This window comes from Muntiacus reevesi, chromosome 12 (genome assembly GCF_963930625.1).
Source record: "Muntiacus reevesi chromosome 12, mMunRee1.1, whole genome shotgun sequence".
NCBI lineage: Eukaryota > Metazoa > Chordata > Mammalia > Artiodactyla > Cervidae > Muntiacus > Muntiacus reevesi.
In genome coordinates, this window is record NC_089260.1 from 29,823,622 (window position 1) to 29,967,800 (window position 144,179).

At 34.5% G+C, this 144,179-nt stretch overlaps 1 long non-coding RNA gene and 1 other non-coding gene across 2 annotated transcripts; both read left to right on the top strand.

The window, feature by feature from the left end:
* The first annotated feature begins 9,996 nt into the window (after nucleotides 1-9,996).
* On the top strand, nucleotides 9,997-117,373 carry LOC136145188 (uncharacterized). Its single transcript, XR_010658716.1, has 3 exons — nucleotides 9,997-10,011; nucleotides 63,603-63,671; nucleotides 117,308-117,373. It is a non-coding gene; the product is annotated as an uncharacterized lncRNA (long non-coding RNA).
* Nucleotides 42,002-42,073, top strand: TRNAF-GAA (transfer RNA phenylalanine (anticodon GAA)). Its single transcript has one exon. It is a non-coding gene; the product is annotated as a tRNA-Phe (tRNA).
* Nucleotides 117,374-144,179: the final 26,806 nt, after the last annotated feature.

The window sequence follows — 144,179 nt, forward strand, 5'->3', positions numbered from 1 at the left end:
ATCCTGAATCTTTTGTTAAGATGCAACACTTGAGCAAGACACATTTTAAAATACAAAAATAGATGACTCTTACTAGTGTCACAGAATGATTTTTTTCTTCTCATTCCTCTCATCAAAATTTTGTGTAAGTACATTTTCACTCAACAGAGGACAGACTGAATATTGATAAAGCAGAGTCTTGAATTCCCTGCCCCTCTTTTTTCTTATGAACCAGAGAAAATGCACTTCAGTCTCACTGTTTTAATGATACATTTTTCACTAGATCCTTCAAAGTTGTCCCTTACCCTCTATTGTTTTAGAATAATGTGGTCTTTGCATTAGCTTTCAGGAAAATTCCTTTTCATCTCTAGTAAGTCTTTATAATAAAAAGGGATACATAGTGATGTTGTAAGCTATTTAGTGAATTAGTCAAACTGAAGTGAATAACAACACCCCCTGATGCATGTGCATATTTTATGACTATGGCAATTATCATTTAGAAAGGACTTCTAAAACTTTGAGCTTCCATGGTGACTCAGACCACAAAAACCTGGCTGCAATGCAGGAGACTGGGGTTCAACCCCTGGGTTGGGAAGATCCGCTAGAGAAGAGAATGGCTATCCACTCCAGTATTCTTGCCTGGAGAATTCCATAGACAGAGGATCCTGGTGGGTTATAGTCCATGGAGTCACAAAGAATCAGATATGACTGAGCTACTAACACTTTCACTTTCACTAAAACTATGCTATAGAAACTTTGTCGTCTTATATTTGTATATACCAATATACTTACATATTTATGTTATAATAACTATATAAATAAATTATATGTGTCTGTAAGGTATATTTATACATACTTCTTGTTTTTCTGTCAGTAAATCATGTCTGACTCTTTGTGACCCCATGAACTGCAGCATGCTAGGTTTCCCTGTCTTTCACCATCTCCCAGAGTTTGCTCAAACTCATGTCCATTGAATCAGTGATGACATCCAACCATCTCATCCTCTGTTGCCACCTTCTCCTCTTGCCCTCAATCTTTCCCAACAAAGATTATGTATATAAATATAATAATGTTTTAATATTTATATCTTATATATGTTATGCACAATGATTTCTAAATCTATGTATTTATTATTGGTGAAATGTAAAAACAGTGTCAGGAAAATAACTTGAAAGTAATTTTTAAACTCTAAATATATTTATTGTATTTTAAAAGTATTTTTATTGAAAAATTTAATCAAAGGAGATTTCAGATGTGGAAAGATTTATGAACAAGTATTGATTTAATAATATCAAAAGTAATTATCCTCCAAATAAAATAAATACATTTAAAAAATAAAAATATCAACTCAAGAGAAAACCAAAAATGTTAAAATGGGTTTAAATAAGATATGCCAATGTGATAAAATATTCAACCATTAACTACTATACAGGAATAAGTTATAATAACATGAAAGTTTCACAAAATATGAAAACCAAGATAAAAATTATTCATAGTTGTATTCAATCTAATTGAAATGGGTATATGCATGTTTGTGTATGTGTGCATATCTGGGTTTGTATTTAGTTGCTTTTTTTTTCTTTCTGCTGTTATATAGCATTTTATGATGAGTATAGTTTACATCAGTTGTGTAAAATGATAACATTAAACGTTTTGTTTGTCAAGAGAAATACTTGTGGTTTCAGAAGCTGGCAACATTGAAAATTAAGGGAATTTTTTTGAAAACTGGGTAGTATGTAATAGCGGAATAGAATAGAACAGAATAGGAACAAGAAACGTTCTTCAAAAAGATGCACAAAGAGCAGTGATATGGACAAAGTTATACTAACAGCATTACTGATTGTGCATGTTATCTTTTGATTGTTGTTTTCTAAAGGCATATATAAATACACACACACATATATGAGTAACAAATGTATTCAACAACCTTGTAATTTAGATGTTATTTATTTTATATTTAAACTTAAGTTAGCCAAATTATTTTCAGATTAGAGAAGTTATCATTTGAACAACTAAAGTAAAGAAGTAGTGAACAAGTGTATGTGTATATATATGTGTGTGTGAGTATATGTTTGTATATGTACACTTATATGTTGTGGTGTGTGTGTGGGTATACAGATATAATTTGTTTCAAGGAATTGTCTTACACCATTGTGGGGGCTGGAAGTTTCAGTCCACAGACAGAATGTCTGCTTTTATTTATTTGTAGCTGTGCTGGGTCTTCATCACTGCACAAGGCCTTTCTCTAGCTGTGGCAAGCCGTGGTTATACTCCAATTGTAATGTGTGGGCTTCCCATTGTGGCAACCTCTCTTTTTGAGGAGCACAGACTCTAAGGTGTGTGGGCTTCGGTAGTTGCCACATGGGGGGGGTGTTTACTTGTCCTGAGGTATGTGAAGTCTTCTTGGTTCAGGGATTGAATTTGTGTCCCATGAATTGATAGGCGTGTTCTCCACCAGTGGATCACCAGGAAAGTCCTATAATGTCTTCCTTTCTTAATCAGGAAAATCTTATATTTTAAAGCCTTTCAACTGCCTTATCAGATCCACACAGATTATGGAGGACTTGAAGTCAACTGATTGTAGATATTAATCAGTTTTGCAAAATATCTTCATAGCAGCACCTAAATTAGTATTTGATTAAATGACTGTAGATTAAAATCCAGCCAACTCGAGATCTAAATCTGACCTTCACAAGCAATAAAACATGAAACAGTGCATTTGAAAAGCAAGAATAGTAGGAAACGCTAATGGTGACCTCCTTTTCTTGATAAAGATACATAACCAAAACATTTTACATATATGCAAAGAGGTGGAAAATTCACATATCAAGGCTACAGTTAGAACTCTTATCTCTAATAAATTAGAGAATGTGTATTTTCCAAAACCATAGCTTCAAAATATCAATTTTTAAATGATCATATTTAGTTTTTTTTCTGGTAGAAAATTATTATGCTTGGAGGAAAAGACAAAAAAGCTGGAGTCAGATGAAAGGTACATTTTTTTATAAACTCTATTATTAAAAAAAAAAAAGGTCATGAATTCAACTGTGGTTAGATGAAATAAGTCGAAATGGTTTTGATTGTTTTTAAATTGAAGAAAACCTGTGAAATGCTTTATTTTATCAACTGAAGCTCAAAATCTTAAAAGACCAATCAGGACTTCCCTGGTGATGCAGTGGATAAGAGTAGGAGACATGAGTTTGATCCCGGGAAGAAGCCCACATGCACAGAGCAACTGAGTCTGTGGGTCACAGCTACTGAGTCGACATGCCACAACTACTGAAGCGTCCATAGCCTAGAACTGGTGCTCTGCAAGAGAAGCCACTGCAGTTAAAAACTCGCGTGTGACAACTAGAGAAAGCCAGTGCAAAGCAATGAAAACCCAGTGCAGTCAAAAATAATTAAATTTTTAAAACTATTTATTATTCCAAATCTGAGAATACAGCAGTACATTTCTCATAGATTTAATATATTTTTATTTTGGTTAAATATATCTTTAATATATATTTAAATAATTATATTCTCTTCTTAATAGCTAGTAATTTGAACTCAGCTGAATTGATTTGGGAGGTAGGTCTTCATGGTTTTCTTTCATTTGGGTTCTATATAGTCCTTTTGAGCACATATGACATATGTAAGTTTATTGCAATTAAAGCTACTACTTATTCATCTTAAGAAAATTATAGACTAAAATACATAAGTGGTTATTTTAATGTGGTTATTGCTGCTAGGGAAGATATTTCCCTGAGATCTCTGTACTCCATACATATGTCTCATTTTATGAAATCTCACAGTGGTGCCAGCGCATGAAACACTAGCATGAATGCAGTTCATTGCTTTTAACTATTTTAGTAGTCATACCTTGAAAATATACGTAATGTTGCTCTTTTTGTGTGATGGGTTTAAGAGTGAACTCGTGTGTGTGTATTTGTTAGTTGCTCAGTCGTGTCTGATTCTTTGTGACCCCGTATACTGTAGCCCACCAGGCTCCTCTCTCCATGGATTTCTCCAGGCAAAGACACTGGAGTTGGTAGCCATTCCCTTCTCCAGCGAATCTTCATGACCCAGGGGTCAAGCCTGGGTCTCCTGCACTAGCAGGCAGATTATTTACCATCTGAGCCACTAAGGAAGCCCTACGTGTGAACTACATATTACAAATCTGCGATGAGATGTTCACCTATAGGCACAAACAAATATTCATTTATGTTCCAGGATTCAAAATTTAACCTTAAAAACATCAACCAGCAATTTCTGAAGTACACTAAAAAAGCTTGGAGGCAAGTAGACACACACATGAATGTTGTTGTTTGTATAAAATTTTTACTCCTTGGGTGAGACTGAAGACAAACCTTTACATTAATCAAAATAATTAAGTTTTAAAATGTAATCAATTTTGTAATTTTATTTCCTCTTAGACTGTATAAGACATCAGGTCAAATAAATGTGAAAAATAATGAGTAGGCTCTGTTAACTGCTATTCTGCAAAGGAGATAGCAGCTCTGAAGAGAAATGTAGATGCAGTAGGGTAACTAATTAGACAGCCATCTGGCGCCATTTAGATCAGGGCAAGAAGGCCTCCACCTCTTAATAGTCCTTTAAGGCATCATTCTCTTACTGCAGTGTGCTAATTAATAGTCATGTGAAGGCCCTGAGTTAGAAAAGAAATGTTAAATTATGCTCTGCATACTCTGATTAAGATGATTAGCAAAAGAGATTGTAGGGAGATGTCAAGCAAAATCATTAATGTCTCCAAAAATGTCAATAATTATAACAGTGAGACCTGGAATACAAAAAATGCTTTGAAAAAAATTATTTTCATCAGAAATATCATCACCCTCTCCCTCTCTTCCATCCCACTTCTTTATTTGTCTTAAAAACTTCAGAAACTTAAGAAATACCATGCCCTATCAAACTGTATTATCAAGGAGAATTGTGGAAGATGCATGATTTTTTTTTTTGTTGTTCAGCATTGCAGATGAGCAACCAAGGAAAGAGAAATGTGACAACATGACTGAAAATGTCCTTTATGTCTTAAACTCACTCTGGAATTTTGGCACACCCCGCCAAGATTTATGTATTATATTTATTGTGTGAGTCCTACCTTCCTTCTCAAACACATGATTGCCCAGCAGTTCCCAGTTATCTCATGAATTGTGCTATTTCTACATTTATCTGTCAGTCACTGCTTCATTACTGATGTTTCCAGAGTCTCTGTCTTCTCCTGTAATAGATTCCATAATCAGGAAAGGCAAGGTAATTTTTTCTTTAAAGAAGAGTTTTAAAAAGTGTTGGAGGACTATCAGGAAATAAAACATCTATTTTTAAAACACAAGAAAATTGTTCAGGCAATTACACATCCAATTATTACATAGAAAACTCTAAAATGTCTAAAATATCCAATTACTGTGAAGCAAACTGCGCTTCTCTCTATAAGATGCGGACAGACTCTTCCTGTTCCTCAAAGTCCTTTCGGGACTATTTATCTATGGCACTTGCCTGGCAGGCAGTCCCTTTGCTGGGCTGTGTGACCAACTTCTAGTCCTCCCCTGAGGATTACACACTCAGAACATTATCATCAGATTGGACTTAGTTGCTTTAAAATGACCTGTGACCAGTAAAGTGTAGAGGTGGTCACTCCATAGGCTCTAAATCTTTGGAGGTTATTTTTAAAGCAAATCCTTTAAAATTGCTATAGAATAAACTCTTTCATTTAGAATGATGGGAGAAAATAGCAAAGAAAACCAACAAGGATAAACTTTCTGATAAACTAATGGAATATGACCTATTCTGAAACTGTGGATAATGCAACTAATTCTATTAGAGAAAAAGCTTTACTCTATGAAATAGTCTTAAATGTATTCATTCACTACATCTGAAGAACACAAGATTCAATCTCTAAAATGTATTAGATATAATGTAAGAGTTACAAGGTTTTCACCTAATACCCTTAATTCTTAAAAGTGTGTTGTTAGGTTCATGTGTCTCTGGTACATATTTTCTTTGAAAATAGAGAAAATTAACTAAATACCTATGTAACTAGCATAGACAATTAACTATTCTATCACCAAGATCTAAATGTCTTTATATTTGTCAAATATATTTTAAATCAAATTATTCTCATTTCAGAAAGTTGGTATATAATTTATAATTATTAATATGAGATATTTCTTTTGTCTTAATTCTATTTATTAAGAATTAATTAATTATTATTTATTTATTTATTAGAATTAATTCTATTTATTAAGAATTGGGAAAAATTAAACCCCTCCATTTTACAAATGACCTATTTTAATAACATGTAGTTTTACTATTTTTTGGTAATAAATTTATTGCCACTTTTATGTTAACACAGAATAGATTTAGAATTTTTAACTCAAGATACACCGACTCATTTTAAGATATATAATAACTTCTGAGAAGATGGCCCAAAGCTTCAATTGTATTATTTGTATTTTTAAACATTGAGAGTCCCTCCCATATAGGCCATCCATGATCCATTCATTCTTCAGTCACATGTACAATACCCTTACTTAAAAGAAAATAAGTTCCAATAGAATTATCTACTCTAAGATTCCTAGAACAAAAAGACAATTCAATCTGAGTTATTTATATTTTTGTTGGCATCTTTTGATGAACATTATTACACTTTGCTGGTAAATAACAGTAAATAGTAAAAGGCTTCATGAGCTGAATTGTGCCTACCTCCACCCCCCACCCAGAATTCATATTTTGACATCGCAGCTGTCAGTGACTCAGAACTTTGCTTCCCTGGTAGCTCAGATGGTAAAGCGTCTGCCTACAATGCAGGAGACCCAGGTTCAATCCCTAGATTGGGAAGATCCCCTGGAGAAGGAAATGGCAACCCACTCCAGTATTCTTACCTGGAAAATCCCAGGGACTGAGGATTCTGGTAGGCTACAGTCCGCAGGGTTGGAGAGAGTTGGACACGACTGAGCGACATCTCATCAAGGTAAAATGAGATCATATGAGTGGGTCTAATTCAATATGAATGGTGTCCTTAGAAGAAGAAATTAGGACATGTACATCTACAGAGGGAAGGCCAAGTGAAGACCTGACGGAGAATGGCCATCCAGAAACTAAGGAGAAAGATTTCTTAGAAGAAACTAACCTTGCTGACACCTTGATCTAGAACTTCTAGCCTCCAGAATTTCTGTTGTGATGGCATTCCTAGAAAAAGGATGCATTTATGAAACGCTACCTTCTAATATGTGCTCTGGAGAAGAATCAGTCAATAATCAAACAGTACATTTTGCCCACCATCTAAATGTCAACCACTGTGCCAAAGAATAATTATCCTCCCATTGGTAGTTTGCCCACTCAGGGATATGGGTCTTGATGATACCATGTCTCTACACATTTTACCTATCTCCTTGTAGTTCCTTCTTTATATTTTTAGTTGTAGAAGAACTTTTTTGCAAGTCTTACAGTCTCATTGATAGTTAACTTATATTACAATATGTAAAATAGAGAACCAATGGGAATTTGCTGTATCACCTAGGGAACTCAAACCCAGGCTGACTCTGAAGCAACCTAGAGGGATGGGATGGGACGGAGGTGGGAGGGAGGCTCAAGAAACAGGGGACATATGTATACCTAGGGCTGATTCATGTTGATATTTTGCAAAAACTGACACAATTCTGTGAACTGTGAACTTCCACATGTTCAAACTGGTTTTAGAAAAGGCAGAGGGACCAGAGATCAAATTGCCAACATCCACTGGATCATCAAAAAAAAACAAGAGAATTCCAGATAAACATCCATTTCTGCTTTATTGACTATGCCAAAGCCTTTGACTGTGTGGATCACCACAAACTGTAGGAAATTCTGAAAGAGACAGGCATAGCAGACCACCTGACCTGCCTCTTGAGAAATCTGTATGCAGGTCAGGAAGCAACAGTTAGAACTGGACATGGAACAGCAGACTGGTTCCAAACAGGAAAAGGAGTAGGTCAAGGCTGTATATTATCACCCTGTTTATTTAACTTATATGCAGAGTACATCATAAGAAATGCTGGGCTGGAAGAAGCACAAGCTGGAGTCAAGATTGCCAGGAGAAATATCAATAACTTCAGACATGCAGATGACACCACCCTTATGGCAGAAAGAAAAGAACTAAAGAGCCCCTTGATGAAAGTGAAAGAGGAGAGTGAAAAAGTTGGCTTAAAGCTTAACATTCAGAAAACCAAGATCATGGCATCTGGTCCCATCACTTCATGGCAAATAGACGGAGAAACAATAGAAACAGTGGCAGACTTTATTTGGGGGGGCTCCAAAATCACTGCAGATGGTGACTGCAGTCATGAAATAAAAACACGCTTACTCCTTGGAAGGAAAGTTATGATCAACCTAGACAGTATATTAAAAAGCAGAGACATTACTTTGCCAACAAAGGTCTGTCTAGTCAAGGCTATGGTAGTCATGTATGGATGTAAGAGTTGGGCTATATAAACAAAGCTGAGCACCAAAGAATTAATGCTTTTTAACTGTGGTGTTGGAGAAGACTCTTGAGAGTCCCTTGGACTGCAAGGAGATCCAACCAGTTCATCCTAAAGGAGATCAGTCCTGAATATTCATTGGAAGGACTGATGTTGAAGATGAAATTCCAATGCTGTGGCCACCTGATGCAAAGAGCTGACTCATTTGAAAAGTTTCTGATGCTGGGAAAGATTGCAGGCGAGAGGAGAAGGGTACAACAGAGAGTGAGATTGTTGGATGGCATCAGCAACTCAATGGGCATGAGTTTGAGTAAATTCTGGGAGTTGGTGATAGACAGGGAGGCCTGGCATGCTGCAGTCCATGGGGTCACAAAGAGTCAGACATGACAGAGCGACTGAACTGAACTGAACTGAAGACAGTTGAAGCTTCAGTGTGTCCATGGGTAGAGATGAGCTCAGGGTCTTCTTACTCTACTGTCTTGGCCACTCTCTTCTGATTTATTCTTAATGCTTAAAAAGAATGGGCATATGAAGCTTTCCACCTTCATTACTCCTTGTCTAAAACAGCACAGCTTAGAGCTAACAGATACCTTTCTCAGCCTGTGATTCGTCTTACAACTCCAATTCTTCATCTGAAAACTGAATGCATTGAACTTGACATGATATTAAGCATATTATTAAATTAAATAATTCCATCTTTGATTTGTTCATTTTCAAAATGAACAAATTTTTTAAAAAATGTATTTTAGAAAAAATGAATAACATTATTTTTTCACAAATTAAGAAAAAATAAAATAGAAGAAAACAATGAAATTAAAACTCTGTTAATCAGGGAAGGAGGCTTGGGGCGGGGAGGGGTTGGTGCATATTACTGTGTATACCTATGGCTGATTCATATTGATGTACGGCAGACCACTAAAATATTATAAAGTAATTGTTCTTCAATTCTAAATAAAATAAATTTTTAAAAATCTATTAAATAAAAAAGTTATTAGTTTTAAAGAATTTCTTTAAATTTACTGGGAAAATTGTTTGACATTACTGTATTGTTTAATTTTTGTACTAAATAGGTGTTCCCTTAAAGAAACTCCAATTACCCAGTTATAAATGGGAATGTCTTTCTCATTTGAATTCATACTCTCTCACCTAAATTATAATTTCCCATAATTTTTATTTTAAAATTGTCCACTTTTATTTTAAAATTTGCTCAAGTTCTTTGGTCAAATTCTAATATTAAACTGTTTGCCTAACATAATTTTCTGTGACGTAATTTTCTATTGCTGTGGTGCTATTTGTTTTGTTTTTGTTTGTTGGTTTGAATGAAAACCTTGCTTTTACTGGCTTTTAGGAGTCAGTGATTTCTTTATAAAAATACTCAAATTGTTTATATCTTGGGACTGCTGTGATGTGTGAAAATGTCCTGATTTTGCCTTTTACTTGAATGAACATTTGACTGGGTATAATTCCTAGGTGCATTGTTCTTTCAAAGTCTGACAGATATTGTTCCATTTTCTTCCAGGTTTGGCTGCTGCCCTGAAGAAATCATTGTCAGCTTGATAATTCCCTCCTTTCACGGGTAAGTTTCATGTAGAAAAGTGTTTCCTTACTCTTTGATATTCAGTACTTTATGAAAATGTGTTGCTCAGGATATTTTTATTACTATATCTGTTATAATATTATATATTTATTATATAGTCAATCAGTTCAGTTCAGTCCAGTCACTCAGTCGTGTCTGACTATTTGTGACCCCATGGGCTACAGCACGGCAGGCGTCCCTGTCCATCACCAACTCCCTGAGCTTTCTCAAACTCATGTCCATTGAGTCGGTGTTGCCATCCAACCACCTCATCCTTTGTCGTCCCTGTCTCCTCCTCCCTTCAATCTCGCCCAGCATCAGGGTCTTTTCCAATGAGTCAGTTCCTCGCATCAGGTGGCCACAGTATTGGAGTTTCAGCTTCAGCATCAGTTCCTCCAATGAATATTCAGGACTGATTTCCTTCAGGATGGACTGTATATGTTTATAAATGTGTATTTTTATAGATTGTTGTTAACACATAGGAAACAATGGAAATAGCTTATGTTCGTACATCTTGAATTAAATAAACATCAGCAAAATAAAACTTGTTCGTGCTAGAAGACAACATGGGAACTAACCTTGGAAGGAAAGTAACTCAGTTCTGTAACTTATAACACACTTAATCTTTATAGATCTACTCCATCCCACATCTTGCTCCAGGATCCAAATTCATGTCCCTGAGAGTTACTTGAAACCTGGTCTCTAGAATATGATTTAGCTTAAGAAGTCTATGAAAATTTCTCACACACAGATAGGAAAATATATAGTCAAATGATTTTTTGTTACTAAGGACATGGATAATAATTAATCTTATATAGTAATACATTTTTCTATGTCTTGATAGGTGAAAGTGATATGGAATTTAAAAGATAAATTGAGAAATTAAATATTGAAAAACTGAAGAAAGCCCACGGAAGTAATTTCAAATTTAGAAGCCTTTGAATTTAACTTAGCTTTATATCTGTCTAAAATCATACATATCTTAATCTCAAAATTACTGAGCATTAAATATTATCATTTCTGTTTTTATTCAATGATATTCAAACATAATTTCTATATTTAAAAATAATCTTTATTTCCAGTATCTTTCTATGATATTGCAAGAGAAAAGCGTAATTGTAGATATAATTTGAAGTCATTTTAAACCAAAGAATGCTGTAGTTTGCTTTATGATCTCCCTGAATTAAAATCTAATAAAATAGAACTAATATTTTCTTTCAAACATGTCCAAACACATTTCCTTTTGTCCTTTATATTAGAGCCATAATGTGAATTGATTGCTTTCTTTTAAACTTTAACTGAAGAGTTAAAATCTAGTTTGAAATAATTCCAAAAAATGTGCTTTATATAATTTTATTAATTCTGGGATAGATAGAGGCATCAGTAATAAAATAATAAATGAAAGAATAGGAGATTTTGATATGAACAAAGATACTGAAATATTCATTAGAGGCCTGAAAGAACTAATGCTCTTTCCTAAGTGGCTAAAATATTATTGAGTATGAGAATATATGTTGTGTAGAGATGAAGTTAGTCAGTTGGCAAAAAATAAAATAACATAGCATCCGAACTGGACATGTTTTAAAAATTAGTTACAGTCCTAGGAGAGATTATTCACGTTATAGTAGTGACTGTTCCTTCTTGATTTTTTCAGTTAATAATAAAAAAAATACTTTTAATAATAGAATATGGGCTTAAGGTGAAATATTCAGGGCAGTGCATCTTTCTACTAAAACTGATATATTCTAATGCTCCAATTTCACCACATTGATCAAATGCCAAACCTGATATCTAACATATAAACTTTAGCACCAATTTACTTAAGTAATTTCTTTGCTAACATCTGAAATATATTTATTTAGAATTCAAAGGATCACTTTGCAACATAAGCACTATTATAATTTCTGCTTAAGGAAAATTTGAGAAAGAGCACATTTATGTAGTCTAAGAGGAGTGCGTGTCTGTAAGAAGGTCACACATCGACACCATCTATCTAAATTCCGTATATATGTGTTAGTATACTGTAATGTTCTTTATCTTTCTGGCTTACTTCACTCTGTAATATATTGCTTCACTATTTAGTTCAAAGGGAATTTTCAGAAGCTTAAGTATATGCACAATACTAATGAGGAGAGGGGCGGGGGAATGAAGTACAAATGATCAGATATGTGGAAAAGTAAATTAGTCAATTCCTAACGGGAATGAGCTCCTTCACTTTGTGTTTCGAAGCTGTGCTTGAATCACCATCTGTCGAGTATTGTGAGTAGAATCCCTAACTGAATGGTTACTCCTGTTTGTGGGCAAAAGCCCCGTCTCTTCTAAGAAATTTTTATTGACTTATTAACAGACTTTATTTCTTAGAGCAATTTCAAGTTTATAGAGACACTGAATACAAAGTACAGAGTGTTCTTACGTACAATTTTTCCCATCCTCTTCAGTTTTCCCAGTTATCGATGACTTGCATTGGTTCGGTATTTTTCTTACAAATGATGAAATACTATAAAGGTGTTATTCATAATTAATGTCAAGAGTTTAGAACTCATTTGCTGTTTTGTACAGTTACATTGGTTTTATCATTCACCTAACATTGTAGTAGCATATAAAATTTCATTACCCTAAAAATTTCCTATGCTCTACCTGTCCATCCCCTCTTCTGCCCCAGTCCCAACTCCTGGTAATCACTACTCTTCTCATTCTTTCTAGAGTTTTGCCAAAACATCCCTTTTATGATTCAATGTTATTTACTTTTATGTTTAACTACTATTGAGATAATATATATTTAATCAGTTTAAGTAAGAAAGCAAATGTGGAAGTGAAACCTGTATGTTTTCCACATAAGAGCCCATCCACAGTCTGAAAATTTTTGAAAAGGATTCAGCTCTATAGTATATAGGACAGAAATTATGAAATAAAAATGTCCATAGTTGGAAAGTTTTGAGATATTCAGATTTGAGGGTAGAGATAGATTTCTTATAATTCCATTAAATTCTTACGACATGTAGCAGATACCTACCCAAATAAAAGTAAACTTTGTTGTATCTTTCAGAATTGCAGAGGAAGTTCACTAGTGTTTGTAAGTTTTCTACTCAAGACACTACTATATTTATCAAAAGATATTTTATTTTTAAAAGTTTCAAGGTATTCTTTAATTGAAATGTTAAAAAACAAAGAAATGTCACACTGAGAATGACTAAACCCATAATACTAATTAGGCTTCCCTGGTAGCTCAGACAGTAAAGAATTTGCCTGCAATGTAGGAGATGGGAATTGGATTCGTGGGTCAGGAAGATTCCCTGGAGAAGGGAATAGCTACCTGCTCCAGTATTCTTGCCTGGAGAATGGAAACTATGCATTTACCTATATTGTCAGCTTAAACATAATTATGTACAATGAATTATTTTCATAAATGATGGATTTCTGATATATTTTTGCATTTCTGCCATCAATAGGATAATGTTAAACAACTTCCAAATAGATGACGACTAACAGAAGTATTACTGTATTGATTATGGCTAGATTCCACTACTTAGATTTTCCAAACTCAGATTCTTTTCTGCATTTGCAATGCAGTTCTTTTACTTATTTCGATCTGAGATGAAGTGTTTTCTCCTTGTACCACATTCTTAATTATCAGAATAGACATCATTTGTGCTTCCCTGGTGGCTCAGGTGGTAAAAAATCTGCCTGCAATGCGGGAGGCCTGGGTTTGATCCCTGGGCTGGGAAGATCCCCTGGAGAAGGGAATGGTTACCCACTCCAGGATCCTGGCCTGGAGAATTCCATGGACTATACAGTCCATGGGATCACAAAGAGTCAGACATTACTGAGTCACTTTCACTTTTCACATTATTTAGAGCAGTGGACATGTGTTTGGAGATGGGAATTTGTACTGACTCTATGGGTCATCATGACATGGCCCCCACGGAGATGATTTGAATTTTTCCACCTCTTACATGTTTCTAAAACCATGTTGTGCTCAGTCGCTCAGCTGTGTTCAACTCTTTGAGACCCCATGCACTGTAGCCTGCCAGGCTCCTCTGTCCATGGGTTGCCGGAGTGGGTTGCTATTGCCTTCTCCAGGGGGGATCCCAGCCCAGGGATCGAACCCGCATCGCTTGTGTCTCCTCCATTGGCAGGTAAATTCTTTACCACTGAGCAACCAGGGAAGTCCAAAAGCCATGTTGAGCTTCTTGCAGCTGTTTCTTCCAGCTTCTCATCATACACATTCTAGAAATCTCAGGTAATTTCAGCATTTCTTAGGACCCTTGAATTGCTGAAGGAGTTCTGCAATTCTTCTGCAAAGAAAACAATTACTGTTTTCTGTTTTGTTTTGTTTTTTAAGTTGAGACATGTTTGATTTACAATGTTGTGATAGTTTCAGGTATGTAACAAAGTGATTCAACTGTATATACATATACATATGTGTATTCCTTTTCAGATTTTTTCCCTTATACATTATTACAGAATATTAAGTAGCGTTTCCTGAGCCATTCAGTATGTCATTATTGGTTATCTATTTTATATATAGGAGTGTGTTTATATATAGGAGTGTGTTCATCCTAAACTCCTAATTTACCCTTGCCCTCCATTTCCCCTTCAGTAACCATACTTGGCTTCTATATCTGTGAGGCTATTTCTGTTTTGTATGTAAATTCATTTGTATCAGTTTTTTTGATTCCACATATGAGCAATATCATGTGTGTGTATATGTGTGGGGGGGGGAGGCAGTGCTCAATCACGTTCTACTCTTTGAGACTCCATGGACATTAGCCCACCAGGCTCCTCTGTGCATGAAATTTTCCAGGCAAGAATACTGAAGTGGGTTGCCATTCCCTACCCAGGGGACCTTCCTGACCAACCCAGGGATAAAACCCATGTCTCTTGCATCTCATGCATTGCAGGCGGATAATTTACTACCACTAGTGAGCACACAAGCATACATAAACACACATATATAGACATTTAGGTTAGTTCCATGTCTGGGCTATTGTAAATAACGCTGCAATGAACATTGAGGTTCATGTATCTTTTCGAATTATAGTGTTCAGATACACTGCCAGCAGTGTTATTTCAGGTTCATATGGTAGCTCTATTTTTAGCTTTTTAAAGAACATCCATACTGTTCTCATAATGACTGCACCAATTTACATTCCCACCCACAGTGTAAGAGTGTTCCTTTTTCTCCACACCCTTTCCAGCATTTATTATTTGTAGACTTTTTGATGATACCCTGCTGCAGTTTCATAAAACAAGCAAAATATTTTTCCTATTAGGATAATAAATAATTTCTTTAACTGTCTTCTATTTAATTTGAAAGAAAAGTACTTTAAGGATTGCTGATCTAAATTTGAGGTTTCAGTATAAAATTTTCTTCTTGTATCATATGATATTTTGTTTGACTTCTTTTGTTTCTCTTACATCATCATAAAAGAGTAGAATTATAACGTGTTTTAATGACTCACGTAAACATGTGGGTTATCTCCTTTGGTTCTTCTCTGTCCACTCTCTGTAGGCTGAACCCTACCTTCTTGCCTGAATAGTGTTGTCTATAGTTGTCAACCCAACATCAATGTTTAAATTTATCTAGTTTGATTCTGCTAACTTTAGATGAGGATGTCTTTACTATCGATACTTTATTTTTCTGTTTGAAAGAAAATCAAGAACATAAAGCATTTCAATCCCCACTTTCTCTCAGAAATCTTTTCCTAAGTTTGTGCTTTAATTATGGGAAATTTACTATATGTATTCAATATTTTATTATTAGTTCCCTGCTGCCAGTTTTCCACTATATACCATATTAATTCTATACCACATTTTATTAAGATATTCTGTTCTCCAGCTTGTTATATCCAAAGTTCTAATAGCAAAGAGGATGCAAGTAGCTATGGCTACTTAAAAATGCGGCACCAATACTGGAAGAAGGACAGGTCTAAGATTTCCCCACGGGGTTATAGAAAGTCCAGATTGACAAATGATTCTCCTAACCTACTTTCATGCTAGAATGTTTGCTTTATGCTATGCCATATAGCACTATGAGTGATCAATTGCTTCTCTCAGTCAAGTTCCACTGATCTTATAATAAGTAATTTTCTTCCTTCTGGATAGAGGAAAAAGTATATGTCTCAACCAAAGATTGTGTTATGTGCTTTTTGTTTTTTTAGTCTTTCACTGACCTTACACATTCTGTTAGAAGGTAGAGAGGCTGTATCAGATCGCTTATTTAAAAAGCATAATTTTAGTATTACTGGAAAAGGCTTGTTCTTAGAGAAAAAATCTAAGGGAAACATATGTTGTCAATCTATTTCTAAATAGAGATTATGATAGACATACATTTAAAATGTCACATATCTTTTTGGGATTTAAAATAAAAGTGAATTATGGTCTTTCTATTTTTGTGATTTTATGTCCTTTTTAAAGAACAGCATGACATATATATGAATATGAATTTAGTTTGCCTAATGGCATCTATGACAGGTGAAATAAACACTACTATATGCCTCAGGTGAAATAAACACTACTATATGCCTTGTGTTTACTTTGTTTATGTGATAGTCATTGACAGAGGGGGAAGTTCTACATTAATAGAATTCAAAATGATTCCTCTGTGGCAGCTCCAGATGCATAATCTTAGTCTGTTTTGCCCTGATGTTCAGGGTTATAACCTCTGATGAGAAGGATGATGCTTAAAACTGCTGTTGCTGTGAGGTAATATATAAAGGTTTTAAAAGTGCTGAAGTGAAGACAGTGGGAAAGATAGGCATTCTATAATGATCTCAAGAAGGCAGCCAAGTGGATTAGGAATGCCATCTAAATTTTAAGTAGTTTATGAATGCCGCAATGCTAACACATGAATAGATAAAATTGGCCTTAGGTTTTTAAGGATTTTAGGAATATATGGTTGTTTAACATGGAAGCATAATCTGTAGCATTAGGGAACAAGACTTTGATTATAGTTAATTTCAACCACGTCTAGTCATAAAACTTATGATCTTAAGTTACTTCACTTAACTATGCTCTAGACCACATTTGTAGATTTCATAAGTGCAGGTCAAAGCTCTCCTCACATAATCTGAGGTTATTTATAACTCTTATATAATAGGGGGGAAAGGCCAGTACAGTTTACATGTTAAGTCTAAGAATATCACAGAGTACCAGTTTTCCTCTCTTGTAAGGATACCGTCATTTCATTTGCAGTCTGAGTTCTCCACATTTAAAATAGGAAGGAACTAGTCTTCTTGAATGAAGATGACACATTAGCCTCGGCTTCTCATCATTAATTAGAGACTCCCATTACTGGACCATTAACCAAGAGCAAGACTTGCTTGCTGTGAGTTGAGATAAATTACCTAACAGTGGATTTGAAAACCAGGACAAGATTAAAGAGTCCATGGAAGGTAAAAACGTGTAAACGTTACAAGTATAGACCAATTCTGCAGAGGAGAATGGAAAGTTTAATATAGTAATGTCTACTCTGTATATCTATAAAATACATAATAGTTTAAGGGAATTTTTAATGATGCAAAAGATTCTGTAAGATATAATAGTCCATTTATATGCTAACTGGTGGTATTCAGAAAAAAAAAGAAGAAACTGGATAATGCAACAAAAAGCCAAAATAACAAAAGGAGTCCATGTCTTGAGAAAGATCTAAAGAGTGTGCCAAGTATGCTCTCTGACAGAAGAAAGGGTGCTTCCTAGCTCATATACATACAATCAAAATAGGCTATAAAAGTATAGATGATTTTAAGAGCTCAATAGAAATAGCCAAACTAGTCAGAAAATTCAGAGAGAACTAATTTTTCTGTTTTGAAACGAGAAATATGAGAGAAACTTTAAGAAATTAAGAGGCTTAGGAAAAAGGAAGAGGATAAGCATAGGATTGCTTATAACTACAATTACGATTACAGTCTTGGGGATGACCATAGTGATATCTGTGAAAGAGCAACAAATAAGGAAGGGTAAGATATTTGTATTACAAAAGCTAGAATTTATTATCACTGGCAAGTTGCTCATTATCAGCAACTCTGAAAGCACCAGAGTTAGGTAATCTTATGTAAAAGCATCTCTTCCTTTACATAACTAATTGAAACCAGCACAGGATAACTTGGAGAAGGAAATGGCAACCCACTCCAGTATTCTTGCCTGGAGAATCCCGTGGACAGAGGAGCCTGACAGGCTACGGTCCATGGGGTCACGAGAGTCATACAGGACTTAACAACTAAATTACTGCTAAACCACAGAATAACTGTCACCCTCCCCAACCCTCAGTAAGAGCCACGTGGTTTAACTACTGTAGGTTTATTACTGAATAAATAGAATTTTAAGCCAGTTGAACAAATATAAAAATTAAAATAATAAATTGCCTTATTAAATGTGTGCTAGGTCACTTCAGTGGTGCCTGACTCTTTGTAACCCTATGAACTGTAGCCCGCCAGACTTCTCTGTCAACGGGATTCTCCAGGCAGGGATACTGGAGTGGGTTGCCATTTCCTTCTCTAGGGGATCTTCCCAAGCCAGGGATCAAACCCATGTCTCTTAGGTCCCCTGCACGAGCAGGCCACCATGCCACCTGTAATTGAAATGCTTTTACCAGTAGTAGCCATAGTCTATGTGACTACACAAATATTTTCATTACTGTTTATTTTTGTTATTTGAAATATAATTTTCTTTTATAAAGTAGATATAAATAAAATTGCTAGGAATTTAAAAGCTAGACCTTGCAAAAATGTGTCCATGCCTTGAAAAAGATGCCTGCATTGTTTATCTTGGCAAATTTCATATTAACTGATAAATTTTTTTAAAATTTCAAAGTCTGAAAAATATGAAATTTCTTCTCACAATCATGTAGCTTATTCATAATTTTTATTCTGAGAGTTAATTCCAGTTGATTAATTTTCCTACCTGCTACATAAGAATCAATAAGAACATTATTAGTATTTCTAAATACTAGGGCAAAATAGCTGTCATTTCTATTACTTTAACTTTTCTTGCAATATTTGTGCAAACTTAAACTGAGGTTTTATTTTTTCAGGTGTTTTCAGTCAGTCACCTCTGAGGGAAACACACACACAGACACACAGACACACAGACACACACACACACACTTGTCACTAGCCAGATAAACAATATATGAACATTTTAAGTTCCATTACTAATATATTTCATAGACATTATTTCTCCCCATTTTTTTTGCTAAATTTATTATTTAGCAAATAAGATTCAGGGTTATTTTATTCTTATTTGTACTTCCTCAACCTAATATAGAAGACATTTTAGACTTATTTCAGTGATTTAAAAAACTATTGAATTTTAATAATTCCACTGTCACAATAGAGGACTTGCATCAGAATAAGAAATGATCAAATTATATCTTGTAATAAAACAAAAGAAGTAATGCAGAGTAGTATATTATTATTCCATTTTCAACAAAGGTTACACAATAAAAACAATAATATGAAATTTAATATTTTAGTTTTATCTAAAAATAAATGATTTAAATGAACAAAATTTCATATTCCTGAGACTCTGAAAATTTGAAATAAGTCTTTTGTAGAAGAAATTCCATCAGATTGTCATGAAGACTGTCAAATGTATTTACTGCATTGTTGCAGAGATGAATCACTCATAAAAATAAGATTTTGTACTCTTTGCTAAATATTGTTGGAAGTACATTTAAAGCAGTGAAAATGGTCCTCTAGTCTTGTGACACTGGACAAAATAAACACTTTGCTTTAATATTCTTAGCTCTATAGACATAAATTCCTCAGTTTTTTGAGGCAAAAGATATAATCTAAACAAAGTTATAAAATGTTAAATGTTATAATAAATATTTTATATGACATAAATGTATTCATTCCATCTATATCATTTTTATTAGCCTCTTAAATCCTTCTGTATTGTACACTATTAAAAATGACAGCTTCTAATGATGAGGGTGATATAGTATTTTAAGTAAAAAATATATTTACACTTGCCTAAATCAAAATATTTAATGAGTGGGTAAAGCTTTGCCACTTTACTAATTAAATTAGTCTACCTTAAGTAAACCATTATGTTAACTGATTGAGCTGATTGCACTGTTTTCATGAATTAGGATACTTTTCCCCATAGAACCACTATTTAAAGTTTCTGTTTGTAAACAATGCAGAAACTTTGTATCTAAAAATTACTTTTATTCATTACTATGGTTTATCACTTGAAATAATTATCATCATGAAAGTACCAAATTGGAAAAGCATGAAAATTATAATTTTCGCTCAGAAGCAAACTCTTGAAAATGAAAACCTACAAATACTGTCAAGTATTAAACCTTGGACTCTAAAGATAAGGAAAAAAAATTACTCCTGTTATTTAAAATGCAATATTAGAGACATATGATTGATTTTTTCCCCCATAGGGCTATAATCTTGAAGGAGTGAGATGAAATTCATATACTTTTGACATTATGAGAGGAAAAAAAAACAGTAAAAACACATTGCAGCCATTAAATTATAACATCATTCTTCTTGCCAAGTAAAATATGAATAATTAAATTCCATATAACATTTCCACATAGAATTCTGCTTGGATAACCCGTCTCTACCAAAATCTATTTGTTATAATTTTCTTTCATCAAATGCTGCAGATTGAGTTAAAAATGTTACCAATGGGAATGAAAACATGATTTGAAAGCTTATGTTAAAGTTTTAAACGTTGCATCACTAGCTCAAATCTAATTTAAATTGTAGTAACATTTTCAAGACCTTCTCTGTGTCTCATGTAAATTTCTTTTCATATTTTCATAGACATCCCTGATATTTTGACTGTATGCTCTACAGTGTACTTAACTCTGTCGTGTTCTTGCCAAAAATTTCCACGCTAAAGTTGATTTTTGGATTTTCACAAGAGCCACATTTCTATAGGATTAATTTGTTTTATGAGAAGAGCATTCAGTTTATTAGGGCAGTTAATAAATATTGAATAATACCACTTATAAAGTGCTGTATACTGCCATTAAGTCATTTATTTAGTGTTGTTGCTGTGTTTGTGTTTATTGAGTGATGATAGTAGCTCAGTCATGTCCAGCTCTTTGCGACACCATTAAATGTATCCTGCCAAGCCCCTCTGTCCATGTGGATTCTCCAGGCAAGGACACTGGAGTGTCTTGCCATGCCCTACTCGAGGGAATCTTCCCAACTCAGAGATAAAACCCAGGTCTCCCTTTGCAGGCAGATTCTTTACAGTCTGAGCTACCAGGGAAGCCCTTATTTTGTGCACTAACTTAAAAAATAGGGTTTTAGTAAAGTAACATAGATAATGTTTCTAAGTAACTTGCCTAACCACTTTTGCTCAGATTTAATTCAGAAATATAGAAAATACGGTTTAGAAATATCCTTAAATGTGTTTCATATAGTAGTGTTATCTCAGATGACATTTATAGTAACCTTGACATAACAGGAAAATTGATTCAATATTCTAAAAGTGTATTATTCCCTCAATGGTTCATTTTCTATCCTCATGAGGAGACTACAGCTCAGCCAATTTTGGAAATTATGAAAATACTTTATGGCTAGTCTATTGGCATGAATAAATGTCATCAGTAACCTCAGCACAACTTCCATTAGGCTTTTCAAGGGAAAGTCATAGTTGGGGTTTCAACTATTCCTAACTTGTGAACTTTCTCTACAATTCAATGGCTGGTACAGCCTTAATTCCTACCAATATCTATCGTCATCATGGCTTTTAATCATGGCATTCTTAAATTCTGGAGATTTTGATGGCATCATGGCAGTTAAACTCAAGTTTACTACTTTTCTTTTTCCCTCCCAGAACTTCAAAGAATCATATATCATGAAATAATATCCAAGTAGGTATATAATATTGCATGACTGGGAGAGCATCTGACAACCCCATAAGCATGGATTTTCTGGTAAAATAGATTTGAAGCTTGAAATTTAAGGTCAAGATTAAAGTGAGGTGGCATGAGTGTGTGAAGAGCTCAGCATAGCTGAAGAAGCTGGTAAATATTTTTAAAAAGCAAAATAAAACAAAAACAACTTTTAAAAATTCTCTGGAAATGGTTCTAATTGCACAGAGCCAATGAAGAAACATGCATTCGATAAAATATACTAAAACTTGGTAAGAACTGTGAGCGTTTAGGGAATTTACGTAAATACCTGTATCCTCCATCCTTGTTGCAGGGAGATTGAAATTCCTCTCCAGGAAGGTACAGCTAAGAATACAGGCCTCCTGCCCTCTGACCCAGGTCCCGGCTGGAGGCTGTCTAGGTGCAGCATCACTGAGATGACCAGGGGCCCGTTTGGCTTTGTACTGGCCTGTGGATTGGGAGTTTCACGACCAGAGAGGTAAGCAGGAGAGACCTGGGGCTGTTGCACCACCAGCCACAGAGGATCCAGTTCCTAAAACAGGGATGCCACTTAAATAGGAGCAAATCATTGCTCCTAGCACCCCACCAGAACTGTCTCTCCAAGACTTTTCCCCAGGGGAGTAGCTGACTGGGTAACAGGGAGAGGCAATCTTTCCCCTGGAGGACAGACTTCATTCGCAACAGAATGAGAGTTCGAGCTAAGGGTACTCTCAAATACAGCAAAAGTTGTGATTAAAGGTAATTAGGAAATGATTGATAGGTTCGCTCGTTTTACAGGTTAAGCTGTAGGCTTTTCACCCACTTGAAGTGAATTCAGCATCTCATATGTGTTCCCACTTTTTTAAAAGGCATGTTGAAGGCATAATAATATCATAAACCCTGCCCTATACCCCCCAAAATGTTCAATTCACTCTGATTCCTGTAGCAATATAATTTCCAAAGTATATGAGAAACTTGCTGTATTTATGCTGCTAAAAATTGAGGAAGAGAAAGCTAAGCTCTAATAATATTCATAATTCAGTATATAAAATATAAACAGTGCTAGAAGAATATATGTATGTGTACCCAATGAATGTGCATATAAAATAGCTGTGTTATAATCCACTTTATAAGAAATTTAAGAGACCATTACTATTTTATAGATGAGAAAACTGAGTCATGTAGAGGTTAACTAAATTATTGAGCTTTGTATTACTAGCAAGTGGTAGTTTAACCTTAATCCCAAACAGTCTAGCTACAGAAAAATTCTTTAGCAAAATATAAAAATAAATTAAGCTATAACATTATGGTTAAGAGCTTCTATTTGAAGGAAGAAATATAGTAGAGAACTATTCTGTATGTAATCACAAACAGGTAGGAAAACAAATGTAAGAATAGACAGAGATGCTACCTGTATTCATCTTAAACTCAGCAAATCTATAGCTGCATCTCCAATTCAATTTTTCCCCTACACCTCAAATGCAAAATTTCCTAAGCTGAGCAAATTAATTTTGCCAACAAGCATGTATGCCCCTTATGTTGTATTCTTTTATCTCAGTGAATATCATCTAATTGACTGCCCAAGTCAAAATTGCTAGTGTTTCTGTTGAATACCATCTTTCCTTTAGCAGAAACAACAGCAGTCAAACGTTCTGCCGCTATAATATCTTTCATTTGCAGTCCTTTTCTAAATTCACTGCCAATTTCAGTTACTCATTTTCTTTTACGTGAGTCATCATACATACCACCTATCCATTCTTCTTATGTCTCTGCAATTCATCCTTCAACATGCTCCCCAAATCTTCTGCTTTATATTTGATTTTTTCAGGTTATCAGCCTGTTGTTTGGTCACTCAGTTATGTCCAAGTGTCTATTTGTGACCCCATGGACTGCAGCCCGCCAGGCTCCTCTATCCATGCTATCTTTCAGGCACATCAGCCAATTAGTAGACAATAAAATCAAATACAAAATAAATATTACTGGATACAGAACAATTCTATAAATGATTTTGAATACAGAGGATTGACTTGTTAATCCAAATAATGCAAAACAGATATCTTACGTAAAAGTAATTTTTACTATTATTGTCATCAACATGAAACTCCCAAGACTTTCCAAGATATGTCTCTCCAGCACAGGAAGAAAACAGATTGAAATTTAGCTGTGAAATATCTTCCCTCTCAGTTTCCAACCTACATTTTCAACCTTATGGCTACACATTCTTCCCAAACATGCATACATTGTATCCTATAGTTCATAACGTATCATCAGTAAGTCATGTTCTTTTTTTTTTCTTTTTTGGCTGCTCCACAAGGTTTGTGGTTTCTTAGTTTCCTGATCAGGGATTGAACACACACTCCCCTCTGTGGAAGCATGAAGTCTTTACCACTGGACCACTTGGAAAGTCCAGCGAGTCATGTTCTATTCTTTGAATTCAGTTCAGTTCAGTTCAGTTCAGTTCAGTCGCTCAGTCGTGTCCGATTCTTTGCTACACTGTGAATCACAGCACGCAAGGCCTCCCTGTCCATCACAAGCTCCCGGAGTTTACTCACACTCATGTCCATTGAGTTGGTGATGCCATCCAGCCATCTCATCCTCTGTCGTCCCCTTCTCCTCCTGCCCCCTAATCCGTCCCAGCATCAGGGTCTTTTCCAATGAGTCAGCTCTTCACATGAGGTGGCCAAAGTTTTGGAGTTTCAGCTTCAGCATCAGTCCTTCCAATGAACACCCAGAACTGATCTCCTTCAGGATGGACTGGTTGGATCTCCTTGCAGTCCAAGGGACTCTCAAGAGTCTTCTCCAACACCACAGTTCAAAAGCATCAATTCTTTGGCGCTCAGCTTTCTTTACTGTCCAACTCTCACATCCATACATGACCACTGGAAAAACCATAGCCTTGACCAGACGGACCTTTGTTGGCAAAGTAATGTCTCTGCTTTTTAATATGCTCTCTAGGTTGGTCATAACTTTCCTTCCAAGGAGTAAGCGTCTTTTAATTTCATGGCTGCAGTCACTATCTGCAGTGATTTTGGAGCCAAAAAAAAAAAAAAAAAAAAAAGAAGTCTGATACTGTTTCCACTGTCTCCCCATCTATTTCCCATTAGGTAATGGGACCAGATGCTATGATCTTAGTTTTCTGAATGTTAAGCTTTAAGCCAACTTTTTCACTCTCCTCTTTCACTTTCATCAAGAGGCTCTTTAGTTCCTCTTCACTTTCTGCCATTAGGGTGGTGTCATCTGCATATCTGAGGCTATTGATATTTCTCCCAGCAATCTTGATTCTAGCTTGTGCTTCTTCCAGCCCAGAGTTTCTCGTGATGTACTCTGCATATAATAAGTTAAATAAGCAGGGTGACAATATACAGCCTTGACGTACTCCTTTTCCTATTTGGAACCAGTCTGTTGTTCCATGTCCAGTTCTAAGTGTTGCTTCCTGACCTGCATATAGATTTCTCAAGAGGCAGGTCAGGTGGCCTGGTATTCCATCTCCTTCAGAATTTTCCACAGTTTGTTGTGATCCACACAGTTGAAGGCTTTGGTGTAGTCATAAAGCAGAAATAGACGGTTTTCTGGAACTCTCTTTACTACATGGGTTTGTCTCAGTTTGAGATCTTCTTTCTGCTTCCCTAACACGTTGTCAAATTTAATGCCAAATTCAGGTCATTGCCTTTTTAATCTTTTTTGACTGGAAGATAATTGATTTACAATGTTGTGTTGGTTTCTGCTGTACAAAATCACACATCAGCTGTATATATATATATATATATATATATATATATATATATATATATATATATGTGTGTGTGTGTGTGTGTGTGTGTGTATGTATCTCCCCTTCCTCTTGAGCCTCCCTCCCACCCTCCATTCCCACCTCTCTAGTCCTCACAGAGCACTATAGCAGCTTCCCAGTAGCTCTCTGTTTTATAAATGGTAGTGTATATATGTCAATACTATTCTCTCAATTCCCCCCACCCTGACATTCCCCTGTTATATTAACAAGTTTATTCCCTATGCCTGCATTTGTACTCCTGCCCTGCAAATGGACTCATCCATGCCATTTCTCTAGATTCTAATGTATATGTGTTAATACATGATATCTTTCTTTTTATGACTTAATTCACTCTGTATGACAGGCTCTAGTCTCATCCACCTCCCTTCAACTGACTCACATTCATTCCTTTGTATGGCTGAATAATATTCCATTGTACATATGCACCACAACTTCTTTATCCTTTCATGTGTTGATGGACATCTAGCCTGCTTCCATGTCCTAGCTATTGTAAATAGTGCTGCAGTGAACATGGGGGTGCATGTGTCTTTATGAATTATGGGTTTCTCTGGGTATATGCTCAGGTCACATGGTAGCTTTATTCCTAGATTTTTAAGGAATCTCCATCCTGTTATACATAGTGGCTGAACAACTTACACTCCCACAAACAGTGCAAAAGTGTTTCCTTTTCTCCATATCACCACTAGTATTTAGTGTTTGTAGATTTTTTGATGATGGCCATTCTGACCGGTATGAAATGGTACCTAATTGTAGTTTTGATTTGCATTTCTCTAATAATGAATGATGTTGAGCATCTTTTCATGTGTTTGTTGGTCATCTGTATATCTTTCGAGAAATGTCTATTTAGGTCTTCTGCTCATTTTTTGATTAGGTTGTTTTTTCATCCTGTTTATAGTTTCCTTTGCCATGCAAGAGCTTTTAAGTTTAATTTGGTCCCATTTTTTTTTGTTTGTTTCTATTTCCATTACTCTAAGAGGTGGGTAAAAGAGGATCTTACTGCAATTTTTGGCAAAGAGTGTTCTGCCTATGTTTTCCTTTAAGGCATTTGTAGTTTCTCACCTTACGTTTTGGTCTTTAATCTATTTTGAATTTATTTTTGTGTATGGTGTTAGGATGTGTTCTAATTTCATTCTTCTTTATGATGTGTTCTAATTTCATTCTTCTACATGTAGCTGTCCAGTTTTTCCAGTACCACTTGTTGAAGAGACAATCTTTTGTCTTCAGTTGAATATTCTTGCCTTGTTTGTCAAAGGTAAGATGCCCATAGGTGCATGGGTTTATCTCTGGACTTTCTCTCTTGTTCCACTGGTCTGTATTTCTGTTTTCCTGCCAGTACCGTGCTGTCTTGATTGCTGCAGCTTCATAGTGTAGTCTGAAGTCAGGAAGGTTGATTCTTCCAGCTCCATTTTTCTTTCCCAAGATGGCTTTGACTATTCAGAGTCTTTTTCCTTAAATACAAATTGAAAAAAAAGTTTGTTCAAGTTCTGTGAAAAATGTCATTGGTAATTTGATAGGTATTACATTGAATCTGTATATTGCTTTGGGTAGTATAATCATTTTCACGATAAAGATGTCTCAGTGTTGCTTGGTAACAAACTGGTCTCTCCCTTTACCTGCATCATATCTTACATATGATATTTTCCTAACTACTCAACTACTGACCCTCTAAAGTTTAATTTTTTTTCATACACTTGGACCATTTAATGTAATTTTCAATATGCTTAGCCTACTCAAATAGTTGCCACCTAAGTGTTTCTTTAGATGAATGCATGTATCCATTGAGAAACACTTCCAAGTATCAATATATTTGATAAGTTCTTATAATGACAGATATGTTAACTGTTTTCTCTTATTAAAAAACTATTAGGTAAATAGTAAAATGAAGCTTAGTCTTCTTCAAACTCTTAGAATCATTTAATTTCAAGATATAAATTAGATAAATTAGAAATTATGCCAATCTTGAAGACTAGTTTAATATTTCACTGATCTTGATCTGTACCTTTCTATTTTTAACAGGGCTTTCTTAGAATTTTCTTAGAAAGCAAAAAAATAAAAAATAAAAAACCAAGAATTAATTTGGACAAGCTCATGAATTTCCTATTTCCATGATTGGTGAAATTTTAAAGATTCTCAACTGAAATAAAATTTCTATCAGCCCTAACAATATGTAATATAATTTCCTCTAATCTGGGCCAGAAGCCAGCACCTACAGTGTTTAAAAATTCTATGGAAGGTGTCCCCCAGCTTATGTTTTAAGCACCAATTTTTCTTTATCATTATTATTATAAATTAATTTACATTGGCATTGATGGCTTTTAAGGTCTTTTTGCAAGGAAAAAAAAAAGGCTTATTCTGTCACTAATGTCCAAAGTACTTTTCTCTTTCTTATACTATACAGCAGTGATTGTATTTCTTAATAAAACCAACAGAAAAACCTTACATCAGATCAGAACCAACCATAAATCTTAAAACACAGCTGATAATATTTCCTTAAGCAAAAGCTATATGAGACAAATAAAACTATTTTCCTACCAATGATTGTGCTGGCAATTTCTTTTTTCTCTCTTCTATATTCTATTTCTTGCATTCTCTCATCATTTATTCTATGTTAATTTCTGAGGAAAGAATCATATTAGGATGACCTACCAGTTCATGGAACAGTTTATTTTGTAAAGATTATTTTCCTAACTAATACTATTACTTTATATATTTAAATGTCATTATCAAAATAATATATAGCTTATATCAAACACAAGTGAGTGTTAAGTCTATAGAGTTTTAACATAGCTTAATCTACACATGAATAATTTGTGTATAGCTGTTTTGTTGTTTTTCTCAATATAATATCAGCAAGATTATTGAGAGAATATGCATCATAAGTAGTAGAGTTGAGATGAATTTAACTAAGGACAGGAATATAGTTAAATTAATCTCAAATGTACTGCTTATTATGCATATTCTGTCAATAATATTGTTGATATTATACTGAGAAAAACAACCGAACAGCTATACACAAATTATTCATGTGTAGATTAATGAATGTATTTATTTTAGAATTAGTTTACTTTTAATGCTTTTCTGAATAAGGATTGTTTTTGAAAATAATATTGCTGTTTTATGTCTAAGAATTTTCAAAAGAAGTTCTTGTATTAAAAAACTGATTTAATACAATTTATGATTGACAGATAATTTATTATTAAAACAATATATTGTTAGATTAAGGAATTAAAAGAAGTATTATGTTAGAAAAATTTTAAACCATATTAATTAATAACTTTTAGGGCTTTTGGAGAATTAACTGTAGATTTATTTTTATTAGTATATTAAAACTCTTAGGTAGTGGGCAAACTAATAAAAATTCATTTATTAAATATAACTTATCTTTGCCATTTTATATGAATAATAAATATTTTATAACAATGCTTTTATTATACATCATCAGCAATCATTAGGCTGTGAACTGTCATTAGTTTCATCCTTCAATTCATTTATTCTTCCTTCTGCTACTTTATCAAAGTAATTGTATAAAATCACAACAAATATAAATGACAACTAGAAACTATAATCATAATTTTCTTTAGAATTGACAGTCCCCAAATAACCTTTTGTTATGCCAAAAATTGACTTAAAGTTCTCACACCAAACAAAATTCATCTTATTTTTTAAATATCCATTGTTTTTAATCAGGAATCAGACACAATCCTTCTTGGTATTCTGTTGAGAAGCATTTATGCTCTGTCTCAGAATATATGTAAACAGGAGGGAGAGAAAGAACACTTGGTGAGTCCACAGTATGAGACGAGAAAATATACTCAGTCAGGATTGAACAAAAGGAACTGGCTGCCCTGTAGCAATAGAATATCACAAAGCAAAATGAGAAATAGCAGCAAGTACAAAGGAGGGTAATTCAGGAGAGTCATGTTAAGTTTCTTCATGGAGAGTCTATTTTTAATAATTATAGATGGAAATTGGTGCCGAATTCATCGTGGATGTATATGAGTACTGGTATTCTGGTAGTGCTTTTGTGAGTTTTTTATTAAGTCTTTCACACCATTTGTCCTTTAGTGTCTTTTGAAAGTATGTAGAAGAGAGTCCTAAATATTGAGACTGTCCTTGCTTAGGAGGAATGTGTGATGTTATTGAGAAGACTGTGTTTCTATACAGAAATGCTGAAATATTCAAGAGAGAACATAATCAAATTCTAAATCATGTAGCTCTTATTGTAAATGCAGTTTGACTTTAGAGAAGGATCTTTTCAACCCTGGAATTTAAGAGAGACTGAACAGCTCCTACAATTTGGATGCAGGCAAAGCAGAAGGATGTTGCAGATGGAGTGACTAATTTGAGTGAGTGTGTTTGTTTTCTGTATTAAGTGACATATCATGCCCCTTTGTATTAATTTTTCATTGCTTCCATAATAGATTACCACCAGTTTTGCAGCTAAAAACAACACACGCTATCCTACTGCTCACTCATAAATTTAAGTGGGTTCAACTTATGTCTCTCATTCATGTCATCAAGGCCAGAATCAAAGAACTGACCAGGCTGGAATGTTATCTTGTAGCTCTAGGAAAGAACACACTTCTGAGCTCTTTTGAGGTTTTCCAGTTCCTATTGTTGAAGGACTGAGGTCGCTACTTGGTAACTGTTGTCCACGAGCCTCTTTCACCTCCTTAACGTTTCCACAATTCCTTGATTCATGGCTCCATTCATCTTCGTAACCAACAACGGTGAATTGAGTTCTTATATTTCAATCTCTCTGACCTCCCGTTCTGGGCTTAGCCTGAGAGCATTCTCTGCTTTTAAAGGGTTCATGTGATTCATATTGGACTGAACTAGATAATCCAGGATACTCTATTTTGATATCCATAAAACTGCATCTGCAATGTCCCTTTTGCTCTATAACCTAACCTATTCAAATGTTGTGAGAATTAGAGCAGGGGCATATCTGGGAGACTTTTATTATTTGAAAACATGCCAGTGGGTCTGCCAGTAACTTCTCGTACAGGCTTGCCTTGTTGTATTGTGGTTCACTTCATTGTGTTTTGCAAATATAGCATTTCTCCAAGTTGAAACTTTGTGGTGACCCTGCTTTGAGCAAACTTGGCACCATTTTTCTAACAGCACTTGTTGACTTGCTTTCTCTGTGTCACATTTTGGTAATTCTTCTGCTATTTCAAACCCTTCACCAGCAAAAAGATTACAACTGCTCAGGACTCTCTGTGACCCCTCAGGCTTTCCATCCATAGAATTCTCCAGGCAAGAATACTGGAGTGGCTAGCAACTACATTCTCCAGGGGATCTTTCTGCCAGGAATTGAACCCTGGTCTCCTGTATTACAGGCAGATTCTTTTCCATCTGAGCCACCCGAGAAGCCTTCACACCATGATGCCTACCCACATGTCTGACTTCACTTATTTCTCTCCCTTTCATCAGGCTTCAGTCACTTTGACCATTTGTCTCTCCCTTGAAGCTTATTTCACCAATTGATATTTTTGACTCCATGAAACACTCTTGTGAAAGCATTTTATATAACTGCTCCTGACAATTCACATCTAAACCCAATATTACCTCTTCAGAGAGGCCATCCTTGACTGTATGATCTAAAATAGACTCTGAAGAACACTTATATTTATGAAGATTCAATTTTGTTGCTTGCTTCCCATGACTAAAACATAGGTCCATGTACAGTGGTTATAAAACTGCTGAGCACATGGTGAGAACTCAATACATAATTGTCAAATTCATTAACTTATTGAATATTAGCAAGAACTAAACAATAAGTGATTATATAATTATTTTAATTCTTACAGTAAGTTATGATGAATAGTTTAATATCTGAAGAACATAGGTATAAGGCTGTGGCTAATTTTTATTACATCATTGATAGAAGCTGATATTCCAAAAAGTATTGGATAGTTACCTCCATATCATATTTTCTGTTTTAACTGTAGTCATTTGATCATGGGCCTTGTATATTATTATGTGCTTTTCTAAGAGTTTATATTTAAAGAAATATTTAAAAGGGGAATTATAGCTATTAGAAAATAAAAAAAAATTAATTAAGCATGCTGTTATTTATAATATATATTTCTCAAATGACTCTAAATTTTGGTAGTAAAGAAATAATGAAATGAGTTAGAAACTGAAGAGGTAGAAGAAGAAGAGAGGGAAGAAAAAGAGGTGTAAAGAAAGGAAGAGAAAGGAGGGAGAATGAGATCAACAGATAGTATAAAACAAATCAGCAACCAACCTGGAATGCTCAATTTTAAATTAATGTCCCTTAATTAATTCCATCTATACAACATTAATCAGTATAGTTTAAACAATTTCAGCACAAATTTATTCTGCGATGGCACTACTAGTCTCAGTCCAAACTACTTAAAAATGAGTGTGAAATAACAAAGAGACTTTTGCTGTATGGAAACTGAGTGACTGAAATCAGTAGCGGTGGCAGTCACTTACATCACAGTGGCACATAAGTATATCTGTGAAGAGGTCCATTCAGTTGTCTGCCTGATTAGCAGTATGACTTGCCAGGTTTCCCAGATCAGATTTTGGCCTTAGTATATGATATACCTAATTTTTTCTAACTTCATTGAGATATACTTGACAAATTTTTGTATATTTACATTGTGCAACTTGATATATGTTTACATTGTGAAATATTCACAAGGTCTATTCATGTTGCCTTCATTTACACACCACACACACAGACTACACCTTGGCAGACACACACCACAATAACCTTGTGCTCTTTTAATTTTTTCTAGATGTTCTAAAACAGATTCATCCGTATGTGTACATGTATGTGTTATATGCCAAATAAAGTTTTGGGTTAATCAGTGAGGTGCTTTCCTGATAGCACAGTTGGTAAAGAATCCACCTGCAATGTAGGAGACCGGGGTTCGATTCCTGGGTCAGGAAGACCTGCTGGAGAAGGGATAGGCTACCCACTCCAGTGTTCTTGGTCTTCCCTTGTGGCTCAGCTGGTAAAGAATCCTCCTGCAATGTGGGAGACCTGGGTTCAATCCCTGGGTTGGGAAACTCCTCTGCAAAAGGGAAAGGCTACCACTCCAGTTTTCTGACCTGGAGAATTCCATAAACTATACTGTCCATGGGGTCGCAAAGGGTTGGACATGACTGAGCTACTTTCACTGCACTTCACTTCAATGAAATCACAGATTGCATGATGAATTTGGCAGTGTCTTATCTTTTGGGTTATTATTCCAGAATATTTTCAGATGTAATTACTTATTAGCAGATGCTACACTCTGATTATTGCCAATATCAAGATTCATATTGTTTATGTTGACACTTCATTTCCTCATCAAATTAAAGTGTAAGGTTTTCTAAATGAGTATTATGAGCCCATGGTTGGTATGTGTATTTAAATTTCATCACTTTTGAAAATTGTTTTTAGAAGAAAATTATGGTTCATATATCTGTCCATTTTACTTCTGTACTATTTTTCAAAGTATTAATTGAAAGCATGAGGTTATTAAAACATTTACCTATTTATAGTATTTTTAATATTGTGAAATATTTCTGAAACTTTATATGAATAGCAAGCAGATGAGTTCTAAGTTCACCTATAAATTAATTAATGCATATGTGTTTAGTCACCAAGTCATGTCTGACTCTGCAACCCCATGGACTGTGGCCTGCCAGGCTCCTCTGTCCAAGGAAATTCCCAGGCAAGAATACTGGTTGCCACTTCTTCCTCCAGGGGATCATTCCAACCCAAGGATCAAACCTGCATCTCCTGCATTGGCAGGTGGATTCTTTACTACTAAGACACCAGAAAAGCCCCTTAAAGATATTTGGAGACACTATTCTGTGCAATACATTGTGTGAAACATTAAGGATAGCATTGTAAAAAATATGAACTTAACTTTCCCATCATGCTGCTTTCACTCTACCTAGTAGAACCAAAATCCATGAACACTCAGTAAAACAAATCATTACATATATTAGAGACAGACCATGGGATACAGACATATATTCACTTTTTGGAATTGCATAAGAAAATATAGTTTTTGTCAGAGTTGAGCTCTTGGAAGTTCTAAAGTTAAACTGAAACCTACAATTATAGAGAACCAGAGGGAATAATATGTGAGAAGATCTGAAAGGCTCGAAGTAACAGTAGGATTTAGAAAAATAATAGCTCAGAATGGCTGCAATTAAATTTTCAGAGGTGGACATGAAAGGGACAACATATAAAGCTATTTGAAAAGGTAAAGGAATAGCTGAAAGAGGATTTTGTCACTATGTTGTTTGGAGTTTGGTTTTAAATTCAATGGCGAAGTAAGGACAAAGTTTATACAAAGGCTTATGTGAACAAAACATAATGTAAATTTTGCTTTTAGAAGGATCACTAAGGGTGATAGTTTTAGGAAAGGTTTAGGAAGTTGTGGCAGGTACCTAGTTGGGAGATGATGGTGTGTAGGGGTAGAGATAATGTAATTGAAGACAATAATCATTCTCTTAACACAAAAATATAGACCACCAATTTTACTTAGACTCTGAGAGGAAGTTTCATATAACATAAAATTCAGGTTATTTTGTTCTTTTATTAGAGTCAATAATATTAGATTATTAAAAATAAGGCATATAAAATGGGCTTCCCTGATGGGTCAGATGGTAAAGAATCTACCTTTAGATAGATGTGATTCAGGAGACCCAGATTTGATTCATGGAATGGGAAGATCCCCTGGAGAAAGAAATGGTCACCCACTGCCTGGAGAATTTCATAGACAGAGGAGCCCAGAGGTCTACAGTCCATGGTATCATGAAGAGTTAGACAAGTGAATGAGTAACATATGAGCATATAAAATGTGAACTATTTTGATTATGTGTTCTAAGGTGATTGCACTTTGCATATGTATAGTTTTGCTTTTTAAACAGTCATCCTTTTGCTTTTCTACATACATTTTGAAACAGCACGTCAAAATCTCTATATTCAATAGGAGGGATTTTCAAAATAGAAGAACAAGGACATTAAGCAAATAAGCTGGTAGCTATTGTAGTTTTAGCTCTCTAACATGGGAAGCCTGCCCATCAAAGAATGCTTTCTGTCTGCACAGGACCTGACACTCTGGTTCTGTGTAAATTAACTAAAATACCTTGTAATGAGCAAAAGCTAAGGGCTGGACTGGGACTGGTAAAGTGAAGGTCTGGCAACTTTGATATTTTTCAGGTTCACTTTTGAGTTGGCCATGAAGGGCGATGTCCTTGGGAAAGCTGTCAATTTATATTTGTATTAATTTCCTAGGGCTTCCATTAAAAAATTTTATAAAGTGAATGTCTTAAATATACACTCTCATGGTTCTTGAGGCTCTAAGTCAACAAGTTGGTTCCTTCCAGGGGTTCTAAAGTGAAAACTCTTCTTGGTGGTTTTAGACAATCCTTTATCTCCTCTAACTTACATGATGTCCTATAGGATCAGCTATTTATTAATATAATTTATTTTAGAAGATAAGGAAGTAATAGAAGATAAAAACACATATTGTATAAATTTATTCATAGCAAATATTGATACATACTCATAAAAATTAAAGAACTACTTATAACAGTTAGAGTCACATGCTCATCACTAATATTTATAACTATTTTCACCCACTACCTGCTTGATATTCCCTGTGCTCTGAGCAAGCACATTAGTTGGTCATGGTCCTTTGCTTGGTGGATTGATCCATATTTTTGTTCCTGAAAAGTGTGCACCTTTAGTGGTCCTGCCTAGATTAAGTTGTAATTTTCTATTAACTTTACTCTTAATCTCCCCAATATTTGAGGAGGAATATCATTCAGACCAGGAGTTAGGCTCATTCATTTAGGAAGTAGGTGTTACCCAATATTCAGTTGATTACTAAACAGTATGTGTTGACTATAGTACTGACTTATCCTGTGAATATGACTTTATCCTATATCAACTTCAGATTGGAGAAGGCAACGGTACCCCACTCCAGTACTCTTGCCTCCATGGATGAAGGAGCCTGGTAGGCTGTGGTCCATGGGATTGCTAAGAGTGGGACACGACTGAACGACTTCACTTTCAGTTTTCACTTTCATGCATTGGAGAAGGAAATGGCAGCCTACTCCAGTGTTCTTGCCTGGAGAATCCCGGGACGGGGGAGCCTGGTGGGCTGCCGTCTCTGGGGTCTCACAGAGTCGGACACAACTGAAGTGACTTAGCAGCAGAAGCAACAACTTCAAATAGTTACTTAAATTATATTTCCCATCAAGATGAGCCTTACCACTGTATGTAATATCTCTGCTCCCATATTTCTACTCCTCATCCCACATCTCTTTGTTTTTATCCATAATATTTACCATGTTCTAACATATAACATATTATGTACTTGCTAACAGAAATACAGCATGTCAACATAATTAGGGATTATCCGGCAAGGCAGCAAGAAACTGGTAGTTATGGGCTTAACTCTCGTATAAGGTAGGCTGCCCATCAAAGAATGCGTTTTGTGTTCTACCAGGTGCTATACCCCCGTGAACATATTACGCTCTATTACCACAAGATTGAGAGTTTCTTTATTGGAAATTTAAGTTCCTGTATCCCTCAGTAATCAGTGTCTCTATTCAGTCCTAGAAATCTTTTCTTTACATTCTGTACATTTGAATATGGTATCATAATATGTCCAATGAGATGTCATAATTTCCTTTACAAAAACAAGCAAACATCACTGTTAGGTAACACCAAACTTTCATCAGTGAAGCAGTTTGCTGTAATCATAGATTACTTTAAACAAAATTAATTCAGAGGTTCAGTTTATTCAGGGTTCTGATAATGCCATTTAGACATATTGCTTAAAAAAAGACCTTATTAAAATCTTTTCTGGCATTATCTGAATCATAAATGTACACTTTTAATGTCTCACTTCAGTAACTCATGTGAGTGCTATTCTACTTAACAATTAATATATTAATATGTTATTATGTCAAAGCAGGATATTGTACTCAATTCTTGTTTTTGAAAACATGCTAAAAACTCTGTGATTATAATGTGCTCATATTATTTATTTTCATTATATTTTTCATTCTGAATAAATAGCAGTAGAGCATTATTGCAGCAGACTGTTTTCTGTGACTAAAACAAATATATATCATCATTTTAGGACCACCCATTCCATCCTATACATAGAGATTCTACTCCATAAAGACTAATCATTTTATAGTCTAAATCATAGTTTGAAAAATAACTATTAAATAAATCAAAAAATTCTTTTATGACTAACATTGGATGTAGTGAAAAAAATTCTAAACACTTTTCCTTTTCATGGGAACTACTCATATGGCAAAGTCTAATTTATTCTTAGTCAATGTTTTTGTCCAAATGCAAATTAAACCATCTTCTAGCACGAATGCATAATAAAATTGCTTTTCCACATTAGGGGCATTAATATTATATTAAGTCTGTCATTTGATAGAGGAAACTTGCCGATAGCTTATTTTGCTTTCTCTGTGAAAATACTATTTTCATTAAAATTATATCTGATTTTACTAACTTCTAAAAGAACTTTGACTTGGGCATGTTTTTCTACAAATAGGATGATTCTAAATGATATTTCTGTTCTGGGACGTGCTCTTGCTCTTAGCAACAAAACCAATCAGTTTTGTATGGATGAACATTACTTTGATTTTTCTACTAGAAAATACACTATTTGGTTTTTAGAGTATTCTCTTTGCTGTATTTGAGGAAAAAAGAAACATTTTTGATGCTTCATGATGATATTTGAAGATTCATAAAGATAGGATACTGGCCAATATTTTAATAAGAATCCAATACATTTCATATTTCAGATATCACAGTTCCAATTTTCACTTTTATGTTTTATTTCATTTTAGTTAAATGCTCAAAACCATCATATTTTCACATTAGCTTATCACTTAAGGTAAGTTTTATATGAAAGTTCAGTTTTCTCCTTAACTTCATAAATATCATCAATGGTATTTATTTTCTTCATTATTTTACCTTTTCATAGCAATTTATAAAATATTTGCCTAAATTTCTTATAGCTTAGCAGTATTAAAACTAAAAACATACTAACTTAAGCATAGCAAAGGTAGAAAAACATGTTATTGAAAGTAAACATTTTAAAGTATGGCACCTAACTATTGGCAGGACAATCTAATAATCTTTGTTCATATCATGCAGAGGCAAGTTTCACCTACATGTTTAATAAGGTAATCAAGATATTTATTAAAAGTCATAATCCATCATATATTTAAAGTGTTCTAAATGTCAGTAAAATTGTTATATTGCTTTTCCCTTTTAAAACTACCAAATAACCTGAGAACCACATAATAGACAGAACAGTCCCCGATTATCGTCCGATAGCTCATTGGGTAAAGAATCTGACTGCAAAGCAGGAGACACAGCTAAGAAATAACAGTATCCAGAGGAAACAAGAGAACAGTCACATTGAGGTGGATAAGAACAATATCCATTTACCTATATTACCCCTTTACCCAAGCCAGAACAATTCAGAGCCTAGGAAGGCTGCTTTGGCTGATGACTTCTCCCTCAGGAGAAAGAAAGAACATGCACCCAAGATTCCCGGTTGTTTGGGGTGCTGCCCCGGAAGCCAGTTATTTCTCAGCACGTGGAGTGCAAGGGGAACCAGCAGAGCTGGACACCTAGAGCCATCCAAGAAGAAAATAAAGGGGTAGGCGGTTTACTGCAGCAACCATCGCTCTGCAAGACTGGGAGACAGCATACAACCCAGGAGGGAAGGAGAGGAGTGGAACATACATCCAACAACACAGCCTTTCAATGGATATTGTCCCAGTACAAATGACTGGGTGGCTTGTTGTGAGTAGGATGGCTGTGCAAGGTTGGGAAAAGGCACACCATCCTGACGTTCTCCCCCAAGAGGGAGGGAGAGAAACAGAGAATGCATCCAATGACCCAGACTCTCAGTGCACTGCCCCACAGAGAGGGGTGTGAGCTTACTGCAGCGGATGCAAAATCACTGAAGGTTCTCAATCAAGAGACGTCTTCTCTGGGAAGAAAAGAGTGTGGAGAGTGTATTATCTGTTTAAAAAAAGAAAGACTGAGAATCTCTAGCTTGGCTGATTGATGAAGGTCTTTCTCTGTCAAAGCCAGTCCATAAAGACTGGGAGAGGTGTCTACTTCTTCAAATGTACAGAGGTCGGTGCTGTCTAGGGGTTTGTGAATATTCTGAGGAGTTTCTTTCCAAGAAAGCTAACTATCCAATGCAGAAAAAAAAAAAAAATCAAAAGATCAATCATAAAAGCAGTGAAGATTTTCACAATAAGGCAATTCTCATGAAGCATACTAGTATGAATCCTTTGGCCCAGATGCAAAATACTAAAACATTAAAATATCAATTAGCTTTCTATTATCTCAATAAATCTAGACAGCATTCCATGAATAACAAACACTTGAATAAAATGAATTAAAAATAAAAATTATATCTGAGAAAACCAGACATTCTATTTTGTAGAATAAAAATCTGTAATGGAAAAAGATTAACCTTAGTATATTTGCTGCCCTGATCTCATCAAAGGAAACTGTGATTCTACCCACGTAACTTAATTGCATTTTGGATTAAAGCTCAAGTATATTTATGGATGTTGTAAATTATTCAGAAGTCAACAAGGTAATATTCACAATGTTAGGCATCCATCGAAAACTTCTCAGGCATGCAACGAAGCCAGCAAATACCTCCCATAATGGAAGGGAAAAGCCAAGCAATAGAAAAACACTGAGATGTTATTCAAATTAGAGAATGTCAACAAGAATATTGAAAAGTTTATTATAACTGTGGTATAGCTTTACTAGTTTAACTTTATTATGATTACACAGTTACAACTCTTTTATGGAAATAGAGGAAAGCTTGATATGATTAGTAGATAAATGAAAGTTATAAAAAGACAGAAATAAAAAATAATAAAGAATAAAAAGACAGCTTCTAAAGTAAAAATTTACAATACCTGGAACAAAAAATATCACTGAGATTAATAGCATACTATATACTGCAGAATATAAGGTGATGAGACTCATAAAGAGCAACAAGTATTCATAGTAAACTATAGGTAGAAAAAGTATGAACATGAATATCATCAGCTGTGGGGCAGCATTAGTCAGTTATATACATGAAACTGGAGTTTCTAGAGAAGAGGACTTTAAAATATTTGAAAAAAATAACTGTGGAAGGTTTTCAAATTTTAATCAAAACTGCACCCAAGAATAAAAATAAATCTCACTCACAAGAAGCATAAAGAAAATTATACTATCTCATATAATTAAAGTACTAAAAACCAATCTTAAAAGCAGCCAGAGAAAAATGGCACATTATATAGATTCTAAAAATGATAGCATACCTCTGGTCAGAAATAGTACAAGCCAAAAGAGAGTGGAGGATCATCTTTTAATTACAGAAGAAAAAAAATCCACCAGATAGAGTTAAATATCCAGTAAAAGTATTTTCAAAAGCAAAGATGAAATAGAGACATTCTCAGACTGCAAAAACTGAAAAAAAAAAAATAAGAATTTGTCAATAGTGCATCAGTATTGCAAGAAACATTAAAGACATGAAATTTATATCCGATAGGAATCTGCATCTACATAAAGAATGAAGAGGATTGGAAATACTTATTTTTGTGTCCATTAAACCTGCATATGATTGAATTTATACAAAGTAAAGAAGTAAGCCTAAATGTCCTGGAAAATGTATATCAAAATGTTTTTAAGACCAAAATTTGTCTTTAAAGCTGAAAACAGGGCAAATTAGCACTATAATGCATAAATAAATTGGGATCTATTGATATGATTAAATAACTTCTATATAAAAAGATAAATATCAAAATAATATTAAATGATGCTAAAAATGAAATATACATACACTTTCATTTTCATATAGTTCAAAACTGTAAATGTTTTTATGGCTCCATAAGTCAGAAACAATGTTTACTTTTGAAGGATATTGACTGGAAGAGATCAAAATGAAACTTATACATTCTTGAGTGTTCTATTTTATAACTCAGGTATAGGTTATACAATATATTCCCTGTGCATTTATTATATGTGCATTTACTCTATTTATATTATGATTAAATATTTTTAAAGATTCAGTTATAATTCACTTAGGGGAATAAAAAAGGAATATTGAATTGGAAATGGCAATAATCTAAATCCTTATCTTCAACAGCAGAACTTGAGTTTGAGCAAACTCCGGGAGATAGTGAAGGACAGGGAAGCCTGGCATGCTGCTGTCCATGGGTTCACAAAGAGTCAGAGATGACTGAGCGACTGAACTACAATAGTAATTAATATATTTTAAAGACACCAATGTTACTATTTATAAATTTCTTTTTAATCTAAAAATAGTAGATAAATTATTGCAGACTTTTTACCTCTCTGAAACAGCAATAGGGAAAGATATAGAGAGTCAGGGGACTGATATTTTTAAATACAATTAATCTACTACATTTAACTTTCAAAATATGTAATCACATATTGTAATGGATGGTACAATTTGAAGACAAGGGTTTAGTTCTTGTGGACCAAGCAATGTATGAGAGGGGGTGTATGCTACATTTTATCATTAGAATTTTTATAATACTTTTATTTATTAATTCTGCTCTTTGCAGATGGGAAATTGCTACATTAGATCAAGGAATTTGTGTTGTTTTTGTTATGTCTGAACAACTCAGAATAATATCTGGCATATAGTAGCATTCTGTAAATACATGTGAAATGAATGTATAAATAAATACATTAAGGCTAGATATCAGTCTATGAATTCAGGGAAAAAATCATGTTATGGCAATATAAATAAAATATGGCTTAAAACAATTGAAGAGAAAATGTTAAGTTTAGAAATTTAGGTGCAGTCAGAATGCCAGTGTGGGACATTATGAATGAACCTTACAAAAGAATCAGTGACTTTACAATTGCATGTTGTTTTTTATCCTTCTTTTGCAGGCATGGCAAATGTGGAAAAATTGGCAGCATTTGACTCTTCTGGGCTTTTAGTGTTTCATCTTTCTAGCTTTTGCATTGTTTAAGGACTCAATAATTTCTAAGATTAAGCTGAATGATTGGTTTTCAATGACAAAAAAATAACCTCTATTTAAAACACCATGCATTGTTGTTGCTAGATCACTTACAGTAGATATTTCTTGATTTTTCAATTATTTTTATCATTTCAAATCCTCTACTACTTTCACATTTGCCAAACCAGTGCATGAGTCAGATATAACTATTATTCAAAAATTGCAGCTTTTTTAAGCAGCTGATCTCTTCAGCAATTCACCTTCTTTACTTATCACTACATGTGAATTACACTAACACTTGGAATTACATAAGGGATTCCCTGGTGGCTCAGATGGTAAAGCATCTGCCTGAAATGTGGGAGACCCAGGTTCGATCCCTGGGTTGGGAAGATCCCCTGGAGAAGGAAATGGCAATCCACTCCAGTACTCTTGCCTGGATAATTCCATGGATGGAGGAGTCTGGTGGGCTATAATCCAAAATAATTATTAAATAAGTAACACAATCATAGATATTAATTTTCATTAATAAATGTAAATCATAATGATTAAAAATTGCTCAGCAATGTTTCTCAGATGATGTCCCCAAACTCTATTAAGTACACTTGGATTTAATTATAAAGTCAACTGTAGGGCAACTAGGCATCAGGAAGGCAGTTGTTCTGATATGTTATAATTTTGACACTGAGTTTTGTGACCAGTTACACACCAAAGTATGTAATTTAAAATTCTAATCCTTTTAAATTGTGTTATGCCATCATATATGAGCGAGATAAATGGAAAAATGATTACATTTAAAAATATGTTGTGAAAATTATATGCTACTTATTTTAATATTTTCTAATTGCAGGTTTATAATCTTACTATATTTCAGCATGTTTTTTAGATTTAATAAAAGTGTCTGTCTATGAAAACTTTAGTGGAAATAATATGAATTTCTAAGTTTGGATATTTCCCTGATATATTTGTGGGCTTTCCTGATGGCTCAGATGTCAAAGAATCTACCTGCAATGCAGGAGACTCAGGTTCAATCCCTGGGTTGGGAAGATCACCTGGATAAGAAAGTGGCAGCCCACGCCAGTATTTTAGTAGAAAATTTTAGTAGAAATAATATCCACTTCTAAGTTTGGATATTTCCATTATATGTTTTTACTTTCTTTAATCTATATCCTTTTACTATACTGAGACTATGAAATCCCTTTTACAGGAAAAATCTGATTTTCTTAAAAAATGTAACTTGGCTATAAAATTAAAATTAAAATCTGCAATTACACAAATGAATTAAGTTGAAAAATAAGTGTATTTGTATTTGGACAAAGATTGTTCTAGAGATAGAAAAAATAGATTGAAAATAACTAAATCATAGTAGAGATAAAGTAATACTGAATAGGGAGGGATTCAACATAACACACTATATCTGAGTTTATTTCTCTATTTAGTCAGGTTAGCCTAACAACATATATTTATTAAGCACGCATAAGCTTCATGCTTTCAACTACTCAATATATATCAATCAAATGAAAATAAAGTACAGCAAACAAAAAATACAGAAAAATACAGTTTTTGCCTACTATATTTGATAATAGCAGTTGTTAATAACTAACCCACTAGTATACAATCAATTTAATTGATTTTATTTTTTATACTCTTTTTCATTGTTATATGATTATCATATTAAATTTTAATAAAAGTGATAATTTCTTAGAAAATAACATTTTATAACTATTCTTCATAAACTTTAAAAATCTGATTTAAATATTATGACATATGATGACAATTTTTTAAAAAAATAGATGACTTGTTAGACAATTTTTACTAAATTTACAACTTGTATTATTAAGTGTAACAGTTAATTCTTTTGTACTCATTGTTTTCTAACTTTAACATGAGTTTCAGTGATTATTTGCCATACAAAAATTTTTCATAGTTGTATCTAAGTGAATTATTAGGTAACATATTGTGCATTTAGTGTGGTTTCCCATATCTTACATACCTCATACTTATCTGAAACTAAAATTGATCTGAAATTGATTTTTTCATATACTTAGATTTTACTAAAATTCATTTTAGCTCAGTATTTAACCTATGTTTACAGACTTAGCAAGATACAATCTAATATAGCTTCAACTTTCTAATAAGTTCCCTTGAACATTACCTACCAATGCAGCATCCTACTACATTGCAATTGCAGTACCCTAAATTTTCACTCTAATTTAATTTCTGTCTTTGCTTGTTTCTTTTCTATAACTGACCATATTCTTTCTTGCTCTATTCAATGTGTGGCTAATGCAATAAAACATTCGTTAACTATTCAATTTAGACTTGAATTCACCCATTCTAAGGATAAATTTATATTTATTAGGATGCTATCACTTTTATACGATATATTTAATTCTACTTGAAATCATGGTATGTCCATACATTTTAGGATATTGAGTCATTGAAGCCAGGTCCTGGTTTCATTTACTGTTTAATAAAATTAAATGTGTTACATATCATTTTAACCCCTTTACCATTTTCCCAACTCTATCCCCTAACTTCTCTTTCATGAAATTAATCTTTCATACATTTTCTTTATCAAAGAACACTGGATAATTCATCACTTTTATTTATCACAATTTATCTTTGTATAACTTGCATCTGCCCCGCGTTGATTACTGCCTCCCAGGTGATAGTTTGGGAGTATTTTATTTTCTTTCTTTAACCTTCTTCTCACTTGATTCACATTCCTGAGTGAGGTCATTATCCTGTTCTTGGAAGTTTCCACTTCCACACATAGATTGGTGCCAACCTTTATCTCCTAAACTTATAGTGACATGCAAAATTCCAATTAGCTTCTGGAGATGAATGGATATCACACAGAAGGACAAATTGTGTCTAAAATGGAAACAGTTACCACCATCTCTTCCATTACCTCCCCTCCTGTATCCCATACACTAAGACACATATAGGTTGATTTACTCTGAGCAAAGATTGGTTTTCAGTTGTCACTTCACCTTTCACATAATAATCAGGTTCCAAGTACTACGGAGCCAATATTACGCCCATCTCTCAAAGCTTCTCTGTCTGCATCTCCCATCTATGTCTTTAGCACAACCTCATAACTTTTCCAACTGGCTCTTAAGTTACCAGTCCGTTTGCTGCTTCCACTGTTCTTTTTTTTTCTTTAATATTTTTGTTTTTAATTCTAAATTTGAAATAATTTTTGATTTGCACAACAGTTGCAAAGAGTTCAGGGAGTACTGTTGTACCTTCATTTAATTTCTCCTCATATAAACATCTTACCTAATTATGGCATATGATTTCTGAGATAAAATTTTAAAAAATAACAATAGCATTGACATATTACTACTACTGGGCTTCCCAGGTGACTCAGTGTTAAGAATCTGCCTGCCAATGCAGGAAACACATGTTCCATTCCTGTATTGTGAAGATCCCCTGGAAGAGGAAATGGCAACCCACTCTAGTACTCGTGCCTGAATAATTCCGTGGACAGAAGAGCCTGTTGGTCTACAATGGGCCACACACACTTAGCAACTGAGCACATACTCATATTACTACTAATTGCAAATGCTATTAGAATTTCATAAATTGCTCCCTTAATGTCATCTTTGTCTTCTGGAATCCCATTCAAGACATCATATTACATTTAACCATCAAGTTTCTTAGTCCCCACTGTTTGTGACAGTATCTCAGACTTTCCCTGCTTATCATGACATTGACAGCTTTGAAACATACTGGTGAGATATTCTGTAGGGTGCCCATCAGTTTTTTTAATGTTTTCCCATGATTAGGCTTGCCATTTTTAAGGAATTTAATGATGAGGTGAAATGACCTTATCATTACTGTATGTCAGAATGCAAATAATACTAACATAATTACCACAAATGTTATTAATGTTGATCACTTAAAGTTATATCTGCTAGTTTTTTCTGCTGTAAAATTACTATTATTTTTCCTTTTCTGTAGTCTTTGTAGGTAAGTTAATAAGTCCAGCTAACTCTTGAGAGGAGAGGAATTAAGTTCTATATGGAGAGGAGAGGATCTACACATATTGTTTGGAATGTTGTAAGGAAATGTAAAAGTGGAAAATCTTTTCTAATTTAATGAAACATTGTTTCTGTATTTTTTATAGTGTGAAGTACATGTATAGAAAGGTGTATGAAGTCTTTAATCAGATACTTCCTTTACTGGCTAATGCCATTAATGGGTTACTCTCTTTTGTAGTTTGTGAAGACCAGTTACATTTGGTGTGATTGTACCATGATTTTCTAAACTATTCTTTTTTGCTTAGATACATTTTGGAATGACAAGTGCACCTTGTAAATCCCCACATATAACTTTTCCTATTATATTTTCTCAACATGCTCAGAGAGAACGGACAGTAATTTTTGTACGTGTGTTACTGTGTTAAGACTGTATCCTGATACCACATTTACCAGTGAAACTGAAAGTGTTAGTCGCTCAGTCTGTCCAACTCTTTGCAACCCCATGGACTTGCCAGGCTCCTCTGACCAGGCAAGAATATACCTTTTCCAGGAGATCGGCCTGACCCAGGAATCAAACCAGCATCTCCTGCATCACAGGTGGATTCCTTACCAGCTGAGCTATCAGGGAAGCCCACTGACGTGGGTGGCCATGCCCTTCTCAAGGGGCTTCCTGACTCAGGGACTGAACTGAGGTCTCCTGCATTGCAGGCGGAATCTTTATCATCTGAGCCACAGAGAAGCCAACATTTATCAGAGCCCTTAATATTATTTATATAATATACTCATTCAACACAACATTATAGTCTAGACACTGAAAATATTTCTGTTAATACTTTCATTACCAGATTTCACATTCCCTTCCATAGCTGCACTCAGTAAGTGTTTGAACAAGCAAGCTGGTGGTAGGATCTTCTAGGTCCCCAAACATGTGATTTAACTGTATTTTTATGTGGTCATAGACAATGTTGTATAGCATTCATTACAAAATGAAAATAATTATGAGGAAGTAGGAGGAAGAGGAAGAAGTAGAGGCAGAATTCCTTTCTACTTGAGGTTGCTGTGTTATTTTCTATCTACTTTCTACTCTAAACAAGAATTTTGTATATAAAAATCGCTTTTGCCAAAATGCCATTTACAATTGATTAAGTCAGGTAGAGTGGTTTGTTCCCAGAGCATTTTTCATTAGCATTTATGTTTGAGGATATTTGTGACTTTTACATTCAAGGTATTTCTAGACCATACATGCTCTGTGTCAGCTTTTTTCTTGATTTTTCATAGGATGCGGATTGCTGATTATTATCCCGAGAGAAACATTTGAGTGAGGTTTATTTGTGTTCAAATAATTCACTTTTTAAAAATACTGTAGGAAATGTCACTGCCATTGACTCTTTATCTCATTTATTTTACATTTCTTAGATTACATATAAATGCATCCTTTTGCAATAATGTTCTAGTAATATTTGTGAGACCCTTGAGACAATGCATTTGCTTTTGAAAACAGCATTCATGTTTATTGCCAAAATATCCTCTGTAGTTTTAAAATTTATTTGCAGGGTTATGAAATATAGTCTTTCATAATACATTCCAAATACATTGCCCTGGCTCAGTTCAGTTCAGTCACTCAGTCGTGTCCAACTCTTTGTGACCCCTGGAATGCAGCACACCAGGCCTCCCTGTCCATCATCAACTCCTGGAGTTTACCCAAACTCATGTCAATTGAGTTGGCAATGCCATCCAGCCATCTCATCCTCTATTGTCCCCTTCTCCTCCTGCCCTCAATCTTTCTCAGCATCAGGGTCTTTTCCAATGAGTCAGTTCTTCGCATCAGGTGGCCAAAGTATTGGAGTTTCAGCTTCAGCATTAGTCCTTCCAATGAACACTCAGGACTGATCTCCTTTAGGATGGACTGGTTGGATCTCCTTGCTGTCCAAGGGACTCTGAAGAGTCTTCTCCAACACCACAGTTCGAAAGCATCAATTCTTTGGTGCTCAGCTTTCTTTATTGTCCCATTCTTACATCCATACATGACTACTGGAAAAATCACAGCTTTGACTAGACAGACCTTTGTTGGCAAAGTAATGTCTCTGCTTTTTAATATGCTATCTAGGTTGGTCATAACTTTTCTTCCAAGAAGCAAGTGTCATTTAGTTTTATGGCTGCAGTCACCATCTGTAGTGGTTTTGGAGTCCCAAAAAATAAAGTCTGTCACTGTTTCCACTGTTTTCCCACATATTGCCCTGGCTCACCATGAAAGAAGATGAAAGTGTTAAGTCACCCAGTCCTGTCTGACTTTTATGACCGCACAGATTGTAGTCTGCCAGACTCTGTCCACGGAATTTCCCAGGTAGGAATACTGGAGTGGGTAGCCAGTCCCTTATCCAGGGTGTCTTCCCTACCCAGGGATCAACTCAGATTTCCTGCATTACAGGCAGACTCATTACCATCTGAGCCATCAGGGAAGCTTGTTCACTATTTATCACAGTAATTGATCTTTTTTTTTTCCCCTGGCATTTTAATCATTTGGAAAACCTATTGCTACTTGAGCAGGTATATTTTATTTCTTTAGTTAAAAACTGATACAAATGAATTTTAATTTTGTAGCAATTTGTTGTAAGGGCAAAATCTCCATGAGTTGTCTTGAAATGTATGTAACAAATCCAAATGTTCAAATGTGCTATTTTCAATTAAACCTCTCATTATAACCATTAATTTTCTTAAAATTTATGTGAAGCTACAGCTTCTTTTTTATATTCCTCTAAGTAAATAGATGTATTTAAATTAATCTATTGTTATGCAATCATGGTAAAATTACAATCTCATTGTTTTATAAATTATAAAGCTATTTCTAATGATTATCTTTAATTTTCATTTCACTAGAAGCAGAAAGTAATATAAGAATTATAACTTTATAATGGAATGAGACATGTCCATATATGTAATTGATAGATATGGTGTTGATTTCAGTGTTTACAAAGAATAGTTGACACTGTATAGAAAGCTATGGGATTTTGTCTAAATTATATCTACCTGGTAAAATGTTATTTATTAACCTATGAATCTATAATTTCTTTCTGTCTATTTAGAGCAAACAGCCTGAATTGAGTTTTTTGAAAGGCTATTTTACTTTCTTTTTTTAAAAAGTATAGTTGATGTACAATATTACATAAGTTTCAGGTGTACAACGTAATGGTTCACAATTTTAAGGTTATACTCCATTTATAATTATTATAAAATATTGGCTATATTCCCTGTGCTGCATAATATATCTTTATAGCTTATTTATTTTATACATAGTAGTTTGTATCCTCTTAGACCCTACTGTATCTTCCCCCATTTCCTTCCCTCTCCAGTAACCACTGCTTGTTCTCCATACCATTTTCTCTTTTAATTGTACTTACTAGTTCGCTTTACTTTTTAGTTTTCACATATAATTTCAAAAGAGTATTTTACTTTCAGTGGCTACTAGGAAATTGTGTATTTGTATGAAATTCAATCACAGGGTACATGTTAGTGGCCCCATGAATGGGTTAGTTGAATAGCTTATTTTGTCTTAATTTTTAAAATTTGTAATTAATAATAATTGTAAGCCACCAATGATGAGTGTTAAAGAGAAATAAGAGTATTTCTCTCAATATTATGTTGTGAGAAATCCATATTGTTGCATGTGGTTTCTCATTTCTTATGGCATTTCCTTGTATGAGACTATATAAATAATTTAGCCCTACTACTGATAGAAGCTTAGTTTATTTCACCTTCAAGACAGTTATAAATAGTGCTCTTCAATAGTTTTGTTCAGATCTTTGGGCTTTGGTGAAAAGTGTGTGTTGAACATACATGTATGTATATTGATTACTTTATTGCTCAGATTTGTAGACACTTGTCCAATTAAACTAAAAGACCCTTACTCCTTGAAAGGAAAGATATGACCAACCTAGATAGCATATTAAAAAGCAGAGACATTACTTTGCCAACAAAGTTCCATCTAGTCAAGACTATGGTTTTTCCAGTGGTCATGTATGGATGTGAGTGTTGGACTGTGAAAAAAGCTGAGCACCGAAGAATTGATGCTTTTGAACTGTGGTGTTGGAGAAGACTCTTGAGAGTCCCTTGGACTGCAAGGAGAACCAACCAGTCCATCCTAAAGGACATCAATCCTGGGTGTTTATTGGAAGGACTGATACTGAAGATGAAACTCCAATACTTTGGCCACCTCATGCGAAGAGTTGACTCGTTGGAAAAGACCCTGATGCTGGGAGGGATTGGGGGCAGGAGGAGAAGGGGACGAGAGAGGATGAGATGGCTGGATGGCATCACCGACTCGATGGGCATGAGTTTGAGTAAACTCCGGGAGTTGGTGATGGACAGGGAGGCCTGGCCTGCTGCGATTCATGGAGTCGCAAAGAGTCGGACATGACTGAGCCACTGAGCTGAACTGAACTGCCCAATTAAAACAAAAAAAGCATTGAGAGAAACACTCCTATACCAAAGAATACATACACCATGATTTAATTTATATGTAGTAGCAAACAGAAAAACTAATCAAAGTGTTAGAAGTCAGAATAATATTTATCATGGGATAGGGATGGTCATTATAGGAAGTAAGTAGAAAGGGTGAGTCCAATGAAATGCAGCTAATTATCTCTCAATTTAAGTTCTGGTTCATGGAGTATCAGTTTTAGTTTTTGCAGTTTTCTGTATGTATAGCATAGTTTGTCAGCATGCATGCATACTAAGCGGCTTCAGCCGTGGCTGACTCAGCGACGTTGTGGACTGTAGCCCGCCAGACTTCTCTGTCTATGGGAGTCTCCAGGGTGGAGTGGGTTGCCATTTCCTAATCCAGGGGATCTTCCAAATCCAGAGATCGAACTCCGTTTTTCATATGTCTCCTGCATTAGGAGGCAGGTTCTTTACCATTAGCGCCACCTGGGGAACCCAATTTGCTAGCATAGCACAGCAAATATGCAGTTATTCAATGAATAGCAAGAATGGTTCCTTAAAACCCCTAGATTTCTAACTATTTTATATTCCAAAATTCTTGCTGGCCTTTCCTCAATTTTTATTAATATATATGTGCTTAAAAGCAACTCATCGTACATTATATATAATGTAAGACTTTATATGCATTCATTCAAAAATATTTATTGAGACAGCTGTGTGCTAAATATTCAGATACAAATATTGATTAAATGCAGTATACGCCAGGAGGACAAGACGATTCCTGACTAACAGGAAAAGCAAGTCAGCCAGTCATTGGTACTGCTGTGGGGTGTCTGCTAAAATTAGAGTGACCATACATCCTGGTTTGCTCTGTTTTAGACTAATTGTCACTTGTAGTTGTTGTTTGAAAAAATGTAAACTGTTCACACAGTAATTTGTAGGATCAACCTAGCCATGGTTGAATTTAAGATCAAAGTACTATGAAAATGTTGAAAGGAAATTTATAAACTTTACTACAAAGTGGGATAATTTTCCTTTTTTGTCTTGGAATGATATAGCGGGAGTTAGAAAACCAACACTGATCTGGGTCTTTTAGGAAGACTTTTTCTCCTCACTCAAGTCATGGTTGCGTTTCTTCTAGTTGCCAACACATGTCTAATGCTTTTCACACTAAGTAGTTATTAGTCTTCATTTAATCCTTGTCTTAAACAGACTGCATCCCTTAAGGACAGAAAATTGATTCATCTCTGCAATTCCAGCTCCTCACACCGGAACTATCAGAAATTAGCCCCTCTATAATTTGTAGTAAATTGGTTAATCAGCTTACAGATTCTGTTGATGTTCAAGAGTTTATGTATGACTCTATCCACTGGAAAACTATAGAGCCTAGAATTAAAAAAAAAAAAGAAGATGTAAAGATTTTTATCAGGATACCTCATAGAGCAACTTAAAGCTTGTAAGCTAAATACATAAAGCCATAAGATATATTCACTTTTTACAATATTAGCACAATTGTAACATTAGCACGGTGATTAATACCTTCATCTATGCTTTTATATCTAACATGGAAATAATTTTTTAATTACATTTAACTTTAGATTTGTATAAAGAAATAGTGACATACTGAAGCAGGTGGTGACACTCTGTGAAGGCAGTACTGGAACAATATTCATTCACTTTGAATCCATTGCCTTTCCATGAAAAGAGCTTGCGACTGTGAATTCTAAAATCCCAAATTGATCAAATATCTACCAGTATTTAATTCTTCAGTGATTTATTAAAGCTTTTTTGAGTGAATGCATTCTTCAAGTCAGTAAACTGCAAGCATGAATACTGGAGTGGATAGTCATTCCCTTCTCCAGGGGATCTTCCCAACTCAAGGATCTAACCCAGGTCTCTAGCACTGCAGGCAGATTCTTTACCTGAGTTACTTGGGAAGTCTGCAAGCATAAGCTTATTTCATTAATAAGTAGATATACATCAGTACCACATCACTTGGAGAAAACTGAGCTTATTAGGCAAGATTATCTTGCTATAGAATTGCTATCTATGCTGACTGTCTATGCCACTGCAAATTCAGTGGTATGCAGGGATGAAATATAATTAATTAGTGCTACTACAGTTAAGGTCACAGTAATTTATGTCACCAAAGAACGAGAAACAACTTTTACTCCACTATTGATTGAAGAGTTGCTATGAATCAGATTTGATTCTTATCATGGTCCTTCAGTACATACGTTTTTGTGATTTTTTTCTTAAAAGCACAAGTAAAATGATATTTGTTAATTTTTTAAACATTTTTTGATGTATACCATTTATAAAGTCTTTTGAATTTGATTACAGTGCTGCTTTTTCTTTAAAAATGTTTCCCTATATTAAGCAGTGTTTAGGGATATAGGCACATGTTTATCTTTTCAATATCAGAACTAAAAAAAGTTTTAACTCATTTCCTGTATAAATGATGATACATTCCAAACTGTCCCCCAAATAAAAAAAGTTTGGTTGCATTTAGTTGCCTGGTATGTGCCAGAAAAAGTCTATTGATACAGGAACTTAGGGAAATTAAGTCTTTCACATTCCATGAAAGAAAATTCATCTACTGTGACCCATAAAATCAACTTTATTTTTTAAGAGACAAGTTGGTCAATGAAAATTATATTTTAAGTCTTAGCCTTCCAATGTAGGGAGGTACAGGTTAAATCTCTGGTTGGGAAGTCAAGATCTCATATGCTTTTTTTGTTTGTTTGTTTGTTTTTATTAGTTGGAGGCTAATTACTTTACAATATTGTAGTGGTTTTTGTCATACATTGACATGAATCAGTCATGGATTTACCTGTATCCCCCATATGCTTTGTGGGGAAAAAACCAAACATAATACAGAAGCACTACAGTAAAAATTCAGTAAAGACTTTACAAATGGTCAACCAAAAAAGAAAAAGTTTAAAAATTAACAAATATTATTTTACCTATGTTTGTAAGAAAAAATAACCAAAACAATTTGCCCTTGTTTTAATATTAAAATGTTTTTAACTAAACTTTTAGAGAGAAGAAATGAGCTAGCAATGAGGAAATTATTATTTTCATTCTTCTTACTCTACCTAGTTTTAGACTAGGACTTGTTACCTGTGGAATGCAAAGAGACACATTCAAGAATATTCAGATTGCAAACATGCAACATAGGTATGTGACAGGACTGTTGACTGCAAACTACCTTATATGACTTGAAAGATAATTTTCCTAAATTTTAATATTTTCTCTCCACCAGGTCTGGATAACCTAGGCATAGTTTATCTATAAGGAATATTTCCCCTTTTGCCTGTGGTAGCTGTGCATGCTCTAAGTTTTAGAAAGATATGTTTGTCAAGAAAAAAAAACTGTCTAAAATGTGAAAATCATTAAAAATACAGCATGTTATATCAATGTTATTTAAGAAAAGATTTAGCCATCTCAATTGAGAATTACTTCATATTCTAGAAAATCTTAGCGGTAATTGATTTTGTGATTTAACATTTGAATAAACTAAATTTATGTAACTTGTAGATTTCTGTTACATAGAAAAGATACCACCAGTGTTATTTTTCTTTTCTTTTGATCTAAACTCTCTATAGAACCAGTTTTGTTTCTAACTACTCTTTTAACAGTTTTTTTCACAAAATGAGCATGAAGAGACAGTTTCTCAAAATATTGTCTTTTTAATCAACTTTATCCTCTATAATTATCTATTAATGAATTGAGTAAAATATTTTATGGTGATTTATTCTATATTTGTATGAAAAGTTATGTTTTTAACTCTGAATATTACACCTTGAATGGCATATGCAAAGTGCCCTTTAACCACAAATTACTTGTAGTTGAACAAGTTGGACTTGACTCATTACAACAAGGGAGAATGCATACCTTGGGTACTTCTGGGGTGTTTCAGTGACAGAGCTGTAGAATTACGGGATCTGTGCTTTTGTTAAGTGACTTTGGAAGGACTTAAGGGAACAGGGCTTTCCCTTGGATTGGATGCTGTCAGGAAGCAGAGGTAAATTAATGATTTGGTTTCTAAATGGATCTTATCTAGAGACAAAGGACAAAAGAGAATGAGGCTAAAATTATACTTGAAACAGAGGAATCAGACATTCACATTTCTTTTTCTCAAAAGAAAATAATAGCAACAATTGCTAATAATTTTAAAGTAAAAATCTGCTTTTCTTCTGACTCAGAAGGCCATGGTAAAGAAAAGACAGAAAGCCTAGAGTGAAGACAAATGTCTCCCAACTTTGTATTTAGGGGAGTAGCTCCTTCAGAGCGGAGGCCAGGCAGTTTTTACTCCGTTGTGCTCTTTGGTATCACTGATATCTGGCTAAAAGTTTATTAGACTGGACCACCTTTACAAGGAAGGGGTATTTCTGTGCCAAGCCCTGGCAAACGAACCTCTATGAGCCACAGCCAGTCAGAGTCCATCAGGGACTGCTAAGAGGTCTTGTGCAAACCTGAGACCAGACCATAAACCTTTCAACCACAGATTCAGATTCCTTCCATCGATGTCAGCAGAGCACACAGTCCTGTGTTTATAAAAGGCAGTATTATGGGGACTAATTTGAGGTAATAGATGCCTTGTTCAAGAAAATGCTTTCCTCCCACCTTGGAATTGCATAATCTGCATTGCATACATGCATACACAGACACACACACACTCTGAGAGATTGAACCCAAGACACTGAACCTTTGATTCATAGAACCCAAAGGTAGCTGTCTGACTGAACTGCTTACATGATCAGAATAGCCTGTAATAAAAATTCAAGTCAACATTGAATTATTACTCTCTTTGCAAAAAAGGGAGGTTTAGAGGAATAGCAAGCATATTGATATACTCTGTATCTGAGATACAGTGTGGAGTAAAATTTTGACCCAGGAAATGGCCTCATGAGACTCAATAAATGTTAGCTCTTGGTATATTTATTATATGTATAGTTAGCCACTTATTAAATATATAATCAAAGGAAGAATAAATCAATATCTATGTTGAAAATAATTTTATTGAATTATATTTAGCAAGAGAAATCCTGTTATGCTATTTGTTTCTGTACCAAATTGTATATACAGAAATTTTTTTTTTTTTAGTAAACCAAAACTGCATGGCATAACATTACTGAACATTTAATTTTTTTTTTAATTTAGTTTTGGCTGTCCTGGGTCCTCATTTCTGTGTTAGGCTTTCGTTAATAGCCTGTGAGTGGGGGTATGCTCTAGCTGTGGTGCATGGGCTTCTCATTGCAGTGGCTTCTCTTGGTGGAGCACAGGCTTCGGGGCATGCAGGGTCAGTAGTTGTGGTACATAGGCTTAGGGATGCAATCTGTGTCCCCTCCATTTTCAAGAAGATTCAACTACTGGACCACCAAGAAAGTCTCTAAGCAATTTTTAAAGCATTAGATTTTCATCATAAATAGATTACAGTAAATATACACATTTTATCATGTATTCTTTTGTCCTGCAAATGATATCTTTGGAATTATTATAAAATTTGGAGACAAAAATGTAACAGGTTAATAAAACAAATGCTCTGAATCTACCAATCAGCTTAAGAAGTAAGATAAAATATGAGTATTTATGCTATCATGTGCAATTATGACCCTTACAATTTTCTAAATATCTATCATATATTAATCACTATTTAAGAACTACGTTAAATACATAGATATTAATATGCATTTGCCTTCATTGCTCAGCATTTCTCTTCTTGAAATTTATACATGTTGATGTATAGATTTCTGGTTAATTGTTTTTAATTGAAATATAATATTCCTTTTCACTATATTGCAACTTTCTTTCCCTTTTCCCTCCTGTTGAATATTTAGATCATTTCTATATTTGGCTGTATTAACAACTTGAGTAAAACTCTCTCCTAGATATTACTGTTCAGACTCAAGTAAAAGAAGTTTTCCTAAGTATATAGAATACATATATTCATAGCCATGCATGTATTTACATTTACAATAAATTATCAAATTAATTTCCAAAGTGTTTTTGCGATTTAAGACTCACCTATTATAATTCTGTTTTTTTTTTTACTACCAACCTTTTAAATATTTTGTTTCAGTCCAATTGTACTTTAGAATTTTTCCCGCCTAAAGTTTTTGCAAAAAGTTCATTTTATCATGCCTGTATTGCAAAAAGAAATATTAGTAAAACTATATTCCTCATCCGCCTCAGTTTAATAGTCTCCAAGATGGGCTTTGATGGGCTACTCTTTCTCAGCTTTAATTCAAGGCAAACTATTTTTCCCCAAGGTTATAAGCCAATGGCTAAACTCCAAAGCAGTCTTTGTCAGTCAATACAAAGTAATTAAGAACTTTATTTTGATTTTTATTTTGGATGGAGGTGGCACTAGTACTTTTTATCACCCACAAATGAATGTCCATCAAATACAGTAGATGTAAATGTTGTGGAAACTTTAAAATGAAAGCTAAGAAAGAGCACTGGCAATTCCTTAACCAAGGAGAAGATGTTTAAAACACCTGTTTGCAGATTTTTCCATAACTACCTATAATTTCTTTAAAATAATGAAAATTGTGATGTTAAATTCAGTTCCATTTGTTTTGCCATGGCACTTTTAAAAAGTATCTTATCAAAATCCTTTACACTAAAGAAAATATGGTAAATTATTACTGGATATGAATGAAAGCAAAATATGCTTAGGAAGGATAATTAGAAACATTGTCTTTTTACATTATTCATTTACTTCTCCTTTGATGCAACGTTTTTGAAAATGGAAATAAACTCTGAAATTGACATTCAGAGTTCTGTGATGTTTGGATTTTTAAAACTTTCTTTCTTTCTTTCTTTTTTTTTTAATATCACAGAGAGGAAAACCCAAACTCCTTAATGTGGCCTTTAGGGCTGAACTGTGGCCGGCCTCTGCCTATTTCTCAGACCTCAACTCATGTCATGATTTCTGCCATCAAACCTCCAGTCACATTCCACGTTTTCAAATTGTTTTCCATTCCTCAACTATGAAAATATCCTAGTATACAGTACTCTCCCATTCAACTTTCTCATAACTAACTCTTCTTTTGTATAGATATTTAGAAAACTAATGCAATGATATAGTATTGCTTAGACATCTTATTTTATATCTTTTGGAAAAGATTCCTTGAAATTGGTTAAAGATTTTTCACACAGAATGCTTCTTTTCCCATTTTTAGATATTGAAATGCAATATGCATGCACTTATCTGAAAACTATACTGTAACTCTTTACTGACTATACAGTTTCCCACACAGAGATTAGAACCAACCATTGAATATAAGGCTATAATGGGTGTCAAATAAATTTGAGGCCTAATATCATAACTGAATAAAGTCAAGTTTCAAAAACCTAAATGATTTCTAGCCATTTCTTTTCACCCACTTTATTAGGAAATTATTGACAAATTAAACTGTATATATTTAAGTTATAGGGACTTCCGTGGTAGCTAAGACAGTAAAGAATCTGTCCTCAGTGCAGGAGATCTGGATTAGACCCCTGGATTGGGAAGATCTCCTGGAGAAGGAAATGACAACCCACTCCAGTATTCTTGCCTGGGAAATCCCATGGACAGAGGGGCCTGCTGGGCTACAGTTCAAGTATAGTATAGCAAAAAGTTGGACAAAGCGGAGTGACTAACACATATATTTAAGCTGTACAAAGTGATATTTTGACATAAATGTACATTGTGAATTGATTATCTCCATCAAGCTGATTAACATATCCATCACATCATACAGAGTTTTTCTGTCCATATGGAGAGAACACTTGAAATCTACTCTCTTAATGAATTCCAAGTATTGCTATTAAATATAGTTAATGTAATTAAACATGCATATTCCACATCTGAGCTTTTGATTAGAATATTTTGTCCATATTTTCTTCATTATTTTGATAAATGTATTAGGTTATACTTACACATCATGCATACTCTTCTACTTTGCACTATTTTCAATTAAATATATCTTCAAATTTATTATCACTTTTATACAGTGTCCTTAATTTAAATGGCTACCTTGAATTCTATTAAATGTTTTTATACTAAATTAGTTAACTAGTATCTCATTTATGGACACTTAGGTAATCTTGATATTTGATTAGAATGTTTATGTTACTATTCTGGCTCCTTAATTTATAGTAGGCCAGACATATGTTACTTGATGATATTAGCATTTATTACATATTTATTTGTGATGATTAATGAGAGAACATGTTCAATGAATTTCACACAGTGGCAAATTAAGCACTTCATAATAGGATAGATTCTATATATTCTGTTCATGTTTCTATGTTTTGCAGCAAATAATTTAATAATAAAGGATTTTGTTCTTTAACTTTTCTTTTAATATATCTGAAAATTATTTGCTGACCATAATGACAAGATTACCGTTTAGTGGCGACCATCATGAATTAAAGACACAGAAGGAAATGGCAACCTACTCCAACATTCTTGCCTGGAGAATCCCAGGGAAGGAGGAGCCTGGTGGGCCACTGTCTATGGGGTCGCACAGAGTCGGACACGACTGAAGTGACTTAGTAGCAGCAGCAGGTCCTTGCAAAATTGAAAAGGCCCTCAGAAATATCAAGTTTAGTCACTCTATTCTAGGACTAGATTTTATAAATGTATTTTAAATCTGAAAAATGATGGTGTGTTAAAAGGCATCATGAGTTACAAATTCAGTATAACACGATCTTTTCATTCATATGTATTTGTTAAAATTTACTTTTAAAAAGGGAATACATACTGCAATATATTTTGGGAAGTAAATAAGAGGTAAGCAAATCTCAAAAGCCATATGTAATATGGAGTATATATTTAAGTGATCTTACATTTTAGAGTAGAGATGGGGTACAGAATATGATCATTTAACTTTTGTTATTTAGAATTTAAAAATATATAAAGACAGTGACACATACTTTATAAATTTCACTGTCTTAATGTCACTGTCTAATTTGGGGGCCTAGGCAAGTTATTTAATCTCAAGTGGTTGAAGTTAATTATCAGTTTCACATACTTGTAAATTATAGCAATATTATAAGGATAATGTGATATGATGTATTACTACTTTTACAGGACAGAGCAAGCACTCAATAATGCTGTTTCTCTATGATTACCTCAATATTTTACCAAGTCTACAAATAATGAAATCATAATAATTACTCTAATATTTCTTACCCTAATGACAATGAATATATCTGATTTTTATATACTACTTCTTAATACAATGGTCTAAAGAATATGATCATTTAACTTTTGTTATTTAGAATTTTTGATTAGCTTGGTGGCTCAGACAGTAAAGAATCTGCCTGCAAGGAGGGAGACCTGCGTTCGATCCTGGATTGGAAAGATCCCCTGGAGAAGGGAATGGCTACCCATTCCAGTATTCTTGCAAGGAGAATTCTATGGACAGAGTAGCCTGAAAGCTGCAATCCATGGTGTCACAAAGAGTTGGACACAATTGAGAGACTAATACTTTTAAGATGTTAAAATAAAATTCATATATATTTCTTAAATTTATTTGTTCATTAATCTTTAATGTCAAATTCATTTAAGAATAACAACAGCGACCTAAAGCACAATTTTTGTACTTATATATCAAATGTTTTAGTTGTCGTTTAGTCACTAAGCTGTATCCAACTCTTTTGTGACCTTATGAACTGTATCCTGTCAGGCTTCTCTGTCTTTGGAATTTTCCCAGGCAAGATTACTGAAGTGAGTTGTCATTTCCTTCTCCACGGGATCTTCCAGACCCAGGGATCAAACTTGTAATCTCCTGCATTGGCAGGCAGATTCTTTACCACTTAGCCACCTAGGAAGCCCAGATATCAAATGTATTATATTTTAATTCACTAAAATATTGTTGTAGTATAATTTTATATCCACCAAGCAGACATATGTTTATATCACTGAAGTATATATTTTTATATAAAATTTTGGTTTTTTCATAACATGGTATTATTTTAGAAGATATTTTTATTTAATTTTTCTGTTTCTTTTTAAACTTATTTTCATATTTTGAAACCAGCACTAACTGATATATCTTAAAAAACACCAAGAAGTTTGATACAAATATTGAAGCTAATTTTTGCAAATATAGAACTTACAAGTAATAGCATCTTGTGAATCTATTATAGTTGACTGCTGAACATTACTGAGGAATACAATTGGAATGGGTTTGGCATATGAAGGTGGAACTAGCATATCTTTCTGTGCATAGCTATGCATTTTTATTTAATTGTGTAGATCTGATTGAAATAATGATGCTTTTTTCAACACTAAGCACTTTGTGCCTAAATTATATTCATTATGAACTACTCCAAGTAAACCATAAGTGTGCCATTATATATATTATGTTCTCCCTCGATTGCTGTTTTAAAATGTACTTCAGGTGATAGAAAAAATAAACTGCTTTGATTTAAGAGAGAGAGACAGGCAGATACTACTGAATATAATTATGAGGAAAGATGCTTAAAGTTTGAAATCAGAGTACATACCCAGGATTCAAGTTATCAGGAGAGTTAAGAAAATCAGTACAATTGAAAGCAATGATTTATCAGGTTTTCTTGCTTTTCTTTGTTTTTTTTTTTTAACTATATGTTTGAATTGGGTATAATTTGTTGAGTTTGAAGATAAGTCTATGCCCATAAAATCATCACCTATTAAGAACATAAACATATCCATCACTTCCCACAGTTTCCTCTCCCCCCTTTATTGGTATTAGTATTATTTAAGATTTACCCTGTTAGTAAATTTTAAGTGCACAATACAGTATTATTAGCTATAAACCATATGCCTTATAGTCAATTTCCAGAATTCTTACAAAACAGAAACATTGCACTATCATCTTCCCCTTCCCCCTGCCTCTCTCCAGCTCCTGATACCCACTATTCTAACTCTCTGCCTCTGCGAGAGGATCTATATGACTATTTTCAACTCCACATGTAAATGTCATCTACTAGTATTTGACTTTCTGTTTCTGCCTTATTTCTGCTATCCTTAGCATAATGCTCTCCAGGTCCCTCCATGTTGTTATAAAAACAGAAAGATATTCTGTGTTGATGCATTGAAATAATTAATATCCCAAGTGGTTCAGTGGTAAAGTATCCACCTGCCAAGCAGGAGACTGGTGTTTGATCCCTGGGTCGGGAAGACCCCCTGGAAAAGGTCATGACAACCCACTTCCATATTCTTGCCTGGGAAACCCCAAGGACAGAGGAGTCTGGCAAGCTACAGTCCATAGAGTTGCAAAAGAGTCAGACATGACTTAGTGACTAAATAACAATAACAAAATGCCCATACTACTCAAAGTAATCTACAAATTTACTATAAGTTCTATCAAGATCCCAATGGCATTTTTCACAGAAATAGAAAATCAATCCTAAAATTCTTATGGAATCATGAAAGACCCCAAAGAGTCAATGCCATCTTAGAAAAGAATAACAATACCTGAGACATCTTACCTTCTTATTTCAAATTATATTACAAAGATATAAAAATTGAAACACTCTGGTACTAACATAAATTTATAAACCAATGGAACAGAGTAGAGTACTCAGAAATACATTCATGCATCTATGGTCAACTGATCTTCAAGTTTTCTAAAAACTGAGTCACTTTGAGTCTTTGCAATTCCCAAGGTAGAGTCCACTCAGATTAACCTAACCAGATAAATTTCATTTCAATCTAGTAGCCTGTGAACAAGCTATCTTATGTCATAACAATTTCACATATGCTTAGTTAGTTAGGAACAATTTAGTTTATAAAAGGAATAAGAAGGAAGAAAGGGGGGGGGGAAGTTATAAGTAACAATAAAGAATTCATTTTATTCTAGAAACTTAAATAATGTCTCTATATATCTTGGGTCAGGTAGAACCGCGTCTTGACTTTACAACACCCTGATTGCTTTCCTATGTTTATTCTTATTTCAAAATTTTATAGTCATAGCTTTAAGAGATTCTGACATCCACAATATTGTAAACTCTTTGGAAAGCAAAATCTTATTCTCAGGAAACAGATTGGTATCTGAGGAACAATGAATATCAAATGCTAATTGTTTGACTAAATAAATTGGAAAGTGAATAGATCAACATTAATTTGTTGTTGCTGTTTAGTCTACAAGTTGTGTCTGAGTCTTTTGTGCCCCCATGTCTGTAGCCCATCAGGCTCCTCTCTCCATGGAATTTCACAGGCAAGAATACTGGAGTGGGTTGCCACTTCCTTCCCCAGGGGATCTTTCCCACCCAGGGATAGAAGCCGTGTCTCTTCCATTTCCTGCATTGGTAGGTGGTTGTTTTACTGCTGAGCCACTGGGGAAGTCTGAACGTATTAATACCATAGTATTAATTAAAGTAAATAAATAAATGCAATAAATAAACTACAATGGATAAATAAAATTACAATAATTGCAAATTTCTATAAATGTCTTCCCTGGTGCAATGTCTTACATAGTACTGACCCATTAAGAATGAACTTAAAGCACTAAGGTGATACTGCTTATTATTTGTGGGTATTTACTTAATTAGTAAAGTAAAAATGTCTTTGAGCAATGCATATGAACTTCAATATAATTCTTGGTTACCTATACAAAGTGAGTAAATAAAATAGATATTAAATAATTAAATAGTAAAGAAATATATAATTTTGGCTATTTTCAAGAGCATCTTAGGAGAATGTTAATCACTGCCTGTCTTACTAACATATTTTAAAATTGTAAGGGAAAGTTTTGAATGAGGTATACCTATTTTCAAAGTTGGCTTGGAAAATTTGAAGTAATGGCATATTTGTCTTGTGATGAAAGTTCAAAAGAGGTCAAAATATATTAATAAAAGAAAATCCACACACATGAAGTTTTGTTGTGTAAGCAGAGACATTCTGAATCAGTATTTCTAAAAACAGATATTGTTGCATCTAAATCACTAAGGACTTGGGGTTGGGAGGGGAGATAGAGCAAAGTTATTGAAACCAGTCTTTAGTTCATTTTCTTTTTTCTTTCTTCTTGACTTGGTATACCTCAACCTAATATAAAGAAAGATTTAATAAATTGAAGCTCAAGGCATGTATAATAAAGAAAAGAGGAACAACCAAAATGTTTTGCTTTGTAGAATTTAAAAATGCTTTTTTTTTTTTAAATTTTTACTATGGACTATCAGTAATAGTAAATTATTCAAAACTTCATCATAGAGCAATTTACTATAGCTGCTTCCTACTATCTGAATGATTTAGAAGATCCATTTAATATAAGAAATTCTGCTCCTGAAACAGAATGTGGTTGTGATTGAAATAAGTCAATTGTAGATGTTAATTTTTTTAGTAACATATTTAATATGCTAAATTTTATATCATGGAAAGTTTCTCTAAAGGGAAAATAATTTTAGCTACTACAAAAAGCAAAAGTATTGAAAGATTATGATATGCTTTAGTTTGACTCTCAGTACGGTATGTGTTTCCTTACCAATTTCTTATAAAGATCTTTCTCATTCTTAGGTCTAAAGGTCTTTCTCACTCTACAGCCGTATTTCCTCAGAAAATCTGCACAATGATCGACTGGACAAGGTAGAGAAAAGATTTTTGATTTTTTTCACTGTGGATTTAAATATCTATATATTTGAATATATATCTTGCTATATATATATGTATGTATGTATATATGCACAAAAATACGTTAATATTTTAGGTATTATCTACAAACCTCTAATTTGCCTCTTGCCCCAGGTCCTCACAAATCTTATAAATTTTCACTAGGTAACAACAGCCTTTCTATACTTTTTGAATAAATGCACTGTACAAAGGTTCAGAGGGATTGGAGACAATTTCTTGTCTGGACTTAGTTTGCCAAAAGCTATGCACTAGCTCTGGTGCTATTTAGCCTGGAGAAATCTACGTGGTTTGTAATTTGTGTGTCTTTTTGCAGTTTCCACAAATATACCTTAGTATATTCAGGAATCAATAAGTGGCTGAATCTGACAGCAAGGATGAGTTATGTCTGAGTGAATATCTAATTGCTGTTTAGCTTTATAGACCTAAGTTCCACCCAGGGGCCAGGGTGGAACCCCATACTCATATGTCTGAGCCTTTAAAATATTTACTTGATTCTGTGCTTTAAGGTTAATAAGTTTCAGCAAGTTTCAAGTGAAAGAAAAAATTTGAAGGTAAAAAATATTCCAGTGCTCCAGAATATATTTAATGACTTTAATTTTAACATGCCTTGTGTGTCAAAGATGACTTAGAGAGTAACATTCTCAGCCTGAATCTGAGATAGTTTGGTGGTTAAAACTACAAAAACCTATTAGAAAAGAACACAATAAAAATGGTTCCATTGACTTCAGAAACAATCTTGAATCTAGGATAAAAGAAAATAGCATTAAAAGTGGTAAGAAATGTGCCTGACAAAGGGGTAACGCCGGGTCATCTTGTGTTGGGTCAGTGACAGCAGGCTTATTTGTGATCATCTAGGAGTAAAAGACACCATGGCTGAGTTTATCCACACTGGTTCTGATTTAGAGCTACCAGATGTTGTTGGCACCTTTTACCACGAGATTTGGTTCATTTAGTCAAAACGATTAGTAGAAAAGCACATGCTAGAGTGAATCTACTATCCTGTAAGCAAAGCTGAGGCAGTGATGGAGCAAAATAGCTTATCCACCACAAGTCAGCAGGAAGTTTGATTCTGTCACCTCTCTTCATTAATTTATACACATGACTGCTTGAGGAGACAGTGAGTTGATTAGGTCTGCAGCACCATCAGCATGCAGACACTCATCACTACATCTCATTTTCATATGACCCAGATGGTGTAGCTGCGTGACTGCAATTTTCCTTTATATGTGTTTTTAATAGGTTCCTTTTTTGGATGTTGACTTTGCACCCTCTTATGGATATTTAAAACCAAGCTGAATTAACTTCTCTTTTAGTTACAACCTGAAGTAACCACATATTGGGGGGAAAATCTTGTATATATATATTTTTTTCAAAGTTGTTCTCTAATTATCTCCACTCCTAAAGGAAACTCATGTGTCCAAATTATTAGGTAACTGGTTTCCATGATGTCCAAAGGAAATATAGTTGACATACATTCCCAGGATGTACTTGAAGAAATGAAGGCAAAAAGTCACTTCAAGGAAGAGTCAAAGAATTGAAATGAAATCTTAGACAGGATCTTACTATTAATCTATTCCAATTAACCATTTTTACAAGTAAGAAAAAATAAAGGGAATTTAAATTACTTGATTGAGGTTACACAGTGTGAGGCAAAGTTATATTTCTGCATTACCTTCTTGTTCAAAACTTAAGATCATCTATCCTAGACATCACCTGGAGAACCCTGAGCAGTGAAACATGGTGTCCCAAGCCCACTTTTCCTAGGAAGTCCATTAACTTCTCCATTAAATCTGGGAATTACCAAAGGTGGGACCACCCTCTCGTGTGTGTGCATCTTCAGGCAAATAGTTTTTTGTTGCAACCTCTGTTTGTGTAAGCAGTTTGATTTAAAGTGGATTATAAAATTCATGAGCTTATCTGAAGTATATTTATTGATGAAGGTTTAGAAACACTGAGGACAAAAAATTACATGTTTGTTTACTGTCTAATCATCAGTGCATGTAGAGATTCTTTATGGTATTCAGGCTCCAGTTTCTATTCATATGAGTCCAAGAAACATGTTTTGTGTGTGTGTGTGTGTGTGTGTGTGTGTGTGTGTGTGTGTGTGTGAGCTCAGTCATGTCTGACTCTTTGTGACCTCAGATTTTATTGTTAACTGTACTCTTTCTGATTAACTTACTGCACTATAAAAGAGACCAATGATCTTACTACTCACAATGCCAAGACAACTTAGAACTTATTTGTATTGAAACAAGGTAGATATTTGTGCTTCTGCAGTTGCCTAATATCATTTATTTAAAGGCAGTTACGTCATTACTTATAATGCTGCATTAACTAGCATGCTGCCTATGAATGTTGATTTCTACTGACTGACTCTCTCAAAGTTTGTTACTGTGGTTGATTGAAAATGACCATAAATGCAAAAAAAGGTGAATATTTTGTTCTGTTCATGTTAAAATATTACTTTAACTTTTATAGCATAAACATAGAATGAAACATCATCCAACCATGACTTCTCTTAAAATATTTAGGTTTTTATTTTATTATTATTAAGCAACAATAATTGTTGTTTCTAGAATTTAACCATTTTTCATGTTGATGGCATATTACTCTTCCATATGCCACAACCAGCAGAAAGGTTAGGCAACAAGTCAATGGGAAGAACAAGAAGAGTGGTCGTATTCTGTCTGTATCTAAACTGGCATGGCAAAAAAATCAACCTGGAAGGAAAGAGGATAACAGCATCAATTGTCCAAAGAGAGGGCACTGATTCCAATAGCCCACTGATGTTTCAGAGTTCTTGTGGGAGATAGGTGTGCTCACCCCTGGACTATTGTCTGAGATACGGTATGGAGTATATAAAAGGAGAAGGTGAGCATCCTGAATACTGGCTGTGGGAGTTCAAGGTAAGGGTTACCTGCCACCACTCTTTCCACTTTGGAGTATGTAGACTGGAGTTGCCATCACAGAATACTTACAGCTGTGGAGCTCCAACCCAAGGGTCATCATTGGACCATTAGTAATCTCTGCCTTAAATTTTTCCTGTCCAATGAATAAGATATCCAAAATGTCACAAAAGCACCATTCCATTGGCCCACTGTTGCACAGTCTCATAAAAGAGATTTTACACTGCTAAAAGGAAATCTCCACTCACTTGACTATTCCCCAAAACTGGGTCCACACTCCTGAAATGGAGATCTGGGACTCAGAATACGACAGGATTTTGAAAGTATTTTTTTACAAAGATCTAGCAAAGCATACTGGGGCCCTCTGAGGCATGGAGTCCAAGGTGAGCATCCCACTTGCTGGTAACTACAGACAGTACTATCCAAGGGTTCACATTCATTTTGGCCACCTCTGTCTTTGGCTTAATATTCCTACTGTTGCTGAGTAGGAACAAAACTCCTATTTTGTTCCTGGCTATCGCTTCTGTTGTTTATTTGATTTAATTCCACTTTAGCATTGGCCCAAGTACAAGACATTACTTCATTTATTAAATATTTATTGCACACCTTATATTTGCCACTAATAATTATAGATCCTGGAGAAAAAGCAAGTATCAAAACAAACACAACTCCCTCACCTTACAAAGCTTATATTCCAGTGGGATAGGTATGTATGAAGAAAAATAAATAAAATGCATAATGTACTAGATATCACATAAAGAAAAGCTCTTTAAAGGAGAAAAATAGAGAATCATGGGATGAGATATTCTGGGGTGAAGAGAATGCAGTTTAAAAAGGACACCCAGGAAGGAGCTGGCTGAGAAAGTGATATTGAAGTAAAGACTCAAGGAGAAAGGGAGGAAGCCATGCAAGTGTCTGAAGGAAAAGCAAGTGCATAGGTCCTCAGGCAACGATACGCTTGCCGCCTTCAGGGGTGGTGAGGGAGCCAAGCTTGGCACAGAGGATAAGGGACGAGGGGAGGAGTCATGGAGGATGAAGCCTGAACGGTCTGCTTCATAGGGGTGCAACCTGCTTAGTTACATAGGACCCCATGCTCACAGGGCCTCACCGGTTGCGCTAGTAGTAAAGGACCTGCCCGCCATTGCAGAAGTAAGAGACACGGATTCGATTTCCGGGTCAAGAAGATCCCTGGAGAAGGAAATGGCAACCCACTCCAGTATTCTTGCCTGGAGAACCCCATGGACAGAGGAGCCTGCAAGGCTACAGTCCATATTGTCGCAGAGTTGGACACGACTGAAGTAACAGCACGCACGCCATGCTGACAAGAGTCTGCTACTGGTTTTAATGCTTTGCTGTTGCCATCTTGACATTTTTACCAATTTTGTTGGTAAACTTGTGTTTTGTAAGTGAAGTCTAATGGGGAACCAGAACATACATGCGAGCAGAAGAGAAATAGTAACAATCATGTTCACAGTTTTTTGCAGGAGTCAGATTCCTCATGAACCCAGAGTATCAGTGGACAACGACATGGGTATTCAGCAAGACTCAAAGCAAGCGAGCTAGGAGTGAAATATCTATGACTTAGTAAGTGGGGCACTGAGAGTCTTGAGAAACCCAACTTTCTTCTTAAACTAGAACTTGTTTTAAATACAGAAATAAGACAGTTGTATTATTTTTAAAAAATCAACCATATGACTCTATCATATCTTTCTCTCTCATTTTATTTCCCTGTATTAACCAACTACTGCCTTGACAATGATGACAGGAAAAATTGGACAAATGACAGCTGTTTCTTTGTCTTTCCGTACACATCCATAAACTGAAAGTAGAGAATGTTAGTAAAATGGGAGCGTATCAAGAAATGAAATAAACAGTTTTCTGCAGTACTTCAACTGTTCTGGAAGAAAGAAATATACATAAATATAGTAGTTATAAAATATCTATTATTTAATTTCAGTGTTTATGTGTATGACACATGTTCTTATATTTGCAATAAAACTAACATCCGTATGGACAATGATATGGAAAAATTTTTTAAAAATTAATTATTGTTTACTTAAATGACTTTAACAAAACATAAGCTGATGGAGGGATAAAGATAAAAGTTTTATATTTAAGTATCCTTGACACATTTTTTTCTGATTTTGAACAAGGAAATTTTTTACTGTACATTTTTATTTTGTACTACAAAATAAAAATATTTATTTTAATTCTATTTTTATTTTATTTTATTTTATTGTGTGCTGAGTTGCTTCAGTCAAGTCTCTTTGCAACCCTATGGACTGTAGCCCACCAGGCTCCTCTGTGCATGGGATTCTCCAGGCAAGAATACTGGAATGGGTTGCTATGCTCTCCTCCAGGAGATCTCCCTGACCCAGGGATTGAACCCATGTCTATTACATCTCCTGCATTTGCAGGCAGGTTCTTTATCACTAGCACCACTGGGAAGACTGGAACTCATAAATGAGTAGCTGGCCTTGCTGATTCAGTTAAAAATTTTAGGCCATATGAAACTTTTTCTGTAGTTGCCTTAAATTTCACCTTTATTGTGAGATTAATAATAAATGTTAGAGTTTTGAGAGAAGAATTGATATAACCTGTGTTATGTTTTAAGGAGATCCTCTGGCTGCTGAGAATACTATTCTTAGGGGCAAGTATAGAAGCAGGGAGACCAATTAGGTGTCTCTTATGCTAATTCAGGCAAAGGATGATGGTGGTTGGAATTGGTTCATGAAGTAGAAGTGGTGAGAGGTTGTTAAGATCTCCATGTGTTTTTTTTTTTTTTAAAGTTTACCAGTTTTTATTTAATTTCTTCCTAAACTTTAAACTTTTTAATTTTATACTGGGGTATAGCTGATAACAATATTGTAGTTTCAGGCGAGCAGTGAAGGGACCAAGCCATACATATACATGTATTCTCCCCCAAGCCCCCTCCCATCGTGTGCCATATAACATTGAGCAGAGTTCCATGTGCTCTACAGTAGGTCCTGGTTGGTTATCCAGTTTCAGTATAGCAGTGTGTACATGACCATCCCAAAGACCCTGACTATCCCCTCCTCCATCAACCACAAGTTCATTTTGGTCTCCATGTATGCTGTAGATAGTAAACATTATTGGCTATCCAGTTGGATGAAATTGTCAAAGAAGAGGCCAATTAAACTTCAAGGATGTAGACCAACACAGGTGGACGAATTCAGGTATATACAAATTACTGAGAAGTAGAAGACTGCAAAAGAAGTGGGTTTTCTTTTTACATTTTGTGGGCGAGGGAGAGGCTGGCAACTATTCTGTGAACATGTTAAGTGTTCGATGTCCTTTAGATACCCAAGAGAGAGAGCTAGTAGGCAGAGGGATATCAAGTCTGGTTTTTGGAGGTCTGGACAAGATGAATTTGTGAAACGTTCATCACCAGATTGTGTGCAATGCCATGAGGTCAGAGAAAGTCACCAAGGAGTGCAAGTATGTAGAGTAGACAAAAGGCCTGAGGACTAAGTTCTGAGTCTCTCCAGTGTTTAAGATAAGGCAATTAAGGAAGAAACAGCTAGAAGGTAGGAAAAAAGAAAAGATACTGATATTTCTAAAACCAGTTGATTAAAAGTGGTTTATCTGTTGGCAGATATCTTCTCATCTCAGGTGCAGAGGTTTGAGTTAATCATATTAACCATAATAGTACACTGTCATGATTGGTCTTTGCAAATTCCTATTGCTTAATTACTTAATTCATTTATTACTTTCATTTCATTACCTCACTCATTTCTCTGATCCAATTGTATGTATTGACTTTATACCTTATCTTTTTTTTAATGTATTATAAAAAGAGTAGAATTAGAGTGAATCCCCTATATATGAACAAGTCTTGTTCCAAGAGTATGCTCCCAAGTCCAATTTGTTCATCTTGTTCATACCTCCAAAATCCAGTCTCAATATCCCAACAAAGTTAGCCTAGATGCCCAGCTAACTCAATAGGCTACACAGCCCTGTACTGTAACAGGTTTATAATACTTTCACACAAATAATACATAAAAAATACAATAATCAAAGAAAGCATTTTAAACCTTATGGTACAGTACCGTGAGAAATACTGTAGTATACAGTACAACAGCTGACATTGAGTGAAAAGGCAAGAAGAGTTACTGACAGGAGGAGGGAGACAAGGGGGGAGACAGTAGAGCTGAAGGATCGTCAGCAGTAGGAGACGGAAAGCTGCAATTTTGTACTTGCTTACCGTTGATGGCACAGGTTCTGATCCCTTGCTGAATTTAATTCTATCATCCCTGTTGGAAAAATGATCCAGTGATGTTTGGGTAGTATCTATTTTTTTCCCATCATAGATGACACATTCGCACTGGAACGCATTCTGAATGGCTGCTTCAACCTTCATGTGCTATTCTACACTTGGATTCTGTGTCTCTAAAGGTCACAGTGCCTCCTCAAAGAAAGAAAATTCTTTTGCCATCCTGCATCATGAATCTCTTTGGTTCCGCCTACATCACCACTGCTTTTGTGATTGCTGCCAAGCATCTTAGGCTCGAAATAAAGATACGGTACTACCATACTCTCCACAGTACTGTAAAGTACCCCAAATCACAACCACTTGTAGAGGACGCACACAAGTGACAACGTCCGCCAGACATGTGAACTAACTTATGGGACTGGACATGCAAATTCGTGTTCTTATCTTTGAAAGTTCACAATTTGAAAGTTCATAAGTAGGGGACTTCCTATATCTGAGTGTACTGGGTTTTTAACATGGAAAAAGTCATATAAATGAAGAGTTAAATATCTCATTCAATCTCTTACTTTTTTTCAATAAGCTTTGTGCTCTGAAAACCTGGTCTTTAATCTTTCCTATTGTTCCTAACTGTTGTATCATACTCCAAAGTGTGTATTGTCAAATAGAAATCAGATGGACAGATTTTAAAAGGCCAGGCAAATATCATTCAAGATTATTGCAATAGAAGTGAAAGCTATTGTACTAGAGCAGAAATTAAACTCAACTGTTCTGAAACAACAGGCAGGAGAGTTTCTAAGCCCTGCAGTGAGCTAGTGGGAAAGGGCTTGTATATATTAAAGGGGAAATTGATCTCTGTGATTAGGTCATCTGCATTTACTAATTGCCCCTTATCTAATTTAGGCTCCTATCCTCCCCCAGAGACTGGGGCATTGGGGTATTATATCTTTTAATGATTACATTTCACAAGGATGGCTCCCCAGGTCCTTCTGAGTAAGCAAAAGAGGAGATTTACATCTCATAAGAGAAGAGAATTTACAATTCCAAGTTTTCTAGTGTAAATAAGAAAAAGAAAGGCGAGAAGAAGCCTAGAGTCAGAAAGAAGTCTCTCTAAAGTTTAGTCAAACAAAGGCAAAAGTTAAGGCTGTCTCCATCAGCAACTACCACATTTTAATTATCCATTTTTTTCAGAGATGAGCAATAGATTGCTTCCATAAATAGCGATGTGATAAACATACATGATTGATGTTCACACCCACCAGCAATGCTAAGTCCTTCAGCTTCATGTTCCTAACCTTGTCCATCACCTAGCTTATTGTGTTTTCTAACGTGTTAAAAGCGACAGCTCATTATTTGTTTGTTTTTACTTTGTATTTCTCTAAATGCTAATGGTAATCAGTATCTTTTGATATATGTGTTCTTGTAGCTTCCTGTGTTTTCTCTTCTATAAATTATCTGTCATGATGTTTGCCCATGATCTTTTCCATTGGGATTTCTTTGTGATTGACATTTTGATAAATTTGTAGTTCTGTTATCTTCTAGACTAAAACACTGGTAATGTTCGAGATAGAGAATATCTTCTCCATTCTATTCTTTATAGACTAACTTTGTCCCAGGTGTCTATTGCACAGAAATTTGTGACTTTGCTCTAATCAAAGACAGTATATTTGCCATGATGCATTCTTTTTATGTTTTTACAAGACATCTTTCCCCATCTGCACATCACAAAAATATTATTCTATATATTTGTTAGCTATATAATATCTCAAATATTTTGTTTATTTAATCTATCAAAAATACGTCATCCCTTGGTATCCATGGACAACTGGTTCCAAGACACTCAAGTCCCTTAAATAAGATGGTATTTTAGGGAAGAATCTGTATTTATTTTTCTCTATATTATATGTCATTTATTCTTTATTTATTATACAATTATTAAAGTTTTCTTTTGTATTGTGTTCTATTATATATCAGATTTCTGAAATTTTATGGATTTACTTTTTAGCTCTCAAAATTTTCACAGTTCAATTGTATTTTTTTGCTCTTATTCCATATTAATTATGCAATAATATTTTCTGTATTTTAACATCTCATGGAGCATAATTTTTTATCTTCATCTAATTTTTTAAGGTTGGCTTGGCTATTTTAAACCTAAAAGTCTTCATATAAATTTTAAAGTGAGTTTATAGAATTTCTCAAAAATTATTAAATTAATTACTCTTGCTTTGGCTTATCTTTTGTAATCTTAACAATCTTCAAAAGAATATTGCTCAGCTATTTTATAAAACTTACCTCAATTGGGATTTTCCAATGTTTTCTCATGATCTGTGTTAGATTCTGCTTTTTTGTCAAGAATACCACATAGATGATGTAGTCTTTCCAATGTATAATGCTAGCAGATTATGATATCAAATCTTCTGATGGTTACTGGTGATGTTTATCTTGATAATTTGATTAAGTTACTGTCTGTCAAATTTCTCCACTGCAAATTAATTATCTTTCTTTTTGCAATTGATGGGTTTCCCTTGGTGGCTCAGCTGGTAAAAAAATCTGCCTGCAATGTGGGAGACCTGGATTTGAAAGATCCCTGGAGAAGGGAATGGCTGCCTACTCCAGTATTCTGGCCGGGAGAATCCCATGGACTATGGGGTCTCAAAGAGTCAGACATGACTGAGTGACTTTCACTTTTAAAATCACTTGCAGTTGATACTTAGTATCTTGTGGGATATACCCTTTTTTTTAAAACTGAACCAAACTGCTAGCCCCCCTGCAGTAAAGCCAATCTACTGACACTGGGTTGTGGTGAAGATACATGCAGTGCTTACTTCAGGGCACCAGGCAAGGAGCCCAGTACTGCTAGTGCTCAGAGGGCCCCAAGTTTCTGACGGGTTTCTGTGATGCATTTTTAAAGGCAAAATGAAGGAGGTGGAGTCCCAAGGTATGGGGTCAGCTCTTGCACAATCCTCTCATTGGTTGATAGTGAGGCAGCAGGGCTGTGTCACAGGGTTTAACATGATCAGTCCTTAGGCTTCAGAAGGTCTGAGGTGCTACCGGATCATCAAACAGTTAGTTTCTTCCATTGGTGATGGGTTTCCCATCTGCTGATCAACTCTGAAAATGTGCATCAGGTTCTATTATCTCTACTTCAGAGAGGAACTAAAGCAGAGAATATGGGGGAAAGGTCTGATCCAGGAAAGTTCCATAGATCCCTTCTGGGTTACACTTTGAGAGTATATGATTGTTCTTTCTCCTCATACTTCCAGCCACTAATTTTAGCATCCAGTGATGGATCTTGTCAACAACATTTATTACTGTGAAGCTTGCTTAATCATGATAATTTTCTTTTCTTGATAATTATTTCATAGTTATGTGATTGGGGTAAGAATGTTAAGAAAATTCTTCGTACTATTTGTGTAACTTTTCTTTTAGCCTAAATACAGTTTAAAGATATAACAAAAGAAATAAAAGAAATTAAAATTTTACTTGGTTTTATGTTAAATTCATAGGTTGATTGTTAATTAATTTGAGGAAAATTAACATCTTACAATAGTGTCTCAGATGGTAAGGGGTCTGCCTGAGACCTAGTTTCAATCCCCCAGTTGGGAGGGCCCACTGGAGAAGGGAATGGCTATCCACTCCAATCTTCCTGTCTAGATAATTCCATGGACAGAGGAGCCTGACGAGGTAAAGTGCATGGGGTCGCATAGAGTTGGACCAACTGAGAGACTAACATTTTCACTTTTTTCACGATATAACTGTTAACTAAGACCTTATACATTTGATTGTCCTGTCCAATAGTATAAACTTACTATATTTTATAAGTGAACAGTTTCACAGATAAGAAAATGATGCCCTTTTTCAAATGCTATTTTTGTGTCAAAACAGACAGGACTTTAAGTATGATAATTTAGTTTAGCAATGTGAAGGTTAAAAGTGTCCTTCCTAAGGAAAGTTTCAGTGGAATAATAGGGTTGGAACCTAAGAACATGTTCAATAGAGAATAGTGGGAAAGAAACTGAAAACAACACACTCACACCATTATTTCAAGAAAATTTTGTCTAAAGGAAAAGAGTTCAGATCAGTAGCTGGAAACATAAATAGATTCAAGATGTTTCTTTCTTCATATCTTTTTTTTTTTTTTTTTGTATCACAAAAAATATATAGCATTGCTATGCTTATAGCAATCATCCAGAAGAGTGGGACAATTTGACATGGATATAAACGGCAGAATTAGTTGAAGTAATTTCTTGAATTGTATCCAATACGAAAATGGGAGCTTGGCTAACTGAAGAAGGAATAAATGAGCAGTCAGTGTTGTAAGGGTTTTATATAAGCCCTGTTGTATTATTCTGGTGCAGGCAAGATAAACAGAAAGCTGAATTTGGAAGTTTTAAGTTTGTTTGTTTAAAAAGCAAAACAAAATAAAAGAAGACTCAAATTCTTGAGGGTAAATACCTCTAAATAATTATGATAAATTATTACAGAAATTAAGCTTAGAAGATAAGATGTGAGAACATAAAAAAGTTGGAAACAGAAAAAAAAAGGTGGTGAGATCAGTGTGTTATAAATTTCTTTAAAATCAAAGGTTTATGGCAATTGGAGGATTAGAAGGAAGGCAATTTGCAAATCTTTGAGTTTTATTTATAGGATTTTATTTCCCCAATTATATGAACTAAGCCTTTGCCCAGAAATGTAGAATCAATTACAATTAATTCTAGATTAAAATAACAATCCTTTTAAAGGTGTAATACTCATATTTCTTCTACAAAATCAAACTTTGTAGAAGGTACAAGGTAGATAATAGAAAGATGAGTAGGCAGGTAGGTAGGTAGGGAGATGCATAGATACATAGAATTTACAGATAATATGTATCACACAGGAGAAAATCTATGCCTAGAATATTATAGGAAAAGGCTTTTTTAGATAACTGTAAATCTGTTAGATAGATAGATGTATGCTTATTGTGGTTTCATCTTATTGACATTAATGTGCTTTCTGTCATTACAAACAATAACTTTTTCTTGACCAAATTTTTTCTTTCTCTTACATTCTACAGCAGAACTAAGATTTGATGAACACACACACACACAAACCACTTTGGAACCTATACTTTTTCAGGCATAAATGCATCTGGAAATCATTCTAAAATATATGTTTTTATGGTCCACTCACACAATATTTTATATCTCGGGCATTGTTATTGTTGCTTTGCATTCTAATTATAAATTTAACTGTCTCCTCATGCTCTTCTCATTATTATATATGGTATAGAGAATATCTTAATATTTATGGTTCTAGTATTAGGCCAGTGCTGGACCCATGGGAGGTACTGAATATTTATTTGCTGGATGAATAAATACAAGAATAACATGAATCAAAAGAGTGAACTCGAGAAAAATCCTGAAGATATTCCCCCTAAATATAATATGAAGTATCTTATGTTTGTGAAGCACTAACATAATATGAACTGATTGTTTTTGCCTTTTTAAACTAATCTGCTTTATTAAAAGTACAGGTATATAGTTTTATGATAGTCTTCATGAGCTCTGCCAAGTTTTCATTATTTGGGAAAGTATCAAATTAGCAATAAGAGATCTCCATGAACAACTTGAATAAAAACAAAGGGTTTTGCTCTACAAAGTTGGTAACAATGACTGGTGATGTTTAAACAGAGTATCAAATCCTGCTGTGAAAAAGTCTCTGTTAATATATGCCGTATTTAAATTGTAATTAAAATACTTTGTTTTAAATTTAACTGATTACTCTGAAATTCCAGGATCCTGTCTCATGATGCTAATAATTTGTTTTCCAAAAAATGAGCCGGAAAATCATTAAAAAATATATACCATGAGAAGGTTAGGTGCTTCTATGTGCCTAACTTGGGTAGAAATAATTTTCTCAATAATTTATTCTGCTTTTACTTTAGGTCTCATAATAATGTTTACTTATCTTTACCATTGTTACTACTGCTTGTTATTTTAGCTAGCCACTAATATTTCTCCTTATGCAATTGATATAAACTACCTCTTATTTATGTGTAACCACAGCATTTAGACACACATGCATAGAAGTGAGACCCCAAGAAACAGCTTGCGCACAAATTCTAAAAATAATATAAAATGTCTTATATTTGTAAACTAATTTTTAGTATTTGAAAAAAGTATGATGAAATGATGAACTATTGGATTGCCTTTTCCCTATAGTTTGTTTTGCTCAATGAAAGGAAAAAACAACCATTTTATGGTTTCTTTTAGATCAATAGTATGGGAATTGAAAAATTAGGTAAAAGCTGATTTAATGGAAAGAAAAGAAAGAATGCAAAACAGAACACTGAGGAGGAATATTTTAAAAATCTTTCTTCAATACTGTCTTGAAGTATACAAAAACAAAATTCCATGATGAATGATAGGATACAACATACTGCATTTTCTTATTCTTTCTTATGTTCAAGCGTTGCTATCATTACACATAAATATTAAAGGGCTTGGTGGATAGAGCAACCAACCAGAGTAATTTCTGTAAACAAAGGATCTTTTAGGGTATGAAATTAGAAAAAGAAGCAACAGAGGAAGAATTAAGACACCTGGATGGAGAGTAAAGTGAGTTTTTTTTTGTTTTTTAATAATTGAAAGCAGTTTCTGTTTAAAGTAACTATCAAGGGAACTTTCTTCATCCAGTCACTTCTATGGGTCCACCTGCCACATGGCTCATGGAGGGGCAGCTGTCCACACGGGAAAGAGCAGCGTGATTAGGGAAAGATTTTTTATTATGTTAATAAATCGAGTACCTTGTTCCCTAGTTCCCTTGTGAAATTTGCTCCTAACAAAATAATAGAGGTGGGTATTAAATGCAAGGTGTGGTTTTATGATCTTTTTGAAGATAATACAGGAAGTGTCTCTATTTTGTACACTGTCAAAGTGAGATGCAATTCTGAGAAGCAATGAATTTTAAAATAATTTAAAAATTTTGACTGTCTTTGTCACTTTTTTTTTTAACCAGTGATTATGGTAAGGGTGGATAAAGGACTATGATAGAGTTGTGGTCAATAAAGGTTATAATAGAGATAAGGTTAAGGGCAAAGAGAAGAAGTTACATCAGAAAGGGAGAAGTATTGTAAGAATGATAAATCAAATTAAGACTAAAGAACAACATGAACACTGAATATCACTCAAAAAATGCAGCTGACAGGTGTCCTTATAAGAATGCCAGCATAAAATTATTCTGTTGCTAGTTATTTCATCATAATCAGAAAGTTTTGATTTATTTATAAAAAATTAACTCATATTCTGCCTCTGGATGTTTGTGTTTAATGCTCCATTTTTCTGTAAGTTTCTTCCTCTAGATTTAGGCATGTAACACTATTTCATTCAGCTCTCTACTCAACCCTCACTTGTCAGAAGACCTTCCTAACTAATCAAAACACTTTGCAAAATACATTGTAAATTATAGATTACAAGTGTTAGCCTAAATATCAATGGCAATATCCATAATATTTTTTGGTTTGACTTTGCAAGCTATATTGTAATAGATTGTTCTGATCTCAAATCACTTACTTAGTTTTAGATGCCTAAGGAGATGTCTTTCTCTGAATACTTAAAATGTTTACATATGGATTTAAGCATATAACTATTTTTAAAGTTACTTGACCATAACTATGGTAAATTATATAATTTTCAAATTTCATGAGTCCTTAGCATGTTACTTGTATGCAATTTTTGACTGCACCATTTATACTCACCAGCAACAGACATTTGAGATATCAATGTTATTTTTATTCTTGATCTATATGTCATTTAAATTTATTTTATTTGACTTTGATATAAAGAATTGGCTCAAATAATTTAAAATTATGATTATGGTATGTGTGTATGTGTTATATACACATATATTGAAGTGTACATATATATATATATCCAAATAGTCAATACAAATTTTTATAGGAATAGAATAGTTTTATTTAAGCCACACTGTGGACTATAGCCTAGATGGCAAAAATGGAACTTTTGTTTATTTTCCTTATAGTACTGAATTCACATCCTATAATGATGATTTATACATTCAGAAGATACAAATATTACCTCACAAAAGGCTATAAAAATAAAAAAGGCAACTGATACACTATTCTGTTACTGAGAACATAAAATAAAATTCTGTTGATACATGTGATAAATTTTGGAATTATAGAATCAAACATATTTAGAATTGTTAATAATGTAGATCTACTCTTAAAAATTAATATGCCATATTAGTTTTATGTTGTAATTTCTCTCATGTGTGATGAAAAGCTAAACATCTAACCAGTTAGTCCTCATTAATTATTTCCATAAACTTCTAGATTTATCACTCAAAACAAATATCTGATGTAAAGTGAATTATTAGCATAAAGTATTTTAGTCATATTTAATTCCACCTTTGCTATAAAAATGACACAATAATAATTCACAAGTTACAGCATGAAAATTTTGGAATATAAAATTTCATGATAATATTTCTAAGAATACTTCAACCTGATTATCCACCTCTGCCAAAACAGCCACAAACTGTAATAGTTCATGGGATAGTCTTAATAAATCAAAACACATATTGCTACTGGGAAATCACTGTCTATATCCGCGGACCTAATAACAAAGTGTCCTCCATTACTAAGATTCTAATCATCCAACCACAGTGTCATAAAAACTAACATCACACTTCCTTTGGCAGTTTTGGAGAATTTGCTAAAATATGGAAGAAGTTATCTAGTCTTACTTGATTCTTCATTATCTGAAGGGTTTATTGTAAGTCATAATATAAAAAATATTGAAGCTGAGTAAATTTTATTACTCAGCTTTCACTAGCGTATGCTATAGTGATAAAGAAACCCACATCTTGGTAAATTATACCCATCAAACTTGTTTCTCATTGACCATATATGTTGGCTTCAGGGCTGCCTTTTTATGTGTCTTCTCAAATCTGAGAATGGGTAAATGTTTCCACAGCACAAGGGAAGCAAAATTGCAGAAACATATAAGTGGTGTTAAACTTCTGCACAGAAGTGACACACAGCATTTCAGCTCATGCTTTACTAGACAAAGCTAGTGGTCCGTCGCTCATTCATGTCTGACTTTATGCAACCCATCAGGCCCCTCTGTCCATAGGATTCTCCAGGCAAGAATGCTGGAGTGGGTTGCCATTCCCTTCTCCAGGATATTATCCAACCCAGGGATCAAACCTGGGTCTCCTGCATTGCAGACAGATTGTGCACTGACCGAGCCACCAGGGGAACCCTAACAAAGTTGGTCACATGGCAAATGCTGATACCAATGAAGCGTAGGAGAGCAACACCCTTACAGGACGGCATTCAGTATATAGAAGTAATAAAATTCGTGAAAAATTATATCAATTTAAAAAATTAAATATGAATAATTGTCCTTTGCCTGTTAGATAAAAAATTGACTCATCATCTCATTCTGATACTAAGTCAAGATATTTTTAAAATGCCATACTCTTTTTAGTTATAATGTAATAAAAAGATTGAAAACATAATATTTTAAGAATCTCATTGATATAAAATTATCTCAATAACAAAATTCATTTGAAAAAAACTGTCAGAAGTGTAAATTAAATGATACATGCTATGCTGTTCTTAGTTGCTTAGTCATGGCTGACTCTGTGACCTCATGGGTTATAGAGTGCCAGGCTCCTCTCTCTATGGAATTTCCCAGACAGGAATACTGGAGTTAGCGAGTAAACAATAATAAAATAGCATTTATAGCTTTAGAAGTGATTTATCATCACTTTGAAATTTAATTTGGCATTTCTAATATATTTTGTTTTTTATTGAAATGTATTTGACATATGTAATTTTAATGTGTATATCAGTTTGATTTGATACATTTATATACTGTAATATAATCACCATTGTAGAAATTGTTTAGCACCTCTTTCACTTCATATAGGGCTTCCTGAGTAGCTCAGATGGTAAAGAATCTGCTTGCAATGCAGGGGACCTGATTTTGATCCCTGGATTAGGAAGAAACCCTGGAGAAGGGTTTCTAGTCCATTATTCTCACCTGGAGAATTCCATCGATAGAGGAGCCTGCTGGGCTGCAGTCCATGGGGTTGCAAACAGTCGGACATGACTGGGCAACTGACACTTTCACTTTCACTTTTTTTCATATCAGATAGCTGATATTTCTCTTTTTGTGGTTGGAATAATTAAGATCTACTCTCTTAGTAAGTTGGATGATCATGACAGAGTTTATATCATTATATTGTTAATATATACAAAATACATATTGTTTATACTCACTATACTATATATTTATCTCCAAAATTATTCTACCAGTTACAAATTTGTATCTTTAAGCAACGTCTCTCCTATCCCACCCCCCTCCACCCCAGACCCCAGTAACCACCACTTTACTTTCTGTTTTTACAAATTTGACTTTTTAAAATTCCAAATATGAATGATATCATACAGTATTTGTCTTTCATATTTGTCCTTCTCTCCCCAACTTAAGTCACTCAGAATAATATTCTAAGGTCCATCCATGTTGTAACAAATGGCAGGGTCTTCCTTGTTTCCTTTGAATAAATAATATTCCATTGTGTGTGTATATATCTATATATATACATATATATAGTATCTTATTTATCATTTCACTTATTACCAAAGATGCATTGTGCTGAAAGTTTTCTTTTTGCACCTACAGATCTATTCCTCTTCACCCTGTACTGGCCTCAGAAGCCTTACTGGGAAGAACTGTATCAATGGATTCTTTTGACCTCTTAAATTCCAGTTTGGTTCAGTCAATAGGAAATACCATAAAAAGAAAGGGGTTGAAGGGACTGAAGTTAGCTTTTTCCTGCTCAGTTCCTTCCCTATTGTGTTCCTAGAGGGGCTGTCTTCCCTATAAGAGGCAACAGGTCTTTTCTTAAAATTAATTTTAATTGGCACATAGCTGCCTTACACCATTGTTAGTCTCTACTGTACTGCAGAGTGAATCTTTTTGGATTTCCTTCCCATTTAGGCTACCTCAGGGCACCTAGTTCCCTGAACTAAACAGTAGGTTCTCATTAGTTATCTGTTTAATACATAATATCAACAGTATAGGTAGATGCCAACCCCCAAATCCCAATTCATCCCATCTCTGCCTTTCCCTGTCTTGGTGTCCATTTATTTGTTCTCTATGTCTGTGTCTCTATTTCTGTTTCACAAATAAGATCATCTATACCATTTCTCTAGAGTCCACATGTAAGTCTTAATACATGATATTTGCTTTTCTCTTTCTGACTTATTTCACTCTGTCAGTCAGAGTGACGGTCTCTAGGTCCATCCATCTCTCCACAAATGATTCAATTTCATTCCTTTTTAGACCTAAGTAATATCCATTGTATGTACCACATCCTCTTTATTAGGGAAGCAACCTAAATATCCATTTACAAAGAGGTAACAGCACTTACTAGATTGTCTTCTTCCAATGGCTTTTTCTAGCTGCTAGTAACCACCCTTTTCTTGTAAATTCTGGCGTAGTAGTGTTAATGCCGCTCAGGTGTGGCTAGATATGGGATATTGATCTCTGGTTAGTAATTTCGTTAACCCTGCCTACACATTCGCAAGACTATAGTTTAGTACATTTTTCTCAATCTCTATTTTTGACTGTGACTTTTCTTCCCTGGTGGCTCAGATGGCAAAGAATCTGCCTGCATTGCAGAAGACTTGGGTTCAGTCCCTGGGTCAGGCAGATCCCCTGGAGACGGGAATGGCTACCACTCCAGTGTTCTTGCTCGGAGAATTCCATGGACAGAGAAGCTTGATGGTCTATGGCCCATGGGGTCACAAAGAGTTGGACACAACTGAGTGACTTTCACTTCACTTATCTGCTAGTAATCATGTTTGTTTTCTATAGCCATGATTCTACTTCTGTTTTATAAATAAGTTCATTTGTACCCTCTCTTCCTTTTTACATCCCACATATAAATGATATCATATGACATTTTTCCTTCTGTGTCTGACTTAATTCACTGAGTATAATAATCTCTAGGTCCACACACGTCTACAGTCCATGGTTCACAAAGAGTCAGACGCCTGAGCAAATAGCAGTTTGTTTCCTGACAGGATCCTAAATGATACATCAGTTCAGAATTAAACAGCACATCACATTTTTATAAAAACAGCTGTACATGATTATAAAAAGAAGAAAAACAGAAATGATATAAAATATTTCCTATATGTCTTTTTTTTTCTGATACTTTTTTTTTTGCTGGTTTTTTTGTTTGTTTGTTTTTTTATTTTTTTATTTTTCAGTGGGTTTTGTCATACATTGATATGAGTCAGCCATAGAGTTACACGTATTCCGCAACCCAATCCCCCCTCCCACCTCCCTCTCCCTGTATGTCAATTCCAGCTAAGTTCACTAACATGTTCCACAGAGAGTATATGAACATCTAACACTTAATAGTCAGAGTCTACAGGGATTTTATATTACATATACTGTGGATAACCATATTATTTCTCAGAGACATGTTATATACACAATCCATAAGATCTCTTTGCTCATTTGTAGAAGAAATAAATTACTGAAAAGGAAAATATATTTATGAAGTATCTAATATATACAAGGCAGTATATGCAACAGTTTTCAAATGATATTTTTTAAACCCATACTTTGCATGAGTAAACATTTTTTCAAGTGCAGCCTACTTCTGAAAATGAGTGAAGATGCAAAGAAAAAGGATTAATTTCTTTATTGATTTCACTTGGGGTAGTAAAAAGACCTTAGAACCTTATTGGGTATTCTCGTTGAAGCTACTCTAGAAATGGACCATCAGGCACAATTATTACTTTTATACCTGTTGACATTCACCATCAAGAAGGGTAATTTAGGACACTTTCAAGGTCACTGAGGAAGATAATGATTTCATTGATGCTATCTAAATTTTCTTTATGTTGTGTGCTTCTCATTACACTCTAGCATACTAAAATAAAACTAAAATTTGAATTAACTGTAAATGTACTTACCAGCAGATAATTCTTAGGAAGTAAAACCAATTCTAAAGAATTTTCCAAATTAACAGTAATGTGAGAAAATACTATTATAAAAATAAATAAAACTAAAGCAACCTAGATGGGATACTCCATTTAATAGTTCATATTTTATTCATGTAATTTAAAATAATGGATGTTATAAATGTTATATACATGTTATATATACTTATCCTACTCTGTGGTTTTAAATGATACCAAACAGGCAGTTAGACCATCCAGTATAGATTTCCCAATTAAAGGAAATCTGCTTAAAACATTAAAAGACATGCCAAATACATAGATATTGTTCATTATTTAATACATTTATCTTTTTCATCAACACATTCATTTTTATTTTGCAAGTTTTGGTTCCCTGTATTTTACTTCAAGTATGTTTTAAAGTAAAAATGTAAAATAATTAAATACAAAGGAAAATTCCATATCCTGACTTAAATCAGGAAGTTCCTGGGTGGTGCTTGGCTATTTGGCTGGCACGGACCTTCCTTGGAAGAAGAAGCTTTAAAGTGAAAAATAATTGTTGAATCATTAACTGTAGCATCTAATTTGGAAATCTTAGTTTCCTATATTTTATAGCTTTGAATTAATTTTTAAAACTTGAATTTGGTCTATCCACAGGATTTTTCTGATTTCTGATTTAGGAGCATAAAATTTATTGGCTTATTCTTAGACTGGAAAATGAAGACTTTTGCAGAATGTCTGACTAAAATAAAGAGCAGATCCTAGGGATGCCCGGTCCGCATCTCCTAATACATGCTGCCGGATTTCTTACTGCCCCTGTACCTCCTCTTACCTGAGGCTTTTCCCTGGCTTCCAGGGCCAACTCTGCCCCCCACATAGCAGGAATAGAGTTGAGCATTCCTATCCCCCAGAGCCGTCCTCACCCATTGACACAGCAGACAACTTAGAAATATTTTAGCTCTTTTACCTCTGGATGTGTGTTCTGTACCATTTCCTGTCACTCCCCACTGGGATAAGGTCCTAGTTCTCAGAGTAGACACATATTTGAAATAATCCCCCATTGACATCTTTTTTGTTTTACCCTCCCACTCCGCATGAGTTTTTTTTCTGAAATTACTTCTGAATTTGCGTATTAATTCTGTCTCAATGATCTACTTTTACTTGAACCCAAATAAGTCTATAAGTTCTTTAAATAGTGCTTGTATATACAGAATTAAACAGAAAAACAAAACAGTTTTTCTAACATGGTTAATAGATTAATACAACTTGAGTTTATATTGAATGCCATGAATACTGATGTTCAAGATCTTAATCCAGTTTCCCAAACAGTACCTGGCAGTTTACAGGTATATCACGGTTATGTTACAGTATTCTAATATATTGATTTCATCCCTGGCTAGCCAGAGTCCTTGGTCAATGTGTCTCTACTTATAGGTAATCTCCGTATGTCCTTCTCTACTCTAAAAATATTCCTAAATGTATCCTGTTTATGCCAACGTTTTAAAAAAGTTAGAAGGACTGGCTTGGACTATCGCCATCAGATTTTGCTGCAAGCTGTGTTATGCACACGTTTCTATGGATATAAATTTAGTTAAAATTAGAATCAATGTCATAGAAAATAAAATTCTGTATGAACCATCAACTATAGTGAGCATTAAATATTTGACAACTTCCCAAAGATTAAAGAAAACATAGATATACCGAAATGTGGTATTCAAGTTTATATAAATACTTACCTATGTTAGGTAAGTCTCAGGATTTTGATTATTAGTTTTGAAGATGTGTGAATTCTCAAAGAGATAGCCTACTGGAAATATTAATAATCCATGGTATGATTATTGATAAAACAGAATAGTGATAGCTGGCTGAGGCAATAGGGTCTTCAGATCTTTCTGATCACAATCATCTGGACTAAATGACCAGATTACAAGGGGCTCCAAAATGTAGCAGCAGGGCTATTAAATTTTCACTACTGTGTTTTTCTGAAATAAATAAATGAATTAGAACATTACTCTCATACAGAAAAAAAGAAGAGATACTTAATATTTTTATCTTTAGTAACTGGTCACTCAAAAGTAAAAACAAAAAATTTATTACTGATAAAATCAAATAAAATGTATTCTGCAAGATATTTTATGGCATATAACTTCTAGGAAGTCAAAATATTTCAGAAAAATAAAATTTAAACCTAACATGCTTCAAGAATTTTCTTCTTGTTTAGAAATAACTATGTACTACAATTTGTAGGTGTAATTTTAGATTTTCTAATATTCATCATATTATAATTATTCACACTAATACTTAGTCATTATTGAGTTATAAAATTTTTAACAAGTTTTACATCCTAATATGAAAGAAACTTGGGAAGTTTTAATAATCTAAAATTAAATGATTAAAGTTTAAAACAAGGCAGAACCACTCTAATAGAAATTGAGAAACTTAGTGTGATTAGGTGTTTTAGTTGGATTAATTAGCAATTTTAAAATTCAACTCCATTTTTCTCTTGATTCTTCTTCTGAATTCATCGTATGACATATATACTCAAAAGTGTGCATATTTTTCTGTGAAGAATTTTTGACAGCTGTTAATTGTAAAGGATATTATTACATGTATTATTGTTTAAAACACATTAGAGTAGCCCAATAGATAATGACTACACATATATGTTACAAAAGACATAAAACCCCCTATATGAATAGAAAAGTAGTTTATCATTTTCAGTACAAAGGCTGAAGAAGAAAATGAAAGTATTAGTGATCTGTATATGAAAATATTGAAAGTATAATGTTTTAGTCAGATTTAATATCAGTTTGCAAAACACATGAGGCAATAATGCACAGTCGCTTGCATCGTTTGAAAGTCCTTGTGCAATAAACTGTTAAAATTCCTATTCTATTTTAAAATTTGCCTTGGAGGACATTTGGTCCTTTCCAAAATGTTCATAAGACATTTGGATTACAACAAAAAGTTCTTGAAATTTGGTCCTGTCTAAAACGCCCATGAGGGACTTCCCTGGCTGTTTAGTTGTTAAGACTTCACCTTCCAGTGCAGAAGGCGCAGGTTCGAGCACTGGTCAGGGACCTAAGATCTCACATGCCTCTTGGCCAAAGAAAACAAAACATAAACGGAAGCAATATTGTAATAAATTCAATAAAGACTTTTAAAATGGTCCACATCAAAAAAAAAAAAAAAAAAAAAAAACTAAGAAAGTAAATAAAATGTCTGTGAGCACGTTTGTTCAATGCCACGTGATTTTTGACAGGACTTAGTATCAAGGACCTTTTGGTGTGGACCGAATATCTCTATGGACATTTTAGACAAGATCAAATATGGCCAAATATTAAGGACAGTTTGATGTGAACCAAATGTTGTGGATGTGGCCGATAGGACCAAGTGTCTGCTAATTTAGAATTTGACTGTATCTACTTTTTTTCTTTCCACTGAAAGCAACTTGTATAGTGGATAAGAAAGGAATGGCTAAAGTCCATTTTGGATCTAAATTCATGTTGATAAATTTCCACAAACTTCTCTGAAGTTTTTTATACACATTTTGTGAATTTGTCTTTACTTCAGAATTTTATTGCTATTCAGTATTATGATTCATAGTCTGAGTTCAATCTATTTACTGGAATAGGTAAGCAGTATTCTAAATATTTGAAAACAAACCAATTTAATGCAATAGCAATCCTGAACTTTTGTCTTACTAAGGGTAATATATTTAATGTTATACATCTCCTTATAAAATAAATATTAATCCATATGAAATAATACATGAAATGGCAAAATCAAACTGAGAATCTGCATTGGAATGTGAAAAGCAGTATAAAATTATGCAAATGTGCTGATCTTTATTGTAATCAACAATTTATTAATTGTGTAAAGGTAAAAATAAAATAATGTCTATGAATTTGCCCAGAATAGTGCTTTGTTCATAGTAGGAATATAATAAGCTTTGGCCTTTTATACAATTCATGAGGTTCTCATGGCAAGTATACTAGGGTAGTTTGCCATTCCCTCCTTTAGTGAATCATGTTTTGTCAGAACCCTCTGCTATGACCCTCTTTCTTGGGTGGCCCTACATGACATGGCTCATAGCTTCATTGAATTATTTAAGCCCCTTTGCCACAACAAGGCAGTGATCCATGAAGGGGAATCGAATATCAAATGCCAACATTTGCTGGATTATAGAGAAAGCAAAGGGATTTCAGAAAAGCTTATACCTCTGTTTCTTCAATATGCTAAAACATTTGATTGTATATCATGACCAACTGTGGAAAGCTCTTAGAGAGATGGAAATACCAGTCCATCATATCTGTTTCCTGAGAAACCATATGTGGGTGAAGAAGCAACAGTTAGAACCCTATATGGAACAAATGATTGGTTCAAGATCAAGAAAGGAGTAGAACAGGGCTGTCTGCTTGTCATCTTGTTTGTTTAACCTATAGGCCAGCAGAGCACATCATGAGAAATGCTGGGCTGGATGAGTTACAAGCTGGAATCAAGATAGGAGGGAAAAACGTCATCAATCTCAGGGATGCAGATGATACTACTCTAATGGCAGAAAGCAAATAAGAACTAGAGAGTCTCTTGATGAGTGTGAAGGAGGAGAGTGAAAGAGCCAGGTTAAGACTAAATATTAATAATAATAATAAAAAAAAAACAACTAAGGTCATGACATCTGGCTCCATTGCTGCATGGCAAATGAAAGGGGAAAAGGTGGAAGTAGTGACAGATTTCCTCTTCCTGGGCTCCAAAATCCCTGTGGATGGTGATTGCAGCCATGAAATCAGAAGACAATTGCTTCTTGGCAGGAAAGCAATGACAAACCTAGAGAGTGTGTTGAAAAACAGAGATATCACTCTGCCAACAAAGGTCCATATAGTCAAAGCTGTGGTCTTCCCAGTGATTATGCACAGCTGTGAGAGCTGGATTGTAAAGGCAGAGCACCAAAGGATTGATGCCTTCAAACTGTGGTGCTGGAGAAGACTCCTGAAAGTCCCTTGGACAGCAAGGAGATCAAATCTGTCAATCTTAAAGGAGATCAACCCTGAATATTCACTGAAAGGACAGATGCTGAAGCTGAAGCTCCAATATTTGGGTCATCTGATACAAACAGATGATTCATTGGAAAAGTCCCAGATACTGAGAAGGATTGAGGACAGAAGAGGAGGGTGTCAGAGGATGAGATGGCTGGATGGTATCTCTGATGCAATGAATGTGAACTTGGGCAAACTCTGGGAGATGGTGAGGGACAGGGAGACCTGGCCTGCTGCAGTCCAGGGGTTGCAAAGAGTTGGACATGACTGGGTGACTGAACTACAACAATAAGCTTTGACTGAATCTGTAGAAAACTTTGCCTAGAAATTATGGATAGAAAGTTGTTTAGTTACTAAGCCATGTCCGACTCTTTGTGACCCCATGAACTGTAGTCCACCAGATTCCTCTTTTGGTGGGATTTTCCTGGCAAGAATACTGGAGTAGATTGCTATTGCTTTCTCCAGGGGAGCTTCCTGACCCAGGGATTAAACCCACATCGCCTGCATTGACGGGTGGATTCTTTATTGCTGAGTCACCAGAGATAGAAAGTATATAGTACTTTCCCCCCTTCCATCAAGGAGAAAATAATTGAATTAATAGAACAAAAATAGGCATAAATTTAATGATCTATTTAAGCTACTGTTTGCTGTTTATTATGCCATATGATTCAGACTGAAGTAAAATCTATCTTTGAATGATTATAGCACTTTTTATACCCTGTTTATATTTTTCCTGCTAAATCTTATGTCTGAAACTCACACATATGCTTAATATACACACATTTAATATTCTATATTGCAAAAAGAGCTGGACATGATTGAGCAAGCATCCATCCATACTCTGTATAGTGTTTTTTGTTTTACAACTGTTCAATGGCAATGATAGAAATAAATATACACACATATAGAAGTTATAACATATCTATTGTTTTACACAAGAAATGTAGGAAGACAGTACCATAAGTACTTAGTAGAGGAGCTTGAACTGGACCATGGAGGTTGGGTACTACTGGAAAAAAAAATATTCAGAAAACATGTATAAAACTGTTCCAAAGAGTAAAACAGCGTGACAAAATAAAGGAAGCAGGTGTGCAGGCGGCATGCTTGGGAAACAACGATTACACAAAATTGGATGGAAGTAAGAGTACTAAGAGATAAGCTGGGAGAAATACTTTTGTTTACAACACTATAGTACAAAACGATGTTCAAATGGTCATATGATAGATAAAATGTAGAGAAGTCTTATTTTCCTGATGATTGGATAGGAAGGTCACAGCCTAAGCTTGGCAGAGATGCTCACAACCAGAGAAACTAAACAATTGGATCCACTCATTATTTCCCAGCTATTCTCTTCTGGCATCCATTAGAGAATGCAATGATTATGTAACTCTGCAATGTTACAATCTGACAGCTCTCGGAAAAGTCTTTCTGGTACTGTATTTTTAAACGGTTCTGGTTCAGTAGCTGGCAAAGGACTCAGAAATCTCTCTAAAATATAACCATTCTAATCTTTTAAAGTCATTAGCTTTTTGGTGAAAGTTATAGCAAGCCAAGATCTCATGCTGAGGACATCTGCATCTGAATATCATAAAGCAGCCTTGAACCCAGCAAACCTTAGTTCAAAATTGGCTACTGCATTGATTCAAATGAATGCGATGCAATGGTTTTCTTTTTTCCTCCTTTCTTTCTTAATCTTCAAATAATTTGATCTGAGGGCTATTCCAAGCTGTATTACAAAGTCATGGAAACATAATGACTCATAGAGCAAAATGTAAAAGTAATATTAAGTAAAATTAAGAATGAGATTGAGACAATCTCCCCATAATCTCCTCGTGTTCTTTTAGCTCATCTATTGTACAGAAGCAAATTTTATCAAAAAAATAAAGATACCATATGGAGGGATATGGGAAGGGGATACTGAACAAAGCTTAACATTGCAATTTAACATTGTAACTTGAGTTATAAGTTATATACTGGAATTTCAAGCCCATAGACACCTTTCCATTCTTGCTTGGAATTATTTGAATTATTGGAGAAATTTTACATCATAATATAATTCTCTATTTTTTTTCTCCTCTTTTCAAAGTAGATAAGTTTCTCAATTTATGGGCCTAAGTAAAGCTCTGGGCCTCTTACTACTTTTCATAGGAAGTATAAGGAGAGTCAATGTTACTAGACACTAAACTTCATAAGTATATGGGCATTGTTTATCTGGATCACTACTTTATCCCAGAGTAAGCTAATGTCCGTGTGCAGAGCATGGAAATGAATATTCATTAATTGAATGCACCTACTAGATAATCGCAAAGGTAAGAGTTTATAAAAAGAAATGTTGAAAATGGGAACAATTGGACCAACAGGGATTCACACTTAAATTGAGTTTTGAAATAAGAATAGGGATTAATGGTGAAGACAAAAGAGATTATTGGACCATAGAGAAGAGTATTCTAAACTGAGGAAATTAGTTTATATTCAACAGTTTCTCAGTTACTACAACCTGCATGTGAATGTATCTACATATACATGTGTCTAAAATAAATATATATGAAATTGTGTATGCATAAAGCATTATTTATATACATTATAAACAAATTTTAGGAATGTGAGACTCTCTTCTATTATTTCTTTGTCTGACCTTGTCAAGCATCTTCAACCCACAGTTTGGAAACTACTAAAAATAAGTTTAAAGATGACGCTAACAACCCCCAAAATTAAATGGAGTCATTACAGTTGATTTTTACACCCTTTAATTTTAGTGACTATCTGCTGAATCTTTCCTGCCCTGGATAGCATGGTGATAGATAAATAGATTTATTCTGCATCCCTAACTATTTCTTCTGTTTCTTTATCCCTGGCATGTGTTCTGTTTCTGATCTCCCAAATGGGACATCTCTGGACATAGTTGGGATTGTATTTGTGGTCTTTGTATAGCTATGTCTGTCTCTCCTTCTGCTCTTAGGGAAAAAAAAAAAGATAACTCTTTAATACTGTCTCATATATTTCTATTGTTTTCAACCGTCAATTCTGAGACTTGAGTCTTTTTTTTTTAACTCTAAATGTCTGATGTCATTTTAAAGCTTCAATCCTGAGTTTCAGAATTGTCAGTAGACATTTCTACCTCCCTGAAATGCAATTATGTTAAAATCAAATGGTAAAAAAATCAGAGATAATTGGGGAGAACATTTAGGACATAAATAGAAAAGATCTGAAGCCAAAATTCTGGGGAATAGAAACATTTCCATGTAGGGAAAGTAAAGAGCATAAAGGAATTTAAAATGAACTGATAGAGAATAATAAGAAAAACTGAAGAGTCACATCAGGGTAAACTACAGAAGAAGAAGGTCACTAGAAAAAGCAAATCTATCTATCTGTTTAGCTCGCTATTGAGTTTATTTTTTAATTAAGTGTATCCATTAGCTTTAACTTTAATAAGTAGAGCATTATGTGTGACTTTGAGGAAGATTGCTAAAGAGAACTGGTAAGCACAAGATCAGAATTTGTCCAGTTGTGGAGTGAGTGGATGGGACGATACAGAGACAAAGAAGAGATCTGCTCTTTTAGGAGCTTGGCTTTGAAGTTGTCTTTGATAAAATCATCAGCAAATAGTCAAGGATGAACATCAAACTCAGCTTTGGGTCTTGTTTTTGTTAAACAGGGGCTCAGTTTGTGATCTCAGTCTTAAAGTACATGTTATGTTTTCAAGATGACAAGAGTAATAAATGAGGCATTCTAGAGCACATGAAACAAAAGATATCATTGAGAAATTATAGTAGAGAAGGACCAATGCAGAGCAGGATGAGATAAAGATGAGGCTAGAGAGAATACAAAGGGTCTTATTTTCTTTCTGTAAAAGATCTTATTGCCTTACTGGGAAACTTTAAATATAATAATAAAATATCAATGCCAGTTAACATATAGATATTCTGTGCCAGATGTTATTTTAAGTATTTTACCCATGTTATTTATTCATTTTTTTCAAAAATATTAGAGGATGTTGGCTAAGAGTTTAAACTCTGAAAACAGACTGCCTGGACAATTTACTTAACCTCATTGTGCCTGGGTTATTTCAACTGTAAAGCCAGAATAATTTTACCCTCTTCCAAAGGCTGAAGTAAGATTTAGTTGATCAAATGCTTGTAACTCACTTAGAAGGATATAGAGATAACAGTGAATATTCAAATATTTACAATTATAAGTATCTCAATGTTCAAAGTTAATTCTTTACATTATTTAATTGACTGATGAAATTTGTTTAGAAAAGAGCTGACAGAGCATAGATTAGAATGTGTATAGTCCCAAAGACCATGTCTTAATATACAAAATTCTTATTAAAATAAGGAATATAAGAAGAAGCAAGTTTACAAGGAAACACTAATTACTTGGTTTTAGATGTAGTAATTTTGTGATGCATCTGTAATACAAAGCATAGCCTGTTATACATCTGTGTGTTCAGGTCTGATATTCAAGGCAGTGATCTGAGATATTAACAGAGATTTTGGCTTGTCAACATGTAATTGGCGTTGTTATTACAGCTATACTCCAGGCAAGGTTGAACACAGATTTCACATAGCATCAATGAGAAGTGAAATGGAGGTTCATGGGTTCCGGTATTATAAAAGAAATAAAAAGACATCAATCAGAATTCCAGGAAGAAGTAGCCCAGACCTTAGAAGTAATTTGGACAAAGAGTCTAATCTAACTTTGACCATGTCTCTAGATTTAACCACCGATTTATAGGAAAAACAGATGTGAGAGAATGCTATCAGGAATTTTCAGGCTGTGTGAATCTTAAGGGCAATTTCCTCAATTACTTTTCCAAATTAATTGTCAGAGTTGGAATGGTGAAAGAGAGATGTGAAACAGAGAGATTACAGATTAAAAACCAACAAAGACACAGTAATTCATCACAAGCTATGAGCTGTGTATTGATCTGCTGCTGCTGCTGCTGCTAAGTCGCTTCAGTTGTATCCGACTCTGTGCAACCCCATAGACGGCAGCCCATCAGGCTCCCCCGTCCCTGGGATTCTCCAGGTAAGAACACTGGAGTGGGTCGCCATTTCCTTCTCCAATGCATGAAAGGGAAAAGTGAAAGTGAAGTCGCTCAGTCATGTCCGACTCTTAGTGACCCCATGGACTGCAGCCCACCAGGCTCCTCCACCCATGGGATTTTCCAGGCGAGGACTGGAGGTGTCTGGATCTAGTTTCAAGTCAACATTTGTTTAAATGATATTTGTAAGGCAACTATAACCTTGACCAGTGACTGAAAATACTATTAAATAACTATTATTAATTTTGTAGGCATCTGAATGATTTTGTCATTGGGTTTTACTTTTAAAGTACATTTATTTTTCAAAGAAACACACTGAGGAAATGATATCTGATACACGCCATATTGGGATTTTCTTTAAAAAATACAGGCAAGAATTGCTGGGATAGTGTGAAATAACATTAGATATAAGTCAAGGCTGCGAATGCTGGGTGTTGGGTACATGAATATCAATTATATTATTGTCAATTATATATCTTTATATTTGCTTAATATAGTATTTCACATATGAATGTATATTAGTATATATTTAATGTAATATGTTTAAAGTAAAAATTAGAACTCAAATTAGAACCCTTTCTGGAGAAGAAAACATAACTCAAAATATAAATTAGGGAGGAACAGATTTCACAAAAATAAGCAAGGCTGTGTATGTGTCAAGTTAAATATGGCAAGCTGGAATTCATTGAACTTGATGATGCTGAAATGATTGATGGTTTCCCTATTTTTATTACCATTCACACAATCCTGCCAATCACATAATCACACATTATTATCATAGCCTTTAATTTCTAATGCTACCTCAAACCCCACATTCATGGGAGGTATTCCTTTCACACATCTCATACATTTCCAGGCATTCTTTTTTTTTCATGCATCTTCTTTCTGTAACAGTTGTCAGTATGCCTTGCTTTCACTGTTATAAAAGCTTGATAATTCATCTTTTCTTAAGCATTTGTCTCCAGTGTAGCAACTTTATCTACTAAACATAACATCAGTTATTGAACTGTTGGGATCCAAATCCCTTAATTTTTTCTTATTAGTGTTTCCACAAAGAAAATATTTAAATTTTTGGTTCCACATCCTTCTGTGACTTTTCAAGCATATTTCTAGACTTGTGAAGAAGTTATAAAGTGAAGTCACTCAGTTGTGTCTGACTCTTTGTGACCCCATGAACTGTAGCCTACGAGGCTCCTCCATCCATGGAATTTTCCAGACAAGAGTACTGGAGTGGGTTGCCATTTCATTCTCCAGAGGATCTTTGCCACCCAAGGATAGAACCTGGGTCTCCCGCATTGCAAGCAGATGCTTTTACCATCTGAGCCATGAGGGGATGTATGTGACTAAAATAATTTGTTGATTATAATTCTTTAGAGAATAGTTTGGCTCATTAGTTTATGAAAGCCATCAATCTATATGCTAACATATTTTTAGGCTATATAGCTATTTTTATTCCCAACCCGGAAAAAATGGAACCCTCTCTAATATAAACTATTGGCTTAAAGCTAACCCAGAGAAAAATTCTGCTGTGATATGATAAATGTAAGTCAAGAATATTAAGTATTATTTCTTTTAAGTTCAAAGACTTTTTAAATTTTGAACTGCTATAAAGGATAGCACTTTACTAGAAATTTCAGTAAATTTAATTAAGACCTTGATCAATTACATTTTTTTAAATTTTGCATTTATGCTTTGATAATTTAATATGTATCACAGGCAAGTTGATAATAGAACATTCTGGATAGGTTTTTCATCCATTATTAGCCATGGAATTTTTCCTATTTGGATAGGTCACGTTTACTGTTGTAGTAGTAACTGAAAGTTGTTGTTTTTTTTTAATGGATAATAAATATTCTTTAACTAAATGACATCATACTTCTGAATTTCTCTTCTGATATTTCTCAGTTTTATCATTTACTCTCTTTCCCTTGGCACCCCACTCCAGTACTCGAGAAATCCCATGGACAGAGGAGCCTGGTAGGCTGCAGTCCATGAGGTCGCCAAAAGTCGGACACGACTGAGCGACTTCACTTTCACTTTTCACTTTCATGCATTGGAGAAGGAAATGGCAACCCACTCCAGTGTTCTTGCCTAGAGAATTCCAGGGACGGGGGAGCCTGGTGGACTGCCGTCTATGGGGTCGTACAGAGTCGGACATGACTGAAGTGACTTAGCAGCAGCAGCTCTTTCCCTTGAATACATTTAAGTTTGTGAAACTCTTCTAGTTTCTAAAAAATGAAATTAATTGAGCTCACATCAATGGTTTAACAGGATTGCTTTACTTTCTGGAATTCCTAGGATAGGGGAATCTATTCCTTATATTTTCTGTCTTCTAGAAACCACTTATATTCATCAGTAAGTTGACATTAGCATAACTGTCTTGCACATAGTATATGTTCAATTAAATTGTGGCTATTATTTGCTCATTAGTATTTGCTGTTAAAGTCTGCTCCTTCAAATGTTCAATATTATTTCATATTGTAATCTTTACAGAGACAGTACTGTTAGTTATAATAAATAATCCCACATTTAGTGTCTTGAAAGGACATACATTATTATCTCACAGTTCTGGAGGGCAGATGTCCAAGACTGGATTTATTGAGCTCACATCAATGTTTTAGCACAGTTACTTTGCTTTCTGGAATTCCTAGGATAGGGGAATCTATTTCCTTACATTTTTTGTCTTCTAGAAACCACTTATATTCCTTGACCTATGGATCCATTTCTCCATCTACAAACATGCAGTGTAGCATCTTCAAATTTCTCTCTGATTCTGATCCTTTTAACTCCCTTTTTCAGTTAAAAGAAGATATGATTACATCTGGATAATCTGGGATAATCTCCCTACCTCAACATTCTTTAACCACACATGCAAAGTTTCTTCTGTCCTGGAAGTAACATATTCACAGATTGCAAGGATTAGAGTGAACATCTTTGGGAAGACATTATTGTGCAAACCACCCGAGTTTTCCATCTAATAACCTGAAAAAAAGAAAACTGCTGACTCTTATATATCTTGTTAATCAAATGTCTAGATGAAAGCTTCACTCTCCCTGCATATTCTAATTAATTTGGGTTCTCTCAGCATGCTACAGTCTCTGTCACTATAACACATTTCTCAAATAGAGGCAGTCTCCTGCCATTGTTACTTTTAATCAATGATATAAAAGTTACTTAATATAATGCAAATAACTTTTCTAAAACTCTTTTTCACTCATATGTAAACTACAAAAAATTAGTGAGGTAATACATGTAAAATGATTATAGTGCCTAGCATGAAAAATTCTTAATAAAAGTTAACTATTAGTATTGTTATTGTTGTCATTACCGTGTGTTAGGAAAATATTTACAGGTTCCTCTATAGTTCAATTTCATTTCGTTTACTGTGTCAGAAAATTATACATTCCTTTTGCTCCAGAGTATTATTGATTTCTACTTTATGACCATTTTATTTGAACCATAATCTTCTGTACCTTAAAATAAAAGAACAGTTTACTTTCCTTGAAGAAAATGCACTTAAATCAGTGAATATATAGACTAAGGACAGAAATGAGATCGGTGTTTTTTTTTTTTTCCCCCAAGCTCTACTCAGGGTTATAACTAAAACATATAGATATAATTTCCATATCCTCCACTCTGCAGTGGCAGAAGTCTTTATCATCATCATTATCATCTTCTCTACAACCTCTACATTTGTTTGAGGTGTCATCAATATGACAATGAAACATCTACATGTTCAGATGTTTATATCCTCCAAAATACCAAAGTGACTATATAGGCCAAAATATAGGATTATTCCACTCTGTTTATTACTCCATTTTAGTGCCTATGTTGTCTGACAGTAGCTTATTAAATTAATGTATGGAATTTCTTGGTGATAGCTGAAAATAAGAAGTAAATGGAAGGTTGCAGGGTGAGGGAAGAAATAATTTAAAAAACTGACATAGGAGCCATGAGAAAAACACTGATTTTACTGGGAACTGAATATATAGCATGTGCTGCTGAATGCTTTATAAGTCAAGATTAATAAATAAAAATTCATCCGTTCAGTTCAGTCACTCAGTCGTTTCCAACTCTGAGACCCCATGGACTGCAGCACGCAGGCCTCCCTGTCCGTCACCAACTCCCAGAGTTTACTCAAATTTATGTCCATTGAGTCCATGATGCCATCCAACCATTTCATCCTCTCTCGTCTCCGTCTCCTTCCACCTTCAATCTTTCCCAACATCAGGGTCTTTTCCAATAAGTCAGTTCTTTGTACCACGTGGCCAAAGTATTGGAGTTTCAGCTTTAGCATCAGTCCTTCCAATGAATATTCAGGACTGATTTATTTTAGGATAGACTTGTTGGGTCTCCTTGCTGTCTTAGGGACTCTTAAGATTCTTTTCCAACACCACAGTTCAAAAGCATCAATTCTTCGGTGCTCAGCTTTCTTTATGGTCCAACTCTCACATCCACACATGACTACTGGAAAAACCACAGCTTTCTCTAGATGGTCCTTTATTGGCAAACTAATGTCTCTGCTTTTAAATATGCTGTCTAGGTTGGTCAAAACTTTCCTTCCAAGGAGTAAGCATCTTTTAATTTCATGGTTGCAGTCACAATCTGCAGTGATTTTGGAGCCCCCAAAGATAAAGTTTCTCACTTTTTCTGTTGTTTCCCCATCTATGTGCCATGAAGTGATGGGACCGGATGCCATGATCTTAGTTTTCTGAATGTTGAGGTTTAAACCAAATTTTTCATTATCTTCTTTCACTTTCATCAAGAGGCTCTGTAGTTCTTCACTTTCTGCCATAAGGGTGGTGTCATCTGCATATCTGAGGTTATTGGTGTTTCTCCCGGCAATCTTGATTCCAGCTTGTGCTTCATCCATTCCAGCACTTCTCATCATGTACTCTGCATATATTCATATATTTTATTAAGTCTCATTTCTTCATAATTGCCTCATTCCTTCTATTGCTGAAGGTGAAATTTTGTCACCAATACTTAGTTGTGTCACCTTGACTTATTTATTTACTCATTAAGCCTTCATATATCATGGAAATTAAACAAAAACTTCATCTCAGAAATTTTCTTATGAAAACTAAATGTGATTCACTAAATATGCAGTTTCCGTCACAATGTTTGTCATTTATTATCCATCACATTTATTCTCTTTCACTATTTTTTTAACTTTTCTTCTCTTTTTGTATTTGATTTTGACCAATGTAATTTTGCAATTTTGTCTGAAACTGGTGTGAATTTTAAGAAAGGTTATATCCATATATTAAAAGACTATAAAAGCCAATATGTATTAAATCTTAACAATATGCCAAGTAATTTTCTAAGTGCTCTACACGACCTCATTCAATCTAACAGCAAACCCATTGAGATAGAACAAGGTGAAATAAGGTATCTGTAACTACAAAGCTGTTAAATTCAGGGATTCTTACCTCACATGGTCTGATCAGAAATTTTAATCAGCAAGTGCCCAGTCAGTACAGAAATGTAAATCTCAACATTGCATTGTTTTCCTTTAAGCTCTTACCAGGTGTTATATACTGAGGTCAATTTTAAGAATTCACCCCAATGTTCATTGCAGCACTGTTTATAATAGCCAGGACATGGAAGCAACCCAGATGCCCATCAGCAGATGAATGGATAAGGAAGCTGTGGTACATATACACCATGGAATATTACTCAGCCGTTAAAAAGAATTCATTTGAATCAGTTCTAATGAGATGGATGAAACTGGAGCCCATTATACAGAGTGAGGTGAGCCAGAAAGATAAAGAACATTACAGTATACTAACACATATATACGGAATTTAGATAGATGGTGGCGATAACCCTATATGCAAAACAGAAAAAGAGACACAGAAGTACAGAACAGACTTTTGAACTCTGGGGGAGAACGTGAGGGTGGGATGTTTTGAAAGAACAGCATGTATATTATCTATGGTGAAACGGACCACCAGCCCAGGTGGGATACATGAGTCAGGTGCTCGGGCCTGGTGCACTGGGAGGACCCTGAGGAGTCGGGTGGGGAGGGAGGTGGGAGGGGGGATCGGGATGGGGAATACGTGTAACTATATGGCTGATTCATGTCAATGTATGACAAAACCCACTGAAATGTTGTAAAGTGATTGGCCTCCAACTAATAAAATAATATTTAAAAAAAAAAAAAAAAAGAATTCAGTACTAGGATTCATGGTAACATGTTTCATGCTTAATGTTTATGTGATTTAATTTTTAAAAGTGGGGGAATAAAATATCTATAAAAATCTTAAGGATATTATTTTACCCATGACATTTCTAAGCTATATTTTTAATGTAGTGAATCAAAGGGACATTTTTTAATTCCTTGCAAGTATAAAAGCTAATTTGAATAAATACAGAGAAAATTTGCATGAATCAATCTCAATCACAATTAAAAGTTTTTTATTCACGCCTAGGGAGGCGCATTTTGCCAGATTTTTCATATCCTTAAGTCCTGTGTTTATCACAGTATATAACCAAAGCAACTCATGTTCTGTCATAAATTAGTTTTCTATTGAATATTTTATTAGAAAATATTCTGCTTTCATAGAAAAGAAATTTACCCTTTTTCTTATATTTTTACTTTCAACAACCTATATTGCCAATGCGATTTATTGCGAGTTTATAACTTTTGCAATATAATTGTTTTTCATTTTTGGTACAAATATCTCCACATAAGTAATACACCTGCGCTTTTGCTTTCTTTGAAATAAATGAGATGGGTACATGGGGAGTATTCAGTTGTATGCTCAAGCAATTTTCAGTGTAAGTAATACTTCCCCTTTAGTCAATAAACATGCACATGTTTTTTTCTAGACAAATGGCTAGATGATCTGATGTGTCTTCCTCCCTGTCCCTTTTTATAAATAAAATTTAGCAAATATTTAGGCTTCAGATCTTTACTTAAATGGAAGTGAAAAGTGAAAGTATTAGCCACTCAGTTGAGTCCAACTCTTTGTGACCCCATGGACTATAACCCTCCAGGCCCCTCTGTCCATGGAGTTCTCCAGGTAAGAATACTGGCGTGGGTTGTCATTTCCTTCTCCAGGGGACCTTCCCAACCCAGGGATTGAACCTGTGTCTCCTTCATTGCAGGCAGACTCTTTACTGACTGAGCCATCTGGGAATCCTGCATTACTTACATAGAATCACCCAAAACAAACAATGGATAAAATCTTATTCTGCATTCAAGCACACTTTATATAATACCCTCTACTGCAAAATCATATAAAACTCTATTTTTGAATTTAATTAACTACACATTTTTGAGCCAAAGCCTTTTACTCCCTATATGTTAAGCAGGTCACAATAATGGAATACAGACCCTGACCATTTTTCATTTTTCAAAAGAAATCTTATTCTGATATTATAAATAAGTAAAACAAAGGATTACCCTGAGCCATTTTGGTTTTCTCTAATACCATTAGAATCTCCTACTTAGTTCTGCCACCTGATTCTTCTCACACGATTGTCATACATATTAACATTCACTCAGTAAGAAAATAAATGGCATTATTTTGATTTATTCTCTCTGGGGTGAGCAAAACACAACACGTTTTTTAGAAGCTAATAGTTACATGCAGCTTACCAACAAGATGATATAACTGATATTTCAAGCAGTTGTTTGCTGCTGGTTAGCTAAGTAGTTTTTTTGTCTGTTTATATTTTCTGCCTCTCATTTCTGTTATTCTGTTCTTTCCCCATGTGGGTCTCTCTCACATATACACATACAGTGTAAATAATACTAGAGTGAGATAAGAGTCAATTTAGATACTAGTTATGTCATTCACTCTTTTTGAGGCTGTGTCTAAGTTATTTAATAACTCTGAGGCTCATTTCCCTCACTCATGAACTAATGATAAGAACTCATCTTATACAGTTGCTGCAAATATCTAATGAGGAAGTATCTGTAAGTGTCCCGTGTGTGTGTGTGTGTGTGTGTGTGTGTGCTGAGTCACGTCTGACTCTTTGTGACCAGTGAACTGTAGCCTGCCCAGCTCCTCTGTCCATGGCATTTTCCAGGCAAGGATATTGAAGTCAGTTGCCATTTCCTTCTCCAATGAGTGTACAGTACTTAGACTCAATACCATATTACATAAACTGTCTAAATTATAAATTATGTAAGAATTATTATATGTAATCAAAGTTTTCATCCTTTGTGGATGTTGCTTATTTCAGTATTGAAAAAAATTGTTCAGTGGATCTATAATTTATAGACATATGTTTAAACTTCCACAACAGTATATTAATTTTACCAAAAATGTTGGAGTATAAAATCTAAGTAAGGGGGAATTAATAGGTTAACAATCCCTCATTCCAGCTCTATCTGGAAGGATGGCTAGATGAGCAAATGACCTCAGTGAGACCTCCATGCAATTGTCTTCAAACAAACCTCTTTTTAAACAAGTTAATGGCATTTTACTAGGAAAACAGGGGCACCTAGCTACAAAATAATTTAATAGGTTCTTCCTGCTCAGATTGAATTGATTATTGTAAATGAACTCGAATTTATATGTTTGAGGGGCAGTAGCCACACAAGTATGTTCTATTTGGTTATTAACAATGTATATAAACTGTTTCACAGTTCTCAAGCTGAAATTGCTCCACTTAATAAACTGGTTTGTTGGCAGATGACCTGGATCCCAGTTTCTCTATCAGTGTTTTCTCAGTGACCCTGGCCATTTTATAAACTGCTCTAAGCCTTTTGTGTTTGTTCTGAGGATTTAAAACCATATACATGAAACATCTGTTACATACTCAAAAAAGAGATTACTACAATTTTATTAAATATAAACCAAAGAGAGTCCTAATGCAGGGAATAAACAGAGATGTTTTATTATAAACTGCATCTAATGCATTTAAATACTTCTAGAAAATAATATCTCTTGTATGACTTGTGCTTGCCTATAAACTTTGAGTCTTTAGGAAAGTTTATGGCATTTGTAGTTTGCATTATGACTTAACAATTTAACCCCTTGTGCTAACATGTCATCCAGCATCTATCTACCTGTCTATCCATCTATCTGTCCAACATCTTTCTATCTTAAAACTTCCATATCATTGAGCACTATATAATACTGGCAATAATATATTCTCCCTTAATTTCTCATTTCATCCTCGTCAAAATCACTGGTAAAATAAACAAAAAAAAATTATCACAAGCATCTCCACTTCATAATTCTATGAGTTATGACTCTTTTATTACCAAATTAATCTTATATAACTTGTCTCTGAAAGAAACACATTAAATATTCCCAAATAATAACTATCTCATCTGTTGTTTTACAATATTGTATTACTTTCAGTTGTGCATACATATATTTTTTTCAGACTCTTTCCCCTTTAGGTTATTGCAAAATATTGAGTATAGTTCCTTGTGCTATACAGTAGGTATTTGTTGGTTATCTATTTTATAATAGTAGTGTATCTATGTTAATCCCACGATCCTAATTTATCTGAGCACTTCATATTGAAGACAACCAAAAATAAACAGAAAGTGCAGTAGCTTATTCATGCTTTATGTTTATTGTATTTTGAGGTTGTAATATTTTGAGTGCGTATGTGTGTGTGTGTGCTCAGTTGTGTCTCTTTTCAACCCCATGGACTGTAGCCCACGAGACTTCTTGAATTTTCCAGGCAAGAATGCTAGAGTAGATTGTCACTATCTCTTCCATAGATCTTCTTGAACAAGGGATCGAACTTGCCTTTCCTGCTTTACAGGCAGGTTCTTTACCAATGAACCACCTGATAAGCCCTAATATATTGGATATATTAGGCTAAACAAAACATACTGTTATAATTAATTATACTTGTTTCTTTTCCCTACTTAAAATTTTATTATTAGGAAATTTAAAGTTGCATATATGGCTTGAATTTGTAGTTCATGTTTTACTCATTTGTACAACACTGTCACGGATATTTAACAGTAACACTTTGAGCTATATGTGAGTATTGTTCTTCCTACCTGTATCATAGGGCTTGGCCATTTGACACTCAAGATCCTGCTTATATCGGTTTTGTTTTGCTACATAGCAAAATATCATAGTTTTAGTGACCTAACCCAATACCCATTCATGATCTCACATTTCTGCTTGTCACAAGTCCAGAAGCGGTCCAGTTGGATTCTCTGCTGAAGGTTTCATGCTCCAGATAGCAACTGAATGGGACACTTATCTGAGGACTCTAGAGATGAATCCATTTCAAGCACATTTGGGTTGCTGGCAGAACCCCCTCTGCTGGGAGTCTGTCTTTCCTGGAAGCTACCAGCTCTCCCATGCCCCTCCTTCTTCAAAATCAGCAATGGGAAGTCATATCCTTCATCAGTTTTGAATAGTGTATTTTCTTCCTCTATCTCTGACTTCTAGTTGATATTTGAAGAGATAGTGAGACTGGCAGGCCCACCTGTATAATCTCACTTTTTGTTAACTCAGATCAATTTCTTAATAATGTAAATTACATTTGCAGTATTCTTTCTGTTATTTATTGGGTGGGCCGAATAACATAATCACCCAGATAACCATGATGGTGTGATCACTCACCTAGAGCCAGACATCCTGGAATGTGAAGTCAAGTAGACCTTAGGAAGCATCACTATAAACAAAGCTAGCATTTCGTGATAGAATTCCAGCTGAGATATTTCTAATCCTAATTCAGTACAGTTAAAGTGCTGCACTCAGTATGCCAGCAAATTTGGAAAACTCAGTAGTGGCCACAGGACTGGAAAAGGTCAGTTTTCATTCCACTTCCAAAGAAGGGCATCCCAAAGAGTATTCAAACTACTGCACAATTGTACTCATTTCACACACTAGTAAAGTAATGCTCAAAATTCCCAAGCCAGGCTTCAACAGTATGTGAATCATGAACTTTCAGATGTTCAAGCTGGATTTAGAAAAGGCAGAGGAACCAGAGGTCAAATTGCCAACTTCCATTGGATCGTCAAAAAAGCGAGAGTTCCAGAAAAACATCGATTTCTGCTTTATTGACTACACCAAAGCCTTTCACTGTATGGATCACAACAAACTGTTTAAAATTCTTAAAGAGATGGGAATAGCAGACCACCTAACCTGCCTCTGGAGAAATATGTATACAGATCAAGAAGCAGCAGTTAGCACCAGACATGGAACAACAGACTGATTCCAAATCTGGAAAAGAGTACGTCGAGGCTGTATATTGTCACCCTGATTATTTAACTTATATGCAGAGTACATCATGAGAAATGCTAGGCTGGATGAAGCACAAGCTGGAATCAAGATTCCTGGGAGAATTATCAATAACCTCAGATATGCAGATGGCATCACCCTTATGGCAGAAAGTGAAGAGGAACTAAAGAGCCTTTTGATGAAAGTGAAAGAAGAGAGTGAAAAAGCTGGCTTAAAGCTCAACATTCAAAAAGCTAAGATCATGGCATCCAGTTGCATCACTTCATTGCAAATAGATGGGGAAACAGTGGAAACAGTGACAAACTTTATGTTTTGGAGCTCCAAAATCACTGCAGATGGTGACTGCAGCCATGAAATTAAAAGATGCTTGCTCCTTGGAAGAAAAGCTATGACCAATCTAGACAGCATATTTACAAAAGCAGAGACATTACTTTGCCATTAAAGGCCCATCTAGTCAAAGCTATGGCTTTTCCAAGAGTCATGTATGGATGTGAGAGTTGGACTATAAAGAAAGCTAAGTGCCAAAGAATTGATGCTTTTGAACTGTGGTACTGGAGAAGACTCTTGAGAATCCCTTGGACTGCAAGGAGATCCTACCAGTCCATCCTAAAGGAGATCGGTCCTGGGTGTTCATTGGAAGGACTGATGCTGAAGCTGAAACTCCAATACTTTGGCCACCTCATGCAGAGAACTGACTCCTTAGGAAAGACCCTGATGCTAGGAATAATTTAAAGCAGGAGGAGAATGAGACAACAAAGGATGAGATGGTTGTATAGCATCACTGATTCAATGGACATGAGTTTGGGCAAATTCTGAGAGTTGGTGATGGACAAGGAAGCCTGGTGTGCTGCAGTCCATGGGGTCTGGAAGAGTCAGACATGATTTAGCGACTAAACTGAACTGAATAAGATACTCATCAGGTGGGTTCCCTGATGGCTCAAACAATAAAGAATCTGCCTGCAATGTAGGAGACCTGGGTCTGATCCCTGGGTCAGGAGCAATCCCTGGAGAAGGGGATGGAAACCTCCACTAATCTTTCCTGGAGAATCCCATGTACAGAGGAGCCTGGCAGGTTACAGACCATTGTATTGCAAAGAGTCAGACATGACTGAGTGACTTAACACTTAACATTTAACAACATAATCATAAGAGTAATACTGAAAGGATTTCTATACCCAAGGAGAGAAAATTATACAGGGATGAGTTTCATTGGCTCTGGGGTGCCTATCAGAATCCTGCCTGCCACATAGCTCAAACTGAGATTATACAGTGTATATAAATATGTGATATGATTGTATATGAGTAGGTTTTTCTTTTCTATCTTGTATAATTTCTGTTTTTAATATTAAAACAGAAAGTCTTAGCATCCTCATTTCACATAACTCACTTCACCTGTACTGATAATAGCCATGTGTGTTTATCACTGTACCATTTTGCATATGAGAAGTTAATAATAAGTAAAATTGACTACAGTTCCAGGGTACAACATTATACACTGATCCCACAGGAAATGACAATTCAGAGAAAATGTGAGAGTTCTCATCCTAAATAGGGTTATATATGAGGGTTGTGAAGGAAAAAGGGGTGGTTTTCTAAATTATCTTTAAACATTCCCAGGAAGAGACAGGATCAGAATGTCCTGCATTATCTTTATTCTTTTACCATAGCAAGGCGTGCGCAGGCATATATCCATCTAAATCTGCTTGTTAATTAGGTTGCATAATTTTAAAAGGTGGTACAAAGGACTAAAACAGAATTAGGTCGGTTCATCCTGAAGCTTTGTTTAAAACGAGATTTGTAAGTAGCAGATTTGTTTCCATTTCTCTTAATTTTGTCTTGCTTAACAGTGTTAGAAGAAACTGTAATTTTCTCTTTTACCAATAAGCCCATTTAGTATAGCCTTGGCATTCACTCTTGTAGTATTTGTTCTCTAGACAGCTGACTATTGTCTTTATTCTTGTTGTTACCTCTGCCTACAATCCTTGCCTGTCTAGACCCTTCTTCTCATTCAGATCAAAAGCAAACAACTCATTCTGGTTTGCCCCCAACTTACTCAGTTTTCCAGTCTTCCAGGAAGCCCGTCAGTCTTAGGAAACTGAGACAGCTTCACTGAGCTTCTTATCAAGTGCCACCTCGACAGAAGTCAATTTCCTCTCCATCCAACCAAAGAGTAGTTATCCTACCCCACAGCCAGTCTCTACTCATAACTCTATTTCACTTTATTAAAGAAATATGTATACTATTGTGTTATATTAACTTACTCATGTAGTCTGCCTTGCATGCCTCTCTTTACTTACTGAAAGTGAAAGGTATGAGGTCAGGGCAAATTTTTATTCATTCATAAAACCTCAGGGCATTAAAAACTTCTATTACCTATTGTCTTGTGTTGTCCTTGTGCTCAGTCACTAGACTGTGTCTGATTCTTTGTTACACCAGTCTGTAGCCCACCAGACTCCTCTGTCCATGGGGTTTTCCAGGCAAAAAAAAAAAAAAAAAAAAACCCAAAAAACAAGAAACTGGAGGGATTGCTATATCCTACTCCAGGGGATCTTCCCAACCCAGAGATTGAACTTGTATCTTGTGCATTGCCTGCTTTGGCAAGTGGATTTTTTATCACTGAGCCACCTGGGAAGCCCCCCAGGTGGGAAGGGGGGCTATTATCACTGGGAAGCCCCCCTGTTGGCGAATACATTCCTCAAGTCACTGTGGAAGCACATGATGAGTTGAAGCCTCCAGTTGCTTGTCTCTGAGTAGTAGGATGAACACAGCTCTTCTCTTCTGTATCACTGGCCCTCACTGGTCATATACCATAAGAAACAACTTTTGAAAGTGTGGGTAGTTTTGATACTACTGTAGATGAATTTCACTGTGTCTAAAGAACATTTCTTGCTTTGCCTTTTTCCAGTTATGCCCCATGATAAATTTAAACTGCTCATTCTCATTGAGACAATTTCCTCTCACAGTTGGGAAATGAGTATACTAACACACTGCCTTTCTGAGTCCAGAGATGTTATAAGAATAAAAAGAAAAACATATATATATATATATATATATATAAAATATGAATTTTCATAGATTATATATGTATATATGTAATATATATCCACAATAAAGTTCTACAAACATAAGTGATTACTGTCATTTAGAATATACCTTTACATGTATCTTTTAAATTCTTGGCCACTAAATATTTCCAAGTCTTTTTAGGTAATTGCTATAATTTTAGCACAAATTCCAAAATAAAACTTTGTCCTCATGGAAATCCTAGCATAAAGGAAAAGAGAAAATAAGATAGAGATGCAAATATATCTTTATAGGAAACAACCAAGCTGAATCATGTAGGAAGGTTAATTGTTCCTTCAAATATTGCATCCCAAATTTCCTCCTATATGGGACACATAAGTTAATGGCATAATCTATGCTTCTAAGAAAGACCCAGGTTATACTTTAGCTTTCTTCATAGTTGACAGTTGAACTTAACATACTTGAGTCTCCTGTAAAGTGAAGACCCTTTCTTGCACATAGGTAGCAGATCAGTGCAGCTTGTTCTGGCTTCTGGAGCAGTGTTGTACTTAAGCTGCCTCAGAAGGAATTCTTGAATAAAAATTCTTCTTGCTTAAGTGTATATTCCAAGCAGGTCATAATTCATTAGTATTTATCTGACAAATATTTATCATGGAGGTATTTTAAATGGATATGAAAATGAACATTACTTGTTAAGGCATTCAGTTTTAGGGAAAATATGAGTATGACCTTCCTTATTTTTTCTTCTCAAAACAATATCAACAGTTATTTATCAGGCCCTGGGGATATGCTTGGCACTCTCTGGGTGTTAAAAATAATATAAGAATTAAAACAGATAAATTTCTTGCCTTGCATTCATGGATTTATATTCCAGTTAAAGAATTAAACAAATAATTTTAAGATATAGTGATAAACGGTATGGCAAAAGAGAAAGAGGATGCTGTGAATAGTGAATGTCAAGGTAGGGAGCTGCTATTTTAATAAGGTCTGGGAGTAATCTCTCCGTAAGGTGACATTTGAGCGGAGACTTAAAGGGAGTGAGGAAGTGATCCATGTAGGTACATGGAGAAAGAATGTAATAAGCAAAGGAGAAAGTGAGCAAAGGCCAAGAAAAACCCTTGTGTGTGGCCTAGATTTTGAACAAACAGCAAGAAGCTCAGAATAGCTGGAGACAGATGAGCATTCATCCTAGAAAGAAAAAGTGAATTCAGAGGGGTAGAACAATTGCTGTGTTGCTAAGTCATTGGATAAAGTGACCTGAGAAATGTCATTGTATTTCCTGGGTTGTTTACATTTTTTATTCATTATTTTATTCAAAAGTATTCATTTATTATATTGAATAGAAAAATAATATACAGAAATGTTGAGATACAAAAAATTATGACCTATAAAAAGCACTGACATATAAACACAGTGATAAACACTACATATATGTTGTTTATTCCCTTCTTATGATTTGTATTTTTATTAATATAGTCATCTGAGTCTATGGGTTTGTGTGTAAAATGCAAAAAATTATGAGTATGTTCCATCTATAATTTACATCCAGTTTTTTTGGCAGCAATATTCAAACTATTTACTTCTCTGTTTTAGTCAGTTAATTTTTATAGCACATATTTTAACATTCTATAGTATTAACAATATCTTACAATTTGCATTTAACCTGTTATTATGTTATTCATGTAATAAACAATGTGAGTATAGGCACAAACTTATACATGAATACACACATACATGCACAGAGTAGAGGGAACTTAAGTTTTGCCTCATGCAGTAAAACAATGTTGATGCTTCCAATTCTCTGGTTTCTTTGTACAATGTGCATGCTACCAGCATTGATAGATATTTACTTTATATTTACTTTATAAACATCAACAGGATGTCAAATCCCCCATATGCTACCAGTCTATGACTTCCTTACTCCTGAAGTCCATATTCAGACTTCTAATCATGTGATTACATCAGGCTCACCTGAATAATCTTAAGGTAACTTGAATTGGGACCTTAATTACATTTCAGTTAATACAACAACACCTCTATTAATGATTAATAGAGTATCTGGGAGAAGGTACATGTACATAAGTGGGTGGGAACTTTGAAGCTTTTACAAATAGGGTTGCTTTGAGCATTCACGTACACGTATTTGTAAAAACATATGCTTCATTTCTCTTGCATAAATACCTGGAAGTTGAATGAGTGGATCACATGCTGAACGTATTTTTCACTTTTGGAAGAAACTGCCAGGCTGATTTACAAAATATTTGTGCCCTCTTAAGTTGCCAATGCCAGTGTATAAGAAAAGTTCCATTGGTCTCTCTAAACGTAAATATTCTACTGAATGTGTAGTGGTATCTCAATACATTTTTATTTCTAATTCCTTAGTAACTACCAATGTTGAGCATGTTTATATGTGCTAGTTTACCATTTGTGCATGTAATTTAGTCAAGTGACTTTTTGAATCTGTGGTCATATATTTTAAAATTAGTTATTCAAATTTAATTTTGAAAAATCTATCTTATAGATACTTATTTTGTATTAGATATAAAACTTTCAAACATAATCTCCTCATTATTTTCATTCTCTGAAAAATCTTAATAGAGGAAAAGTGGTTAATTTTAATGAAGTCCAAAATATCAATTTTTTGTATGGATCATTGTCACATATAAAAAGATTTTCTTAGAACAACTTCATAAAGATGTTCTCCTTCCAATAGTTTAAGAGATATAACTTTTATATTTAAGGACTGTGAGTATTTGGAATCCACCTTGAATATGACATCAGGTATGGACCAAAGTTTTTTTTTGTCATATGGATATCTACTCATTCCAGCACAGTTGGGCGATCCTTTCTCCACTGAAATTCTTTGCTTCTTTGTTGAAAGCTAACTGAATATATATATATATCTCAGCCTATTTCTGTACGCTGTATCTTGTTCCATTATGCACTCTTCTGTCCTTATGCCAATGCTATACTCTCTTGATTATTGCAATTTTCTAATAAGTATTGAAGTCAGAGCAAATCTTTTTCATTTGTTTTTCTATTTTAAAGCTACTTTGGCTTCCTATTTTTTTTTTCCAACTTAAACCAAAGCCAAACAAACACACAGAAAGTTCACTAAATCCTCACCTACCCCACGCCTTTGTCTCCGGCAAGCATAGTCTGTTGTCTTTATTTATGATGTTGGTTTGTTTGCTTGTAGATTTCATATATATATATATATATATATATATATATATATATATAAAGATCATATGGTAATTGTCTTTCTCTGATTTAGTTCATTTACTATAGTACCCTTGAGGTTATCCATGTTATCACAAATGACAATATTCCTTTTTATGGCTAAATAACGCTTCATTACGCTTCCATACACTTGTCACTTCGTCTTTATCTTTTCATTCATTAATGGATTCTCAGCTTGTTTTCATGCCATGGCTGCTGTAAGTAATGCTGCAATGAACATGCGGGTGCATGTATTTTGTTGTTGTTGTTGCTAGTGTTTCTGTTTTCCTGAGATAAATACCTGGGAGTGAAATTGGTAGGTGATATAGTAGTCCTGTTTTTCAGGTTTAAGCATCCTCCATGCTCTTTTCCACAACGGTTATACTAATTTACATTCCCACACATAGTGCACAGGTTCTCTTTTCCCAAATCCTCATCAATGCTTGCTATTTCTAGTCTAGTCATTTTAACAGATATGAGGTGATATCTCATTATGATTTTGATTTCTATTTCCCAGTGTTTAATGATACAGAACATATTTTGTTATAACTGTTGATTGTCTGTATGTCTTCTTTAGAAAACCGTCAATTAATATCGTCTGCCCATGGACAGAAGAGCCTGGTGGTGGGCTACAGTCCATAGGGTCACAGAGAGTCGGACATGCCTGAAGTGACTTAGCATGCATGGATACCCATTTTTTTAATTACTTGGTGTTTTGTACTTTTGAGTTATGATCTTTCAATATTTTAGATACTAGCCCTTGATCAGACATATGATTTGCAAATATTTTCTTACCTTCAGTAGTTTGCCTTTTCAGGTTTTGATGGTTTCTTTTGCTCTGCAGAAGTTTTTTAGTTTGATGTAATCCAGTTGGTGTCAATTTAAAATATGATCTCCAAGACCTATGTCAAGGAACTTACTGCCTGCATTTTTTGGTTGTTTTATGGTTTCATACCTTATATTCAATTCTTTACTCCATTTCAAATTAGTTTCTGTATATGATGTAAGATAGTGGTCCAAATTTTTTTCCTTTTCATGTTGCTGTCCAAATTTCACATTTATAAAAGAGCCTTTCCTTTCCTATTGCATATCCTTGGCTTCTTTGTCATAATTTAGTTGACCATATATGTGTAGGTTTGCTTCTGTGCTGTCTATTCCACTCCATTGATATAGGGTCCGTTTGTATGCTGACACCATACTATTTTCACTACTGTAGCTTTGTAATACAGTCTGAAATCAGGAAGCAGTGGGCCTCCAATCTTTCTCAAGATTGCTTTGGCTATTTGTGTATTTTATGAGTCTATACAAGTTTTAGAATTATTATCTTTTAGCTTCTATTAGCAGAAAACATCTTTTCCCAACCTTTTATTTTCAGTCTATGTGTGTTATTTATAACAAATTATATCTGTAATAGTCTAATTTAAGTTGATAACAACTTACATTGAACCCTAGTTTAAAGCTTAATATTTCTCCTTCACACACATTTTGTGTTGTCATATTTTGCATCTTTTGGGGATGTCCCTTTTTGTCCATGGGTTAAGACTCCATGCTTCCACTGCATGGGGTAGGGCTCAATCTCTGCCAGGGAGTTAAGATCCCACATGCTACATGGAAAGGTGAAACTGTTAGTTGCTCAGTCATGTTCAGCTCTTTGTGATCCCATAGACTTTAGCCTGACAGGTTCCTCTATCCATGGGATTCTCCAGGCAAGAATACTGGAGTGGGTAGTCATTCCCCTCTCCAGGGAATCTTCTTGACCCTGGAATCAAAACTTCAGTCTCCTACATTGCAGTCTCCTGCACTGCAGACAGATTCTTTACCATCTGAGCCACAGGGAAGCCCCTGAAAAAAGACAGACAGAAAAGATTTTACATCTTTTATAAAAGCATCTACTTTTGCTGTATTGGCTGCACCAAAGACTTTGACTGTGTGGATCACAACAAGCTCTGGAAAATTCTGAAAGAGATGGGACTACCAGACTACCAGACCTGCCTCCTGAGAAATCTGTATGCAGGTCAAGAAGCAACAGTTAGAACTGGACATGGAACAACAGACAGGTTCCAAATAGGAAAAGGAGAATGTCAAGGCTGTATATTGTCACCGTTTGTTTAACTTATATGCAGAGTACATCATGTGAAATGCCAGGCTGGATGAAGCACAAGCTGGAATCAAGATTGCTAGGAAAGGTATCAATAATCTCAGATATTCAGATGACACTACCCTTATGGCAGAAAGGGAAGAACTAAAGATCCTCTTGATGAAAAGTTGCCAGGAAAGCTATCAATAATCTCAGATATTCAGATGACACCACCCTTATGGCAGAAAGAGAAGAACTAAAGATCCTCTTGATGAAAAGTTGCCAGGAAAGCTATCAATAATCTCAGATATTCAGATGACACCACCCTTATGGCAGAAAGAGAAGAACTAAAGATCCTCTTGATGAAAAGTTGCCAGGAAAGGTATCAATAATCTCAGATATTCAGATGACACCACCCTTATGGCAGAAAGAGAAGAACTAAAGACCCTCTTGATGAAAGTGAAAGATTTGGCTTAAAACTCAACATTCAGAAAACTAAGATCATGGTATCCGATCCCATCACTTCATGGCAAATAGATGGAGAAACAATGGAAAGACTGACAGATTTTATTATTTTGTTTTGCGGGGGGGTTCCAAAATCACTGCAGATGGTGACTGCAGCCATGGAATTAAAAGACGCTTGCTTCTTGAAAGATAAGCCATGACCAACCTACACAGCATATTAAAAAGCAGAGACACTACCTTACCAACAAAATCTGTCTTATCAAAGCTATGGTTTTTCCAGTAGTCATGTATGGATGTCAGAGTTGGATGATAAAGAAAGCTGAGTGCTGAAGAATTGATGCTTTTGAACTGCAGTATTGGAGAAGACTCTTGAGTCCCTTGGACTGCAACAGGATCCAACCAGTCAATCCTAAAGGACATCAGTCCTGAATATTCATTGGAAGGACTGATGCTGAAGCTAAAACTCCAGTACTTTGGCCACCTGGTGCCAAGACTGATTCATTTGAAAAGACCCTGATGCTGGGACAGACTAAATGTGGGAGGAGAAGGGAACGGCAGAGGATGAGATGGTTGGATGGCATCACTGACTCAATGGATATGACTTTGAGCAAATTCCAGGAGTTGGTGATGGACAGTTAAGCCTGGCATGCTGCAATCCCTTTGGGTCGCACAGAGTCAGACACAAATGAGCAACTGAACTGACTGAATAGATATTGTATATCAGTTCAGTTTTTAAAAACTTAGTTATGTATTCTTTAGGACTTATGATTTATTAAGTATATTATTTATTTTTACAAAATTAATGCTTTGTGAAAATATTTATTATGAATTTTGTTTAATTTTAATTTAATTTAGTGCTCATCTAATTCAATTCTACTTTGGTATTTTAAAACATATTTGAATATCCACTACTTAACTCATCTGATAACTGGAAGTTTGTACTCTTTCACTACTCATTTCCCCACCATGTTCCTCAGCCCCTAACAACCACCATCCTACTCTGTTTTCTATTCTTTCATTATTTTCCTTCTCTGTGTCATTTTAGATTGCATTGGTCATTTTGAATGTTTCTGCTTTTTATTAGCAATAACTATAATTTTTTTTCAGTGTTCACTCTAATGTTCAATAAGTGCATTTTAATGTTTGTAATATTTCACCACTTCATAGTAAGATGATAATCTTTCAACTAAATTCTCTTAAATTACTTTCCAGGCTTTCTACAACTGCCATCATAATTTATATATATATATATATATATATATATATATATATATATATATATATATATATATATATAATGTATTTATTTACACATCAGTTACCTTTAATCACTTTAAAGTGATAATATATTTTACGGTTGTATACATCTTTACTGTTTTCACTGATATCCATTTATTTGAATAGATTGAGATTTCCATATTAAGTGTTTTTCATAAATGATTTTATGTAGTACTGGTCAATAACTTATTATTTGTTTCAGCCTTTATATATCTGAAGAAATTGTTCTGCTAATTTTAAAAGATATATTTACTGATTATAGCCATCTAGTATAACAGCTTCAATCTTTAGAAATTGAAGTGTGTAATCAATACAGCTTCATTCTTTAGAAATTGAAGTGTGTAATCAATGTCTTCTGTCTTATAATTCATTGTAAAAGAAATTTGCTATAATTATTTTGTTCAGTTTTGTAATATTTCTTTTTCTTCTAATTGCTTTCCATTCTCTATTTATCACTGGCTTTAACTCTATGGGATATGCTATAATTTTCTTCTTATTTCTTATACTTGGATTTTGCTAACTTTGCTATTCTGTTTTAATAAAATTTGAAAGATGCCTACTGCTAATTCTTCAAATATTTTAAATTTTCTTATTCTCCTTTTTAAATTGAAATTATTTGTATATTTGATCATTTAGAGCTGTCCCATAGCTCACTGGTAGTCTGCTAATTCATTCTTATCCTCTTTTTTTTTTCCTATTATTTTATTTTAGATAGATCTATTGCTTTGGCCTCAGCTCACTCATCTTGCTATTTTTTGTTTGTTTGTTTCTTGCAGTTTCTAATCTATTTATTTCATATAGTGAAGTTTCTTAGATCTTATTGTTTTCTTCTCTGGAATTTAATTTTATTGACTGTTTTCATGTTTTAAATATTTATTAACATGCTCAATCTTTCATCCAACTTGTTAAATATAAATTTGTAATCATAATAAATATTTGAATGTCTTTGTCTATTGTCTATCATGTTTTTTCTTGGTGTGAGTCTATTGATTTTTCTCCTCATCAGAATTTATATTTCTCTGCTTCTTGAATACCTCGTTAATCTTGATTAGGAGTCAGATATTGTGAATTTTTAAATTTTACCCTGTTAGCTGCTAGATATTTATGAATCCCCAAAGTGCTACTGGGTTTTATTCTAAGACACACTAAATATCTTGTAGACAGTTTGTTTCTTTCAAGGCTAGCTTTAAGCTTTGATTTATAGGACCCAAGTAACTATCAGTCTGCTGCTCATTTTTGCCACTATTGAGTCAATATCCTTCTGAGTACTCTATCTGATGCCCTGTGATTTATGGTGTTTTTCCACAAGTGATAGAAATAGGAAATCATCTTCTCCACTTTTTTATGAGAACATTGGATTATTTCTTATGCTCATTTTTGGTGACTGTTTTTTCTGACTTTGTATAGTATTTTAAACTCTGGTGCTGATTACTCCTTAGCTAAAATTTTGAGATGTTTTCTCTCTCTCATTGTTTTCTTAACTTTTTCTGTTTCAATATGTTTTTGGCAAACTCTTTATGACTTGGATTTTCCAATCTTATCTCTTGAACTAATAAGTTAGGGCTAATTCTATTTGCTTCCTCTTTCTCAGAAATCAGTGTCCTGCATTGCCTACTATTTAATGTGTAAAAATTAGCTAAAATATATTACTTTTAATACTTTGACTAGATATTTAGCTTTTTCAAGTAGGAAGGTAAAAATGATTCCTCTTTTTCTATATTGGCCTGAAGATTGCCAGGAGAAATATCAACATCAGATATGCAAATGATACCACTCTAGTAGCAGAAAATGAAGAACTAAAGAGCCTCTTGGTAAGGATGAAAAAGCTGAAAAAGCCCTCCTCTTGAGGAGAGTGAAAAAGCTGGTCTAAAACTCAACATCCAAAAAACTAGGATCATAACATACGGTCCCATTACTTCATGGCAAATAGATGGGTAGAAAGGGGAAACAGTGACAGATTTATTTTCTTGGATTCCAAAATCACTGTGGACAGTGACTAAAGCCATGAAATTAAAAGGCACTTGCTCGTTGGAAGAAAAACTATAAAAAACCTAGACAGCATATTAAAAAGCAGAGACATCACTTTGCTCACAAAGGTCTAGATAATCAAAGCTATGGTTTTTCCTGTCGTCATGTACAGATGTCAAAATTGGACCATAAAGAAGTCTGAGTGCTGAAGAATTGATGCTTTCAAATTGTGGTGCTGGAGAAGACTCTTGAGATTCCCTTGGACAGCAAGGGGATCAAACCAGTCAATCCTAAAGAAAATTGACCCCGAACATTCATTGGGAGGAGAGATGCTGAAGCTGAAGCTCTAATACTTTTGCCACCTGATGCAATGAGCTGACTCATTGGAAAAGACCCTTATTCTGGGAAAGATTGTGCAGAAGGAGAAGGGGATAACTAGGACGAGATGGATGGCATCACTGACTCAATGAACAATGAATATGAGTCTGAGCAACCTCCTGGAGATAGTGAAGGACAGGAAAACCTGGTAAGCTGCAGTTGCTGTGGTTCACAGATTTGGACATGACTTAGCAACTGAACAACAAGTATTTCATAATCTTGTCTTTATGAGTAATGTGACAGAGTGAAACTGTTGATACGTTCCATGTTACCATATCAATAATGTACTAGTATTTCACATACAACATTATAATGAATATTTGTACATATTACTGTTCAACCAATGTTACTAAATTTACAGAGATATGCACATATAAGATGTAAAAGGCAAATAAAAATCTTATGATTTAAATATACAGATTCAGTAACCCAGTAAAGATTAATATAAAGTCAATTGAAACTGCCAAGCGATTTATTTGAAAATTTAATGTAATGGAGCAGATGCTGAAATTGTAAACAACTTTGCTAAAACTCACCAAAAGAAAATGAAAAGAATAAAAGAAGAAAAATTCATTTTATTCCTCTGGGTACCGTAAAAATACATTTTACCTGTCAGATTATTTGCAAGTTATATTTAAAGATCCATCTTCGTGAATATTTATGTGCTGTGAACATGACTCTTCTTCTTCTAGTCAGAAGTTTGTGTTCAGCTGTCACTCAGAGTGGTTACTTCAAGATATGCTGCTTTGAAAAAGTCACTGAAAGTTTTAACATCTTTCTTCAAGTACATCTTTTATTGGATTCCAAAGGGGACCCTGGAAAAACACACAAAATGCATCTTTATTTTCCCTCTTTTGAGAGTAATAAACTAATCATCGTCTAAGCAAATTTCAGTTACTATTTGCATGTTACATTTTCTGAGGGTAGTAGGAACTTGAACCTAGATCATATATGAGAATATAGAGTATCTTTTTACATAAAGATTGATCTGTCATATTAATATTTAACCAAAAATAAAATATTTAGAATCACAGAAAAGTGAAGTTTCCAGGCTATCTCTTACACTAAAGTTAAATGGAGTCAGTTAATCTCTCTGATTTAGATTTTCCATTTACCTACCACACAGATTTTTTTCTGACAATGTTTTTAAACATTTACTACGTCATTTTAGAATGATTTTAGATTTAGAAAAGTTGCAAAGATAGATTTTCCAATACTCCACACCTTTGTTACCCTGTTGTTAGAATCTTAAATTGGCATGGTACATAACAACTAAAGAATAAATATCAATGCATAATTATTGATTAAAGCCCGTAAAATATTTGTATTTCCAGTTTTTACCTAATCTCATTTTTATATTCCTATCATTTATCCTTCCTACCTAGGATACCTTATATTTAACTGTCATGTCTCCTTAGGCCCCTCTTGGCTATGACACATCTTTGGAAATTTCTTGTTTTTGATGACCTAGACAGAATTGCAAAGACTGGTCATGTATTTGTGGGTACCCCTCTTTAAGTTTTGTCTTAATTTTGCTGGTGAGTATACTGACTATTATGATTTTATCAGGGCTTCCCTGGCAGCTCAGTGATAAAGAATGTGTCTGCCAAGGCAGGGCATACAGGTTTGATCCCTGTGTCAGGAAGATCCCCTGGAGAAAGAAATGGCAACCCATTCCAATAATCTTGCCTGGGAAATCCCATGGACAGAGGAACTGGTGGACTATAGTCCATGGGGTCACAGAAGCGTCAGACACAACTTAGTGATTAAACAACAGCTTCAGTGGTTTTATCAGATGAAGATTATAGAGGCAAAGTCATTTTCATTACATCATACTTGATATATACTATCAATATGCCTTCTCACACCTTATCTTGACCTTGATTAGCTGGCTGAGATAATATTCTTAGGTTTCTCCACTGAAAATTCACTATTTTCCTACCTTATCATACTGGACGCTATGGAAAAAACTCACTATGTGTGGCCCAACTTAAGGGCTGGGAGTTATGAACTCATTATGCATGTGAATGCGAGCCTCTACATAAATTTCTTAAGATTGTTCTACAGGAGAGATTTGACTTTTTTCCAAATATATTTGCTCATTTATTTTTATTAATAACAGTTCAGTTCAGTTGCTCAGTTGTGTCCAGCTCTTTGTGACCCCATGGACGACAGCATGACAGGCCTCCCTGTCAATCACCAACTCCTGGAGCTTACTCAAACTTATGTCCATTGCTTCAGTGATGCCATCCAACCATCTCATTCTTTGTTATCCCCTTCTCATCCCGCCTTCAATATTTCCCTGCATCAGGGTATTTTCAAATGAGTCAGTTGTTCACATTAGGTGGCCAGAGTATTGGAGTTTCAGTTCCAGCATCAGTCCTTCCAATGAACACTAAGGACTGATCTCCTTTAGGATGAACTGGCTGGATCTCCTTGCAGTCCAAGGGACTCTCAAGAGTCTTCTCCAACATCACAGTTCAAAAGCATCGATTCTTCAGCGCTCAGCTTTCTCTATCATCCAACTCTCACATCCATACATGACTACTGGAAAAACCATAGCCTTGACTAGATGGACCTTTAATGGCAAAGTAATGTCTCTGCTTTTTAATATGCTGTCTAGGTTGGTCATAACTTTCCTTCCAAGGAGTAAGCGTCTTTTAATTTTAAGGCTGTAGTCACCATCTGCAGTGATTTTGGAGCCCCCCCAAAATAAAGTCTGTCACTCTTTTCACTGTTTATCAGTATGGGCATAGGGTATTTATTTCATAATTTGGACTATAATCCATTATTACATTATTTATTTTGTTCAAGTTGTTATACTTTTGGTCATTGGAAGCTCTTTCACTTGGCTCCTAAATCCTTTAAACACACTTTCATCACTGCATGTGGATTTGTTCTTTTGTTTGGGGGTACTTTTTAACTGTCTGGAACTAAAAGTTTCTCTGGGATTCTTATATGCTTGTTATCTCCATCCTTTAATAACACATTTCTCTTTGACTTTTTATTGCTATTTTATTGGCTTAGTTGATGCTTATGCCTCCAACTCTGTAGATCATCCTAACGGTTTCATTCTAACCACTTATTCTAACACATTGCAACTCAGCTCAGCTGAGCTCCTGACAGTTGTCTTTTTATTCTCTTTATAGTGTCTTTCAGAAATAATTTTTAAAATTTTAATAAAACCAATCCACCTGATTTTTTCTCCCATGATTGTACTTTGGGTGTTGTATCTAAAAACTCATCACCAAAACCAAGGTCATAAAATTTTTCTCCTAAAAGTTTTATAATTTGGTATCTTAAATTTAGGCTCATGATTCATTTTGAGACAGTTTTTGCATAATGTGTTAATGCTGAGTCCAGGCTTAATTTTTGCATATAGATGTTCCATTGTTCTGGTAGTATATGGCATAGTATATAGATTTAATATAAAGTCTCTCCTTTCTCCACTGAGTTGTGTTTTTTAATCATGTAAAAAAAATAAATTGACTATCACTGTATTGATCTATTTTGGGGAAATCTATTTTGTTCCATTTATTTATGAGTCTATTCTTTTGCCAATAATATTGTCTTAATTTTTATGAATATATAGTAAAACTTTAAATCAGAATGTATGCATCCTTTCTATCTTTTCCAGCTGTCTCATGTAGATCATTCTAGGTATTTTGTCTTTCCATATAGTCTTTAAAATCTGCTTACTAATATTGATATAATAGTTTTCTAGGATTTTGACTGAGGTTGCATTGAATGTAAAGATTAACTTAGAAAGAATTGACATTTTAGATATCTTTTCTTTCTTTGACTATGGTATAAATCTCCCTTTTTTTTTAGATCTTCCTTGATTTTTTTCATCAATGTTTACATTCAGATCTTGGAAACATTGCTAGTTTGATTAAATACATTCAAACTTGTTCCCTCTCCTTCTAATTTTCTGAGACAGTTTGAAGATTCAGTATTATTTCTTCAATAAATGTTTATTAGAATTCCCCAGTGAAACCAAATGTTTATAGTACTATCTTTTTTAGAACATATACAATTATTTATTCAATTTCTTTAATAAGCTCTAGACTATTCAGGATACCCTCTTCTCCCTGTGATAGTTTTAGTAGTATATGTTTTACAAAGAATTGTTCCATATTACCTAAGACAGCAAATTAATGGCTTAGAGTTCTTTGTACTATCTTTTTATAACTTTAATATCCATCAGATTGGTAGTAATGGCTCCACTTTAACTTCTAATAGTGGTAATTTCCCTAGCCCTATAACCCTTCCCTGGTTTTAGTATCCTTAGTATATTTTCTCAAAACACTGTTCCCTGCTGACTCTGTGTGTGTGTATTTTGTATGTTCCTCTTTGAGTGCGAGTCAGGAAAACTAGGATATGGAAAGTGGAGAAGGAGAGGAACTATCTTTCTTCAACTGAGATAAGGCTCTGGCAAAGTCTTTTCTACAACAGAGGAGAATTTTGTTAATGAAGAATTTTGGGGTGTGTTCTACAATGATTATTCTTCTCCACTTTGCTACAGCCAATAGGTTTGTATGTATGTTTATTTGTTTTTTAAACCAAGTAGGATTCATGGATGTAAAGTCTATAAAAATGCAGGCCCCTTAAAACTTTGGTTGCTCGAGTTCCTCACTTTCATATTTGTGCATATTCAGTCTCCAGCACTTTATCAAAATTATCATTTAAATCTCCCTACCAGTTTCTGGCTGCAGTGGCGTCTGCTCCAAGTAAACAAATCTATGTTGTTATTTTTGATTCATCTCTCTCTCTAGATTTTGGCTTGGCAATTTGACCTACAAATTCATTTCTCTGTCTGGTCAAAGGCAATTTATTGATTTTAAGTTTTTCCAGCTCTGTGTCGCTTTAAAAACAGAAATTGATCACCCACCCCCCAAGTCCTTTAAATGTCACAGCTGAAATCAGATATATACAATTGTACATTATAAAAATATATGTGCATCATTCCCACAACAAAATATACAATAAATAAATGTCATTTTCATTTCCTTCAATCAAACTAATCTGTGCCCAACTACTAAATTTCAAGTACTCAGCAAAGTGCCTAAGACCCAACAGGGACACAACTTGACCTTAGCACTTTTCAGAAGTGCTAGTGTTTTTACTCATCTTTGAAGCCATACTTAAATCCATCCAGCTGCAGATAATTCAGTCCCCATCATCCTTAAGTGTGTTATATTCAAACTGTATTTGTAAACAGTAAGAATCAATTTAATCATTTCATTCATCTAGAGATGACAGTTACCATGGTTACCAGCTAACAGTAGAAATGATATGCAGGAGCATCACAGATTAGAGAACACTTCAACAATCAATGACTAAAACACAAATAGTCAAACTAGAAGCTTCACTTTTTTTTTTCATATTGTTCAAAGTTATAGTAGAGTTTCCTTTTTTAACCTAAACCCATTGTCTGAACCACATGGCAGAAGACTTAATAACAGAGACTTTTTTCATGTGCATCTGTAACAGGTTATCCTAACCATGAGACTCATCTAGCTCCATGACACTGACAGAGATTTAAGAAGGACTTTTCAAAGATCCATTATGATATACCCTGAGTATAATGATCCTAAGTACTACATTTTGTGTAGTTGGTGGAATCTTGTTTTTATAATTCACTGATATTTCTCTTTTAACACATAAAGTGCCACACATATACCCAACATCACACATAATACATAAAGATATATTAATGGGAAGAATATACAACTAAATCATTCAAATGAAGAAAGAAAAAGTTCAGAATGATTTGGGAATTATGTGGTTTACCAGGCAGCTCATTCCACTGGCAAATGCACTAAATTCTTTTCTCCCATGATTTAATTATGGGCTAAATAGCCCACCTACCTGTCATTTCTCAAAACCTCTGAAAATCCCCACCCTCTGCACTGATGCTTGTAATAAAAAAAAAAAAAAAAAATTTATCTGAGGCAGAACACAAGAGATACGGCAGAGTCCATTCTGCATTTTACAGTCTTTCATAAATAGTAGGCAGCTATTTTCTTACACCCATTTCTGTCATCTGGAATAAAATCTCATTTGTTTATTCTTTGTGGTGATCCAAAAACACCATCCTTGAAAATTTAGCCGAGGTCTTTGATAAAAGGCTCTAAACATAAGATTAGTCAACTCCGCAGACTCAGGTGATCTCTCTGTATAAGTAGTGTAGCTCAGAACCTTTTAGGAGTCAAGTCCAGGGAACCATCCCTTACTATTGTTAAAGGAAAAAGAAGTATTCTGAGCTTTGTCAAAATGGTTGGTTGGTTTTTGTTGGTTTAGTCGCTAAGTCGTGTCTGACTCTTGCGACCCCATGGACTGTAGCCCGCCAAGCTCCTCTGTCCATGGGATTCTCCAGGCAAGAATCCTGGAGTGGGTTGCCATTTCCTTCTCCAGAGGACCTTCCTGCCTGAGGGCTCGAACCCAGGTCTCCTGGATTGCAGGCAGATTCTTTACCAACTTAATGGTAAAGAAGACTTTATTCAGCATTATTGTGATAGGTGTCAGAATTATTACAATGAGGGATCAAGATCAGGTTCAACTTCTAATATAATATGGAGTGGGATTTTAAATCCAGGGAACAGACTGGGGAGGGGGTTGAGTCAGTGGAAAGAAGATTACTAAGAGGAAACATAAAATGACGGGGGAGTTTTGCTAAATATATTTAACAGGATTCTTGTTGCATGCAGGCTAGTGTGATCAGGGTGATCAGGTATAAGCTAGGGATAATAGGGGATGAGGAATTTGATCTGATACCAAGGATGATCAGAATTTAAGGGTAAGGATCCTTGTTCAGCTGACCTAGCAGTATTCTTTCTATGACTGAACTATGCAGGCCCAGCAAGAAAAGGGAGCAAGGCTGAGGCCTAGTAGGAATTAGGGCTTGGAGAAGCCTGAATAAAATTGGGAAAGGAGAGGGTCTTCATCAGTTTACTGAGTGTTTGGCCTTACTATGCAAGATTCTAGAAACTATTGCAAACAAGTCATATAGTTTGAAAACTACTAGTTTTGCCAATTCTGGTCCATTTTTAATCAGCAAATTTCCTGATGTTGAGCCAAGATATAGATTGTAGACAAACTTGAGAAAGTTGCTTCTAGAGTGTGAACTTTCTAATGAAATGCTAGTTTACCATAACTGTACCAGGAGAATAAATTCCTTACTAGATTGACTGAATGCCCTGAAGCTGCAGATTAACGCAACTGTATATACATTTATTATTTAAATGGTCAATTCTGAAATCTTTTAGGTACATATATCCCTGGTGGCTCAGATGGTAAAGAATCCTCCTGCAAAGCAGCAGACCTGAGTTCAATTCCTGGGTTGGGAAGATCCCCGAGAGGAGGCCATGGCAAACCTCTCCAGTATTCTTGCCTGGAGAATCCCTGTGGACAGAGGAGCCTGGTGGGCTACAGTTCAAAGGGTTGGAAGAGTTGGACACAACTGAGTGACTAAGAACAGCATAGTACATTATACAATCATACCTCTACCTTTTTTTTTTTTTTAAATAGTAAGATTAGATTATCATAACTGGCTCAGGAAATCCAGATTGTGTATCTGTTGTATGTATGTCCATGTGCACGTGCATGCTCAGTCATTTCAGTTGTGTCTGACTCTTGAAGCCTATGGACTACAGCCAGCCAGACTCCTCTGTCATGGGATTCTTCAGGCAAGAATTCTGGAGTGGGTACCATGCCCTCCACCAGGGAATCTTCCCAACCCAGGGATTGAACCCGCATCTCCTGTGTCTCCTGCATCTCAGACAGATTCTTTACCCACTGTAACACATGGGAAGTCCATGTATGTCCCTATAAGCTACTATTTTATGGAAATCATTTTGGAGGAGATTTTCTATAGGAGTTAACCCACAAGTTGTATTTTTTAAAAAAATAGCTGTTTATAGAAGTAATAGTAGCTAATATTTTTGAAGGCTTACTTATATCAGACACTCCTCTTTGATCTTTTACTTGCATTAATTGATTTATTTCTAAATATACACACATGTACACACACACAGACATGAACTACATGTTATTATCATGGTTGTGCAAAAAGAAATCACTGAAGTAGAGAGTAACTTGTGCAAGGACAAATAGCTAGAAAATTCATAAGTTCTTAAAACCTAGGTATGTGGCCCCTCAGACCATACTCTCAACTCTACATTGACTCCATTTGTATTGTAAGGCCTGGGCCACCTTCACAGACCTCTGAACTATGCCGTCACACAGGGTGCCATGCTTAGAAGGGTACTGCTATTGGTTTAGTACTATGTTATTGCCATTTTGGAATTAGTAATAGTTTGTGAACATGGTATCCCATATTTTCACGTAGCATTAGACACTGCAGGTTATGTTCCCATCCTGTGTGCGCCTGTTCTGGGAACTGAAGTGCGTAATTGCTGACTTATATGTAGATAACCTCAGGAAGCTCCTCGCAGCTTACAGTTATCAGTGTAACTGAAGGGGAAATGAAGCCCTCAGGAAACAAAAGATTAATATTTCTAGATATTTGGCAAAGAATGATCTGTTATTAAAAACAAATAAATGTAAAGGAAGCTAACTTATGCATTTCACGGGAATATAGGAATAACAATGTGTTAGTCGTTATGCTTACCATGAAAGAGAAGATTCAGAAACTTAAACACATTTCTGCAGCCAAAAATGTTACTAGAGGAATGAGAATCTCTTATTGAAAATGTAAAAGATAAAGATGTGCTTGAAACTAAAACTGCAAAGAGAATCTAATTAGTGACTATGCTAATTCTTCTCCCCACTTGAAAACATTAACAGGGAATGATATTAATGTTTTCAATAGCTGAAAAGGGATACAATTAACTTTGCATTACCATATCAAAAGAATTGCAGTAACAGTATAAAACTTAGTTTTTTATATATACATGAGGAAATGCAATATTCACTGACTAGTGTCTTAAACATTTTAGAAATAAATTTTAGAAATTTTAGAAATAATTGTTTGAAATTAGAGATAGTATTATTGCAAATTCACAACTGTTTCTTTTTTTTTCTTTTTTTTTTTTTGCTGACTAAAATGGAGAGATTTGTAATTCTTGGTAAAAGAGTGATAGATTTCGGGGCACATTATGGAAAGAAAGGAAAAGAATAATAAAGTAACAGGAATATCACTTTCGCATTCTCCATAGAGATTTGTAAAGAGTTTATAGAACAACTCCTATATTTCATTTTCCTCATTTAACTCATGTGGCTTAGAAGTGCCATTTTAATAAATGTATTTCTTTTATGATAATCTCATGCAGACTTTATGCATAATATATTTACATAAATTTCCTTTACACCACCTTTTATTTGGGTTTCATTTAGTTATATGATACATTACATGTGATCAACTGGATTTTAGTCTTTTAATGTAAGTCACCTTATATTATATAGACATACCTCATTTGATTGAACTTTTCTTTATTGCACTTCTCAGATATTGTGCTTTTTATAGATTAAAGCTTTGAGGCAATCCTGGGTTGAACAAGTCTATCGGTGCCATTTTTCCAACAGCATTTGCTCCTTTTGTGTTTCTTCACCTTTTGGTAATTTTCACAATATTTCAGCCATTTTGATCATTGTTATATGTGTCATGGTGATCTCTGATCAGTGATTTTTGATGTTAATATTATAATTGTTCTGAGATGCCATGAACCCACATAAGACAACAAATTTAATACATAAATGTTATGAGTCTTCCAACTGCTTCACCCACACACCATTGTCTATAGTCTCTCCCTCTCCTCAGATCTCTTTGTTCCTGAGACACAGCAATGTTGAAGTTAGCTAATTAATAATCCTACAGTGAGCTCTAATTGTTCAAGTGAAAGGAAGAGTTTCTTGTCTCTCACATTGAATTAAAATCTAGAAAGGAGTGAAGTATTTTAAAGCTGAAACTGTTTGTTTTCTAGTTATCTAAGAAGTTTTAAAAGGCTTCCAAGGTGATGCAATGGTAGAGTCTGCCTGCCAAAGCTGGAGATGCAGGTGACGTAGGCTTGATTCCTTGGTTGGGAAGATCACCTGGAGTAGGAAATGGCAACCCACTCCAGTTTTTTTTGCCTGGAAAACTCCAGGGATAGAGGAGCCTGGCAGGCTAAAAGCCCATGAGGTTGAAAAGTGTCAAACATGCCTGAGCAACTGAGCACACATGCAAGAAGTTTTAAAGGGAATGCTTCTCATTCTCATACCAATTCCTTTCTTAGAAATGGTGAATCTTTGGAAAATCTTAAGCAAGCATGAGATTATAATATATATTCCCTTCCTTATATAATTTCTCTCCTTCCTAAATGGCTTAGGTTCAGAAAAAACCTTCTTTTATGGATAAATTCCCAACCAGTTCCCAAGGTCACCTTTAAATCTCTAAAAAGAACATGTAGTCTTTTAAAAAAATAATTGGTTAGATAAACCATGCTAGAAGACTGTGGATAATTCTTCCTGTTGGATTTGGCACATGTACTATCCATGTTTCAAATAAACACATTGTAAGAATTCAGCAACACGCACACACACACACATGCACGCACACAAATAGCTGGAAATGAGGAAGGCATGTCAAAAACCAAAGTAGGTTAAAAGCTAGGCCTCTTTCACCAAACACCTATACAAGCTGTGAATGCGAATAAATGTCCCTGAAGGAAAGGATAAGTGCTACTTCGGTGAGCACAAGAATGATAAGATAGGGAAAGAACATAATTGCCGATATGGATAAAAGTTTTAGTGGTCTGGATAAAACCAACTGCAGCATTCCCTTAAACCAAAGTTTAATCCAGAACAAGGCCTTAAATCTCTCGAAGGCTCACAGAGATGAAGAAGCTGCATAGTCTAAGGCATTTAGTATCATGGTGGTGTGTTTGTAATAAGTCACAATTTATCAAAATAAAAGTAACTTTCAATGACTGCATCCCTGGAATATTGGAAATTTGTTTGGTATATGCACTTACTCTAACTGAATTATCTCAGACATTCTTTCACAGTTGAAAGCAAAATTCTTTTGCAAAATTTTATGGGCTAGACCAAATCCCCACAAATATTTAATAAAGCTTCCATTTTTTGAAATGTATACCAGTGTCACTAATTGTCATATGCTGATATGGAAAAGGACTAAAGGAAACTTTTTCTTTCAGGATATTCAGCTTGGTCAAGCTAATTTCTGTTCATTGATAGTATAAAACATTAGTAGTAAATATAAATCACTAAAATAAATCATTGATTTCATTTGATTTCTAAGAACCTCTCTAATGATACATTATAATTTTCCTACATAGCTCAAAATATTAGTATAAAAATTTGTATATAAAGACAAAATCTTTAGATGTGTTCAAATCACATTAACTTTGGTAGATTTCTAAAACCCTTTTAAGACTGTGTTTGATGTTTTAGTATGAATTATTCTTAATGTAAACATTACTAAAATGGAGAAAAATCTAAGAAAATTTGAGATTAGTAGAAAGCTAGGTCCTATTGTAAGATATTGAACTAAATAACAATAACAATATTTATACTAAGCAGCAATTACATGCTTTTTTGCATGTAATTGTAGTTCCATCTCTAAGTTGTGTCTGACTGCTGCCTCATAGACTGCAGCACGCCAGGCTTCCCTGTCCTTCACCATCTCCGAGTTTGCTCAAACTCATATCCATTGAGTTGGTGATGCCATCCATCCATCTCATACTCTGTCACCCCCTTCTCCTCTTGTCCTCAATCTTTCCCAGCATCGAGGTATTTTCTAATGAGTCACCTCTTTGCATCAGGTGTCCAAATTATTAGAACTTTAGCTTCAGCATCTAAGCATCAGGAATTCCAATGAATACTCAGGATTAATTTCCTTTAGGATTGACTGGTCTGATCTCCTAGAAGTCCAAGGTACTCTCAAGAGTTTTCCCCAGCACCACAGTTTGAAAGCATCAGTTCTTCAGCTCTTACCCTTCTTCATGGTCCAACTCACCTATCATTACATGACAACTGGGAAAACAGTATCTTTGACTATAAGGTTGTTTGCATAGCACTCTGGGAAACTTTAAGAGATTGAAAAGAAGAAAAAAAGGTGCCTGTATTGCTATAGAGATGACACATTATGAATTATGAATACATTAAAAAAAGATAAAAAACTTAACCATAAACATTGAATAAAACATAGGCTTTTAGGAAAAAAAAAATGGAAAGCTGTGAATAACATAAGTGTTGTCATGGAAACCTAGAAAAATCTCCAAATAATGGCTTCCCAATTCTTATACATCTTTTATACTTTAGTATATTATGTATGACATGGATAATACAAAATAATCCAGTGATTTATCCCTGGAATGCAAGAATGATTCAAAATAGCAAATCAATGAATGTAACCCACTACAGTAATGGACTTCCCTTGTGGCTCAGCTGGTAAAGAATCTGCCTGCAATGTGGGAGACCTGAGTTCAATCTCTGGATTGGGAAGATCCCCTGGAGAAGGGAAAGGCTGCCCATTCCCGAGATTCTGGCCTGGAGAATTCCATGGGGTCACAATAAGTTGGACACGACTGAGTGACTTTCACTTCAACTCACCACAGTGATAGAATGAAAGATAAAAAATCATACGAGCATCTCAATAGGATGCTCTACTCAATAGGAGTAGAAAATGCTTTGCCAAAGTAAAGGCCCTCAAAAAATTGAGTATAGAATGAATATACCTCAATATAATAAAAAAAAATCATGTACAATACCCTTTGTTCACCTTAAAACTAGTTGTCCTGCTTGTACTCTTGCCCTAAGTGTATCATGTATATGACTTTTATCATGTAGACAGATTCTCCAGGCCAGAGTACTGGAGTGGGTAGGCATTCCCTTCTCCAGGGGATATTCCTGACACAGGGATAAAACCCAGGTCTCCTGCATTGCAGGCAGATTCTTTACCAGCTGAGGTACCAGGGAAGCCCTGTAGTGGCTCAATATTGAAAACATAAACATGAAATAAGTGAATAATCTTATGACAATTATAAATTGTTCCAAAAATAAAATCATCAAGGATGAATATTGCCCATAAGTAGAGTAGAGTTTGGACAAGAATAAAGTCATGATATAACACACTTACTATATACACTTACGGCAAGAGTATATGACATGACTGAGCGACTTTCAGTTTCATTGCTAAATTACATCTATGAGTATTTGAAGACTATATATATATGTGTGTGTGTGTGTATATATATATATATATAATTTAATCTGTTACCTTTATTTTGTAACTACTATACTATAATTCCCCCTCCCCACTGATTGTCAAAGTTCCTAGAAAAATTGTGTATATTTCACTATTATTTTCTATACCAGTTCATTAAGAGCTCACAGTATGATTATCATATTTTCTCGAGATTTGTTACACTAAATCAAACATAATTCAGTTATTAGAGATTGTGATGTTGAAAATTATGAACTATAAACAATCAGATAGATATATAAAAATTAAAATAAATTTTCATTTTAGACACCAAGTAATTTAAATGTCTAAAGAGGGTTTTCAGGCTTCTTTTATGAGAGAAGACAAACAATTACATAATATAAAGCTAAGATATGAGCTTTATGAGCAATTTATGATTACCATTCCTATTATAGTGAATAGAGAACAGATGTATCACTAATAATGACTAAAACTCTGTGCTTGTTGGGAGTGTGGGGTGGGAAGATTGTGGCTTCCTCTGGTTTCTATAAGAGCTCAGCTATCTGAAATTTTCACGTAGTTACTCGGGAAAATGGGCAATACTTTCCTAAGCCTAATAAACTTTACAGATAAATAAAAATGATGAATTATTTCAAAACAATATATTTAAAAGGGGTCTCCTGACAATTAGTTTTTATGTCTTTCTAATCTTTCACGTAATTTGTCCATTGGATAACATACTTGTTATTCCAGGTAAATTGTAATTAAACAGTCTGAAAAGAGTTTTTAATGTAAGCTTAAATTTCATCAATAAATCGATGCTATTGCAGTATTTTATAATATCTAAGACCTCTGTTTTTATAAATCTTGCATTTGAGTAGTTGGGAAGATTTCACTAGTCAGACAATTGAGGCAGTTAAATTGAATAGTGGAAATTAACTAGGTTATAAAGTAGAACATGGAAAAGAAGACTAAAGCTCATTTTATAGTTTATGATATGACATTAACTTTGTTAAAATATGCATTTAGAAAGTTTTTTATATCCATAAAATCCTTAAAATGTAACTTACGTGTTAGACTACTTAAAATGCACCTCTGTGCTTTTGAAGAGTAACTTACTTTTAATGAAATTACATGATCAAAAGTACCCTTATCCTATAGGATTTTCAGAATTTCAAATTCTAATATGATAAGAGCAATTGAACAACTTCATATCCTTGAAAACTATTGATATATTTAATTTTCTTTATCATAGTTTTCTTGATATAATAAAATAAAATAATAAAATAACTTTATGAATAAAAATTGCTATGTTGTATACCTGAAACTAATATTGTGATACTGTTTTTTCCTTTTCTTTTTCCTTCCCTGCAATCAAAGTAGCCTTTTATCTGACTTAAACTATTTCAGATGTAGACTAGATAAAGTATATGAAAATGCAAAATTAGTGATCTATTTTTAATACTAATAATTCTATAGTGGGAAATGCAAGAAATGATGGTTTAGGAAAGACTTTATTGCAGACTTTGAAGAAGTCTTTCCAGGATCACTAAATGCAGTATTTTCAGATGGAGAAGAGGAAAAGTAAATTTTCAGAAATAATAATCACATGATCAATGTCATATAAGTATGACAGAATATGGTTGTATTTAGGGAACTATGATGGGCCAGAATGATTATAGTCTATGATAGTTGTGCTGAAAACTGAAACAGTATATGCAACTATAAAGTAGATTTTGCTAACTTTTAAAAAATAATGTTAAGTAATTTTGAGTAATATGAGTCATATTCTGTAGGCAGTGAGGAATCTTTGAAAGTAATTAAGCAAGTAAATGTAATTTGAGTGATTTTTTTTTAAATAGGATTAATTACCTAATAATCTCTACTTAGAAGGCAAGTCTTTTCAAAGTGTACTTAAGGCCAAGAAGTAAGAAGCAGAGCTCTATGATTTCATTAAAGTGCTGTTTGCCAACATTTTCTCAGAGTGAATAATAAGGGTCCTTTGGAGAAAGGGAATATAATGATTTATGTAAATGTTGGATGAAGTTTAAAAATAAAGAGACCAGCACAGAAGACATTAGACAAGAAAAGTTTTCATGATCTTGTCCAACAAAAATAACAGATAAGTATGATAGTTTCTCCTAAAAAGTCCAAATGAGTTTCCTTTGAAATGTCTTCACTTGAGGTGACTTTCTCAGCTTTATCATCTTTAATTTGCCATAGTATGATATGTGAAGTTATTAGCAAAAGGCTTTATTGATAGGTTAATGAATCTTCATCCAAGATAAGTGCCTTTTTCCCACAATTCATCTATAGATATCCTCGATTCATCTTCTCTATGTCACATATAGATTCACTTATATCATGTCACACAATTATCATTTCCTTTTTGTGACAAAAACATTAATATTTACTCTCACTTTAATTCAAGTATATAAAACAATGTTGTTAACTCTATGCTGTGTATTAGATCTTCAGACCTTATTCATCTTCTTGTTGCAAGTTTGACCCCTTTGATCAACATCTTCTCAATTTACCCCTGCTGTTAACCATCATTCTACTCTGTCTTCCTATGCATTTAGTTTCTTTAGATCCCACAACTAAGTCATATCATATAATATGTGTCATTCCCTGACTTATCCCACTCAGCATAATGCCCTCAAGTTCCATCCATACTGTCACAAATGGAAAAATGTTATTTCTCCCAGTTGACTAACATATCATTATATATGTATATCCATATCTTCTTTATCCATTCATGCTTTCTCCATTGATGGACACTTAGGTTGGCTATTATGAATAATGCTGCAGTGAATATGGGGATACAGTTATCTCTTTGATAATCCTATTTTTATTTCCTTTGGATGCATACCTAGAATTGGGATTGATTCATCATATGGTAATACTATTTTAAGTTTTTGAGGAACTTCCATACTACTTTTCATAGTGGCTACACCAATTTACATTCATCCCAGCAGTGCATGAAGGTTCCTTTTCTCCAACATTCTCACCAACAATTATTGTCTTTTTGATGACAGCCATTGTAACAAGTGTAAGGTGATAATTCATTGTGGTTTTCCATCATGATTAATGATGTCTAACATCTTTTCATGTACCTGTTGATCATTTAGATATCTTCCTTGGTGGGGGAAATGTCTATTTAGTTTCTGTGCCTGTTTCTTAAACTGGATTTTTTCCCCTATTTGCTGCTGTTATTATTGAGTTATTTGATTTATTTATTTATTTTGGATATTAACCTCTTTTATGAAATGTGACTGGAAAATATTTTCTTCCATTCAATAGATTGTCTTTTCATTTTGCTGATGATTTCTTTTGCTGTGCAGAGACTTATTAGTTTGATGAGGTCCCACTTGCTTTTTTTTTTTTTTGCTTTTGTAACTAGTGCCTTTGGTGTCAAATTTTTAAGAAATCATTGCCAAACAAAGACAGAAAAATAGATCAATGGAACAAAATAGAAAGCCCAGAGATAAATCCATGCACCAATGGATACCTTCTCTTTGACAAAGGAGGCAAGAATATACAATGGAGAAAAGACAATCTCTTTAACAAATTGTGCTGGGAAAACTGGTCAACCACTTGTAAAAGAATGAAACTAGAACACTTTCTAACACCATACACAAAAATAAACTCAAAATGGATTAAAGATCTAAATGTAAGAGCAGAAACTATAAAACTCCTAGAGGAAAACATAGGCAAAACACTCTCTGACATAAATCACAGCATGATCCTCTATGACCCATCTTCCAGCATAATGGAAATAAAAGCACAAATAAACAAATGGGACCTAATTAAACTTAAAAGCTTTTGCACAACAAAGGAAACTATAAGCAAGGTGAAAAGACAGCCCTCAGATTGGGAGAAGATAATAACAAATGAAGCAACTGACAAAGAATTAATCTTAAACATATAAAAGCAACTCCTACAGCTCAATTCCAGAAAAATAACCGACCCAATCAAAAAAATGGGCCAAAGAACTAGACAGACATTTCTCCAAAGAAGACATACAGATGGCTAACAAACACATGAAAAGATGCTCAATATCACTCATTATCAGAGAAATGCAAATCAAAACCACAATGAGGTACCATCTCACACTGGTCAGAATGGCTACTATCAAAAAATCTACAAACAATAAAAGCTTGAGAGGGTGTGGAGAAAAGGGAACCTTCTTACACTGTTGGTGGGAATGCAAACTAGTATGAGACAGGGTGCTCAGGGCTGGTGCTCTGGGATGACCCTGACGGATGGGATGGGGAGGGAGGTGGCAGGGAAGTTCAGGATGGGGAACACATGTACACCCATGGCAGATTCATGTGACTGTATGCCAAAAACCACCACAATATTGTAAAGTAATTAGCCTCCAATTAAATAAATTTAAAAATAATAATAAAATAAATCAATAAAAAAGAAATAAAAATACATAAAGAAAAATCAAAAGAAATATAAGCAAAAAGAAAAATACATAAAATCATAGACTGATTAACATTTCTCTGAGAATATTTTATCAAGTGCAGAAAAAATAAAAATAGGAGTATCTTGAATGATGTCATTAACCACTTAAATATAGTCGATTTCTATTTATATTAAGCTTATATCCTACACAAGTATATTTAAAAATTTGTATTTCATACATTGTTATTAGATATCCATAGGACATTTAGAAAAACTGGCAGAAAGATAGACATTACTACATTTCAAAAAGTAGAATTATTTTTTTGTGTGATTGAGTTATACATATACAATATATTATTTTTCCAATTATTTTTCATTATAGGTTATTGCAAGGTATTGACTATAGTCCCCTGTGTTATACAATAAATCTTTGTTGCTTGTTGCAAAAAAAAAAAAAAGAAAGAAAGAAATCATTGCTAAGACCAGCATGAAGGAGCTTATTTTTTAATAGAATTATGGTGTCAAGTGTTATGGTTAAATCTTTTATCTATTTTGAGCTGACTTTTGTGAGTGGTATAAGATAGGAGTCTAATATCATTTTTCTATATGTGGCTATCCAGTTTTCCCAGCACCATTTACTGAAGAGACTATCTTTTCCACATTGAGCATTATTGACTCCCTAGTCAAATATTATTTGATCATATATGCATAGGTTTGTTTCTGGGTTCTCTATAGTGTCTCATAGGTCTGTAAGTCTATTTTTATCCAGTACCATAATAATTACTGTAGTTTTGTAGCATGCTTGACATTAAAACAAAAACAAAAAGCCCATGATACCCTTGGCTATATTCTCCTTTCTCAGAAACGCTTGGCCTATTTGGGTCTTTTGTGGTTCCATTCAAATTTGACAACATTTTTTTTTTTCTGTTTGTGTAAAAAATACCTGTGGGATTTTGATGGGGGCACATTAAATCTATGGAATGCTTGAATATATGCACATTTTAATAATACTAATTTTTCTGAACCATGAACGTTTGATAACTTTCCATTTGTAACTTCTTCAATAATTTTTAAATTAAAGGCTTGTAGTTTATTGTACAGAACATTCACTTCCTTTGTTAAATTTACTCCTAAATAATCTTATCAACAATTTTATTGTCTGATGCTATTGTGAATGGCATAGTTTGCTCTATTTTCTTTTCAGCTATTTTTTTTTTTTTTAATAGCAAGGTCAGCATCACCCTGATAGCCAAAGTCAGATCAGAACACTACAATAAACTAAACTTATGGACCCACTTGCCTAATGAATATGGATGCAAAAATTCTCAACAAAATATTAAGTAGAATTCAGTAACACACTACTGGGATCATACTGCATAATCCAGTGATATTTATCATTTATCACTGGAATGCAAAGATGACTCAAAATAGCAAATCAACAAAATTAACCCACCACAGTAATAGAATGGAAGATAAAAAATCATAAGATCATCTCAGTCAGTTCAGCTCAGTTCAGTCACTCAGTCATGTCTGACTCTTTGCGATCCCATGGACTGTAACTCGCTGGGCATCCCTGTCCATCACCAACTCCCAGTTTACCCAAACTTATATCCGTTGAAGTCGGTGATACCATCCAACCATCTCATCCTCCTGCCATCCCCTTCTCCTCCCCTTCAGTCTTTCCCAGCATCAGGGTCTTTTCAAATGAGTCAGTTGTTCATATCAGATGGTCAAAGTATTAGAGTTTCAGCTTCAGCATCAGTCCTTCACTCAACACTAATGTCCTTTAGGATGTACTGGCTGGATCTCCTTGCAGTCCAAGGGACTCTCAGAGTCTTCTCCAACACCACACAGTTCAAAAGCATCAATTCTTCTGCTCTCAGCTTTCTTTATAGTACAACTCTCATATCCATACAAGACTACTGGAAAAACCATAGCCTTGACTAGATGGACTTTTGTTGGCAAAGTAATATCTCTGCTTTTTAATATGCTATCTAAGTTGGTCATAACTTTCCTTCCAAGGAGTAAGTGTCTTTTAATCTCATGGCTGCAATCACCATCTGCAGTGATTTTGGAGCCCAAAAATATACAGTCTGACACTGTTTCCACTGTCTCCCCATTTATTTCCCATGAGGTGATGGGACCATATGCCATGATCTTAGTTTTCTGAATGTTAAGCTTTAAGACAACTTTTTCACTCTCCTCTTTCACTTTCATCAAGAGGCTTTTTAGTTCCTCTTCACTTTCTGCCCTAAGGGTGGTGTCATCTGCATATCTGAGGTTATTGATATTTCTCCCGGCAATCTTGATTCCAGCTTGGGCTTCTTCCAGCCCAGTGTTTCTCATGATGTACTCTGCATACAAGTTAAATAAGCAGGGTGACAATATACAGACTTGACGTACTCCTTTTCCTCTTTGGAACCAGTCTGTTGTTCCATGTCCAGTTCTACCTGTTGCTTCCTGACCTGCATACAGGTTTCTCAAGAGGCAGCTCAGATGGCCTGATATTCCCGTCTCTTTCAGAATTTTCCACAGTTTATTGTGATCCTCAGAATCAAAGGATTTTGATTTATTGATTTATTGGCATAGTCAATAAAGCAGAAATAGATGTTTTTCTGGAACTCCCTTGCTTTTTCGATGATCCAGCAGATGCAGGCAACTTGATCATCTCAATAGGAGTAGAAAATGCTTTGGCAAAGTACAATACTCTTTCAAGGTAAAAACCCTCAACAAATTGAGTATAGAATGAATATAACTTAATATAATTATTAAAAAATTATGTACAATAAACCCATAGCTAACATCATACTCAACGGTTAAAACTTTTATTCTAAGATCAGTAATAGGACAAGGCTGCCCACTGCCTTGAGCAATCAGGCTGATAAATGAAAAGCATCCAAAGTGGAAAGGTAGAAGTAATAATGTCTTTATTTTCAGATGATGTAATCTTACATATAGAAGATCCTAAAGACTCAACTGAAAAACTTGGAACTAATCAACAATTCAATAAAATTGCAAGATATGAAATCAACACAGAGGAAGCAATTGCATTTCTATACATTAAAAATGAAATGATTGCCTTTGGATATTTTGCAACCAGGGCACATTTAGTTTTAATTAAAATTTACAATGATAACATGTTAATATAAATGTTCCTTGTTTCTGGATACCTTATATCAGCTTTCATACCAGACTATATTTTGAAAGAAGTTTGTTTTGCAAATGCCCTTGAAAAACATAGTGTCTATTCCAAGACATAGTATAGATTTGTTTCCTAACTAGAAGTAAAATATAATGACTCCTTCTGAGATAAAAATTGTACAGGTTGGCTAGTATCCCCCTTAATATATTGAGAATTTCTAAGCTCAGATTTTCTTAATTGTGATAGTACACTGTGTATGCACTCTCCTCCTGGACTGCTCCAAATGCTTCCATTGAACTTGAGAGGACAACAGGGACCAAAGTAAGCATGATGTTTACATTACCTGTACTGCCATCAGTAACAAAATGTTTCTGATCTAGGATTTTTATGTCTTCTGTCAGTGTTTATAGAACTGTAACAAGGTAGGTTGTAAACTTGTTTTAGACCTTTCACAGTTATTGACATAAAATTTTCAAATTGGCAAAGCATAATAAATTATAAAGATTATTTATTATTCAGATGTGGAGACTGAGGAACCTATTTAATTGGTTTGCCAAAACCACTTAAAAATAAACCACTTGATGTTTATTTCTAGCAGATAATTCTCAGGATAATTAAATTATCCTGTCTTCAGTGAATGCTTCTCATTTCTCCTCTATTCTCAAAACTACACTCACTTGTCTTCCTTTCTCATCCTCACTGACCTTGCCTTTTACCTTTTTGAAAAACAGAAACCATTCCTCACTCCTTCAACCTCTAATAATATCTGAATCTGTTCTTACACAGTGCTTTACTCACAGTCAATAGACTCTTCTTGCTTCAATTGTAAGACCAGCACTTTCACTTGCAAATAATCCTATTTTCTCATTTAGTGAAGGAAGTGATCAGATTAATACTGTTCTGTCACTTACAACTGTAATTAACATGAGTGATCCCTAACAGTATAGCTATATGCACAATATATACAATCTTAAAATAATAACTTGCATTTTACCTAAGAGACATTCCATTATGCTCCCCATTTCATAACTTCTCCCTTGAAGCTATGACCCTTGAACTATAATTGACCCTTGAACTATAGGGGTTTGCTGTGATAGTTAGTTGCTAAGTTATGTCTTGACTCTTAATAACCCCATGGACTGTAACCTGCCAAGCTCCTCTGTCCATGGGGTTTGCCAGGCAAGAATACTGGAGTGGGCTGTCATTTCCTTCTTCAGGGGATCTTCCCAACCCAGGAATTGAGCTGGGGTCTCTGGCAATGCAGGAAGATCCTTTACTGACTGAGCTACCAGGGAAGCCTCCTCGAACTGTAGAGATCCACTTCTAAACAGATACTTTTTAATTGTAAATAATACAGTACACTGTCCTTGGTTGGTTGAATCCTCAGATGACTAAGATCTGCTAATTTGGAGAGCAACTGTAAATTATACTCAGATTAATCCCCTTGTTCTGTGATCAGCTGCACTTTATTTACTTAATCATTGATAGTCTAATAGAATATAACTTGTTAAAGTCATCAATAAACTCACATTACTAGAACCAATTATTTCAGAATCTTCTCTCTTGCTGTTGTCTTACCAATGATATAGTTCATCTTTTTGGAGATAAATTCACTTGATAGGATACTGTATTCAATATTTAATTCCCTCCTTAATTTAACCAATGCTTCTTAATCATGTTTGCTGCTTCTCATTAATTCCCAAATCTCAATACTTGGACCTCTTCTAAACATAATCCCTTTATGATTACATACAGTCTCATGAATTTAAATACTCTCTGTATGATAACCTCCATTTTATTTATTAATTTTTTAAATGTCTATCATAAGCTTCTCCCTCTAATCTCTGCCTTGTAAAATTGAATGCTAGCATTGAGGGTAGGAGCTTCATCATGTGAATTGGGAATACACAAATATTTAGTCCACAGTAGCTGCCTTTAAAAGAATACTTATTTTTCAATTTTTGATCCTTTTGAAGTTTTAGGAGTAATTTAAAACTCCTCCTAAACTTTGTGACATGTGATTATCTCTTTCTGCTTTGTCAGTATTTTTCCTGTGTGTGTGTGTGTGTGTGTGTGTGTGTGTGTGTGAAGTCACTTGAGTTATGTGTGAGTTTTTGCCACCCTGAGTTTTAGCCTGCCAGATTCCTCAGTCCATGCGATTTTTCAGGCAATAACCAACTGGAGTGTGTTGCCATGCCCTCCTCCAGGGATCTTCTCAACGCAGGGATCAAACCTGCATCAGTTGTGTCCTCTGCATTGGCAGTCAGGTTCTTCATACTACTGCTACCTGGGAAGGCCACTTACTGATATGCATCGATGCATTTTGCATACATTTTTATGTTCAATCTCTGTGTCATTTTCTGTAATTGCTTCTTAAATTTATGTCATACTTAATATTTCCCCACTCCCAGATTAAAATTAAAAAAAAATTTTTTTTAAATATTTAAGTACTTATAAATTATTCTTTACTAAAAGAACTGGCAGATCCCTCTAGCAGGTGATTCTTAGTAGTGGCAATACTAGTCATATGGTTTTGTTACTGACATTAGCAATAATTCTTGATGTCTCTCCATTACAGAGATTCTTGCTTTGGGACTAAACCATATGTACCCTACACATATACACATTTAAACACATGTTCACGGTGCATGTGTGTATGTGCATGTGTGTATATTTTAGTCACCAATGGAAACTAGATTAACCCCTTCTCAAAACGTGATTTATAAGTCCAAACTTATGACACTGCACAACTCAGATGGTGTGAAAAGATCATTACTGGTTTGTTAATAATATAATGAAGCTTTCTGGAGAGAGCAGAGTAACTCACAAGCAAGTCTGGACATAATGTGAGAAAGTAAAGAGAGAGGAGACTGGCTTGAACTTTTCTTTGTGTTTAGGGAGGGAGCCAGATGAAGCTTCCATCGCACACAGTAAGGGGATTGCATGGCTTGAACCACCTGCTGTTACCAAAGAGAACACCCTGACTTTCTTATCAGCATACTAGATGTGGAACAGAAGGTGGGGTGGAAAGTGGGATGGTAGATGCTGTGAGGCATAGAACTGTCAGCAGTCAAACATTAAAAAATGGAATCAGGTAGTAATCATTACAGTGTACATGTGTTGTTTTAGTTTTTCTGATTCTACTAGAAATTGCTTTTTTTCTGAAAAATTGATCATTTTATCTGATTGTTGTATTTACTTTAGATTATTTCAAATTACCAATACATTTATTTACATAGTCATTTTTCCTTCTATCATATGATCTTTAAATTCCTTTTGTTTTTATGAGCATTTTGAATTTAGAGTCCTATATTTTGGGCATGTGCAAATCTGTCCTAACCTTTATAGCTTCTGTTGCACACTTTTTTTTAAGAATTATCTTTTTGATAGTTATACTATCCTTCTGTTTCAGTATATATTTTTTCTTTTACTTGTGTAATTCATTGTATTCATTTAATGGCATATTGAATTTTATATTTAATATCTTTTCTAATTGTCTTTATTAGTACTTAAATCTATGGGTTTTCCTCTGGGCATAACTAAATTAAATTAAGTAATTTATTTTAAAGTCCATTACCAATATGATTTTAAGTATGCTAATGATATTTTCTTATGTTTCCTACTTTAAAATAATTTGGCAAGATTAGGAAGAAGAAGCATTATTAAATGTCACCAAATGAAGCAGAAAACCTTCACAATATAGGTAGTTACAGAATATTGTAAAGCACATACCAATTTTATCTTATTGGAACAGAATTGATAACCTAAAATATGAAGTAACATGTAAAAATCTATAATGACTGAAATAAAGTGAATACTGGCAATACCAAAACATGAATGTTGTTCATGTACAAAAAATAGATAGGCTTAATTTGAATATCTGATGAGATCAAGCAGCAAAGTGTTGATTTCTAATTGTGAATAATATATTTCCAACACTTGTCTTTGGCTGAAATTAGTACAAGTTCTTTTGAACTTGATACACACATGTGAAAAATCATGTGAAATTGATTTCTATTTATCATGAACTGCTTAAAGTGATGTGATGGAATTTTATTAAAATTAACTTGTAGCCCTTTGTCTCTGGTATTCTCACAACCATATTACTGGTAAAACATTGCTCAGGTTTTATACCCATTTTTAAAATTTTACATAGTGTTTCCGCAATAGAAGTACTTTGAAACAAGAAGGACCATACAGTGGCTTGAGAACTGTCCAATGTCTTAAAAAGAGGTTCATTTGCCTATCTGTCCGATGGAAGTCATGTAAATGCTACCTACGTATGATTAGGCATGGTATTTTTTCATCTTCAAGTGAGTTGAGGAATGCCCAAAATTTATCATTACTTAAACCACATTCTTGTATTCTGTTAAATGCCATTTCACTTTCTTTTCCTTGTAGTCAATTATAGTTTCTCACCTAACTAGCCTGGCACGGTCGACAAATAATTTCTGAGTTTAGTCTTTGTATTCCTTAGTACAATTTCTTTTAACTTTCTCTCCTGTGTATCCTCATGCATGCTGTATACTTTTTGGTCTGTTCCCTTGTTATCCATAAGATTTATAAATTTTGCTGCTTCTTCATTTTTCATTGCATTGCTTGATAGTTTGATTTCCTCTAAACTATCAGTGTTTCTCAGTTGCATACTCTTGCATCTGCCTTCTAATTAAAGTTATGCATTGATGTAGTCTTGGTTTCTTGGGTAGTACATCACTAAAGTGAAGAGGAGTTAGATAGTGAATGTTCCCAAAGCATTTTACAAAATGTGTTGCTCCTTGAAATAACTTCATTTACAGCAATTTGCCTGTGTCATTACTCTGTAATACAAACTGTAGTATATCTAGACTTCTGAAATAGAAATAAGAGTAATAGATAAGTGAATAAAAATGAATCACAGTAATGTTTTCCTATATTCGAACTAGGATCACTTTTTCCTAATATGTATTTATTTACAAAATGTTCCCTAGAATGAAGTTCTTCTTAAATCTTTTTTCCCTTAATATTAATTAGTGTATGTATTGAAGGAGCCAGGGTTAGAAATTTGAATGGATTAGACCAGTCTTGAATTATTTTCTGTCACTGTTGCACTAAGATATTTACTTCCAAATAGAAGATCCTGAAAGCCATTATTAAATAAAACAAAATGCATATAGAATAGCTTAACTTTTCCTCAAAAAATGTAAGCAATGCCAGGGGTCTCTGATATATGTGTGTGCATGTGTATGCATGTGTATGTGTTTGTGTGTGGGGGGGTGAGGCTGACAGGGGTGATATGGGCAAGAATGTAAGATTTTAAGCCTTTTCTCCTGAGTTGCAAACAAAATTAAACAGGATTTTATACTCAGACTTTAATATTTGCACAATTATTCTGAAATCATATTCAGTTATTGTTTTACTTTCTATTAATCATAGTTTCACTATAAATGCACAAGATAGAGCAAATTTGTATGTTACAGACTCAAATACCAGAAGCCTAGTAGGAAAATAAACAGTTATCTAATTAATGAAAATTTTCACTAACCACTAAATAGACTAGTTTTGTGTGTATGTGTGTGTTAATGAGATGAACTCTCAGTTTATTCTAAGTGAAAATGAGAAAAAATTAAGCATAAAGGAGTGACTTTGGCAAAATAAGTGGGAAAAAAAAAAGATTTGATAATATGGGGTTTGGAGAATGGCCCAAATTTAGGAGTTTGGAGACAAGAATGAAATATTTAAAAGAATGGATTGATAATCAATAAAAGCAATTTGAAGTTGAAGAGATAACTTCTACTGCATAATTGGCTTGAAAGTGGGGTGATATTAAGTGCAAATATCCAAAGTAACAATGTAAATGACATTAAAGTATAAAATCTAGAATATGTTTCAAGGAATTTCAAGTATAGTCTCAAACTACCCCCTTTTCATCTACTCTCCCATCCCACAAACCTCACTTTTTTCCTTTCA